General features: G+C 42.7%; 1 protein-coding gene across 3 annotated transcripts; it reads left to right on the forward strand.

The window, feature by feature from the left end:
* The first annotated feature begins 2,796 nt into the window (after positions 1-2,796).
* On the forward strand, positions 2,797-48,262 carry TOLLIP (toll interacting protein). 3 transcript variants are annotated; one of them, XM_074997837.1, is made up of 7 exons: positions 2,797-2,908; positions 19,278-19,427; positions 22,358-22,540; positions 25,439-25,591; positions 28,762-28,852; positions 30,714-30,788; positions 44,023-48,262. In XM_074997837.1, the coding sequence occupies exons 1-7, from the start codon at positions 2,876-2,878 to the stop codon at positions 44,235-44,237; spliced, it is 900 nt and encodes a 299-aa protein (XP_074853938.1). In that variant the 5' UTR covers positions 2,797-2,875; the 3' UTR covers positions 44,238-48,262. The 3 variants fall into 3 exon arrangements, with proteins under 3 accessions (XP_074853938.1, XP_074853939.1, XP_074853940.1); XM_074997838.1 differs by lacking the exon at positions 30,714-30,788 and adding an exon at positions 35,501-35,521; XM_074997839.1 differs by lacking the exon at positions 30,714-30,788.
* The last annotated feature ends 64,275 nt before the right edge of the window (positions 48,263-112,537 follow it).

Genomic DNA, 112,537 nt, shown 5'->3' on the forward strand with positions numbered 1-112,537 from the left:
TCAAACCAGTTAGTAAGCAATGGCTGACTGACTAAAAAAGGCAGGCACGGGTGATTTCACTCACATGACAATCTCCATCTTTGACTATCCTTCCATACAAAGAGAACAATAGAATTCCTTCCACAGGAGAAAGGTATAAAGAGAACCCTGGGTTTCCTTCATCTTTGTCTTCTGGCAGAGACCTTTACTGGTGGCAACTATTTAGGGTAAGAAATCACAAAAGTAGGATTAGCTATGCATTTTCTCTTTTGTTGGTGTTGGCAATTCATTTTGATCTGCCTGTTTTCTTAGAACCACTTAAATCCTACTGCTTTGCTTACTCAAACTTCTTTATTTATAATCAAATCCAATGTAAATTGTTATTCCCTGGGGAAGGCTATCACTGTGCATATCTCCCTTTCACTGATAAAGGGGGTTTACCTAATGAACCCTCCCTGCACAAATCTTTTTTCAGAGAGAGAGATGAATTTATTTGGAATTTTGATCCCCTCTGGGGGTTGATTTCCTGGGTGCTGTGCCCTAGAACTACATCCACCCAGAGGCATGGGTAAACAGTGCCTGCATTGCTCTGCTGGGAGCGGGAGGTGGTAGTAAACCCAGTTATGTGCAACCACTGTGGGGATACCAGAGGAGCTGGCTCAGCAGGACAGGGTGGTAGAGATCCCCGGAAAGCAAGAAGGTGGCATGATCAGCACACCAGGGAACATCCCGAGGTGTCTTCACTGACCACACCCCATCACAGTAATATACTATACTGTTGCACTACATCACAATGATTTTTCTGAGCAAGGTCACAGTGACATTACACTGCTATCTTGTTCCACTACCTCACAATTATATTTGATTTGAGGCAATGATGTTTATTTGCTACTTTGACATACCACTTCATAATGGTATTTTAGCAAACTGTGATGGAGATGTTTAAGTGTCAAATTGATGTGATGTTTTAATGCAGGCAGATAGTGATGATGTTTTGGTTGATGTCATCACGATGGCATAATAAAATTTTTAGTGTCTGAGGTGCCACTGGACTCCTTATCAGTGGGGTAGCTGAGTTAGTCTGTACCTTCAAAAACCAAGAAGTCCTGTGGCACCTTATAGACTAAGAGATATGACTCATGCATCTGACGAAGTGGGTCTTTGCCCACGAAAGTTTACGCTCCAAAATATCTGTTAGTCTATAAGGTGCCACAGGACTTCTTGCTACTGGACTCCTTGTTTCTGCTGCAAACCTTCTACACAATACTATTTTAGTGCAAGGTGCAGCACTAATGTTTTACCTACTCTCTGACATGCCATAGCCTAGTGAGTTTAAGCACCAGATCATTATGACATACCACAACAATGCTATCTTGGAGTGGAATGGTGCTGTTTCAGTGCAGGGGAGGTGCTTCTTAATAAGTAGTACCTTAGTGAACAACAAGAAGTCTTGTTAGTTTACTAGGTGCCACAAGACTTCTTGTTCTCAAAGCTACAGACTAACACGGCTACCTCTCTGATATAGTATCTTAGTGTGGCTCACTGGTGTTTCCAAGGGGTGTTGTGGATATGCCTATCCTGGAGCAGGGTGGAACTGTTTCAGATTGAAGCATCTTGGGGTGGAACATTGAGGAAAACCACAGAATATAATTAAATACCAGTCATACAGACTAGACTGAATAAGGTACTCAGCAAACAAATAACCTTAATTAGATAGCTGTCCACAAAAAAAAAAAAAATCATGCTAATTATACTCAATAACCATTATATTTAACAAGGCAGGAGTTAAGGCTTAATGCATTATATATAAGTGTAGGAAATTCCCCAGATATCAAAAGGGATTGCATTGTTGTGGAAAGGAGTCTAGGTAAGAAAACACTTGGTCATTTGCTTTAAAAAGTGTATTAAAATAATCAGCTGTTATCTTCGGGGGTTTACTGTTTCAGTAAATAAAGTCCGAGAAAAAGTAAGGAAGACCAAATTTACTTCAGAAAAAGACACCGCGAAAACGGCAGTGCACATACTCAAACACATGAGCGTGTTATCTCAGTACATACACCCATGTCCATGCGCCAGTGTATATACCCCGGGACCGTGCACATTACTTCCATGTCACAGCACACATGTACAACGGCTCCCGTGCCACAATCGGGATCAGCAACAGCCTTGCGCCGCATCTCCAGAGCAGCTGCTACGCGCCGCAGCAGGATCGCTTGATGAGCGGCAGGAGCCAGAAAGCCGGCTGCAGCCAGTCCCCGCGATGTAAGCCCAGCATAGGCACCGCGGGAACCTTCCTCGCGGCGCATCTCTAATGACACAGCGCCCCCTGCAGGAACAGGGTCTCCTCAGTGCCAGCGCTTTCTGCGCCAATCACCCGCCAAGGCCTGGGAGGGGCACAGCTCATTGCACATACTTGGTAGAGCCGTCTGAGAGACATTTCACATGAACTCATTGTGCCAGCCATATGGCAGGCGCTCAACACCCAGCTCTCTCTCTCTCTCTCTCCCCCTCTGCGAGTGTGTCTCAATCTCTCTCTCTCTCTCTCTCCCTCCTCCCACCCGTCTCAAAGAGGAAGGCGAGAAAAAGCACAATTGCGCACGCGTATTACCCGATGCGGAAGCAGGGACGAGGGAGCGCAGTCCTTTACCGCATGCGCAAGGCTGGAGAGCAAAGAAGGTGGGATCTGTCACAAACGGTCGGATAGCGCATGCGTGTTACTTGCTAGCGGTTTAGTTCGGAAAGCGGCCAAAGGAGGCGGGGTTTAGCGGGAAAGCCGTTGTGCCACGCATGCGCACTGCCGAGTAAGCGGGGCGAGGCTTGTGCTCAGCTGACGCCGGAGCCTTGGGGGTTGGGGTTGGTTAGCGGCGGCCTGTTCGGGCAGAAAGGGGGTCCCGCTATGGCGACCACCGTCAGCACCCAGCGGGGCCGGGTAAGTAACCGCTGACCAGGGTCATGGGGGGCAAGGTGTGTCTCCCACGTCCTGGGTCCCGGGGTCTTCTTCCAGCTCCCTGGGGCCGGGGCCTGCCCGCTTCTGGGCCCGGTCTCTATGGCCGTTAGAGCTCTCTCTCGCTACTGGGCCTTGCGCAGGGTGGCTCCTCGCCATTCGTTCCATGGTGCGCGGGGCTAACGGCGCACGCTGGCTCCCCACTGCCATCACCCTCATCCGTGTGTGTCCGTCAGTCTGCGTCCGTCCCTTCTTCCAGGCTTACAAACTGCAGGTAGGGACTCTGGCTGTCATCCTCATCCCACGTGGCACAGCGGGGAGGCGAGGCTCTTCCTCTTCCCCTAGCCTAGCCCATTAGGCGAAGGAGGCGGAAAAAAAGGACCATGAGGGAGTGCGGAGTCCGCCCTGCTCCCGAATTGAGTCACACACTGTCTGCTTCTGGGAACTAATTGAGAGGTTAGGGGGCAGCTGTCTGGCTCTACTTTTGAGTGGTGACACCTGTGGTGTATGCGTGGAGGGTTAGGTGAATCCGTAAAAGTCGTGTGATGATCCAGTTTACAACAGTGCCCACGGCTTGGAAGGAATTTGAATGAAACAGTTGTCATCTACATGTGTGCACTGGGGTGATGTTGAAATGGGCCACCACCTAGTGCTGCTAGTGGGCTCTTCAGGCTGTTGAATGTTCTGTGACACATCTGATGTAACTCCTGTCTTATGTTTGTGCTCAGTTCCCACACACTGTTAGTAAGAGAGACTCATTTTTGAAAGTTTATTTATAATTCAAGATGTTAAGTTACCTAACCAAAATATAGAGACACCAAATCATGCAATGAATTTGAGATGTTGAAAGACAAGAGTGGGTTATTTCATTGAACTGCTGTAGCTAAAGACCTATAGCTGCCTTTCTAATCTGATGGTAGTGATACTTTTTGAGCATCTCCATCGCTTTTATTTTTTTTTAATTCTCCCATTTCTGTTAGCTCTTTCTGAGGGCTTGTGTACACTGGTAAGTTACTGTGCTGTAACTTTCTCACCCAGGAGTGTGAAAAAGCACTCAAGTGCAGCAAGTTACAGTGCTACAGCATTTGGAGCTATGCCCCCATTGCTGTTAGCACCTCCCATTATGGAGATGGCTTATCTAGAATGTTGGGAGAGCTTTCCCCCAGTGCTCTTGCCATGTGCAGTACTTTAACAAGCAGGCAAAGCCAGAGTGGCCTTATACAAAACAAAACAGCAGTCATATAGCACTTTTAAAGACTAATGATGATTTATTATTCAGTGAGTGTTTTAGCAATTCTGTTTTATCATCAATGACTAAAGTATTTACTAGTAACAGAGAGAAAGCTGTGCTAGCCTACATACTATCAAAACAAAAAAGCAGTCAAATAGCACTTTAAAGACTAAGAAAACAACTTATTAGGTGAGCTTTTGTGAGACAGACCCACTTCTTCAGACCATAGCCATACCAGAACAGACTCAATATTAAGGCACAGGGAACAAAAAACAGTAACCAAAGTGGACAAATCAGAAAAAAAAATTATCAAGGTGAGCAGAGAGTAGAGGGGCAGAAGCGGGCAGGGGGAGTCAAGAATTAGATTAAGCCACGCATGCTAACGAGCCCATATAGTGACCCAGAAAATTCCAGTCTCGGTTCAAAGCACATGTTAACGTGTCAAATTTGAATATGAATGAGAGTTCAGCAGCCTCTCTTTGAAGAGTGTGGTGAAAATTCTTCTTCAGTAACACGCAATCCTAAATCGTTAACAGAATGGCCCACTCCATTAGTCAGTGGGCCATTCTGTTAATGACATTTGGTGTCTTGTGCATGATTCCACAATAAACTTGTAACATAGCTGAACAGTAGAGCACAGATGTCATAGAGTCCAGTGCTTAAACTTCTAGAACAGATATATTCTCTGTCTGAAAGCTGCATTTCTTTTTCAGACTGTTTTCAGAGACATGATGGCCTTGATCTGGATGTTGTATGACTCACTTTTCTGCTTCTAAATAGCTGAAAAGACTGATTTGTTTGACATCCTGACTACAGATATCAACTTGTTCAAATCAGTCATTTCTATATCTGTAAACAGTCGTTACAAGTGAAGATAATTTGTTGAGGCAAAAGTCAAGATGGCTTACTAATCTTCTAGAGCTCTTTGAGAGGGTCAATAAGCATGTGGACAAGGGGGATCTGAGTATAGTGTACTTAGATTTCTGGAAGGCCATTGATAAGGTTTCTTACTAAAGGCTTTTAAGTGAAATAAGTTGTGATGGGGTCAGAGGGAAGGTGAAACAAAAGGTAGGGTTAAATGGTAAGTTTTCAGAATGGGGAGTGGTAACTAGTGGTATCGTATTCAACCTATTTATGAATGATCTGGAGAAAAAGGGTAAACGGTGAGGTGGCAACATGTGCAGATGAAGCTAAATGGCTCAATACAGCTAAGAACAAAGAAGCCGAATCTACACTAGCCCCCTCCTTTCCAAAGGGGCATGGTAATGAGGAATTTTGGCAGATGTTAATGAGGCACTGCCATGAATATGCAGAGCCTCATTAGCATAATGGTGGCTGTGTGCAATTTGAACGTGCTGCTTTCGAAATACACGCCGCCTGTGTAGATGGGCCTTTCGAAAGGACACCCCCCTGGACTTTGGAAGCCCCTTCCCATTTGGCTTTGGAAAGAAGAGGCTTTCGAATTCCGAGGGTCCTTCCGAAAGGTCCTCGTCTACATGGGCAGCGTGCATTTTAAAAACAGCACTTTTGAATAGCATGTGGCTACCATTATTCTAATAAGGTGCTGCATATTCATGGCAGTGTCTTAATAGCATCTGCTGAAATGCCTCATTACCATGCCCTTTCAAAAAGGAGTGGGCTAGTGTAGATGCGGCCAGACTGTGAAGAGCTTCTAAAAGGTTTCACAGAACTTAGTGTTTGGGAAAAGAATAGCAAATGAAATTTAATACTGATAAATGTAAAGTAATGCACGCTTGGAAAAAACAATCTCAACAAAGAAATTGATGGGGACTAATTTAGCTATAACCACTCGAGATCTTGGAGTCATTTGTGGTTGGTTCTCTGAAAACATCCACTCAATGTGCAGCAGCAGTGAAAGAAGTAAACAGAATGTTAGGAATCATTGAAAAAGGGATAGTGAGTAAGCCAGAGAATATTTAATTCTGTATAAACCCATGATATGACCACATCTGGAATACTGCATACATATGTAGTCACCTCATCTCAAAAAATATATGGCATTGCAAAAGGTTCAGAAAAGGCCAACAGAAACGAAGGGTTTGGGGCAGGCACCATTTGAAGAGAGTTTAAAAAGACTGGTACTTTTTCAGATTAGAAAAGAGGAAATTAAAAGGAGGTATGATAGGTCTCTACAGTTATGACTGATGTGGAAAAAGTGAATAAGGAAATTTGTTCCCATCACATAAGTACTAGAGGTCACCAAATAAAATTGTTCGGTAGCAGGTTTAAAAAGAGCAAAAGGAAGCTTTTCATCATTCAGCACTTTAGTAGGCATGTGGAACTCCTTGCCAGAGGATCTTGTGAAGACCCAGGACTTTATCAGGGCTCAAAAGAGAGCTAGGTACATTTATGGAGGTTAGGTCCATCAATGGCTGTTAGTCAGGATAGGTGGGAATGGTGTTCCCAGCCTGTGTTTGTCAGAGGCTGGAAATGGATAACAGGAGAGGGATCACCTGATGATTACCTGTTCTCTTAACTCCCTTTGGGGCATCTGGCATTGGCCCCTGTTTGAAGACAGGATACTGGGCTAAATGGACTTCTGGTTTGACTCAGTGTGCTGTTCTTATGTTCTTAAAGAATCTAGTTGGTCTCTGCTTTAGCTGGCTATATACACTCATCCCTTGTTAAATGAGTACTTTACTAACGAGTACTCGCTTAAACAAGGGGCACATTTACTTACCTTTGCTCACTCTACAAGTGAGCTCCCCCACTAATCCCCCTGCCCTTCCTGCCACCCCAATCGACTTAACATGCCACAGCCTGCCCTGTCCCCCCTCCAGACCATACACCCAACCTTCATCAGCCTGAACACCGCCCCCCACAGACCCAGCCGGCCACCAGGCTTTAACCCTCCCTCTCACTCATGGCCCCAAACTGTTCCCCACCTTTAACCCTCTCCAACCTGCCCCCCAACCCAAGGTTCACTTACGTTTCAAAAGCAGCTCCACCTGCTGCCACTCCCTTGCCCAGCTCTAGGAACCAATCAGACACTTTTACTTATATTTTAATGGTAATTTAGTGTCCGTCTTATGAGTTTTCGCCTCAAAGTTGTGCTCATAGACCAAAGGATGAGTGTAATTAACGTGTTTAGCATAAGTACTATAAAAGCAATAACTTTTAACTAGTGCCTTTCATAGAAAGTTTTATTGAAAGCACTTCTGTCCAGTGCTTGTATATGCTGGTAGGTGCTCAACCTTTCCTGTTGACTTGGAGTTGACAAAAGCTGCATGTTCTAAGGTGCCAGAGCTCCAAAATGCTGTTTGTTTTCCACCTCATAGGAATTGTTACTGAGGTTAGTAAGTGTATATTCACTTTACCCCAATGATACAAGACACATCTAGATCATGCTTAGTTTGCCTCAGAGGCTTGTGGAGCAGGAACAGGTAGACTGGATTTTTTTTTGTGATGTGAAAAGACATTTCATAGAATACTAATAGCAAAAAACACACTAACCCAGCGACAGGACCCTACCAAATTCATGGTCCATTTTGGTCAATTTCATGGCCATAGGACTTTGAAACTAATAAATTTCATGCTTTCATCTATTTAAGCCTGAAATTTCATGGTGGCATAATTTTAGGAGTATAGAGGAGTTTGGGGGTGGTCACAGGGTTATTGTAGGGAGGGTTGTGGTACTGCTGGTGGCAGCACTGCTTATACTGCTGGGTAGCTAAAGATTGGAGGCTGCTGACCATGAGTCCAGCTTTGAAGGTAGAGCAGCTGCCAGCAGCAGAACATAGCCAGAGGTAAGGCTGACATGGTATGGTATTGCTGTGTTTACTACTTCACTGCTCCCTGCAGAACTTGGGCCTCAGTCAGCAGCTGCTGCTCTCCAGCCACCCAGCTCTGCATGCAGCAGTGTAGAAGAGAAGCTGGCATGCAATGATATTGCCACTTCTGTGTGCTGCTGCTGGTGGAACGCTGCCTTCAGAACTGGGAACCCAGCCAACAGCTGCTGCTATTCAGCACCTAGCTCTAAATAAGTAACGGAGAAAGTCGTGCTAGTCTATATACTATCAAAACAAAAAAGCAGTCAAGTAGCACTTTAAAGACTAACAAAATAATTTATTAGATGAGCTTTTGTGGGACAGACCCACTTCTTCAGACCATAGCCATACCAGAACAGACTCAATATTTAAGGCACAGAGAACCAAAAATAGTAATCAAGGTTGACACATCAGAAAAAAAATTATGAAGGTGAGCAAATCGGAGAGTAGAGGAGCAGGGGTAGGGGGGAGTCAAGAATTAGATTAAACCAAGTATGCAAAAGATCCCCTATAATGACCCAGAAAATTCATATCCTGATTCAAACCACATGTTAATGTGTCAAATATGAATATGAAAGAGAGTTCAGTGACCTCTCTTTCCAAAGTAGTGTGACAATTCCTCTTCAGTAAGACTCAAATTCTTAAGTCATTAACAGAATGGCCCACTCCATTAAAATGTCAGCTGACCAGTTTGTGGATCAGGAGTGTGTTTGTCTGTTTGTACCAATTAACTCTTTGTGTAAGAGTTTGAAGTTTATCCAATATACAAAGCACCTGGGCATTGTTGGCACATGATGGCATATATGATGTTAGTTGAGGAATGTGAGAATGTGTCTGTGATTCTGTGACTAACCTGGTTAGGTCCAGTGATGTATCCCCAGATTAGATATGTGGACACATCTGGCAGTGGCCTTTGTTGCAAGGAAAAGTCCCAGGACTGGTTTTTTCTGTGGCACAGACTGTGGCTGTTGGTGAGAATCCTCATAAGGTTGGGAGGTTGTCCGTAGGAGAGAACAGCCTGTCACCTAGGGCCTTCTGGAGTGTGGCATCCTCATTAAGGATAGGTTGCAAGTCTTTAATAAAACGTTGCAGTGGTTTGAGTTGGGAGCTGTAGGTAATGACCAGTGGTATTCTGTGCTTGGCTTTTTTGGGCCTATCTTGGAGTAGCTAGTCTCTGGGTATTCGTCTGGCCCTGTCGATTTGTTCTTTCTTTTTATTTCTCCTGGTGGTAGTTCAGGTTTATGAATATTTGATAAAGATCCTATAGTCTTTGGTCTCTGTCAGGAGGATCAGAGCAAATGCAATTGTACCTAAGGGCTTGACTGTAAATAATGGATCTAGTTATGTGTGCAGGATGGAAGCTAGAAGGGTGTAGGTAAGTCATAGCAGTCAGTGGGTTTCTGGTAGAGTATGGTAACGATCAGGCCATCCTTGATTTGTACTGTAGTGTCCAGGAAATGTGTATGTGGCGTGGAATAATTGAGGCATAAGTTGATGGTGGGGTGCAGATTGTTAATGTCTCTGTGGAATTCTTCTAGAGTCTCTATACCATGGGTCCAAATCATAAAGATGTCATCAATGTATCTTAAGTAGAGGAGGAGTAATAGGGGATGAGAGCTGAGGAATCGTTGTTCCAGGTCAGCCATAAATATATTATCATATGGTGGGGCCTTGCGGATGCCCATAGCAGTTCCACTAATCTGGAGGTATAAATTGTCTCCAAATCGGAAATAGTTGTGTGTGAGAACAAAGTTACAGAGGTCAGACACCAGATTGGCTGTGGTGACATCAGGGATGGTATTCCTGATCACTCTTAATCCTTCTTCATGTGGAATATTAGTGCACAGCGCCTCTACGTCCATGGTGGCAAGGATGGTGTTGTCAGGAACTTTCCCAATGTTTTGTAATTTCCTCAAAGTCGGTGGTATCTCGGAGATAGCTAGGAGTGGTGGTGGCATAGGGTTTGAGGAGAGAGTCCACATAACTTGATGGTCTGGTGGTAAGGGTGCCAGTACCCAAAATGATAGGTCGTTCGGGGTTCCCAGGTTTATGGATTTTTGGGAAGTAAATAGAATAATCCAGGCTGGGGCTCGGATGGTGTGTCTGAGTGAATAAGATCCGAGTAGCAGCAGGGAGTTCCTTAAGTAGTAGTTGTAATTTCTTTTGGAATTCCAAAGTGGGATCAGAGGAGAGAGATCTGTAAAATGTGTTGGAGAGTTGCCTGGCTGCCTCCTGTTCATAGTCTGACTTATTCATGATAACAGCAGCATGCCCTTTGTCAGCTGGTTTGATTATAATGTCTGGGTTATTTTTGAGTACAGTGCCATTTTACTGCTTTTTTGTTTTGATAGCTCTAAATAATAGTGCAAAACTATGGGTGGCAATACTGTGAAACCCCTTCCTCCAAAATAAACTTGCAGTTCCCTATTTGGAGTGAGTTACTGAGCTACAACTTTCTGTCTTGAGGGTGTGGGGCGGGGGGGAAACACTCCACTGAGCACGGTAAGTTGTAGTGCTGTAAAGTGCTAGGGTAAACTGGCTCCTGGCACTGTTAGCTATCCCCTTGTGGAGCTGGTTTTACGTAGAATGCTGAGAGAGCTCTTCCAGTGCTCTTGCCATGGCTACACTTCCACTTTTAAGTGTTGCTGGGGTTGCGTTTACATTTTAGAAGTGTAGACACATCCTTAAACTAAAGCTCTAAGGTGTCTACTGCTTCTTCATTAATGGCAGTGATTATCTCCATCCATCCATCCACCCACCCAAGTGCTGGACAATGTCTGATATGTCAAAGAATATCAGTTCTCTCAGCTCTTCACCCTAGTGTCAGCAATGTGTTCTTGATGTGTGCTCTGAGTATACCTGTTCTAAGCTCCCTATCAAGAAGAGCAGTGCTTCCCCCAGATCTCAATTTTCATGGGTGTTGCAGGGATAGAAGGAAAGCTCAGGCCTTTCCAGAAAGGCACGCAGCCTGGATCAGGCTCACACGGAAATGCATGGGGAAAGGATCAGACCACCTATATCAGCCGGGATCCTCCAGGTACTGACACATACACAGGGAGGGTAGCAAGGCTCAGACTCCCCAGGAAGTGGGAAACGGAGTTTCCAGAATGTGTGCATTGTGGGGAGAGGGAGCAATGCTCAGATCACCCAGATCCTGGCACATGCATGGGGGGTAGAACGTGTGACTGACAGGCATCTGACCCTATTCTCCCCAGTCCTGCTGTTAGTAACCTCAGTGTCTCTTCCCCAGCGCCCATTTCCACTTCTTCCCCCTTCCCTGGATGTAGTACCAAAGCCTTCTCTCCCACTCTGTGGTACTAAAATAACCCTCTGCTGCCAGCAAGTTTTCATGTCTTCTTTTATAATTTTAACTCTTCTCCCCACCACTTGCCCTCAGTAGACTTCAAGAATATGCCTTCCAACCTTTTGCCCAGATTTTAGCCTAGTTGGATTCTAGCTGACAGTGGCTGGATGGGTCTGGTTCAAAGGACTGTTTGTCTTTTGAATACGATAGAACTCCTCTGTAGGTGCATGCTCCAATTAGTCCAGTAGCCTAAGCCATGTGAGCCTTAGAACTGTTTGGTAGGTACTTTAACTTGAATAGCAAGCTCTTTTTTAAGTGATACTGTGTCTTGATTTCCCTTCCCTCCCTCCCCACCCCCAATGTCATGGTGAATGCCCTGAACTCCTTGGAGTAATGCTTAACTGTTTCATAACTCATATCTGGTCTCTAACCAAAACAGATCTATTGTGTTCCAGCTATAATACTCTACATTTTTCTAGCTTCTTTTTCACTTGATATTTCAAAATTCTTTGTAAATGTGACTTAAGACTTCCGGCATCCTTATTAGGAAGGTACAACAGGAAAAAGTAAAATATGTTGTTTAGAATATGAGGTATTGTACAACTTGTAAGAGAATTCAGATCTTATTCAGCCACTAGCAGTAATCATGAGACATAGTGTCTTCGGGACACTGGCTGCTTCTTCATATCAGTAGCTGCAGGTACTTGGAACTTTGTAGATTGGAATCTTTCTGTATCTTTACAAATACTTGTGGAGTAAAACATGCAAACACTTTTTTTTCCCCACAAGAGGCAAATATTTGTTAAATTTGCTACCTTTTGTAAAACAAGCAATGCTTGTGAAGAATTCAGCTGTTGATCTTATTGAGCTTCTGGGTATGCAATTATCTGTCTACACCTTCTTTCAGAAATGTATTAGTCATGCTTTTGTCTTGGGATTTTTTTCTCCTGTTACTAAAACACTTTTGATATAAATTTTGTATCCATTTCTGTACCATGGTGGGAGACCTAGTTACAAAAGTCATTGTTCTGATATAGTTAAAATGATTTAATTTTGTAGATGTAAATGTGCTACTGAATTGTGTTATGATTTTAGACAGTAAAAAACTTTGATTTTTTTTCCTTAATGGTTGGAGCAACAGTCACTTTGAATTATATTAACTGTATCACACTTCATAAAAGATGTTTTAAAAAAAATTGCCAAACATTTAACAATAAAGAGGGAAATCAGTGGGGTCTCTGAGGCCAATATATTCTGAACTCCAGTTACTAATATGTGATTCTTCCTTTTTGCTAAATTGTCTTTATACCTCAACCATATCCTTTAAAAGAAGGATCTTGCATGATGAATAAACAGTTTATTGAATTCTGAGAAATGGGTCCAAGCAGAATACTGAATGCACATTGTTTTGAGTGGATTTCTCAGGCATGATTCTTTTTTTGGTTCTGTGGCTTCTAATCCATAGCTCTTCTTTAGGTACTTGTCTCTCCTGATGTCTATAAAACCAGGTGGGAAATCCAAAAGCAACAACGTAATTTTGTGTGTGAGTGACAGAGTGATTACTTTCTAATATATGATCTGAATTCTGTCAGTGGGCAAAGGACATGTGAAGCCCTGGCACAAGATTATGTGAGTAATTAGAAGGCTCTATTTTCCAGTTGTGGCAACATGTCAAATATATGATTCTTTCCATTTATGTAGCATGAACATCAAATAAGACACTAGCAAGTATATTGCAGGTTTTAGGACCAGCTTTCAAAGTTGTGTGCCCAAATCCCCAGTTTTGGTTCAAAGAATCCATATGAGGAGTAGTTGTGTTAGTCTGTATACATACAAATGAGTCCAGTGACCCCTTAAACAGATTTATTTGGGCATAAGCTTTCATGGACAAAAAGAACACTTTGTCAGATGCATGGAGTGGAAATTAGAGGCAAGCATAAATATATTAGCACGTGAAAAGAAGGGAGTTACCATGTCAAGCGGAGGGCCAGTGCTAATGAGGCCGATTCAGTCAGGGTGAATGTCAGTTTTTGCCCACAAAGCTTACGCTCAAAGAAAATCTTAGTTTTTATGGTGCCACAGGATTGCTTGTTTTTTAAATGAATCCATAGACAGCTAAAATAAGGCCCAGATCGCTATTTAGGGTATCCAAGTTTCAGAAGTGTGCTTTCATAGTTATTTCACTTACAATTCTTTATAGCCAACTCTGAAATTGAAATGTGCCACCCATTTTTTAAGTCGAGTAGTACACCTTAATGAAGAAAATCTTATTCACTTCAAATATGAAAGTATATTTAGTTGTTAGAAATCTGTAAAGTAGATCTTAAAGTTCTAGAAAATCTGTATTAATACATGACCATTCTTTACTAATGCCGTTTTGCAGACAGTTGAGTTTACTCTACTGATCAGCTCAATTTTGAGAATAAACTGAAGTCAGTAAGAAGCATTAATTTCTGAATGAGACGGTATTCATGTAGATTTTATTTGCTCTGCATTTTTAATCTAGAAATTAAAATCATAGGTGTTTACCGATTCCTTTTCTGATTCCTTTCGACTTCTGTTACTGTTTTCTGACTAGTACTCCATACTGTGCATCCTGTTTGGGAACTGGCTTAAAAGTACAATGTGAGCAACATTCTACCTGTGTATTTTCATTGTGGGGAAACAAACACTCTCTGAAAATCTTTGTATCAAAGAGAAGCATTGTATAAATCCAAACAATTTGAGATGAATGCAGAAAATGTGCAAGTCTGTGCCAAGAGGACAACAGAGAAGATCTTGTAGTCAACAACTTGCTGGTAAAGCATGTAGTGCACTGAATGTTACCACATCTCTTAAACAGTGTAGTTCAGAAGGTGAAATGCAAACATCTTGATTTTTATAAATGGAAGAGGTAACCCTTAAAAATGGAGATTATTATGGGATCTGCTGTTTTAAGTAAATTCAAAGATGTGGATTTACAGGGAAACTTATTGTGCTTCCCCCTCTTGTGTTACAGGAGCCAGAGATGGGGGGCAGGGGAGAGCTTTCAGATTTCCCAGCCTACCCACTCATTGGGAGCAGGGGGTGTCCACTTCTGGTTGGGGCTTCCTAGCATATAACAGGGACAGCTGATCCAAGAGGACAGTGAGGGTTTCCTGTCTAGGTCAGAAGGGCAGCAGAAGCTGCAACGGTTGTTTTTTTTTTCAGGGCCTGATCTTGGTTCTGGATTTCACAAAGGAGAAGAGAAAGTGTATTTCTAGGCATTTTCAAGCCTACAAATACTACTCTTGTAAAGTGCGTGAGCAACCTTAACTGTGCCTTGTAGTGATACTGGGGGAAGCATGGAGAGGAAGGAGATGATGGAAAAAATTTGAAGCTTTTGGGAAGAAGGGTGCTTTTGAAATCAGGACACCCTTTTGAAGGAAGCCAGCTACACAGTTATTTTTATTTTGAAATCGGCACTTTTGATGGGCCGGGTGGTTGCCATTATGCAAATGAGGCGCTGAATATTCATCAGTGCCTCATTTGCATTTTCAAACAGCTGTAATTTCCGAAAGGGAGGGGTAGTGAAGCCATGGCCTTAAAGCAGTTTTTTTTTTTTATATCAGTCAAAATATTTGAAGGCTATAGGCCTTCAGTTTCTTTGGTAGCTTGCTCTAGTCGCTAAGAAGTTTTCCCCCCCCCCATTTGGTTTGATGGGCTGGAATTGAGGGCAAATATCATGTTACTCTACTCTGACATGTAGTGAAAGACTTTGAGATCGTGCCCTCTAGTGCTGATTTCTTTTTAATGGAATCTGTTAATACTAGCCCCACCTTAAAACCAAAAAGCTAGCAATATTTAAGTTTTCCTGTTGCATGGTGATGGGGAAATTTTTAGACTGTACAGCTGGGTACTTTAAAAGGTGGTGGTTTCAGATTTTAAATTGAAAGCTGAACTGAGTAGTGAGTAATGGGAATAGACTTGGATGTTTGAACGTTAAGTAAACTTGTTACCATGTCAGTCTTGATTTCTAAAATCAGGCTAATGCCGATAAAAGTAAACTTATGACAGGGTAAAGCAAATGTGTCTTAAAGTAACTAATTATATCAGCGATAGTACTCTTACTGTGACAGTACTGTTCATTTCAGGTGGAGCCATTGTTAGGAGCACAAGCTTTCATGGGCAAACACCCACTTCATGCATTTGACAAAGTGGGTCTTTGCCCACAAATCTTATGCTCCAAAATATCTGTTTAATCTATAAGGTGCCACAAGACTTCTTGTTTTTGAAGATACGACTAACTCTGCTATCTTTCCTCATGTACACTCCAGGGTCTGATGTAATTAATGGTGCTTTACAAATTTTACACCTTGTTGAAGGCTTGTAGTGCAAGAAAAATTTGGCTCTGGAGCTAGGTCGTGAACTTCCATATTGTTGTGGTAAGGGCAGATAGCAATTATGTAAATGTTTAAAATGGGTTATCTATTCTTACATTGCTAGCTAAACAAGTATTTGAAGTACACTATTCTTCATATATTTCAGGATGGATTCAGAAAAGAAGCAGCTGTCACATGTGGGCCTTAAATGATAGGAGTAAATCCTCAAACTGAGCATTTAAAACTTTTACAATACAAGAGACAGGACAATGGGACAGTTGTTTTGGTTGGCTTTGTTTTGTGTGATGCCTGAACTCAATGTTGATTGTATAAGGTTTATTAACTGAAACCAACACTGACTATAATATTCATCAATTAATGCTGGCATTTGAGGTGCCTTTACAGGAGATTTTAAATACTACATTTGTGTTCTGCAGTTCTTGACCTGTACTGGGAGCATGTGGATGGATAACCTGATAGTCATCCTAAGCCTTAGCTTTATCAATATACATTTGAGCCCTGACCTGCTGCACCATTTCTATTCACTTTGTTTTTCCATTTACTTATTGGACTAGTTACCCAAAATGGGATACTTTAACAGTTTAGTCAAGATATTTAATGTTTTCTTTGTTCTGAGTATTTATTTATAATTTTGACACAACTTTCTCTGAGTTAGGACTTGATTGAAAATGAAAATTTCCACCTCCTCCTCCTCCTCCTCCATCCCAAAATTGAAGTCAGTTCTTATGACTTCACCCACGTTGGTGGTTATTCCTATGAGTTATTTTGAAATAGTCTCTCCTCACCTCCAGGTTTATACCAGACTTCACTGTAAGCAAGGATCACATTTTAGGGTATGGATTTATATTTGTATAGAACATCGCATGATGAGGCACAACCCTGATTGGGGTATGGTAATACTGAGAGAGTTTAGTTGTTATCAGAGTTCCTGCCATGTTACTGAAATATTAGGGAATGTTTGCACATCATATAGCAGGATGAGAGCCATATTATTGACAAAAGAGGATGTAATCTTTTCCTTCTCACCTACAACTCTGGCCTGCCTCTCCCCTGTTACAGCCTTTCATAGGCTTTCCTCTTATACTCCCACGTGCTCCAAAAGCCTCATCTCATTTTCTGAACTCTTTTGAACCCATTGTTATCTCCTCCCATTATTTTTACTGCTTGTTTTCACAGAGTTATGGCAGCGCAGCTGCACCATGGTGAAGATGCTACTATGCGTTTGGAAGAGTTTCTGCCATTGTTGTAATTAGCTAACAACTGTTGGTAGATGGATTATGTTGGGGAGAGAAGCTCTCTAATTCATTCAGTGCTATCTACGTGGCAAGTGTACATTGTTTCCATTAAGCTGTTTTCTTTTTCAGCTGCTCAAGAGAAATTCAAATGCTGGCTACCTGACTAGCACAGTTCCTACCATTGTTTTGTGCACCAATAGAAACACTTTTACACATGCCTCCTCACGTAAAAATGTATTCTGCACATGGATGGAAAAGATCGGGGGGAACAGTGGGCATGGAAAGTGGATTTAGGTTGGTATATGTGTTGCTCAGAGGTGACCACCAGTATAATCTGTGATGTAGCTCTGACGTAAATCTCTTGGGGTGTATCTACACAGCAAAGCTATTTCAAAATAGCAGCAGCTATTTCAAAATGGCCGAGTGCCTACGCAGTGCAACCGCTAGGGGCTGTGTAGACATGGAATAGAGTCTATTTTGAAATAAGCCACAGTGCATCTAGTGGTTCTATTGTGTGTAGACCCTGTATTTCTAAATAGCTGTGTGCTATTTCCAATTGCATTTCATGTGTAGCTGTGCTATTTCAGAAAAAGCTATTCCAGAATACCTCTTCCAGGCTACGTCTACACTAGCCCCAAACTTCGAAATGGCCACGCAAATGGCCATTTCAAAGTTTACTAATGAAGTGCTGAAATGCATATTCAGCACTTCATTAGCATGTGGGCGGCCGCGGCACTTCGAAATTCACGCGCCTCGCTGCCGCGCGGCTCGTCCCAATGGGGCTCCTTTTCGAAAGGACCACGCCGACTTCGAAGTCCCCTTATTCCCATCTGCTCCTGGGAATAAGGGGACTTCGAAGTAGGCAGGGTCCTTTCGAAAAGGAGCCCCGTCGGGACGAGCCGCGCGGCGGCGAGGCGCGTGAATTTCGAAGTGCCGTGGCCGCCCTCATGCTAATGAAGTGCTGAATAGGCATTTCAGCGCTTCATTAGGAAACTTCGAAGTGGCCATTTCGAAGTTTGGGGCTAGTGTAGACACGGCCCCAGAGTAGCTTATTCAGGAATAACATTGCTGTGTAGACATAGGCTGGCTGTTCTCTGATTCTTTTTCGCTTACAATACAGACATGCTATAGTCTTTCATCTTAAAATTCACCCTTGACTCCACTAGTCTTTTCAACTGCTGTCCCTTCTTTTCCATCTCTGAGGTGAATGAGCATTTTGTACAACTGTAGTTCAAAATTAATCTCTTCCAAATTCATCCTAGTCCCCCTCTGATCTCCAGTGACACTTGCCCTCTTTTGGCATCTGTTTTTACTCCTACCTCTCCAATTGCTTCTTTTTTGTGTCCTGTGAAGGCTCCTCCTCATTTCCCCTTTCATCAGCTTTCTGGTCGCGGGGGGTGGGGGTCCCACAGGGCTTTGTTCTGTTCATTGCCTTCTCCTCTCTCTACATTTTATCTCGGTTGAATTTAGTTTGTGGATGAGATTACCTAATTCTCTTTATGACTATGACTATATCTTAAAACTTTTTGCATAACATCACTGCGGTTGTAGCTGTTCTTTCATCCATGCAAATAAAACTCATCCTCCCTCATCTTGGTTACTGCAGTAGTAGTTTTCTCTCAGACCTTGACAAAAGTAATCTTAAGAATACTGCCGCAGAAAACTTTCTACTCCTTTCTTTATCATTTCTCTCTTGGAATCCCTTTACAAACTACCCTTCTCTCTCACATCAAACAAGTTACCTAGCTTCACTTTTAAAGCCCTTGATGCTTTACCTATCATCCGTAATTTGCCTTTTAGCTATTCAGCCTAGCATCTGTTCAGTGCACAATGTCAGCCTCCATTGCCCACTTGTTAATTTTTCAGATAAACTCTCTGCGGCTGTTCCACATTTCTGGGAGATGCTCTTTGTAAATATCTGCAGAACTACCTCATTATCCACCTTTAAATCCCACCTCCAAAACCCTTTGCTGTTATGGCTACAAAAAACTTGGCGATGTGTAGGTTAATGGTGTCCAGTCACCGCTGCCTATCCCTCTGATCAGTATTATCTCCTTTTCTTACATTTCCCCCATTGGTTGTCTCCACTTTCATTTAGATTGTAAGCTGATTGGGGCAGCTGCTGCTTTTTGTTTGTTTTTTGTTCTGAGTTTGTGAAGTAGCTAGTATAATGGTGGCCTAGACTAGGCCTTTTAGGGGATACTATTTGTATTACCGTAGCACCTTTCCTTCGGTCTTCATTTAAAAGCAAGCTCTCTTAAAATGTTTCTCCTCAGGATAGCTCATGCAAATTTGTCACTTTGTTCATGACAACAAAATTAAATAAAACCATGACCATTTCTTTAAGTTCTCCTTTCTTTTCTTGTTACAGAACCTTTTACTAGTGGAAATGAGCTATAAATTAGCATCTGATTTCCTCCCCCCACCCCCCACAGGTGTTTATTGGTGAGCTTCCTCAGGATTTCCTTCGTATCACCCCAACACAGCAGCAGCAGCAGATCCAATTGGATGCACAGGCAGCTCAGCAGTTACAGTATGGCGGACCAATGGGTACAGTGGGCAGACTCAGCATCACTGTAGTACAGGTATGATTTTTACCCCTCTAATATATTTGTTGATCTCTTACGTCTTCCACCACTGGCCACGTGAGATCTGGTGCTTAAATTGAAGCTGTTGTTATGCTAATTTGATATGGGCAATGAGAACAATCTTGCAGCTTTATCCATGCTTTCCAGCTAGTGGATCTGCGTATTGGTGTGTCATTATGAAATAGGACCTGCACGCACAGTCCCCACTAGTGTTTACATACTAAATTTCACAATATTAACTGTTATGCATAGTACTACAGTTTTTCTATTTAAAACGTCTCGTATTAGTATTTACTATTTAGACCACCTACAGTGATTGAAAGGACATGCTTTAGTCACTGGGTTACTGAACCGTCAGGAGCAGCAGGCTCCATAATGTCTTTTACCCAAAAGCTTTTTTTCCATACTCTTTTCACTGTAACTGAAGCTTATAATATTGGTCCTACCTTAGTGCTGTTGGGGCTGAACTCTAATATCTCTTGAGATTTTTTTCCAGCCATACAAGTCTGAATCTGTGATATATATTACAATCAGTACAATACCTCTCCCATTGTATTATTTAAAATGTGTTTATATTCAAAGTGGGAAGTTTTTGGTGTTCCAGGGACATTCTGTGGATAATTACTGTATAATCTTCACCTTCTCAACTTTCCTACTAATGGAAACTTCCGTGTTCCCATCATTCAACAGCTATCTTTTTATATAGTATTGGTTAAATAAACTCTCCCCATTTAGGAGTGGGGATATTTTGGAAATATAGCCCCTGATACAAGAGAATATTTTTGCACTTAACACAGAAGGTTAGAGGGAGCAATTAAAGGAATTTCTGAAGGGTCTGTGCATTTTCTAACTCACAAGTAAGGTAAATGGTGTTTGGTACAGCCTTTTGGGCAGACTGAGGTAAGATAGGAAGGGCCTAGGAGCCCAGAGATCAGGAGGTACAATTACCAGACAACACCTTGACATTATTGGAGTCATAAAATATTTTACTGCTTCACAGAAAATAATTTCTGTACATGTTCAGTTTTGGAGTAATGTGGTATTTTTTTGCTGAACAGGTTTTTTAAGCATTTGAAAGGGTCATATTGACAGACAGCGAACAAAAGAGGAAATACTTTGAGACTAGTGCTATTAATCTGTAAGAATACTTATAAGAGCACTTCTACTCAGCCTTCATCCAGACACTAGCCATATTTTTGTGCATGAATTTGTAATATAAAAATTCCAAAAGGAAATGTTTTAACAATAAACTTTCTCATAATCTTTCAGTAACAATGACCAGTGTAAACATTGTGGTTTGGCTTCAAAGCCTGAGTGAGATCCTTTATCAGTATATAAACATTATGCTAGGCAAGTGCTCCTAATGTTTGGAAAAATATACTGGCAAAGCTGTGGTTTGTACCAGTACAGTAAAAATCACTTTCAATCTGGGATTATGCCTCTTCGTGTCCCTGACGTGCATGGGTGTGCAGAAGATGTGTGACATAGATGCAGCTGTACCAAGATGTAGGAGCCTCATATCTGATCAGCTTGTCGTAAAATCCCTTGAGAGTAGATGAGGCTCAGGCATTGCATGAGGTATGTGACAGTTTTATGTGGTGACGGGGAATTCCAGATTACCTTTTAGAGGCCAGAGGAACATAGGCTATAATCAACAGATGAAATCTGGACTCCGCTGCTGGTTTTCTCATTGTCCCTACGTGGGGAATCTATAGCCTAAATAAACACAATGTGATTCTAATACAGTGCAGAGGGTGAATTTTTATTTTTAAGCACTGAATTAATTTACAGCAGATAAAAGTGTAACAACACTTCATATGTCAGCTATTATACAAACTCTGAGATATTACTAAGATGGATTGGTTTAAATCAGTAACCTAGAGACGTTCATTTAACTTTTTTATGCTGGCTACCTTACTAGGGCCTTATAAAATAAAATAAATTCCCCCCTCCCATGCTAGAAAAACTGACCTATCTTCAGCTTCGGAGGTGCTTCCCTCCGTATTCAGAGATGTGTGATTAATATTTTGGGGAGGGGGGAACCCTAACACATTAATTTTGTTTTTGGTTACTTGCAGGTGTTAACTGAAATTGACAGCCCTTAAATAATATGAGCTAGCAACATTTATTTAAGCAGTTGCATAGCTTATTCTAGAATCATAGCCTCAGAGAAATGCAGAGGTGGATAGGACTTTGAGGACAAGTCCAGTCCCTAAATTAAGATAGGACTAAGTAAACATAGACTAGTTTTGATTGGCGTTTGTCCAGTCTGTTACTAAAAATCTCCTAGGCTGTGTCTGCACTTGCATTCCTCTTTCAAAAGAGGCATGCAAATGAGGGAAATTGAAAATGCAAATGAGGTGCAGATTTACATATGACACCTCATCTGCATATTCTTTTGAAAGAAAGGCAGTGTAGACTTGGCTCTTTTGAAAGTAAACCCCATCTTCGAAAGAACCCTTCTTTCCTTTTTCATGGGAAGAAGGGGTCTTTCGAAGATGGGGATTACTTTCAAGAGAGCCAGGTCTGTACGGCTTTTCTTTTGAAAGAATATGCAAATGAGGTGCCAGATATGTAAATCTGCACCTTATTTGCATTTTCAATTTCCCTCATTTGCATTCCTCTTTTGAAAGAAGAATGCAAGAGTAGGTGCAGCTCTAGAATGGTGATTTCACAGCCTCCTTTGGAAGGCTTATTCCAGAACTAGAAATATTTTATTTCCTATGTCTGACCTAAGTCTGCATTGCCCTACCCCTGAGGATTCCTTTTCTCCTTTGAGCCTCTGCTCACATCTTTCTTAGGTGGATCCAGTCAGTATCCTCCTATTATGACAGACATCTTCTCAACTAATACATTGTTTCACTCATGAGAAATAAGAGAAAATGGTAAACTTATTTTTCTTAATCTGCTTTTTGTTTTCTTTCCAGGCAAAACTGGCAAAGAACTACGGTATGACCCGCATGGATCCATACTGTCGGATACGGCTTGGTTATGCTGTGTATGAAACTCCAACAGCGCACAATGGAGCCAAAAACCCACGCTGGAACAAAGTTATTCAGTGTACTGTTCCACCCGGTGTGGACTCCTTCTATCTTGAGATATTTGATGAGGTTAGAACTTTTTTATTTCTAATTGGCTGCACTGAGGTTGGGATGCAATCTTACAAAGCTGGACTGAGGAAACCTAGCCTGGTGACTTATACTTGCACCTGGAGGGCCATAACAGTGTATGGAAGTTGAATAGAGGGCCATGAATGATCATAAAATTGCAGTTGGGGCTGTGGGCTCTGGTGTGGGGCCAGAAATTAGAAGTTTACTGTGGAAGGGGGATCTGAGATGGAGCAGGGAGCTTGGAGTGGAAATGGTGGTGCAGACTCTGGTGTGGAATTACAGATGAGGGGTTTAGGGTGCAGGGTGTGCTCTGGGCTGGGACTGAAGGGTTCACAGGATGGGAGGGGGATCAGAGCTGAGGCTGGGGGTTGTCTCAAAGTACAAACTCCAGGCTGTGTTTGTCTTCTCAAGTAGTTCCTGGAAGCAGCAGCATGTCCCCGCTTCTTGCCAGCTCCTATGTGGAAGCGCCGCCAGGTGGCTCTGTGTGCTTTCCTGTCATCTGCAGGCATTGCCCCTGCAGCTCTTATTGGCTTTGATTCCCAGCCAATTGGTATTGTGGTGGGGCAGCACACGGAGCCCACTAGCTACCCCTACATGTAGGAGCCAACCAGAATGCAGATATATAACTGCTTCTGGAGACTCTGAAGAGCCACAGCCATGCATGGAGCAGGGCAATCCCCAGATCCTGCTTCCCTGTGGGAGTTTGAGGGCTGGACTGAAACAATTTATGGGTGGCTGCATGTTGCCTGCAGGCCATTGCTTGTCCTCCTGTGACTTGGATTTTGTTTCTTTTTGTGTGGGTGGCTCACAGTCTTAGGCTATATCTACACTAGCCCAAAACTTCGAAATGGCCATGCAGTTAGGAATAAGGGGATTTCAAAGTTGCTGAGGTCCTTTCGAAAAGGAGCCCCATCTGGGCGAGCAGCGCGGCTGCGAGCCACATCTATTTCGAAGTGCCACGGCTGCCGGCATTCTGATGAGCCGCTGAATATGTATTTCAGCACTTCAGAGTAAACTTCGAAATGGCCATTTCGAAGTTTTGGGCTCGTGTAGACACAGCCTTACATATTTCTTTCCAACCGTTGGAGGCAGAGAGAGACTGTCTTTTTAAAAAGAGCTGAGATTCCAAAGCAATTGTATGAGTTCTGAAGGGATGACACAGAGGTTGTCAGAAGGTTAAGTTAGCTTTTAAATCTAGTTGTTTCTGAATACTCAGTTCCTCAAGTATTGTACTGTAGTTTAACATTCTTCAGTTCTGCACTTTATTGATAGTAGACATAGGTTGCTTGTTGAGATAATTGGGAGATACTGTTGCAAGACTTTTCAAATCCGATTAAAGCTTTAATCCAAAATGTAAGAATTTTGGTGACAATATATCAGTTAAATGTAGAATAATCTTTGGAGACAAATTTGAATTATTAAGAAATTATTCCATTTAAGGGTTCCTGTTACATCATTGAGCCAGAATCGCAGGTTCACATCAGACAGTCTCTGGAGCAATAGTTTTCTCCTTATTCTTGCATGTTGAATCACTCTTCCTCCCAGCTCTTCCCTTCTGCTTGTACTTATTACCCTTGGTGACTATGACTAAAATGTCCCTCTCTGCACCTGGCACATGTGCCTGTGGTATTAGAAGTCTGTCTATGATTAGAATACCAGTTTTCATTGAATAGATGCCAACATTCTCTTCTTTGAGGGGAATTGCTCACCCCCACCTAAACAATCTGACCAGCAATGAAGAAACCGTCCCCTTTACACAAGAGACCTCATACGCCGTCTTCCCTGTTTTGAACAAAGTATTAAACTAACAGTCTCTAAAACCATTTGTTCTTTGCCCTGGATTTCTCTGTCAGGGTACAAGACTTGACATGGTACTTAAATAACGTGTTGTCTTGTGGGTGATCACCTGCTCACAGATGAGGAGGTAGCTATGCTTATTTTACTGAATCTCTGGTACTAGATACTTCATCTCAAGAAGCTGCAGAGACCAACAGAAATGTGCTGAAATGGCTTAGGTCCTTCCTCCCTGGATTGAAACCAGAGGATCAATGGTGGATATTTGATCATCTCCAGGGCTTTCCATCTGGAGAATTCAGCAAGATTTAATTCTCTTCCCTGACATTTTGACATCTGTATGAAATCATTAAGAAAGCTCTGATTTACTTCAAATTTAAATAAAAAGCAGTCAAGTAGCACTTTAAAGACTAACAAAATAATTTATTAGGTAAGCTTTCATGGGACAGACCCACTTCTTCTGGTATGGCTATGGTCTGAAGAAGTGGGTCTGTCCCACGAAAGCTCACCTAATAATGTTGTTAGTCTTTAAAGTGCTACTTGACTGCTTTTTTGTTTTGATAGTATATAGACTAGCATGGCTCTGGCTCTGTTACAAATTTAACTAGGTCAGTTTCTCAATATACAAATGAAATAGGCTCACTACACAGCATCTCATATCCTCTGCTGCCCCCTTGTGGTCATTAGAGAGAAGAGCATTCCCTTTCTGTTTTATGAGAAACAGCCACATTCTAGGAACATCCCATTTTCCTGGCACATCCAAACCTATACCTTGGTTTATCTTATGATAAGAGGAAGCTGCATGGCAAATTTGGTGTTCCTTGCTCTTACTGTTTAGGAAGGATTCTTGAAACAGACAACACATGGAAGAGCTATAGTTTTTTCAGAAAGGTATTATCCTTGCTGGAATAAAATATTTGCAGGGAGTATTGGCTGAACAGTCCAGTGTCAGCTGCCAAAGTTGTATTGCAAAGGATGGCCTAAAATTGAAATAGGTAAAATGTGAGTTAAATTCAAAGAACATTAACCAGGAATCATGCTATTGAATTTTTTTTTTAAAGGCTGTGAATTTGATCACATTTTTTTTTTTCTAATTCTCTTCAGCGAGCCTTTTCAATGGATGACCGAATTGCCTGGACGCACATTACTATTCCTGAATCTTTGAAACAAGGAAAAGTGGAGGATGAGTGGTATAGCCTGAGTGGAAAGCAGGGTGATGACAAAGAAGGAATGATTAACCTGGTCATGTCCTATGCGGTAAGCCCAGCGGGTTGTTACCCTCAGGCTATGGAGGGTGGCTTTCTTGGGAACAGGAGCAGAGGTGAAATCTGACTTTTTTTTTTTTTTTTTTTTTTAAAGCTGTCCTATTATATTTTGTCATGTGGATTTTATATTGTTTAAGCCTATAGATGTAAGCAAATCTAATATTTTAATAAATGCTGTCAGCAAAACCTCCTTAGTGAGATACAGTAAACTTGCATATCCGGAATTCTATTATTCAGAACTGTCAGATAACCAGCATTTTAACCATGTCAATTTTACTTACGTTTTCCATAAGTACAGTATAGTGAAAGCAAATACAAACACATACAGCAAATACAGTAAAGTTTTTTGTGTTCAATACTACTGTTGTTAGTAAATGAAATACTCTGCGTATGTTTTTGTTCAATATCTAATCTTATTTTTCTTTAGTGTTCTGTATTGCTAGGCATACCTCTCCCTTATCCAGAATATTTGAATATCTGTCAACCTCCCAGTCCCAGGACTGCCAGATATGAAAGTTTACTGTAGCTAGATGTTAATTGCTGCCAAGCATTAATGCTAAAAGGTGGACCCTGTGATCTAAAAGAGAAAAATTGTATCCAGGTTCTTTGTGGTCCTTCATATGTTTTGGTTGCCAAAAAAAGACAAGTCCTCCATGCTGTTCCGTATGAAACTGTTGCTGCTTATTAAACAATCTAAATTTTCACCCCTACAAGCTTTTTAAGTAACTTGAAGAATGTTCCAGATTGTTTAAAGAGCTTTAACTGATCATTCTCTACTTTGATCACTATCCTGCCCTTTAGTCATTTTGTGAGCACTCATTTTCAGACTTCTAGGTTGAAAGCACAGACACCTCAAATTAACAATGAACTTTTACTTTCACGTGGAAGAGCATAGGTTTTACATTACAAGCAAAAAATTGGAAAGATGTTCCAGATTGGAGTAGTGCGCAACTGTAGATAAACGAATTTCATAACATCAAAAGTCAGAAATGGCTAAGAATAGGTTAAAATAACTACTTGTGAGGGGAGGATGCTGGGAAATCTTTGTTGGGAAAAATTAAGTGGTTTTGGCCAAGAGGGTGTTCTTCAGATGTGGGAAGTATGCCACCTGTACTTACAATGAGTGGTGGAAATGCTCTTAAATCCTAATTAGGGACTGAGTGGCAGAACTTTAACTAAGAAGCACTCTGCAAACCCTGGATCAACTTGATCCAGAATTGGACTTGCTCAAAACCTTGGAATTGAAATTACTTTTGTTGAACATGACAAAGATTCCACCGTTTTTTATGAACGATTTGGATCATATAAGGTCCCTGGCTGGTGGGCAAGGAGACCTACAGCTGGAAGCCGGCTGGGCAGCACCCAGCCAGCAGAGCCAGCCATGAGGTCTCCGGCCGGGACAGAGAGACCCCACGGCTGGGGGAGTAGCTGGGCTCTCAGCCCAGCCCCTCAGTGGCAGCCCCAGATAAGGCTGCTGTTTGGTTCCTCTCTCCCCAGACTTGTGGGGAGTGGCAGGGAGCTGGGAACCATGGGTCAGCCTTGTTTCAGTCTCCTGGCCACTTGTGGGACCCAGAAAACTGACCAGCTTATGGCTGATCAGCTTCCTGGTTCCCGCAAGGGGCGGGGAGCTGGGAACCAGGCAGCAGCTGGTCCCCTGAGCTGGTCAGTTTCCTGGATCCCGCAAGCAGCAGGGAGATTGGAACTAGGGGGCAGCCTGTCCTGCCTCTCTGGGAGCCAGGAAACTGACCAGTCCTGTTGGGCTGGTCAGTTTCCTGGGTCCTGCAAGCCCAGGGGAGCTGGCCTGGTTCCCATCTCCTCTTGATTTACATGAAAATTTGAGTTATGTGGGACTTGTAGGAATGCAACCCCTATGTAACTCAAGGGTTGACTGTATTAATGAAAGGTGAAGAGTAGGGATGGAGAACTTTTTTTGGGTCGAGGGCCACTGACCCACAGAAAATCAGTCAGGCACTACACAAAAGTAGGAAGCGCACACAGAAAACCCTCTCAATGATGTTGCCTTCCGCCCCCTCCCCCCCACTGCAGCGTCACAGGCAGGAGGGGTGGAGAAAGGAGGGCTGAGGTTCAGGGGTCTGGGTGGGAGGGAGAGTGGAGGAGAGATCTGGGTGAGAGGGAGGGGTGCATAAGTGGGCTAGAGATAGAGGAGGGGCAGGAACAGGCTGCAGGTGGGGGTCTGGGTAGAAGGGAGGGTGCAGGAGCAGGGTGGTGCCTGTGGGGGGGAGTCTGGGTGAGTGGGAGGGCACAGAAATGGGGTAGGGTTCTGGGCAGGAGCAGGCTGGGGTTGGGGGAGTCTGGGTGGGGGCACTCACTGCTGTATGTCACCTCCTGCTGCCCCCTCCTCCTCCAGCTGTGGAAATGGCGGCAGTGTGAAGAAATGCTCCCTGGAGACACTTTTCTCCCTGCTGTTGTCAGGCACCACCCTCCTGTTCCTCTGAGCTGCTGTTCCTCTCCCCCCTTGTGGGGTGGGGGCGGGTAGGAGTGGCAATGGTGCCACTGCTTTCTGCCCCGCCAGGCAGAGCCTATGAGTTGGATTCAGCTCCTGAGTCTCAGGGCTGCCCACCCACTGTGGATAGATGCTGCGGAGGAGAACCCAAAGCTTCAGGAACTGGATCCAGAGAAGCCATCATCCATCCAGGGGTTCCCCACCCTTGTTGTAGACTGCTTTAAACCAAATACTCGCGTTCTTTGGCTCCTCCTAAATAAATCCAGCTGGGCTCATTTGATTTTTGAGGAATTACATCTCCTTTAAATAGTAATGGTTTAAAATTCTTCATACAGAATTTACTATAATGTAAAAACTTTACATTTTGTGAAATGAGGCAGAGTTGATATGAACTGATATATCATAATTTTGAAAATTCACATTTTCCTCTATTTACTAAAGAACACCTAGGAATTGTTACAAAAAGCTATTTTAACTTGATGTTGCTTCCTGAATTATAGATGCATTACTCCAAATGGCAGTTCATTTTAAGCACTCATAGTTGACTTCCCGAAAAGTGATTTTCATGTTTATTGCCAACAAACTGATTGCTTTACTAATCAGTGTCACGTGACTAACAGGACTTGAAGGTTTTCTTCAAATGCGTTGTCCTTTTAGTTGTTTTGAACTGTCTTTTCTGTCATCCTCTTGGTATCAAGTCCTTACCAGCTGCCATGATGATGCAGCCACAGCCAGTGGTCCTGATGCCCACAGTATACCAGCAAGGAGTTGGATATGTACCTATAGCAGGTATGTTCTCCATACTTCCTAACCAAGTTTTTAAAAAATGTTTTGGATGTCTGAGGGAATAACTACTGAATTTCTCTTGTGATCTGTCCTAGTAGGAGGTTGGCAGTATCTGGCCCTTTTTCAGCTGTGTGATGTTAAGGAGTGGGAGGGAAGGCAAGAGAGCAACCAAGCACAAACAGGGAGTCCCTCAGCTTTTGGTTTACATGATTTATATTGTGTTAACTAAAGATATTCTTTGTAAACTGGGTTAGTTAAACCAGTGGAAAAGGCTCATCTCAGTTTAAACCAAGGGCAATCTATGTATTAATTATTTTGAAATAAGGTAGGATGTGAATTAAAGCAGGATGGCCGTTCAGAATGACTCTGTGCATAGGTAAGTTCTAAATAGATTAGGAATCTGTTTAAACTGAAATACAATTGCCTGGTATTGCATATAAACTAGTTTACTTTGTATAGACGAGGCATTCGGCTGGTGCAGTGCAAGGTCCCATCTGCACATGTCATCCTTTTAAAGCTTTCAAATTGAATTCCTTTGAAATGAATTGGGGCAGTTCACACTTATGTCTGTGCACACTAACTCAGGTAGCCTAAGCTGTAGCAAGTGCTGTGTTTACACTGTCAGAGGTAAAGAGGTGGCAGTTTCAGTGCTGCTCAGAAAGCATTGCAGGGAAATCATTGTTGTATATCCACACTGTGCTTCCTGTGATGGTGTAGCATGTCCACATTAGCAGCTCTTGCAGTGCATTATGGATCTATTGCATGGTGCAGCTGGCTGCAGGGTGCCTGGGGAAGGGTTTGTAATGCCATGTGGGGCAATCAGTGTCGAATGATGCAGGTTTCCCATGGTCATCCTACAAAATTGACTAGTGCTTTGTGGGTGGGCGGGAGGGTGGAGACAGTGTATTTTGGGAGATGTGACCATGCTGTTTTGAAGTTCAGACAGCAGCAGGGAATAGCCCCTACAGGGGCAGGGGGAGGGAAAACCCAGACACCTCAGGAACTAAAATCGGGGAGTGTGGGGTAGGTCCCCCCCCACCAAAGAACATAAGTTTCTTTTCTTTATTTAACAAATGTCTAATTTTTTTCTATTTTTTTTTTTTTTTTTTTTTTTTTTTTTAAAACTTCAGAGGTGACTTGGCATAAAAATATTATCAACAGCACTTTTATTAACTTTGGGGGAGAGGGGGTTGAGTTTCAAATGGACTTGCATTTTCTTTAGCTCATGCTACACTGCGCATTGCAAGATCTGAAGCTCTGACTGTTACTAACTCAAGGTTCTGTACTTACTACTGGCGACCTAAAACAAAAAAAGCTAGATTTATTTTTTCCAAATGATCTGGTTTTAGGATATGTATTATTTCATATATTAAGTGCCTCTTTGTATGACTTGGAGACAAATATTTCTCATTAAGAGTAAGGCAGCTGTTCTGAAGGGTAGAATTTATTGGAAGCTAGTACTTCAAGGTTGTGTTGTCACAGTAGTCTTTCGTATCTTAGGCTAAGGCTCTTGGGTTCCACCAACCAATAGTGCTTTTAGCAGTGCAAGTTATTCCCCCACCCTAGCTTTATCCAATAAAATACATTTTGTTTATCCATGAAAATATATTTGGTGTGAACTTGCCTTCAGTAGTTACACTGGACAGTTCTCAAGTCATGCTATATGTTAGCTGTCGAGAATAATTTGGTCAAATTCCCACTTTCAAGATTTGCATTTAATAATCTTTGTAATCTTGTACAAAATCTGAGTGTCAGAAGAGAAGAAGAGATACTGAATTTAAGGCAAAATTGGTAGTCCACTCGGTCACTTAATTTTTAGAGTTGACAGTAAACAATATAAAGTCTACCCTCTTCATTTTCTTAGTGGAGATAGACACAAACAGAAGAATGATCCAAGAAGGAAAACTTGAAGCACTGCCTGCACTGAATTCTCATTTAGGTGGGTTGTAAGCTTGGTTCTCGAGTATTGGTCATCTGGAGGATCTGTCATCCAGCTGCCAGCTTCTGGAATTTCTTGTGGAATGCCTGCGCACCAGGAGACAGTTCATAGTGCTGACTGTCTAATGCTATCAACTCATTCCTGACAACACACAGAATCAGGGATAAGGGGCTGGTGACAGAGGGAGTTTTTGCCGGCAGAACTGCATGTTTTCTGCTGTGAGTATGCAAATGAGCCACCATTTGCGATGTCATGAACCCTCATTTGCATTATGCTGTTGGCAGCCGCATTGAACCTAGACGCAGCCTAATAATTATAATTGCCTTTGATCAGCTTCTGTGCACTAAATGTTTGTGCTTTAATCTTGTCCTGTTTCAAACAGGATAGCTCAAAGTGAACTCTCCCTGTGGCCACATCATGAAATTATTATTTTCCCTGTTAACCTGTGAATTATGCACAGTTCACATGATCTCTTCCTCTTTACCGCTTATGGTAGAAAGCTATGAATTTTTGGATTGGTTTGTCCATTACAGCATGGCCATAGTTCTTAATTTGCTAGGACAGACAGTATTGTTGTAAAATAACCCATAGTTCCTGTAATGCCACCGTATGTTAGAGAATTACCCATAGAGAGAGACAACCCCATTTTGGGCTCATCAGGTTTTATACTCTGGCCTGCTACAATTTTAATTTTTCTTTCTTCACTCAGTTTCTCACATCTCCTGACCTGCAAGTTTTTACATCTTGATTTGAGCGCTGTTTAGTGGTTTGCTAGTTGAATAGTTTAGACTGAGTTTGAAAAGAGCAGAAAATTCTGCTTGAAAGAGGGGACGATTTCACCCAGAAATCCACATTTTGTGAAATAGATCTGGTTCTCTATCTGGGCAAGATTAAAAGATTTGAACTTTTTATTGTGTTCTTTTATTGTGAACAACTCATTTCATATCAAACAATCTAATATTTTCCCTGAGTTTGAGAGTGCACCTGGCTTACAATTTCATTGATGCAAGATTCCACTATATTCTCTAATCCTACACGATTTTGACATAGTTATGCCTATTGTTCAGGAGTTGCCTCCATCCAGGGGCTTGTGTGGTACATATAATTTGAGCAGCTCTCAGATGTTTCCTGGAACATCTGTCTTTGAAGACTTCATCCCTCGTTATGATTGTGTTGTCTTGTAGAATGAAAGCCTTTATAGTGTTCCAGAATAAGATAAAGGTATAGCTGCATTTCAAATCCTTGTTTAAGGTGGTCTTTACATTTTCTTTTTCCACTTATCAAGGGAGAGTTAGGCCTCACTATTAGGAAGCTTTTAAGTTTTTGCCTGACCAGGGCTATGCTATTTTGTAATACACTTAGATGGCTATTTTTTTATAGTGTTACCTTCATGTGCTAGGAAGCAATGAACAAATTTGCAAGTAGATCAGAATTGCTTCACAGTACATTTCAGTAGGCTTCAAATGCCTATTGAAAAGTCTCCATTGCTAAGAGATGCCAAGACCCTACCCTTAAGAGCTAACCATATGCAGTGTTACTCCAAGCATTTGGCCCATTGATCAGATATGCAACTGCAAACAGCCTTTCAGTTGATAGTTAAATCATTCATCTCTTTTGAGTCGAGGGGATTATTGTCAATTGCCTGTGGCTGGGAAGAGAGGTCTGTGTAGAACCTGTTTTTGAGGCAGGTGTAGTTGCTGCTATTTCACTCCAAGATTGTCAGCATGGATCTTTGCTACTAACCTTCCGTCTTTATTATTTGAGTCTGACAACATATTAGTAGAGTGAAACAAAATCATTTGGGATTGCAGCCTCTGTATGAGTATGATTAGAAGGACATCAGTAGGAATTTCCCACCTTGCACTTGTTTCTAGAAGTTCCTTTGCCTGTGTAGTGAATCCATGCCATCAGTCATCTAAGAGCCATGGTTCTTACGAAAAGTAATTTTTGTTTTAATACACTCTATTCCACATCTGATTAGCCACAGGAATGATAAAGAGAAAAATTTTACAATTCATAAGCCCCACTGCGTGTGACTACGCTGCAGTTAGAAACCTGTGCCTGGCCTGTGCCAGCTGATTTAGGCTAAAGGTGGGGGTTTGAGCTGCAGCCTGAGTTCTGGGACTTCTCCACCTCTCAGGTTTTGAGAGCCTCAGTGCCAGCTTGTGCTTGTGCATCTACATTGCAATTCAGCAGCCCTGCAGCTTGAGCTGGGTGAGCCAGACATAGCCTTAATTTCTCTGAGCTACATCTGCAGTTAAGTAAATAGCCACCAGGTGTCATTCTGTTCCAGCGATGATCTTTCAGATTCTGAAGCGAAAGTTATAATGACGAGGCTTTTTTGTGACCTGAAATGTAGCAATAAACGCTTCCTTATGACTGGGTTGAAATGCCTATTCAGAAAGGTTAAACTGCTATTTAAAAGAGAACCTCTAAAACTGTCTGATTCCATAACTTAATTTCAAGAACTTTTTTTTTTATTTTTAAACTGACTCAGCCTGCTCTCTGACAGTCAAGCTATGATTTGGTTTATTAATCAGCGAAACTGCATTTGGAACTTAAAGCATGCAAGACTGTCAGTCATAATGTGCAAGGCAGGATCCTACTTTTCCTCAGTCTTTGAAGTACCAACTGGAGTAAAAAGTAGGCACAAACTGGTTTGTCACTACAGTAAACAAACGAGACTCAATATTCAGAGCAAAGGGTCATTTTTATATTGTGAATGGGAAATATGCAGTAGAGCTCTACAACAGAAACAATAGAATATTTCTGCATGATATTATACTTCACTTACAAACATTGTTTTTGTTAATAAGAAAAGTATTTTTATGTCATTCAGTGACTAGCATTCTCGTTTTTGCAGACTGGGGCTATGGTAGAGGTCAGACTAATGTTTTGCTCAGACATCTAGCTTCCAAAGTGCCATGATTTAAAAAAAAAAAAAAAAAAAAAAATCCCTCCCGCAGCTCTGTCCTGCACGGTATTTTAGGCCACTGATCAGAGTGCTTATATACCAGGGTCAGCAAGTTTTCCGAGGTGAAATGCCAAATTTGATATTTTTACCGCAATGACTTTGATTTCTGTCTGCCTTATACTAACAGCCATTAAAAAACGGTGAAAGACTAGAAAACCTCGACAAACACCACATAGTTTGCTCTTTCAGCTTTCCCTAGAGCAGGGGTCAGCAACCTTTCCAAGGCAGAGTTCCGAAATCTGACCTTTTGACCTCCCATGGCCAGTCCAGTGCTAGTGATACATCTGAAGTCACTAATAGTTATACTTACAACAGCTTCATTAATAAATAAACGGTGAAGCTCTGCATCTTTAGGTGGTGGTTGGCTGCATTAGCTAGTCTTTTGCTAATCTATGGGCGGCATGGCTTTGAGCAAGCTCACGGCTACATGGGGAAGATGGGGCTGAGCTGAACTCCCACCTTGCATACTGATGCAGATCAGCTTGTGGGGCCGCTCTTGGCATGTTTGCCGGGGGTTTTTGACTCCTGCAGTAGACTAAGCAACAGGAGCTTGCTTCATTGAACATAACCTCTACAGCCAGCTAAGGCATAGTATTAATGGATTCTGAAGGAAGTTCACTTCTGATTAAATCAGAAAAACAAGATATTAAAAGTGGATCGTTAGGGCTCCATCAGGGCATGAAGTTTCTCTTTTCAAGGAGACTAATCTATTCTTACTGTGGTTCATCTTATGTATCTTAACAAGACATAACTTAATTTATGCAGATTCATTCTTCTGAAATTGTAAAGTGATTGCAGTGGCCATTTGAATGGAAAGGTCTGGTATTAAATCGAAGTAGTGTAGTATGAAAGTTGAGGGTTAGTGTAGTTGTGTGTGCATTTTTAAGATCTGCTAATCACCTTGCTTTCTTAACTTAGTCCACATCCTTATTAAATGTATGAATGCAGTGCTTTACAGTGTTCCTGCATCCGTGTGTGAAATAAATTTTATATATGCATTCAAGCATGTGCAGTTATGCTCCACCAGTAGAAATATATGTAGCTGAGGGTGCTCAGCTGATCAGCTGGATGTTTATTTGAATCTCTGCTGAGTGGCCACACAAGCACACGGCTTATAGGGAACACTGGTGCGATAAGAATATTTCTCCTTTCATGGAGAACAGAAACTCAGTGCCACAAGGAAATTGCAGTCTAGGCAGAAAGCCGCCTTTCTGTTCACCACTTCTGCAAACCACCCCAGGACGGGTACTCTTACCCAGGGATAATGTCTGCAGTTATTGATTTCCCCACCCCCCAGGGTCTATTTAACAGGTCTAGTGAAAGCCTGCTAACTCAACTGCTGATTGCTCTCATCTATTCTGCTACTTTTCTGGAATGAGGGGCATAAGGGAAGTCCATTGACTGGCTTCAGTGGAAATTCCCACACAGCTTAAGGTACATTGACTCCGGCTACAGTATTCACTTAGCTTGTGGTGCGTTTATTAGGTTGAAAGTGCCCTATAGCCAAATGCCTGTCCTCGTATCTTCAGGGAATCTCATCTGACTATTGCAATGAGTTACATCTAATTAAAAGATGCTGTGAAATACGAACACTGGTATCCATGATCTAATTGCTTTGTATCTGAAGTTGCCGGACTCTGATCCTTGGAGGGTAAACTATTCATTTCCTGGTTAAAATGTAGATTAATATTTCTTTTTCATTTCTTATTCTTTTTCTCCATTTTCCACCTAACATAAGGGCTCGAATACTTTGCTCTGGGTAAGTCTTCTGAGCTCTTATCTCACCCTACCATATTGGATCAAGAATCTTTGCATGAGCTCATTGATGAAAATGCTTTTTGTTTGTACACAGCATATTGTATGACTGGGCGTTGTACTTGGATGTCACAATACAACAGTTTTAGTACAACTGTTTTTTGAGATATAAAAGCATTTTTGCCCTTTTGCAGGTGCTAATGGTCTTTAGAGACGCTTAATGGTCTTTCCAGACACTTCAGAAATAAACAGGATTAGTTACAGTAATATCTACAAGTGAAAAATTACAATTTTTAGGGATTTTATACTAAGACAGCATGAAAGTAGTAATGTTTTCCTATATGCTCACAGCATCTTTAAAGTCATCAATACATAAAGGGAAGCTGTGCTGGAAAGATATACAGTATACCCCTAAGTCATGCAAGGATTGTGCTCCTGCACACCTTTGCATAGCTCTTTTTTTTTTTTTTTTTTGCACAAGGTTGGGGGGGGGGGGTCGAGTTATGAACCAGGCTTGTGGGAACTGGGGGGAAGCCAGGGAGAATCCACATCTGAGCAGCTGTCTGCTCACCCATCTACCCCAGCTAGGGAAGCTGCAGGCTGGAGTGGGGAGCTGTCCTCCTTTTGATTTGCACTTGACTTGCGTAAACACAGGTTAAGCGCAAATTGATATCATGCTTGTTGGGGTTTATTGTAGAACTAATTTCAACATGAACACCATCTAGTTCAGGTAGCAAGCTTTCAGGTAGCAACCATTCTTAACCTTACTGAGCGCTAACTTTTGAACTTCTAGCTTTTGTAGAGGAAAAGAGAACTAGCCCAACCTCTGACACAATAGGGTTTTCTGTTTTTGTTTGTATTTTTGTTTTTTACTGAGTGGAAGGGACTTAAAAACTTCTTAGGTCACATACCAACCAGTTCTCTAATGATATGTTGACAAAGCTTCCTACCCTTTCTTTGCTTTCCCCACCCCTGTACCTTTGTAGGCTGAAGCCTTACACCTTGCATTTTCATGGGGTAAATTTTTTCACCACCATGTATGTGCCTTTTAGAAGCAATATTAATTTTGATTATTGGTCTCAGCCAGTCTTCTGCCTACTTTTGTTTGAGCATACTCTATGGCAGGTGGGCCTGGATTCATAAACGAATTTCAGCATTGTGATGCTATGTGGTGCAGCAAAAGCCAGGATATGAGGGAGAGAGCTATCCAAAGTAGCTAATGGGAGATGCCAGTAAGAGGGGTATATGCTAAGTCCCTCCCCTCTCATTGAGAGAGAGAGAGGCCTCAGTATAAGTACCTCTTGTGGTCCAGTCTCTAACAGTTTTCGTCTGTGAACCCTCTGAAGTTAGGCACTTGAGGTGTTTTTGGAAGAAGGTAGCCAGTGGAGGAGAACCTCTATCTTGACTTTTAGCTCAGTGGTCAAGATACTCAATATGACAAATCCACATCTGTTGAAAATGGATTGACCAGGTATCTGCCACCTCTCAGATCAGTGCTATAATCCGTTAGCTATGGCATATTGTAATATGAGGCTGCCTCTGTTTCTTCTCTTGAAGCAGTTCTGCTGTAGATGAATAATTAGTTATTACAGCCAAGGGATTGTATGTTGGATCTCCCACATCCTGGGTAATCCCTTAACCACCAAGCTATAGAATCATCTTCATGCATATGCATGTGTATACATTCTCGTGCTCTTTCTTCCCTCTTGCTTTCCTACTCCCAGTGACTAATTTATCCACAGTGGAACCAATTACTGGGCTACAACTTAAGGGAGAGCCTTTCCCAGCTGAGGTGCGCAATCCATTGGGTTGTCTCTGAGATGCTGAGTAGGCCCCTGCATGAGTTACCTGATTGAACATCCTTCTTCCTGATTTGTGAATCATTCTATTGCTTGGTGGTAGGTAGGCAGCCAGGCCCTTAGGCGATGTCTAGGCTCGCCCAGAAGATCCATCTGCTCAGGGTCAATCTTCTGGGGTTCGATTTTGCACGACTAGTGAGGACATGCAAAATCGACCTCTCAGGATTGGTAATCAACCTCCTTACTCCTTGTGAGACCCGAAGAGTAAGAGAGGTCGACAGGAGAATCTCTCCCATCGACCTTGTCCAGTAAGGATGAGGAAGTAAGCCGAGCACAGATACGTCAATCTAGCTATGCAATTGCCGTAGCTAGAATTGCGTATCCGCAGTCAACTTACTTCTCCTAGTGTAGACGTAGCCTTAGAGAAAGGCAGTGATGTTCGTGACCAGAGGCAAAAACATAGGCATCCAGGGACTTTTTTGCTGCAAAAATTTAAATTCCAAGTTAGTTTAGGAGCCTACAGGATTCAGCAGGAATTCTGTGAATCTCACTGAAGCCGAAGACTGGGACTTTTGTATTTCGGCACTTCAGTCAGTTTAAGTCTGGGGATTAGGTGCTGAGGTAGCTTTCTGATGCTAGGCCTCAATCAGTAGTTTAAAAGACTACTCCCTTCCTCTTGAATAGTTTCTCAGTGATGAACACTGACAAACCCTTAATTTTGAACTCTCAAATAGATGTTGTGACATCTTCAATTTAAATTGAGTATAAAAAGTCCATTCAAGTGCCTTCGGGAAGTGCTGGATTTCTTAAATAAAGCAAATGTCATTAATGGGGCATCCTGAATTCCAGAAAAAATGGTGTAAATGAAATATAAAACAACTTGGTTAGCTTGATTTGTGCCAGAATTATTGTGAGATTGGCGAATGTTCATGGTTTTCCATAGATGTCCATTAATTTTGCATTTAATGCTGTAACTTGGTCTGAGACAATTTCCTGTTCTAAAAATCAAATGATGAACTTCCTTCCACCCCCATGCTATTTCCACAGAACTATTAAAATGGTGTTGCCTGTAATGAACTAATGTATCTTGAGTGTTATGTTTCATTATGTTAAATAACATTTTGAAGGGAAAAATGAATAAGGCACTTGACTGAACTAGAAACTAAGAAGCAAAATATTTGTGTAATGCATTGTATGCAATTCGGATATTTTTTCCCCTGGCTGCTTCCACTGCTCTTCATAAATGGCAACAATATCCTAACAATTGAATTGCTATTTTACATATTCATTTTATATTATTGACATGCCATTGCTTATGCCAGCATGTTTCCCACTGCAGTTACACTGGTGCTTTAGAGAACTGACGTTCCACTCTTTATATATATAAAATTTTCTGTGTTTATACTGGAATCAAGAGCATAATGACTGTGTACAATTTCAGCTCCACTGAAAGTTTTTAGTGCTGGGTATTGTCTATAGTTGCAATTGAAAAATGAGCTTTTATTATGCAATATATGTTAAATTAAGTGGCATTTTACTGAGTCTTCATTTTATAAAATTGAAGCTAATATGTTACAGTTTCTTAGTTAAAATAACAAACCCTTAATTTTAAAATTGTAATTCTTTTACAGGAAAATTGTCATTTAATTTGGGAGTGATATTTAAGTAAATTTTGGAAAAAAAAAAAAAGATACATAGTAAATGGGACAAAAGAAACATTCTCCTGGTATTAAAATATCACTATTACTTATTTTCATGGTGCTCAGTGGAATTATGCTTGAACTACTTTTATGTGCCAAATTTAAAGTGATATAAAGCTTTCAAAAATCACTTGTCTGCAATTTGTGCAATAATGAGGGTGAAGATGGGATGTGAGGTAGATATGTTTAACAATAACTTAATCTAAATGTAAATGTGAGGCTGTTTGTTAAAGTAAAGCAATGTAGTGGAAGAGAAATGTGCATGTACTGTTAACGTGCAGTTGATGGAAATACATCATATCATTAAATTGCTTTTACTTTCAGTTGTTGTTTATTTGTTTTTCCATTCTTCCTGTCCCATACAGGTTGAACCTCTCTCATCTGGCACCCTCAGGCCCTGACGGGTGCCAGACGATATTTTCTAGAACAGTTACCAAGACTTTTACTGCTTATTGAGCTCTTGGAAGACATTTAGGGGTAAACTACAGCTAAATAACAGCACAGAACACGGAGAGCCAGGACTGGTGGATGTAAACAAACTTAATGGGACCACTGGAAACTTGACCATGTCCATGATAAGTGGTCATCCGGCTAACTAAAATTATGTCAGATTGTGGAGTTTGCTGGATGAGTGTTCCGGATGAGAGGGGTTCAGCCTGTATTAACCTACTATTGACTGTCATTGCACATTCATCAGATGTTTTCAGAGAACTACCCATGATAACTCCTAGATCTTTCTTGAGTGTCAACAGTTGAATTTAAACCTCATCATTTGTATGTTTAGTTAGAACCAGTGTTTCCTCTAAATTTTTCTGTCCATATGTGGAATTAATTTTATTTTGTACACCAATATGGAGGTGAGCAATGTGTAGGGCTGTGTGGGGCTCAGAGCTGGGGCAGAGTGTTAGTTTGTGTGGGGGAGGTGAGGACTCTGGAATGGGGCTAAGAATAAGGAGTTTGGGGTATAGATTAGTGCTCTGGGACTGTGACTACAAGAAAGAACCCCACCCTCCCCTCTTACTGCAGCAGTTTGGGTGAGGCAGGGGTGCCTCTTCATAACCACAGCAGAACTGGTGTGGGCTAGGCTGGGGAGTGAGGGATGCCTCTCCAAGGCAGACAGGCATGCCTGTCCCCTGGCTGCAGTATGTTTGGGCGGGGGAAAGGGTGCAATGGCTTGTCCAGGGCTTGAGGAGAGGAATGGCTTTTCATAGGCAGCTGCTTGGCCGCACAGCGTAGAGAGGTTCTTAAGTTAGGACTATCTTTCTCCAAGCTGCATTACTTTGAACTTCATGTTGATAATAGCAATCTGCCATTTTCTTGCCCCATCGCCCAGGATTGTGAAATCCCTTTATAAATCTTCATACTGCTTTGAACTTAAGTATCTAGAGTAGTTTATCATCTGTAAACTTTGCTACCTCATTATTTGTCCCTCTTTTCAGGTATATGAGTACGTTGAACAGCAGTGTCCCAGGACAGATCCCTGGGAGGGACCATTATTTACCTCTCTCTCATCTGAAAACAGATGATTATTTCTATCCTTTGTTTCCTGTCTTTGGATCAGTTTCTGATCCATGAGAGGACCATCCCTTTTATCCCATGACTGTTTACTTTGTTGAAGAGCCTTTAGTGAAGAACTTTGTCAAAGACTTTCTGGAAGTTGAAGTGCACTGTATCCACTGCATCACCCTTTCCCACTTGTTTGACCTTCTAAAAAATAATAAATTATCTATTTTTGATACCACTTTTGAAAAGCTGCGTTGACTCTTCCCAAAAACTCTCTTCTATATTCATCTGATAAGTCTTTATTGTATTTTCAGCTGATACTCTTGTTAATGAAGTTAGGATTACTTTGGCCGAGAATCCAAGTTTGTTATACCTATAATACCAATATTGTTTAGTACCAGGTACTCAAATTTTTGGAATCATAGAAAACTAGAACTGCAAGAGACATCTAGAGGTCATGAAGTCCAGTAGCCTGTACTCATGACAGCAGCAAGCACCATCTAGATAATCCCTGACAGATATTTGTCTTATCTACCCTTAAATATCTCTAATGATGGAGATTCGACATCCACCCTAGGCAGTTTATTCCAGTGCTTAACCACCCTGACAGGTAGGAAGTTTTTCCTAATGTCCAATCTAAATATCCCTTGCTGCAAAGTAAGCCCATTCCTTCTTTTCCTACCCCCAGAGGTTAAGGAGAGTAGTTTTTCTCCCTGGATATATCTACACTAGAAGGTATTGTCGGTGGGGAAATCTCAACAGAATCTCTGTCAACAGATGGTATCGACACACAACTTGCTCTGGCAACAGAGAATTGCCAGACTGCACTGCCCTCTGATGCCAGAAAGCAGGATGGCAGCTCTACAAAGAGGGCTGCTTGGCAACTGGAAGTAACAGAGTAACAGAGCGGGAGCCGTGCTAGTCTATATACTATCAAAACAAAAAAGCAGTCAAGTAACACTTTAAAGACTAACAAAATTAGTCAGCAAAATCATGGGCACATTCCTCAACTAACATCATATATGCCATCATGTGCCAACAATGCTTTGTATATTGGACAGACTTCAAACTCTCTCAGACAAAGAGTTAATGGGCACAAAACATACATCAAAACATTCCTGATCCACAAACTAATTAGTCTACATTTTAATGGAGTGGGCCATTCTGTTAACGACTTAAGAGTTTGCCTCTTATTGAAGAAGAATTTTCAGTCTGCTTTGGAAAGAGAAGCTGCTGAACTCTTTCATATTCAAATTCGACACATTAACACGCGGTTTGAACCGGGATGCAAATTTTTTGGGACATTATAAGGGCTCTTTTGCATACTTGGCTTAATCTAATTCTTGACTCCCTTCTCTTCCCCCACCCCTGCACCCCTCTGCTCTCTGATTTGCTCACTTTGATAATTTTTTTCTGATTTGTCAACCTTGATTACTGTTTTTTGGTTCTCTGTGCCTTAAATATTGAGTCTATTCTGGTATGGCTGTGGTCTGAAGAGGTGGGTCTGTCCCACGTAAGCTCACCTAATAAATTATTTTTTTTTAGTGTTTAAAGTGCTACTTGACTGCTTTTTTGTTCTGTTGACAGAAGCGTCTATGCTGCACATACTATCAACACTACTCTGAGAGATTGTTATGCCTCAATTTTTGAGGGATAATACTGTCTAGGCAAATGCAGAGTTCTGTTAAGACTGTCAGCAGAGTGCTTTCAGAGTGAAGACGCTCCCTGAGTTATGTTGACCGAAGGCCCCTTCTGTTGACAAAACTCTAGCGTAGACCCAACCTGTTTTTTGTTAACACCCTTCCTTCTCTTTCCCAAATTAAAGAAACCTAATATTTTGTCTTTCCTCATAGGTCATGTTTTCTAGATCTTTAATGTTGGGTTTTTTTTCCTCCTATTTCTTCATATCTTTCCTGACTGACGCAATACACCAGCTCAAGCCTAATCAGGAGAAAGTAGACCACCAGAAATGATTTCTCATGCCTAGTTTCTAACGCTGCTGATAATGCATCCCGGAATGATGTTTGCTTTATTTGCAAAGGTGTTGCACTAACTCATATTTATTTCACTTGTGGTCCACTACAAACCCTAGATTCCTTTCTGCCATACTCTTTTTTTCCAGACAGTCACTTCCAGTTTTGTATATTTGAAACTGATTGTTCTTTCTGAACAGCAGTACTTCATATTTATGCTTACTGAATTTCATCCTACTTACCTGAGACCATTCTCCAGTTTGTCCATATAATTTTGAATTTATGCTGTCCTCAAAGCATTTGCAATCTCTCCCAGCTTGGTATCATCCACAAACTTTACAAACGTACTCTGTATGCCATTATCTAAATCATTGCTGAAGATACTGAACAGATCCAGTCCCTAAACTGATCACTGTGGAACCGTACTTGTTATGACCCTCTAGCATGTCTGTGAAACATTGCTAAATACTCTCTGAGAACAGTTGCCCAACATGTTATGCACCCACATTATTGCAGCCCCATCTATGTTGTATTACCCTTATTGATAAGATGTCATGTGAGATTGTATCAAATGCTTTACTAAAATCTAGTTATACCACATCTACTGTTCGGGTGATAATCTGTTCAGGTGTCCGCCTTTATAATTGAATGGGACTAACCCACTGATGTCTGATGAAGTGGGTCTTTTGTCCACAAAAGCTTATGCTCCAAGAAATCTGTTAGCCTCTAAGGTGCCCCAGGATGACTTGTTTTTGCAGATATAGATTAACACAGCTACCCCTGTGATACTTGTTACAAATACAGTTATTTATTTTCAGTAAATGAATCCTCCTTACTATTACTTGCCTTCCTAATAACTAGGATTCCCTCCTATGGAGAAGAAGCTCAGTGTAAGAGGATAAACCAGTTACATGGGAATTACATTATAAGAGCACTCTCACTAACATGTCTGATAGTAAGAAAAGTTGCTATCTTGTGTGTGCTGGCTCTTTTTGATAAGTCTTGTTCAGCCGCTCAAAATTTCTGGATTTGACCATGCAATGGTAAATATATCTACAGCTTGACATTTTAGATCATGGAGGGACATTTTAAATAAGAAAAAAATCACCCATGAAATACCATTTTAAAATAAATTATGGTCAGAAGGACAAGTTAACGTCTTGAACTTTAAAATCAAATGTGATATTAAAAAGGTTCCCCCCCCCACCTGTATAGAGCCTGCCTATATTTTTCTGTCCAGGTCTTTGGGCTAAGGTCATCGCTACATTCCCTTAGTGCTTCTGGAACATTGCAAATTGTGCAGAGGGTAATAGTGTGGTTAGTAACAATGTAATTATAGGAAAAGTCCTGTTTACAATAGTCAGATTGGTCAAATCTCACAATGTTTTCGAGCCTATAAATAAAGGCAACACTTTTCTATGAATTAGGTAGTGTAACTGGCCTTTTGTGTGTTTCATTTGATCAAGAGTAAACATTTTATTGTTCACGTAGGAGAAACCTTTAATTTTCTCTGTATATTTGTGTTTTTAGGAATGCCTGCAGTCTGTAACCCAGGCATGGTACCAGTGGCAGTGCCACCTCCTGCAGTCAACCCTCAGTACCTGTGTAACGAAGAGGATCTGAAAGCAATCCAAGACATGTTTCCCAATATGGACAGAGAAGTAATTCGTTCTGTGCTAGAAGCCCAGAGGGGGAACAAGGATGCAGCTATCAACTCGTTACTTCAGATTGCAGAAGAGTTATAGATACCAACCTCTGCATTGTCTCTGTTCTTGATGCCACCCTTATTTTGACTTGCCAAGCCAGGGATTTAGCTAGAGGAAGAATTTCCTAACGGATTCCTGTGAGCATTCTGTCTAAAAGAGATTGTACCCCTTTTTCTTGTTGGATAGTTGCACACTTTTCACTTTTTCATTTACATTCTTTTACTTATGTTCTGCAGCTGCATGAGGCTTTTTTTGTTAATACCAGACTTATCATATGTGGCTATATCTTTGTCCAGAGGTGGTGGTGGTGCTGCTGCTTTTTTCTTCTCTCTGTTTGAAAACAAGAGCATGTTTATATGATCTCTAAACAGTACAGGTTTTACTGCTCTGTTAGATTGGAAGAGTGATATTTTTCTGGGAGTTGGGATTTTTTGTTACTGCTTTTAATAAAATATTTTTCAGTAAGTCACCTGTTTCTGCTAGACATAAAATGATTACACCGTGCCCTTTGGTTTGTCCTTTGATGTTCAATTATTGCTGCAAATAGTACAACTATCCCTAATGTAGCTTTAAATTGACTAACAAACTGGCTTTTTTGTAGTGTTTTCTATTTCGGTAATCCCACCCACCTATCCTTGTAATTAGACACCAAAGCAATATATATGTTTTGAGCATTTTGGGGCTAAATCCTACTATGTGATGTTGCTGAACTAGTGAAATCTGGAGGTGGTGATTTTCTAGATGCATAGTACGTATTGCTGAGGACAGGATTGGGCCCTAATGTGTTCCTGCAGTTACTTGCACTCTTCTTGCTTCTACATTCCTGTGATTATTCCAAAGGATGAATGCAGAAGGAAAGATTTTATACCTTGAAAACTATGTATAGAATAAGAATTTAATTATTTACGGAGCTGTCTTGTAATAAGAGATCATGGTGTGTGTGTGGTTTGGTTTTTTTTAAGTATAGCATTTGTGTTTTAAGAAACATGTTACAATCCTGTTTTTCAGCAGAAGTATCTTTTTGCATGGACAAAAATAGTTCTTACTGAAGAAAGGGTTTTTTGGTAGTCTAGAATGAGGACTATCAAAGATATCTATAGAATTCTTCAATAAGTATAAAGTATTTAAAGAACTATTTTAATGATTCATTGCGTTACATGTTATGCATACAAACATAAAAAAATCTTTTGAGTGACATAATGGAAAATCTGACATATCCTAAATTGGCCGAGCCCCTTAAAAGGGGAAGGAGATAACACGTGTTAATGTGTGCAACACTATAGAATAGAACTGCAGAGGCTTTGGAAAGAGAAAAAATTACACTTGTGATAAAATTTCTGCAGTTTCTTAATTTTTTTTTAAACTGCAAAAAATGCACTTTAAGTAGTATACATAAATTTGTAATGTGCAATGTCACTGTTCTGTCTTTTGGTGTTTTTAAAACTGTTTTCAATACTTTCTAAAATAGCCATAACTCGTATTTTTTTTCATATTTGAATATACACTTGAAATACAGGATCTCAAAAGTGGTTCATGAGAACTTTAGTAAGCCAGGTTTGGCATAAGTAGAGTTCTTATTCTCTCTTCCCCTTTTTTTTTTTTTTTTTTTCCCCCCTCTTCCCAAACACAATATTCTTTTATTCAGAAATAAAATGTTTTCCCCAATACATTCTTGAAGCCCCCTGCCAGAGCCAGTGGTGTCTCATGAATATTTTTTGTTAGCTTTTTAAATACAGTACTAAAATTACCCTGTTTTTCTTTCATTGGCTGCTTTTTTAACAAACTTTTCATGATATATCAGACACTCACTTTGTATTTTATGAAAATATTCCTCATTGTGAGTTGGCAAACTTACATCTTGTAAAAGTTTAGTTCTGTCTTTACGTTCGAGTGGTTTTACATTTCCTTGGGAATTTAAGACTACAGTCTCTTTCTCTCTGCATTTTACCTGTACAAGCCCATTACTGCTTTACCTTTTCCCTTCTCTAAATACAGCTTTTGATCATAATTAGCTAGCCTTGCTCCTCTTACTTGTAGTGTCATCATATGTTAATCACAAAATTCAACACTAGGTTGAGCATCTGGTTTTTATCTTCATAGCACAGTGACTTCTTTTGACATTGCCAGTCTACACTTTTGAGTAAAATATCACCACTCAGCTTCTTTGTAAATATTTTTAAGGATGAGTCCCTTGCTATAACACTCATACAAATGTCATGAATTGCTAGGGGAGAACAATTCAGGGAAAATGTACATAGTAAAGATTTCTGTATAATTACTTGGAGTCTACAGTAGCAGATTTTTCTAAAGCAAGTGATCTGTTTAATCTGAGGCTGGGGATAGTAGTTTTGCTGTCACCAGAGATATAAACGTAGAACCACTAACAATTAGGAGAAAGAAGTAAGAGTGAATTTCTGGGGAGCCTTAGGTTTTTGCATGGGATCTCTAGATCAAGTCTGAAGTCCTTTTTTGTATGATACATTTGTTAGCTGAAGAACAGCAAAAAGAAGCCACAGAGATTGAAGGTGATTAGTTTAGGGACAGTGTGGCCGAAGTTGTTTTCATATTAAGAAATATTGACCTGGGAATTTTAATTCAAAGGCACTTGAGCATTATGAATGTGAAAAGAAGCCTCCAAGAATGCACTACTGTATTTTTTGTGATTAAAGGTAAGACAACAAAAATTGTAAGACTACTCCGTTTTCCTTAATATACGTATCCCCCACAATATTTCTGCTGTTTCTTGTCAGTTCCAGGTCTGAGGGATTTTGAATTGGCAAGGAATAACTAAAGCTAGCAGTTGAGGGTCCACAAATGGAGAACTGAAAGACAATACTTTGCTGGGTTTTGTTCCTAATTAAAACCATCTCACATTCTGCAGCCAGTGACATATATGTATGCTTTATTTAATAGAACAATGTGTCTTGATCGTATTTGTCACACTGTGCAGCTTGCAACAATCTGGAGCCAAAGCCAGCTGTATAACACTGGTATTTACTAAAAGTTAGTGCTGTTTGCACTAGCTTCAGCCCTGCCAAGAGCCTGCACTGACTAAAGATAGGAATATGTTTGTCTAGCTAGATCCTTGTTGTTTTCCTCTTCAATTGCTGTTCTTGTGTGCTGAAGGTACTGAATGTGTTCCCTTTGCAAATATTACTGCTTGTATTGGTTGCCATGTAACTCTGTACAGAGGATGTTTTTGCTGTAATAATTCTGGAGGCATTGTTTCTCACTGTAATGAGGTCCAGTGTCCACATGGTTTTTCTTTTCTTGTCAAATAGATTTTTACTTTTTTGTTCTATCTAATTTAATAAATGTATCATGTATACCAGAAAAGAAGAATCAGTCCTTTGAGAGAAGCTGTACCTCGTAACTTGTATATATTGAGACTAAATAATCCAGGTTTCAATTTCTGATATCAGCTATCAAAATAAAAATGACAAACCTAGGGTGGTGTGAGAGAATCTTCACTTATGACGTATATAAAATCTTTGACCACGATGCTGTTTTATACACAACACTCTTACCCTTGATAAGTCATTTTATATTCTAATTACTACAGTTACTTTATTGCAGATTGCATTTGAATTCTTAGATGCAGTTCGGCCACTGCATTAGTACAGTAAGGCTATGTCTACACAAGCATTCCTCTTTAGAAAGAGGCATGCATATGAAAAAATGCAAATGAGGTATATTTACATATTTGGCACCTCATTTGCGTGCTTGTTTGAAAGCTTCTTTTGCAAGAAGAAAAACAGTGTAGACACGATTCTTTTTCTAAAGTAATCCTAAAAACAATAGGAAGATGGGTTCTTTCAAAAATGGTGATTATTTTAGAAAGAGCCATTTCTATACTTCTTTCCAAAGAAGTGCTAGTGTAAACATAGTCAAGTGTTTAAAAATGTCTTAAGGTGGCTGCATGCACCATTCATAAACAAAAGTGCGTAATCTAGAAATGAAGAACTTTAGACAGACTTACAGGATGGAACGCTCTTATCATAGGCAACAAATATTCTGAAAAGGGTTTGAGAGTCACAATGGAAAATGAGCTCCCAGTGAAATGCTGTGACCAAAAGAATTAAATGCAAATCTATTAATAGGTGTGGTTTTCTTCTTATTTCTATTCTAAATGCTATCCTATTCCAATAAAATCTTCACTGTTCTCTTCTAGTATTGTAATAACAGCAAAGGAAATTTTGCTCAGAATGAAGTGTCTGCATAATTCATTTTCCACACATCTTTCAACTATTTTTGTATATGAGTGACACAGGTAGGGAGAGGAATAGGCTCTGTAATCTCAATGGACTTAAATCTAGTTAGAGAACAGTTGACTCCTGCTAATGAGTAAGTGGACGAAAGGATGCTATCTTACTTCTAGCTGTAAATAAGAATTAGTTCTCAAACAGAGCTGACAATTTTCAGTCAATAAAATAGGTGATTATCCTTAAAGGTACTGTGAGCTAGTAACCACTTAGGGTGAGTTTAGGGGGAGGCGGGGTGTAGGCGAGAGAGTCTTCAGTAAAAAATGCAGTTGTTTCAACTTAAAATATTTTGAGTCCTGGTCCCTCTTTATTCCAATATATGGGAACGTATGTCATCCCTGCATCTGACACCACAGATTTGCAGCAAGTAGTGCTCAGTGGTCTGCACATGCACAACTGCTCTTGTCCTCTGAATCGAGCACTCCAGTTACTCATGGTCTGTCTTGGAACTCTGTGTCCATTATAATCTTCCTGTTTGAAAGGTTGAAAAAACTGTTTAATTTCAACTCAAAAAATACGTCTACACTTGTCCCATACTTCAAAGGGGGCATGGCTGATGGGAGATTACTAATGAAGTGCTTCAATGAATATGCAGTACTTCATTAGGCTAGTCCTCCCCTGTGGCGAATTCAAAGTGTCATACTTCTAAGGGCTGGCATGCCACGTAGCCATGGGTGCTTCAAAATACCCGTGCTAGTTCGAAATGCCGGTGCTACTTTAAGTGCCTTTACTCCCCAAGGCATATCAAAGTGCCCCTGGCTACACGGTATGCTGACACTTCAAAGTTGCTGCTGGGGAGCATTAGCCTAATGAAGTGCTGCATATTCACTGCAGCACTTCATTAGTAATCTTCCATCAGCCTGATTACCATCCCCTCTTCAAAATATGGAGTAAGCGTAGACATAGCTAAAATGTTTGGTTTAGACTTCGGATACTTAACAAAAGCAAAGGATTATATTAGCAAAACTATGGGAGTATTGCCAGTGTTTAGGGCTCTCAGGTGGGTAAACCAGGTTCACTTACACAGCTGCCTGACATGGAAAAGGGATTTTAGTTTTTCCTCCACATTGGAGAGTGTTCCACCCAGGTGTGTGCAAAGTGTGGGGTGGGTCTCCTTGGGGTTTGAGAAATTTGGTAATGGGGTCATGGCATGATTGGCTTCTTGGCGTCAGACTCATTCATCTAATTAAAAATGTTGCAATGAAGAAGCAGGTCTTTGCCCATGGAAGCTTATGGTCCAAAATATCTGTTAGTCTATAAGGTGCCCCAAGCCTTCTCGTTCTCAAAGCTACAGACTAACATGGCTACCTGTCTGATACTGTTTTTATGTATGTGTATTCATTTATATACTGATGGTAGAAGGCAAAAACTTTATTATGCTTATTTTCTTACACATGCTGAAAGCTTTTTTTTTTCCTCACATGAATGTAATCAAAGTTTCCATCAGTTTGAAATACATTAGACAGTTTGGGAGAGCCCTGCTAATTGCAGGGATGAAAAGTTGGACCCGACATAAGTTTGCTTACCCCTGTTCTAACCAATGGTCATGTGATAGTCTTATGTAGGGCTTTCTCAGTTTTTTCCAGTTAAAGCTCTTCCACTTTTTACAAGTGAATAGTTATTATTGTAGGGACTTGAATGTGGGCCTCTCACATACTAGGTAAGTCCTGCAATATCATCCATGCCAACTTATGTGAGTGACCTAGCCCCAAGGCATAAGACTGTCATGTTTTTATTGGCCAAATGATGGTTCACTGACATGAGTTACATGGGGTGGGCTCACCTAGAATGTAAGATGCCTAATTTAAAGTGCCTGCTGCACTAGCTATTTATAAAAAGTAGGACAGCTTTAGCAGGAGAATGTGAGCCTCATAGGCCTGTAAGACACCCCCGTCTAAATCCCTTCTCTAAATTGGGGGTGGGTGGAATCAATCACCAGTGAGTGCTATAAACACTGTGCTTAAACTATATGTAGAGCAGCAGCAGCAACATCAATATCACCAGCTCCTCTCTGTCCTTCAGTATGTGAATCTAGTGCAGGGGTTAGGAACCTTTCCAAGGAGGCATGCCAAAGTTTGACCTTTTGACCCCTGCACCTTTTGAGTGCCAGTGTTATTTTTTAAAGTCAACAGTAGTACTACTTACAACAGCTTCAGTAATGATGCAGAGCTTTACTGTTAAGGTGGTGGCTGGTAGCATGAGCTGGTCTTTTGTTAAATCACAGGCAGCATAGCTTGAGCAAGCTCCCAGTTGGATGGGGGAAGAGGGGCAGGGCTGAGCTCCCACCTCACATGCCGATGAAAATTGGCTTGTGTGCCATTCTTGGACCGTGCTCTAGTCCTTAAATTGTCTTTTTAAGTGCCCAAAATCAAAATGTGATGTTTGATCCAACACCAGAAAATAGAACTGTTTTGATTTGGCAAATTTAATTTTTGGTTTGACCCAAAACAAAGAAAAAAATTGCTTGGATCAGCCAGAAAACTGAAAAATCCATTATTCATCCAGTTTTATTCATGAGAACCTTTTTAATAATTATTAATTAAATTTTTTTGGCTGGGAAACAAAGTCCTTAAAATCAACAAATTCATGTACCCACCAGCCATTCTTTATTTTAGAGTTATTTTTTTATGTTAGAATAGTAGCAATGTTTCTGGATTAAATTAGGTGTCTATTTTACAATGTTTCTAGTTTTCATTCTGAGCTAAATCAGGTCTATGGCTGAAGGAAGTTGCATTGGTGGGGAGTGTAGTGAATCTTTTGACGCTTCCCCCCTCACCCCCATATCATATTTCTTTACCTTAGAACTTACTGCTGACACAATTTCACATCGTATTGTGAGTTCTAACTGCACTCTGTTAAGCTGTTGACTTCCACTTTCCATCCCGCTTAAAGTTCCAAATCTTTTCATTGTGGCTCTTGCATTTTTTCAATGCACTGCAGTAGATAAGAGGAAAATATGAAGATGAATTTACATAGGGAACTGATAGCATTGCCAAAACACCTATTTAGATCATGGGTGTCCAACCTTTTGGCTTGCTGGGCCGCCTTGAGTGAAGAAGAATTGTCTTGGGCCGCATATAAAATATATAATATAGTTAATGTATATAAATCACATAATAATGTTAAAAGTTTACGATCTTGTGGGGCCGCATTACTAGCTGTCCAGGGCCGCGGGTTGGACATGCCTGATTTAGATTGTAATTTTAGGACTTTTTAGCATTTTCATTTCAATAGTAATAAAGCGAGAGAGGAATGGGGGTGTGAGGAAGTCTTTTAGGCTGTTTCTACACAGGCCACTTCCTTCAGAAGTGGCATGCTAATACAGGGAGTGAAAGATGCTAATGAGGTGTGGATGAAAATTCCCCGCACCTCATTAGCATAACGTCATGTGATTTGGAGTCCGGAAGACCATTCTTCTGGACTCCAAAACGCCATGTAGAAGAGTGGTCCGGGGGGGGCTTCCAGAAGGAAGTCCTCCTTCCGGAGGCCCCTTCTTCCCAAAAATTTCAGGAAGAAGGGGCCTCTGGCAGAAGCATGTCCTTCCAGAAGCCAGCCAGCCCCCGCCCCACCCGGGGGCCACACTTCTACATGGCGTTTTGGAGTCCAGAAGAACGGTCTTCTGGACTCCAAATCATGTGATGATGTGCTACTGAGGCGCAGGGAATTTTATCCCCACCTCATTAGCGTCTTTTACTCCCTGTGTTAGCCTGCCACTTCCAAAGGAAGTGGCCTGTGTAGAAACAGCCTTGTTGTTTAAGTATTAAAACATTCAAATGTACTAATGAAAATACCTTTGAGAAGAATAATGAAAATACACTATACATTTCGTTTCTTATGTGATAAGGGAAAATTTTAGTGAGAAATTTTTTATGGTGGAAGGTTAAAGCAGTAGCTTAATGAAGATTGTTTAATTCAGACATGTCCAATACAAATTAAAGGATCCTCACATTGCCTCCTCTTCCCCCCACCCCTCCCCCCCAAAAAAAATACTGCCAGCAACTCACCAGAGCCAACGCTCCTTGAGGTGCGCCAGGCCCTGTGCTGGGCCAGGCTCCAGTGCTGGAGTTGAGCCGTGCCCTAGGGCTGGAACTGAGCTGGGCTCCAGGCCAAAGCTGCCACACACTTGCCCCCCCCAAGTGGTGGGGCTCATGTGAGGAGTGGGGTGGAGGGCACTCCGTGTGTGTGGCTCTAAGGAGCTGCATTTGCCACACCACTGTGTCCAATTCACCATGTTGTGAACAACAAGCGTATTGGATACTGTAGGTTTAAGTTTTCTTTCCTTGGTCTTCAGTCAAGTTGCTCAAAATCCAAGTTATACCTATGTTCACAGTGCAACTGGAATAACCTGAATTAATTACAAGCAGTCCCATACCAATTTAAAAACTAACAAATTTATAAGGTAATGGGCTTTCATGGGTAAGACCCACTTCAGGTTATTGGAGTACCTGAATTAATGTTTTCTTTGCTGAGGTTGTCAAAAAATACATAATTTATAATAGTGTCATCAGGCTAAAATTAGTCCACATGTATTAAATTTGAGTAATTTAAAAACTGAAAATATTTTTAATATAAAATGGGAAAGCTATTTCCATTTGCCCAGTTTCTGTATTTCCAAGTCAGACATTAATGGCCTATGTATATTGGTGATGAAGCAGATGGAGAGGAAGCACGAAAACCATCTCAGTGTATAGCCTTGTTGTGGAATGTATGTTTGGAAATGAATGTGTTTTAAACAGCTGAAATACAAATCAGACAAAATATAAAATGTGTAAAACAAGATTTACAGTACTACTAATTTCTTATTTAGTTACTGGGAGTGCATGTTGGATTAATCAGTTACTAGAAATAGTCTTATTTTGTGGGAGAATGAGCCACTGTAGTCTTCTAGGTTGGTACTGATACAGCTCTATGGTCTGGGAGTCAGGAGCAATATTTACACGGCAGAGCTGAAGCACATTACCTCTTTAGAATATACACACATTCTTACAACCAAGGACTTTTAATGCCGAATATTGGTTTTAATACTGTTTTACAGTGGAACTGCAGATAGAAAAAACAGACCAGTGGTACACTGATGGCCGGTGCTAAAGAGTTGCTGTGTGGAACTTCTAAGTATCTTGATAAGATGGAATTCATGCTGTCCTCAGAGGAAATACAGTTATTGTGATATGAATTCAACAGGCTTTTGATTCTTCAGATTTGTTTTGTTTTTATTGTTGCATAGTTTGCTTTCTTAGACTTCATTGTTTACTGCTGGCTTTTAATAAGCACCCCATACTAATGCTTTACAGAAAAAACTAAAAACTTCAATATCCTGACTCAGTGGGTCAAAGGCAAAGAAGCCAGCATTAGGATGAAACAGAGAAATAGGGCAGACTCATCCCAAACTAGTGGTGAGTAACTGTATGATTAGTTATACTAAGCCAGACGCAAAATTAAACTTCTGTCTCACCACACTGGTTAACAGGAAATCCAAACTACAGTTTCCATAGGCATTCCAGCTCTTGTTTCACCACTCAGCATTCCACTTCACAATCAGTGGTTATTTAAATCCAATTTCATCAAAGGGAGCTTCCCACTGTAAGAAATGAATGTCTAAAGGAGCCTACACAGATTGGTGTGTGAGGTAAGCATTTTATTTGCTTTCTGTAACGCTTGCAGGCAACCTTGGTGTCAAAACCAAACACCAGAAACTGAGCCAGACGTTTGAATGTTGGTGTACCATTAGGCCAGACCTGCAAAATTCTTGTAAAAATATAGTAGTTTGACTGCATCCCATAGCCCAAAGGAAGGACTTCTTGCAATTCATGAGTCAGGGTTAGTCACAAAGGAATTTAGGTGCCTAACTACTTAAAATTTAGATCCTTAATACCCCTGCTCAGCTGCCACCTAACCCTGGAGGGACTAATATTTCATGGCTGGGAGTCACAGAAGGAGATAGGCACGTCTGTCTAGAATTCAGTAACTAGTGTCACTAAAGCATAACTTGCTTTGGGTACAGAAGATCTTTCAGAAAGTCATCCAGTCTTGATTTAAAGATGTAAAGAGAGTATCCACCAATTGCTTTGTTAGTTTGAGAGAGATTAACTATTGTAACACCATTTAAAAATAGAATTATGCTAAATTTATCATTTGAATTTATCTGGCTTAAATATTATGTTTTTTCTCTGCCTAATTAAAAATATGTTTAGTACTGACATTTTCCCTTATGAAGTTACATATGTAATATAACAGTCACTTCTGAACCTTTTTCAGGTGAAGTAAACAGACTGAATTCTTAATATTATGGGAACTCTGTCCCTGGAACCAGCAGGAATGTGTATTAAGTATTCCAAACAGGCTTGGTTTAATTTATTGCCTTGTTTATGGAGACCTTTGACACTTCAATTGCCAAATAGCTTATCTAATCATCAGCCACTTCATCAGTGAAGAAACCCTGTCATAGATATACTCAGTGGAAGTGCATTTGTGTGTACGTGTAGCTTAGAAATTTTAATAAACTTTTGTCATTTCACTCTTGTTCTTTCCCATCATGCACAAGCATTAATGTGGAATTACCTTTATTCCAAAGAACAAACTCGTTTTTGGAAGTCAGATACGTTATAAGCTGAATTAAAGCATGCTTCAGCTTGCTCCAATGTACTACCGTCCCCTTTTATGCACATGACCTAAGTGCAGCTTAAGGCATTGCCACTTTTTCCAAAGTGGGGAAACCTTGGAAATTGCTGGGTCACTATGAAGGGCTGATGTGGTCTATCATTGAACAGCATGAGGTTCAAACTTGGTAAGTCCTCTCTAACACATAGGAGCAGCACTCCAGCTGCATATTCAGCTGCTCATCAAATATTGACACTATCTCCTGTGGCTGGAACACACTCAGCAAAATGTGATGCAAAGAGATGCTTAAGGACACTTCAAAGTCTCATGGAAGCAAATGCAGCTGCATCTCTGATCCAAGCCCTTATTTAGGGGATATTGCCTATATCTCACTTCATGTGCACCTGTGTGTACCCACCTCCTGTCTGGTCCACTGTAAAACATTATTTCATAGGGGAAGCACAAGTAGTTTGAGAGTAGTGCTGTCTGCAGTTTACTCTGAGGCTATGCCTGCACTAGAAGCATCTGTTGACAGATTGCGCCTATACACAATTTGCTCTGTCGACAGAGAACTGCCAGACTGCACTGCCCCCGGTGCCCGAAAGCAGAATGTCAGCTCTGCAAAGAGGGCTGTCAGGCAACCAGAAGCCCCTCTCTGTTGACAGAGGTGCATTTTTTGTCGACAGTACTTTGTCCAGAGATTGTTATGCCTCAAATTTTTGAGGGATAATATCATCAGGCAAAATGCAAAGTTCTGTTGAGACTTTGTCTACAGAGTGCTTTGTGTGTGGATGCTTCCTGAGTTATGTCAACATGACATGCCAATATTGGACTTTCTCATTATATGTTCATCAGTGATTTAGATATGGCATAAAGAGTGCACTTATCAAGTTTGCAGATGACATCAAGCTGGGAGGGGTTGCAAGTGCTTTGGAGGATAGTGTCAGAATTTAAAATGATCTGGACAAACTGGGGAAATGGCCGGAGGAAAATAGGATGAAGTTCAATAAGGATAAATGCAGAGTACTTCGCTGAGACAGGAACATTCATTTTCATACATACAAAATGGGAGGGGACTCCCTAGGATGGAGTACTGCAGAAAGAAACCTAGGGGTCATAGTGGACTACAGACTGATTATGAATGGACAGTGTGACATTGTTGCAAAAAAACAAAGATGACTCTGGGATGCATTAACAAGAGCATTGTGAGCAAGACCCAAGAAGTAATTCTTCTCTCCTACTCTGTGCTGATTAGTCCTCTCTTAGAGTGCTGTGTCCAATTCTGGGCATCACGTTTTTGGAAAGGTGGAGAAATTGGAGGAGGGGTCCAGAGAAGAGCAATTAAAATGTTAAAAGGTCTAGAAAACATGACCTATGAGAAACATTTAAAAGAATTGGGTTTGTTTAGTTTGGAAAAGAGAAGGCTGAAGGGGAATATGGTTGTAGCTTTCAAGTACGCAAAAGGGTATCACAAGAAGGAGGGAGAAAAAATATCATCCTTAGCCTCTAACAACAGGACAAGAAGCAATGGGCTTAAATTGAAGGAGGTGGGATTTAGGTTGGACAATTTCCTAACTGTCAAGCTGGTTAAGTACTGGAATAAATTGTCTTGGGTGTTATTAAATTTTCCATTATTGGAGATATTTAAGAACAGGATAGATAAATCTCTAACAGGGATGATATAGGGGGAGGTTGGCCCTACTATGGGGGCAGGGGACTGGACTTAATGACCTCTTGAGGTCCCTTCCAGTTTTAGTATTTTATGATTCGATATGTTATAATTTCACATAGGTGATTCATATGAAGAGTTTAATGTAAATTGGTACATCTTTTAAATTCTACATGGCCGACTGGATGTTAGTAGCCTGAAGAAAAATACCCCTTGTATTTTTACTTACAAATGCAGGTTGTGTGGCTTAAGAGCACGAGATGGCAATACTATATCTAAGAACAATCTCACTGTGTTGTTTCGATGATAAACAGGTCAGGAGAGAGATGCAGAGCACTTCACTTTTGCTGAATAATTCTTTGCAAAAGGATGCAAATTCTTCCCTCCTCCACTCTAAGCCACTGATCAGATCAGGTTTTTATAAGCAAGCCTGAAGGTAGAGGTCTGCATGTTGTTTTCAAAATTTGATTAATGGTAACAAATGACAGAAACTGCTTTGTTTCCTTCTCTTTTAGACAGAAACATTTACATCTCTGCTGTTCAGTATCATGTTAACACAGTTCGGTAACAAAACAAGAAAAGACCCTAAAAAAGAACACTGCAAGTACAAGTGTAAAAATTCTTTTTATAAGAAGCTGGAATTTTTTCTATACATCTAAGCCAATGTTTTCATAGAAGGATGTTCAAATTAATGCTCTTGAATCCATGTGTAAAGGACATAACCCCATTCTCTGGGTGTCCTTAAACCTCTGACTGCCAGAAGCAGGGTAATAGTGGATGGATCACTACATTGCTCTGTTTTGTTCATTTCTGCTGAAGTATCTTGTATGAGCCACTGTTGGAATATAGGATAATGGACCAGAGGGACCATTGGTCTGACACCGTTTGGCCGTTTTATATTCTTAAGTTAAAAGTGGCCTTGCTTTTCAAAAGTACTGATCACCCACAAATGCCAGTGAAGTCAGTGGACAGGTGCTCAGCACAGCTAAGAATTTAGATACCATTTTTAGGTTCCAAAGTATGGCTTTAAATGCCAGTTTCTCAAATTTCAAATTCAGAAATGTTCATTTGAAGTTTTATGGTAACAGTATCTATGTACAGCATATTAAAACTAACCCTTCTTTTTTGAGGCATGTCCCTGTGGGTACTCCAATTTACATAAATCTGCGTCCCTGTGCCTGCAAAAAAATCTTAAAAAACCTCAATTACTGCACAGGGTAAGTAAACTTTTCATTCTGCATTCTGAGGCTGAAGAGATTTCTCAACAATTGCTAATTAGAATGAGGGGTTGTACTTATGTTCTTCACAATTGATATCCAGGACCCACTGCCCATGTGCTTTTTAGTGGCTCAACATCAAACTTTTAAACAAAAATTATTTTTAAAAACCCTTTCTAAAATTACAAATATAGTAATGTTAAAAGCAAAAGAAATGACTTAAAAATTTACATTTCACCCTTTGATCTCTTTAATGTCATACAACAGCACAATGTTGAAATGTTTGGGATGCAAATATTACAAAACACTTAATTTTCATTTTAAAAATCCTTTTGCTGGAGTTTTAAAAACTACAGGGGCATTATATTTGATATTTTTGAAGGATTATTTTTATAAATTCTAAATATGAACCCTACATGGACCTGATGGTGGGCCTATCATTGACTGAGAAGATAGGGCAGGGCCACTACAGAAGTTACCATTTTAGGGTTTTGTCCCTGTTCTAGTACACTTTTGTTTTAGGTCACAGAGTTATCATGTTGGTTATGGAGGTGATTTCTCCCTTCTTCTCACTGTCCCCTGCACTTATTGTAACTATTCCACCACAAGCACTAGCGTAGATATAGTTATATGGGCAAACAAGTTCTTTTGCTGGTATAGCTTATTGTGAGCAGGGAACCTAGAATAAGATATATGACCAACAATACCACTTTAATTATATAAACCACCAGGACAGCTGGACTTTCAAATCCTTTCTATAGACAAAGCCTTAGAATTCCCTCTATTTTTCCCCTTTTCTGTAATATTTGCATGACTTGATGTATTAGTGTCAGCACTGCTGTAACAATTGTGATTAAGTCTGTAAAACAGTGAGATCTCTCAGGACGTTCCCCACTCCTATAAATAAATCTGTAAGCATATGTGCAATAACATCAAGATTATATGTCAACACTAGGAAATCCTCGGTTTGCACTATGCATCCAAAAACCTTTTATAACATACAGTAGCTGGAACTGCATGAGTGAGCTAGTTAATGTGAAAGAAATTGTTCAAAATGTATATAATTGTTGGACTCGTTCTCATTCTTCATGCTGTTGTTGCACATTAGTTGGAAACAAAGGCAAAGGAAATTGCTCCTCTGAAATATTCTGGTTGTTGGTTAAAAACCTCTGAATTTTCAGACTCTGTGGCTCTATATGACTAACATACTCTTGCAGGGATATCAGAAAGAGCTTGACAAAACCTGAAGCTACTCTATGCAGTACTCTTGACCTTGCAGTGGCATAGCTGTACTGGTTGAGCAGTGCCTCTGTAAGATCTCTTGTGTGAACCGCTCAATGACACTGGAAGATAGTTCTCCCATTGACATTATTCAAACTACCCTCAGAGAGCTTCTCCAACCAACATAGTGCTATGTATACTGTCTCTTGTGCTGGTTAAACCTTTGTCACTTGGGCTACATCTACACTAGCCCCAAACTTCGAAATGGCCATTCAAATGGCCATTTTGAAGTTTACTAATGAAGCGCTGAAATGTGTATTCAGCACTTCATTAGCATGCCAGCAGCCGCGGCTCTTCGAAATTGACGCAGCTCGCCACCGCGCGGCTCGTCCCGATGGGGCTTCTTTTCGAAAGGACCCCGCCTACTTCGAAGTCCCCTTATACCCATGAGCAGATTTCGAAGTTTACTAATGAAGCACTGAAATGCATATTCAGCGCTTCATTAGCATACGGGCAGCCATGGCGATTCGAAATTGATGCGGCTCGCCACCGCGTGGCTCGCCGCAACGGGGCTCCTTTTCGAAAGGACCCTGCCTACTTCGAAGTCCCCTTATTCCCATGAGCAGATGGGAATAAGGGGAATTCGAAGTAGGCGGAGTCCTTTCGAAAAGGAGCCCCGTCGGGATGACCCGCACGGCGGCGAGCCGCGTCAATTTTGAAGCGCTGCGGCCGCTCGCATGCTAATGAAGCGCTGAATATGCATTTCAGCGCTTCATTAGTAAACTTCGAAATGGCCATTTGCATGGCCATTTCGAAGTTTGGGGCTAGTGTAGACACGCCCTTGGTGTGTTTTTTCATACCCGTGAGCAACATAAGTTTTGCTATTGTAAGTGGTGTTGTAGACATGACCTCCCAAACCATAATCATGACTTTTGCTGCTAGAAGACTTTAATATCATGTCTACACTACCACTGCAGGGGATCAGGTGACTGGAAATAAATAATAAAGCACTGATATTTCCACTTTTCTGCTGCAGCTGCCATAGGAAATTTACATTTTGCTTCAATTGGACTGCAAATCCCCAAGTGACATAGGTAGTATCTACTTTTCTAGTTAGAAAACAACTGAGGTTAGTAATACTCATTTTTCATTCATAAAGTGCTTTACATAAAAGGTATTCTGTTAATATATTGTACACTTAAATTGGTGTCATCTTAACACATTAGGTGATTCAATAATGGAATCTTTAAATCCAGGGTACTTGTCACTTCTTATGATCATTCCTTAGTTTTTGCTGTATTTTTAGTTTGGACAATTAAAAATCAACAAAAACAACTTGACTATTGTATAGTATCTGTTTGGCTTCCAGATCCTTAGGTATGTAATATGATATTGCAGGTCAAGTGGTGGGAACAGTAAAGTATATGAATTAGTGGATATCATTTAAAATTGTTAGGGCTCTTACCATTTATCTTCTTGAAGCTGCAACTTTTGGTTGTTAGATGGGTCAAGTTGCCTGGATGCATACAGGTACTGGATCTAATTAGATATTTTAACATCTGTTTTGAATTGTATTAACAGAACGAAAATAATTCCCTTACAGGGAAAGCTCTGTCTTGTCTGTTATCTGCCTCTGACAGTGGTCTATAGCTGATGACTTTGACATGGGTGAAAAAAATCCATAATGCATCTGTGATTTTTTCCCCATGCTGATGGAGGATGTTTTGCCAGCTGAATTAAGGAAACCAGCTAATGCCCTGAAGCAAGAGGATTGAGAGCCTTTGTAATTTTTATACTTGTTGCTGAAGCTAAGAAGCTATTTTTATTAATCCTAACCAGTGCATTTCCAAATGATAAAATCATGGATGCATATCTCCGAAACACTCCCCACGCTGGTGCCAAAATAACAGTGATAAATCTTCTTTATGACAATGAAAACCTGTGGGGTAACTTTAAATTTAGTTTTAAATACTTGTCATTTTTAATCCTTGGTTTGAAACAGCTCATAATATAGAAAGTCAGTTAAACATATCTCCTGCTAGCTTCTCTGTGTGGCGTATTTTACTTTAGGGAAAACGGAAGGATGATTTATGTTACTTTTCAAGGCTTTGACATGGTTGCACAGCATGGAAGCGAAAAAGCAAAGTATCTCCTGGTAGATCATTGGGCTTACCCATGTGATATAGGCCCTGTAAGGTCAGGAGAGAACCTTGTTGCTGATGTATATGGTCCTGCAGAAATTAAAACAGAAAATGCATTGTCTCGCCATCATGCCTCTGTTATATTCAGTGCACATCAGAAACAATTCAGCTCAGCCTGAGCACCAGTGACCTGTATTGAAACTGAGGATGAAATTCAATCACCTTGTTTCAGCAGCAAAATAGCCACAGCAGTTGGGAAAATGAAGGGTGCTTAATTAATTTAGTGTAGCAACAGAGAGGGTTATCTGCAAAGAGCATGACTATAAGGTTACATTGTGACTGTATCTGCATAAAGATAGCCACTGGCTTGCTCAAATACCAGTCATCAGATCACAACAGAGAGCTATGTTGATGAGGCTTTCCGGGACATAGTAGGGCTGTCCCACCTCCAGTCTGACAGCCCTGATGCTGGTAAGGAGGATGAAAAGCTCGGGGAAGGAGAGCAGTCAATGGGAGCAGAGGGAAACCATCCCATAGTTGGGACCCTCCTTCCAGAGGGTGCTATGTTATCCTCTCGCACCAAGGATACCTCTCCGGGGGAGGAAACACTAATTGTTAGGAAGAGGCAGGTGTTAGTAGTGGGGGATTCAATCATTAGAAGTATAGATAGTTCGGTTTGTGATGACCGGGAGAACCATATGGTGACTTGCCTGCCTGGTGCTAAGGTTGCGGATCTTTCGAGGCATCTAGATAGACTTATATGCAGTGCTGGGGAGGAGCCGGTGGTCGTGGTACATGTAGGTACCAATGACATAGGGAAGGGTAGGAGAGATGTCCTGGAAGCCAAATTTAGGTTGCTAGGAAGGAGGCTGAAATCCAGGACCTCTATGGTGGCATTCTCAGAAATGCTTCCAGTTCCACGCGCAGGGCCAGGTAGACAGGCAGAGTTTCAGAGTTTCAATGCGTGGATGAGATGATGGTGTAGGGAGGAAGGGTTTAGATTTATTAGGAACTGGGGATACTTTTGAGGTAGGGGGAGCCTATACAGGAACCATGGGCTCCACCTAAAACAAGGTGGATCCAGACTGCTGGCATTAAACATTAAAAAGGTCATAGAGCAGTTTTTAAACTAAGAGATGGGGGAAAGCCAATTGGTGCAGGGGAGCACGTGGATCGGACGGAGACTTCTCTTACACAAGACTCCATCGATAGAGATTCCCTAGAACTCAGTCAGAAAGAGAAGATGGGAGGTGGTAAAGTATGGGCCAGATCAGATGAGAAACAGTCACATATAAAAAAAAATCCAACGCATCAGTGAAGGGCAGACATATAGATAGTGGTATTTTTTTAAAGTGCTTTTACACAAATGCTAGAATTCTGTCTAATAAGATAGGTGAACTGGAGTACCTCATATCAAAGGAGGAGATTGACATAATAGGCATCACAGACAATCAGTAGGACACAATCATCCCAGGATATCAAATATATCGGAAAGACAGAAACAGTTGTGCGGGTGGTGGAGTAGTACTATATGTGAAAGATAATATAGCCTCAAATGAAGTAAAAATCCTAAATGAATCAAATTGTTCTATAGAATCATTATGGATAGCAGCTCCTTCCTCTAATAGGATTATGGCACTAGGAATATATTATCGACCACCTAACCAGGACAGTGATAGTGATGCTGAGATGTTAAGGGAGATTAGAGAGGCTATCAAAATAAAAAATTCAATAATAATAGGGGATTTCAATTATCCCCATATTGACTGGGTACATGTCACCTCAGGACGGGATTCAGAGATAAAATTTCTCAATGCCTTAAATGACTGCTTCTTGGAGCAGCTGGTACGGGAACCCACAAGGGGAGAGTCAATTCTCGATCTAGTACTGACTGGAACGCAGGATCTGGTCCAAGAAGTAACTATCACAGGACTGCTTGGAAATAGTGACCATAATATAATAACGTTTAATATTCCTGTGTTGGGAAGAACACCACAGCCATCCAACACTCTGGCATTTAATTTCAAAAAGGGGAATTATACAAAAATGAGGAGGTTAGTTAAATAGATATTAAAAGGTAGAGTAATTAAAGTAAAATCCCTGCAGCCTGCATGGAAACTTTTCAAGGACACCATATTAGAGGCCCAACTTAAATGTATACCCCAAATTAAAAAACACAGTAAGAGACCTAAAAAAGAGCCACCGTGGCTTAACAACCATGTAAAAGAGGCAGAGAGAGATAAAAAGGCATCCTTTAAAAAGTGGAAGTCAAATCCTAGTGAGGAAAATAGAAAGGAACATAAACACTGCCAAATTAAGTGTAAAAATGTAGTAAGAAAAGCCAAAAAAGATTTTGAGGAACAGTTAGCCATAAATTCAAAAAACAATAGTAAAATGTTTTTTAAGTACATTAGAAGCAGGAGGCCCGCTAAAAAAGCAGTGGGACCCCTGGACGATAGAGATATAAAAGGAGCAATCAAGGAAGACAATGCCATTGCAGAGAAACTAAATGATTTCTTTGCTTCAGTCTTCACGGCTGAGGATATTACAGAGGTTCCCAAATCTGAGCCGTCCTTTGTAGGTGACAAATCTGAGGAACTGTCCCAGATTGAAGTGTCAGTAGAAGAGGTTTTGGGACTGATTGATAAGCTAAACAGTAACAAGTCTCCAGGACCAGATGGCATTCACCCAAAGGTTCTGAAAGAACTCAAATGTGAAATTGCAGAGCTATTAATGGTGGTTTGTAACCTATCCTTTAAATCAGCTTTGGTACCCAATGACTGGAAGACAGCTAATATAACACCAACGTTTAAAAAGGGCTCTAGAGGAGACCCTGGCAATTACAGACAGGTAAGTCTAATGTCAGTACCGGGAAAATTAGTAGAAACAATGTAAAGAATAAAATTGTCAGACACGTAGAAGAACATGATTTGTTGGGCAAAAGTCAACATGGTTTCTGTAGAGGGAAGTCGTGTCTTACTAATCTATTAGAGTTCTTTGAAGGGGTTAACAAACGTGCAGACGGGGGATCCAGTGAACATAATATACTTAGATTTTGGGGTGAGTGAGTGTGCTTAACTGTTTGAATCTGTTTGAATTTGAACTGCCATTTTGATTTCAGGTGGGTCAGTTTCAGTTTCTGTGGCAGCTGGGACTGCCTGACTGACCTTTGTTCCCCTGATTGGCCTTCCCCTGTGTGACTCACAGGGGGGAGGATCTGACCCAGGCCAGGAGGCTTTAAAAGCCAGAGGCAAGGGTGACCAGGGGAGCGAAGCGGTCAGGGAGCTGCAGACAGGGGAGTTTGACAGAGGGAGGCCTACGATGGTTAGGAAGACCCGCAACACCTGTGCCAGCACTACTGCTGTCTCCTCCACCTGTGCCTGTAGCCAGACAGACTGCCTGACCATGGATGCCTCTACCCAGATCCTGGTGTGGCTTTGCAGGGACTGTAGCTTGCAATTCCCACTCACTGATATCCAGGCTGGGGGGATCATCCAGTGTGAAAGGTGCCTGCTGGTGGAATCTCTCAGGCGACAGGTGGAGGAGCTACAGGAGGAGGTGGCCAGGTTGAGGAGTATCTGACTCCATGAGTAGTTCTTGGATAGTATTCCTGTGGAGACATCTGAGGTAACTGTCCCAGTACACAGGACAGCTAATAAACCACTGGTGGAGGAGGAGATAGATCAGGGTGGATGCTGGCAGCTTGTTACTTCTGGCAGCAGGCAAAGTTCCACCCCTGCTCAGAACCCTCCCACTGTGCTACTGGGAAACCGTTATGCTGTACTTGATACAGGAGACAAAGAATCACCCCGTACAGCAGAGGAGAAGCCTCATACCCTCAGGGCTGGGAAGTCTGCTGCCACCACTGCGAGGAGGAACCGTAGAGTAGTGGTGGTCGGGGACTCTCTTCTGAGGGGGACGGAGGCGCCCATCTGTCACCCTGACATTTCATCTTGGGAGGTATGCTGCCTGCCTGGAGCCCATATCCGAGACATTATGGAGGCGTTGTTGAGGATCATCAGGCCCTCTGACTACTATCCCATGCTTCTCATCCATGTGGGCACTAATGATACTGTGAGGTATGATGCTGAGCAGGTCAAGAGTGACTTCAGGGCTCTGGGGGCACGGGTGAAAGAATTTGGGGCGCAGGTGGTATTCTCTTCAATCCTGCCTGTCAGTGGTAGGGGCCCAGGCAGAGACAGGTGCATCCTAGAGGTGAATGCCTGGCTTCAAATATGGTGTCGCCAGGAAGGCTTTGGCTTCCTTGACCATGGGATTTTGTTCCAGGAAGGACTGATGGGCAGGGATGGTGTTCACCTTTTGAGGAGGGGAAAGACCATATTTGGACACAGACTGGCTAACCTAGTGAGGAGGGCTTTAAAGTAGGTTCAACGGGGGCAGGGCGGCCAAGCCCACAGGTAAGTGGAGAACATGGAAACCTGGGTGATGGGTCAGAAATGGGAGGCAGCATGGGCAACAATGTCAGAGTAAAAAGAGGGTCAGGGCAAAGCAGGGAGGCAAGACCAAATCAATATCTTAGATGCCTGTATACAAATGCAAGAAGTAGGGGTAATAAGCAGGAAGAACTGGAAGTGCTAGTAAATAAATATAACTATGACATCGTTGGCATCACAGAAACTGGGTGAGATAATACACATGATTGGAATGTTGGTATTGAAGGGTACAGCCTGCTTAGGAAGAATAGACAGGGAAGAAAGGGGGGAGGTGTTGCCTTATATATTAAAAATGTATACACTTGGACTGAGGTGGAGATGGACGTAGGAGATGGACATGTTGAGAGTCTCTGAGTTAGACTAAGAGGAGTGAAAAACAAGGGTGATGTCCTGATAGGCATCTACTACAGGCCCCCTAGCCAGGTGGAAGAGGTAGATGAGACTTTTTTCAAACAACTAACAAAGTCAAGCAGGGCCCCAGATTTGGTGGTGATGGGGGACTTCAACTATCCAGATATATGTTGGGGAACTAATACAGCGGGGCACAGACTATCCAGTCAGTTCTTGGATTGTATTGGAGACAATTTTTTATTCCAAAAGGTTGAAAAAGCTAGCGGGGGGAAGCTGTTTTAGATTTGATTTTAACAAATAGGGAGGAATTGGTAGAGAACTTGAAGGTGGAAGGCAGCTTGGGTGAAACTGATCATGAAATCATAAAGTTCACAATTATAAGGAAGGGTAGAACAGAAAACAGCAAAATAGAGAGAGTGGATTTCAGGAGGGCAGATTTTGGTAAACTCAGAGAGCTGGTAGGTAAGGTCCCATGGGAAGCAAAGCTGAGGGGAAAAACAGCTGAGGAGAGTTGGCAGTTTTTCAAAGGGACATTATTAAGGGCCCAAAAGCAAGCTATCCTGCTGTGTAGGAAAGATAGAAAATATGGAAAAAGACTGCCTTGGCTTAACCAGGAGATCTTGCATGATCTCAAAATAAAAAAGGAATTGTATAAAAAATGGAAACAAGGAAAAATTACAAAGGATGAATATAGGCAAACAACACAACAATGCAGGAGAAAGATTAGAAAGGCTAAGGCACAAAATGAGCTCAAACTAGCTACAGGCATACAGGGAAACAAGAAGGCTTTTTATAAATATATTAGAAACAGGAGGAAGACCAGGGACAGAGTAGGGCCATTGCTCAGTGAGGAGGGAGAAACAGTAACAGGGAACTTGGAAATGGCACAGATGCTCAATGACTTCTTTGTTTCGGTCTTCACTGAGAAGTCTGATGAAAGAATGCCCAACACAGTGAATGCTAGTGGGAAAGGGGTAGGGTTAGAAGTTGAAATAAAAAAAGAACAAGTTAAAAATCACTTAGGAAAAGTAGATGTCAGCAAGTCACCAGGGCCTGATGAAATGCACCCTAGAATACTCAAGAAGCTGATAGAGGAGGTATCTGAGCCTTTAGCTATCATCTTTGGAAAATCATGGGAGACAGGAGAGATTCCAGAAGACTGGAAAAGGGCAAATATAGTGCCCATCTATAAAAAGGGAAATAAGAATAACCCAGGAAAGTACAGGCCAGTCAGCTTAACTTCAGTGCCAGGAAAGATAATGGAGCAGGTAATTAAAGAAATCATCTGCAAGCACTTGGAAGGAATAGGAATAATATAATGTAATAGGAAATAGCCAGCATGGATTTGTAAAGAATAAATCTTGTCAAACTAATCTGATAGCTTTCTTTGATAGGATAACGAGCCTTGTGGATAGGGGAGAAGTGGTAGATGTGGTCTACCTAGACTTTAGTAAAGCATTTGATACGGTCTCTCATGATATTCTTATCAAAAAAACTAGGCAAATACAATTTAGATGAGGCTACTATAAGGTGGGTGCATAACTGGCTGGATAACCGTACCCAGAGAGTAGTTCTTAATGGTTCTAAATCCTGCTGGAAAAGTATAAAAAGCAGGGTTCCGCAGGGGTCTGTGTTAGGACTGGTTCTGTTCAATGTCTTCATCAATGATTTAGATATTGGCATAGAAAGTACGCTTATTAAGTTTGCAGATGACACCAAGTTGGGAGAGGTTGCGACTACTTTGGAGGATAGGGTCATAATTCAAAATGATCTGGATAAATTGGAGAAATGGTCTGAGGTAAACAGGATGAAGTTTAATAAGGACAAATGCAAAGTGCTCCACTTAGGAAGGAGCAATCAGTTTCACACATACAGAATGGGGACAGACTGTCTAGGAATGACTACAGCAGAAAGAGATCTAGGGATTATAGTGGACCACAAGCTAAATATGAGTCAAAAGTGTGATGCTGTTGCAAAAAAAGCAAACATGATTCTGGGATGCCTTAACAGGTGTGTTGTGAACAAGACACGAGAAGTCATTCTTCTGCTCTACTCTGCGCTGGTTAGGCCTCATCTGGAGTATTGTGTCTAGTTCTGGGCACCTCAGTTCAAAAAAAGATGTGGAGAAACTAGAGAGGGTCCAGAGAAGAGCGACAAGAATGATTAAAGGTCTAGAGAATGTGACCTATGAGAAAAGGTTGAAAGAATTGGGCTTGTTTAGTTTGGAAAAGAGAAGATTGAGGGGAGACATGATAGTAGTCTTCAGGTATCTAAAAGGGAGTCATAAGGAGGAAGGAGAAAACTTGTTCTTCTTGGCCTCTGAGGATAGAACAAGAGGCAACCGGCTTAAACTGCAGCAAGGGAGGTTTAGGTTGGACATTAGGAAAAAGTTCCTAACTGTCAGGGCGGTCAAACAGTGGAATAAATTGCCAAGGGAGGTTGTGGAATCTCCATCGCTGGAGATATTTAAGAACAGGTTAGATAGATGTCTGTCAGGGGTGGTTTAGATAGTACTTGGTCCTGCCATTGGGGCAGGGGGCTGGACTCGATGGCCTCTCAAGGTCCCTTCCAGTCCTAGTGTTCTATGATTCTATGATTTCCAGAAAGCCTTTGACAAGGTCCCTCACCAAAGGCTCTTATGTAAATTTGGTGGTCATGGGATAGGAGGAAAGATCCTTTCATGGATTGGAAACTGGTTAAAAGACAGGAAACAAAGGGTTGGAATAAATGGTAAATTTTCACAATGGAGGAGGGTAACTAGTGGTGTTCCCCAAGGGTCAGTCCTGGGACCAATCCTGTTCAACTTGTTCATCAATGATCTAGAGAAAGGGGTAAGCAGTGAGGTGGCAAAGTTTGCAGATGATACCAAGCTGTTCAGGATAGTCAAAACCAAAGTAGATTGTGAAGAACTTCAAAAAGATCTCAGCAAACTGAGTGATTGGGCAGCAAAATGGTAAATGAAATTTAATGTGGGTAAGTGTAAAGTAATGCAGATTGGGAAAAATAACCCCAATTATACATACAATGTGATGGGGGCAAATTTAGATACAACAGATCAGGAAAGGGATCTTGGAATTATAGTGGATAGTTCTCTGAAAACATCCACGCAGTGTGCAGCGGCGGTCAGTAAAGCAAATAGGATGTTAGGAATTATTAAAAAAGGGATAGAAAATAAGACAAATAATATCATACTTCCCCTATATAAAACTATGGTACGCCCACATCTTGAGTACTGCATGCAGATGTGGTCTCCTCACCTCAAAAAAGATATACTGGCATTAGAAAAAGTTCAGAAAAGGGCGACTAAAATGATTAAGGGTTTGGAAAGGATCCCGTATGATGAGAGGCTAGAGAGACTGGGACTTTTCAGTCTAGAAAAGAGGAGATTGAGGGGCGATATGATAGAGGTATATAAAATCATGAATGGTGTGGAGAAAGTGAATATTGAAAAGTTATTTACTTGTTCCCATAATATAAGAACTAGAGGACACCAAATGAAATTAATGGGTAGTAGGTTCAAAACTAATAAAAGAAATTTTTTTCTTCACACAGCGCACAGTCAACCTGTGGAACTCCTTGCTGGAGAAGGCTGCGAAGGCCAGCACTCTAACAGAGTTTAAAATGGAGCTTGATAAATTTTTGGAGGTTAGGTCCATAAATGGCTATTAGCCAAGGGTAAAGTATGGTGCCCCTAGCCTTTAGTCAAAGGCTGGATACAGATGGCAGGAGACAAATTGCTTGATCATTGTCTTCGGTTCACCTCCTCTGGGGCCCCTGGCACTGGCCACTGTTGGCAGACAGGATACTGGGCTGGATGGACCTTTGGTCTGACCCAGTATGGCCGTTCTTATGTTCTTATATTTTAAATGAAAATGGCTCATTTGTGCAATGAAGAGGGAGGGAGAGAGAAAAATGAAGCTTACATTGGGGTGAACCCTGAATCCTTGCCTGTTGGACATGACATAAAATGCCGTTTGGTCTTTTTCCTTTACCTGATTTAGGAGAAAGTGTTCTCTAGATATAGGCTAACCTGGAGGTAGATTTTATCTTAAATTTTCTAGGATATTGGATTTGAGGGGTCCTGTGTGATATTGGCCCTGTGAGCTGTTGACAGTGTGGGAATCTGGGGCATAGAAAGCGTGAATCATCTAGTATGAATGATCTAGAGAAGTGGTTATTCCCCTCTGTTCGGCACTGGTGAGGCCACATCTTGAATATTGTGTCCAGTTTTGGGCTCCCCAGTATAAAAAGGATGTGGATTTGCTGGAGCAGGTTCAGCAGAGGGCAACCAAAATGATTAAGGGGCTGGAGCACAAGGCCTATGAGGACAGGCTGAGGGATTTGGGCTTGTTTAGTTTACAGAAGAGAAGACTTAGGGGTGATTTAATAGCAGCCTTCAACTTCCTGAAGGGGAGCTCTAAAGAGGAGGGTGAGAACTGTTCTCAGTGGTGTCAGATGGCAGAACAAGGAGTAATGGTGTGAAGTTGAAGAGGGAGAGGTGTAGGTTAGATAGTAGGAAAAACTACTTCACCAGGAGGGTGGTGAAGCATTGGAATGCCTTGCTTAGAGCGGTGGTGGATTCTCCATCCCTAGAGGTTTTTAAGTCCTGGCTTGACAAGGTCCTGGCTGGGATGACTTAGTGGGGGTTGATCTTGCTTGAAGCAGGGGGCTGGACTAGATGACCTCCTGAGGTCCCTTCCAGCCCTATGATTCTGTGATTCTGTGACTGTGGGAACACTGAATTCTGCAGCTGGACCCAGGAAGGAGGACTTGGTAGGTGGCCATGACTCCTTACTGCTGTGAGGGTTGGATTCTGGCTCTTACAGCCATTCGTGCTGGAGAATGCTAACAGCTTGTTGTAAGTAAGAAACTATATTTAGGTAAAGGTGTTTCTAGAATGAAATTTTAGAGGGTGGGAAGAATGCTTATTTTGTTTGTAACCTTTTCATACCTCTTTCAGTGTTGCTTGAAATCATATTCATCTCTATTTTGCCTTAATAAACTTACTCGTGTTTCTTGTAATAGCAACTTAGCTCTGTGTTATTATACTGCAGGGTGAAGTTTTCAGCTACAGTAACAGGCTGGTGTATTTTCTTACTTTGGAGGCAGTCAATTTCAGTGTGAATACCCAGCAAGGGGGACTAGACATTGGAGGGGAGATGTGTAAGAGGAGATAAAGGACAGGAAAGGCTGTTGGTGTCAGTCTAAAAGGAATAACCAGGCTGAGGCCATTGTGTTGTGATGTCGATGATATCAGGGCTCTGTGCCAAAGGTTCAAAGCACAGAAGCAGACACAATTACAAGGCAAGCGGTAACAGAGCTGGCCTAGGTGAGCTCCTATAGCTTCCTAAATTAACATGACCTTCAGTATCCATATAACTGTCTCAGCAGATTGAAATCCCACCATGGAAATTACTTGTATGTTGGTAAAACTAACCATGTAAAAATCCCACACATCTTTGCAGAGGGAGAGAGGGGAGATTAGAGGAGGTGAACAAATGCATCTAAGTAGAATTCTTAACGATTGATGGTATTCCATTCTAAGATCTAGACAAAAAATCCCCTTGCCAGTGGAAACAACCACCATACCCTAGTGGAGAAAGTAGTGCTGAGAGTTTCTGATTAATTCCCAAAGGAAGGAACTGTCTCAGGTAGAATCAATTCAGTATCCCAAAGGGGCAGAAGAGCAAAACCCTCAATTTATTGATGGGCAAATTGAGAATAAAAATAAGAATGATAAAGCAAAAGAGAGAAAAGGACGACTAAGAGTAGGAGAGAAAAGACAGTATATATCTCTTGGCATCCATGTGCATTGAATTTTGCCTGATATTTTTTAAAGGCAGTGGAGTGAAGAAGAAGGAAAAATAGAGAATGAGTCCAATCTGCAAAATGCAGACCCATATTTCTCTAGTGTCTAGGGGGGATTGGTTCTATCTTCTCTTCCAACTAAAACTAGTTTGGTAAGTCTATGACAATTGTTCCCAAACTTTTCACTAGTGCAGATCCCCAATATCCCCCTGACACCATTCATGGACCCACCTCAAGGCCAATTCTATATTCTATGATCCTTTTTATTTCTCATTTTTTCATGGACCCCCTGCAATATCCTCATGGACCTCACATTGGGAACCAGTGACTTCCCAAACCACCAGAATTTTGAGTGTGATGGTAGCTGCTCTGCAGAGACACTGGAGCAGGCACAATAAGGCATGCATCACACCAGGACTGCAATAAGCAGTGGGGAAAACACTGCAAACATCTCCCCAGTGCTTGCCCTTGTTCAATAGTAGCCACTTCTCTCACATTCATGAGCACTAAAATTCATCAAGTAAACACAGAAGTATACAAAAGAGACAAAATCACCCTTGACACTTCCAATAAATTGTTTGAATAAGGAACTCTCAACACCTGTACAATATTAGCTAGAAGGCAGCTGGTTTTGGACAAATGCTTTAGAGCATGTTAAGAAAGAACATACAGATTTGTTTATGTAAAGGAATAGTCAAAACTAACCTTGTGCAGAGAGACCAATTAACTTGTACCCAACTGGGTAATACAAGCACATATGTGCATAGTTTACTACACGACCATTCCTAATAGCAGTACCCAAAGCACCTTAATTTAGCCGTTGGATTGGATAAACATCCTACCAGCCCATTTTCTGTTTTAGATAAGTACCTCTCATTGACAGTTCTTCTTCGAGTGTCCCCGTGGGTGCTCCACAATAGGTGTCGGGCTCACCCGGTGCCGCAGATCGGATCTTCCAAGCAGTTTCTGCCAGACCGCGCATGCGCCGGCGCGCGCCGCTCCCTTGCGCGCTCCTGGCCACGTGCGCGATCCGGTCCCCGCCAGTTCCTCTTAACTGCCGTCGGCTGCAGACGGAATCCGAACTAGGCTAAGGCCAAGTTAGCGTATTCAACGGTTTTAACTGTTTTTTCTTTAAAGTTTTGAAGTTCTTAGGCTACTGCAAGTTAGCCAGTTGTTATTTTTCAAAAAAAAAAACAAAAAAAAAACAACAAGCAGGACGGCATTCAGTCCAGTCCCAGTAACAAGCGGAACACCGGAGGCCAGGAGCCTAGGGCCATTAGCCCTCCTGCCGCGGCAGGCTATCGGAGAAGGGGAAAAACAGCACAGAGAAGGTGCTAAGTACCCATTAACAACTGAAAGACTCACCAACAATGTCCTCTTCAGGATTTAAGAAATGTGAGTCCTGCCGAGAGGCAATGCCAGCATCTGATGGGCACAGTCTCTGCATAAGGTGCCTTGGGGAGTCCCATGTCACGCAGAAATGCTCCTTCAAACTAACAGCCAGAGCAAGGAAGGACAGGGAGATGCGGCTTAAAATGCTGCTCTTCGACAAGGCCCTCCAGCCAGACGTGCCGGAGCGGCCGCAGAAGGAGGGACCCTCCGGGGCCCATAAAAGGAAAGCCGCCTCCCTCACCCCATCAGCACAAAAACGGAGGAAAGCCTCCCCAGCCCGATCCCTGCCGGCAGCAACAGCGAGCGGGACGGGAGGAGCGCGCAGCCCCCAGCCGCAGCAACAGCTGATCGGCAGCGGCACAGAGAGCCACGTGGAGGCGGCTCAGCCTCCGATAATCAAACAGCCGCCCCGCACCGCAGGCAGGGCGGCGGCTAAACAAGCGCCAGTACCAGCGGCACCACAAGCAGCGGCACCGACCCCCGGGGAACCGGCGGTGCAGAGCGCGCAGGCACGCAGCCTGCAGGCACCGGAGGACACCGCCCGTGCGGCACCGCCCATGAGCGTGCTGAGCACGGCGCGGACGGGGCCGAGATCCCCTACACGTCAGGGGGCGGAGTTACCTCCCCAAGGGAGGGGGAAGGCTGCACACAAAACGAGGCACCGCAGCCCCTCTCCAGACAGGGCTGCGGAGTTGCTTTCTTTCAGCCCTCCGCTTATGCTGCAGACTCCAACCAGAAGGCAGGGGTCCCCCCTAGCCTACCTGGAGCCCCCGTCTCCATTTTTACAACCAGCCTTGCCCTGGCTGGGACCACCTTCACCCTTCCTGGGGTTTGAGCCGCTGGAATACTATCCAAAATTGCTCTCTCCAGTGTCCCAGATCTCTCGACGATCTCGCTCCCCCAGACGCAGAGGGTATGCACCAAGGGAGTGGTCTAGGTCACCTTCCCAAGAACAGTGCCTATACTGCCATGGTCGCCCCTATCACGCGGGGCATAGACACCACCGGCAATCTACCAGGGAAAGATCCCCACAGACGATCTCGTATCCCCGAGGGCAATCGCGAACGGGGACAGAGACTCAAATATCTCAGGGGGGACTGGTTATGGAACCCCAAGATTTTCCCTCGCAAGCCTCTAGCGAGAGGGTGTACCATCACCAACAGGAACCGGAAGGGTCCAGAGAGGCGTACCCCAGTGGTTCCTTGCTCTCCTCCCCGGACGAGGCTACGGCCCCGGGGGACGTCCATCCTCTGGACGATCTCAAACAGTTTCAAGAGCTGTTTAAGAGGGTGGCCTTCACGCAAGGCATCCAGACAGCTGAGGTGCAAGAGAAACACCATAAGCTCCTCAAAAATCTGAGACCTCCGGCCTCCTCCAAAATAGCAATACCGCTTGATGAAGCAATCTTGGAGTCCGCCACTACGATATGGCAGACCCCTGCGACTATTCCGCCTGTCCACAAGAGAGCGGATAAGAAATACTTCGTGACGGCGAAGGGCATGGAGTTCCTGTTCAGCCACCCACAACCAAATTCCTTGGTGGTGGAGTCGTCGCAACAAAGATCAAAGACATCTCAATTTAAGACAGGGGGAGCAGACAAAGATGCCAAGAAGCTAGAGCTGTTCGGCAGAAAGGTCTACTCCTCCTCCACTCTACTGTTGCGAATGGCAAATTACGCAGTGCATTTAGCGAACCATAATTTCGACAACTACACTAGGTTAACCTCCCTCATGGACTCGCTTCCAGAGGACAAGAAACCGGTGCTCAAGGCCATCGTGCAAGAAGGCTACGCGGCCTCGAGGACGGGAGTTCAGATCGCCCTGGATGTTGCGGACACAGCAGCACGTTCCACAGCTACGGCAGTGGTGATGCGAAGGGAGTCCTGGCTCCAGACTTCGGGTATACCGAGGGATCTGCAGGCAAAGATAGTCGATCTTCCCTTCGACTCGCAGAAGCTGTTTGCTGAATCAACTGACTCGGTCCTTCATTCCAGTAAAGATTCAAGAGCCACACTTAGGACCCTGGGGATTTACACCCCTCCATACAGAAAGAAAAAGTACTACCCTCAGCAGGGACGGTACCAGTACCAGCAACAGCGTCCCCAGTACCACAGGGGTTACGAGCAAGGGCGACATCAACAGCACCAGCAGTACAGAACTCCCAGGCGATGTTCACAACAGAGCCACGCGTCCTCGGGGCAGGGCCAAAGGCCACAAGTTTGACACACAGATCCAGGGCTGCGCCATCACTACCATCTCACAAGGTCATCCGAAACGGCTATTCCACCATCGCCTCCGACCATTCTACGACCAGTGGCAAAGGATCACCACAGACAAATGGGTGTTGGAGATCATAGCCACGGGGTATGCCATTCCCCTTCCAGTCGCTCCCACTGCCACGACCTCCACCCAGGCCCCACCTCCAGGAGGCCTCCCACGTAGCGAGGCTCAAGCAGGAGGTAGACCATCTCATGCTCATAGGGGCAGTGGAAAGAGTGCCAGAGCAACTGCAAGGAAAAGGGTTCTACTCGAGGTACTTCCTCACGGAGAAAAAGACAGGAGGCTGGAGGCCCATCTTAGATCTTCGAGGTCTCAACCGGTACCTGCGCAAGCAACGTTTTCGGATGATCACAATCGCCTCCATCCTTACGGCACTGGACGATGGAGATTGGTTTGCAGCCCTCGATTTGCAAGACGCGTATTTTCACATAACTATCCATCCGGCTCACCGGCGATTCCTCCGGTTCATGGTAGGCAAAGAACATTTTCAATACAAGGTCCTACTGTTTGGCCTCTCCTTGGCCCCCAGAGTCTTCACCAAGACCTTGGCAGTGGTGTCAGCCTACCTTCACAGACAGGGAGTATTTATATTCCCGTATCTGGACGACTGCCTACTCAAAGGGGCCTAGAAGGAGGAGGTACTACGCATGATACGCGTCACAGCAGGCACGTTCTCTTCGCTCGGCCTGGTTATCAATCTGGCAAAATCAAAGATAGACCCCACACAGGACATAGAGTTCATAGGGGCACGCATAAATTCTATTACAGCGAGAGTATATCTACCAGAGACTTGCTTCCGGGCCATCGGCTCCCTCGTGCAGGTCATCACCTTCAGCCCTACGGTGCCGGTCCTGACGTGCTTACAGCTGCTGGGCCACATGGCAGCGGCGACGTTCGTAGTACAGAACGCCAGGTTACACATGCGCAGCATGCAGCACTGGCTGGCGAGCGTATAGAAACCGGCAGCACACACCGTTCACAGGGTGGTGTCGCCCACAGCAGAGGTGCGCAAATCCCTGCAATGGTGGGTAAACCCCAAGAACTTGCTAACAGGGGTACCCTTCCACCAACCACAAATATTGGTTTTTGTTACTACAGATGCCTCCCTCATCGGGTGGGGAGCACACATGGGCGAAGAGGTGACTCAAGGGCTGTGGTCCTCCACGGAGCAGTCACTGCACATAAATATATTGGAGCTCAGAGCAGTGTTCAACGCCTGCAGACACTTTCGAGACCATATACAAGGCAAAGTTGTCAGGATCAGTACAGGCAATACCTCCACCATGTTTTATATAAACCGGCAAGGAGGGGCTCGGTCTCACGCCTTATGTGCGGAAGCAGTCCGGTTATGGAACTGGTGCATCGCCAACAATACAATCTTGAAAGCCTCGTACTTACCAGGCGCTCACAATGTGAAGGCAGACCAGCTGAGCAGGCGTTTTGCACTCACGCACGAGTGGCAGATCCGTCCCGATCTGCTACGACCGATTTTCCACGCATGGGGTTTTCCCCAGATAGACCTGTTTGCCACTCAGCACAACAAGAAGTGCCCACGATTCTGCTCCAGGGCAGGACTGGGACGGGGGTCCCTGGGGGACGCATTCGCGATCTCGTGGAGGGGCCCCTTGCTTTACGCTTTTCGTCCCACAGTGCTAATCCACAAAGTCTTGCAGAAAGCCAGGAGGGAAGGAGCCCGAATGATCCTGATAGTCCCAACGTGGGATCGACAGCAATGGTTCCCCCTATTCCTGTGCATGTCGGACCGTCCACCGATGCCCCTTCCGGTGGCGCCGGATCTGCTCATGCAAGCCCCGGGGTCCATAGTGCATCCGCACCCCCAAGGCCTGCGACTACAAGCGTGGTTAATCCATGGCTCAGCTCCTTAGAGAGCACATGCACGGAGGAAGTGCAGCAAGTCCTAAAAAGTAGCAGGAGGACTTCCACCAGGAAGGCCTACAAGCAGAAATGGACTCGCTTCATGGCATGGTGTTCTACCAAACAGCTGGCCCCCCTTTCGGTGCCTATACCTGTAATATTAGAGTATTTACTGGACCTCAAGAGAGGAGGACTCTCACTATCCTCGTTATAGGTCCACCTTGCCGCCATTTCGGCGTTCAGATACGAGGAGGAAGGGCACACGGTGTTCGCCCATCCCATGGTTACCAGGTTCCTCAAAGGGTTGGTAAACCTATACCCCCCTCGGAAACCACTTCCACCTTCGTGGAACTTGGACCTGGTGCTTAATGTGCTAACGGGACCACCGTTCGAGCCCTTGGCCACGGTTTCCCTCCGCCTCCTTACGATAAAGACGACCTTTCTTCTCGCAATCACGTCAGCTCGCAGGGTGAGCGAGCTTGCGGCAGTTATGGCAACGCCACCCTGCACTGTTTTTTCCAAGGAGGCGGTAACCATACGGCTGCATCCAGCCTTTGTTCCCAAGGTTTCTTCTGAGTTTCACATTAACGAACCTATTGTTTTACCCTCGTTTTATCCAAAGCCTCATAACTCTAACAAAGAGGCGCGCCTACACCTCCTGGACGTGAGGAGGGCGCTAGCCTTCTATATAGACAGGACCAAGTCCTTCTGGAAAACGGATAGACTCCTAGTCTCTCTCGCTCCCAAATCGAAAGGAGAAGGTCTTTCTTCGCAGAGAATCTCGAAGCACATAGTATCCTGCATAAAAATGTGCTACGAACTCAAAAAGACTCCTTTACTGGCCACACCCAGGGCTCATTCCACTAGGGCGGTGGCAGCATCAACAGCCTTTTTCAAGGGCGTTGTGCTAAAAGACATTTGCAGAGTGGCGACCTGGTCATCCTATGACACCTTCGCCAAACATTACGCCCTTCATAGGGTATTCCAAGAGGATACCCGTCTCTCGACAGCGGTCCTCTCGGGGACAAGCTGCACATAATCCGATTACCCACCTCCTATCTTGGGTTACTGCTGGGTAGTCACCTATTGTGGAGCACCCATGGGGACACTCAAAGAAGAAAGAAAGGTTACTCACCGTAGTAACGGTGGTTCTTCGAGATATGTCCCCATGGGTGCTCCACCACCCGCCCATCCTCCCCGCTTCGGATCTCTGTTTAGTGTTTTGCAGGAGTATCCGAGGCGGTTGGTCAAGGAACTGGCGGGGACCGGATCGCGCACGTGGCCAGGAGCGCGCAAGGGAGTGGCGTGCACCGGCGCATGCGCGGTCCGGCAGAAACTGCTTGGAAGATCCGATCTGTGGCACCGGGCGAGCCCGACACCTATTGTGGAGCACCCACGGGGACACATCTCGAAGAACCACTGTTACTACGGTGAGTAACCTATCTTTCTTAATGAAACATAAGGACATCCACTCATCTTTATAAAAGGTCAAAGTGCACATTTTCTAAATAAACCTGGTGCAGTGTAATAATTGTTAGCAAAGCTGTGCAGTGTTGATTTTACTTGATCTACCCCTGTGGATATTTCTCAAACATTAGCTTCACTAATGTGTAACTATATTGATTTGCAGGATGAAACAATAAACATTTTCAATAATTTTGTTACAAGACTGAGGAAATACATAGGTATAGTTAAACAAATATTCCAAGATTTAGGTTTCTTATTCTGATTAGCTAGCTTAAAAGAAAATTTGGTATCTAAATATATATTTTTTTTTGCAAAAAAGAGTGACTGCTTTGTCCATCAGAAGTTTATATCTTCATGTTACGATTATACAGTTATCGATACATCTGTGTCTCAGTCTGACTGTCTCAGAGATTCCTAGTTACTGATCTTTTGGAGTCATCATTCTGTAATTCTTGTTTCTAAGAAATCTGAGTTTCTAGAACTTGTCTAATCTCAGATATTCCAGTTTGTGGGAAATTTTGAGCAATGGCAGGAGGCATTTTGCCATCACAGGTGGGAGAATGTCAGCCTTCAGCTCTAAGGAGTGGAATGCAAGGTTGCTCTTGATTTCCTGAACTCCCCTCCCTCCAGTTCTGGGGTGCTGATCAGGGGAAGGTACAGAACATGGTAAGGAGGACGTGTGGTTCATCATGGTCTGCAACAGGTCTCAGTGCTCCCATACCAGGAACCCCAGAAGCTCTGTTTTGCTGTCTCATAGGCTGCAACATCTCCTCCTGGGTCTGGACTTTATGCTCTCTGAGTGCTGTCCTGTCCTCCTGATCTGCTCTCCTTTCCTCCAGCATGGTTCTCCTCCATGCATTTAACTGTGCTGCATCTGGCTATGGCCACACTTGGCCAAAACTACGAGATGGCCATGCTAATGGCCAAATCAAAGAATACTAATGAGGTGTTGAACTGAATATTCAGATTGACACCCCATGCGTCCATTTTTCTACCATGCCTTGTGAGATCTTGGCATAGATGTCTGCATTTCTTTTGCTGCTTCATAGTTCTTCCAGCACAGCTTCATCCCTCACTCCTCCCTATAGACAAATAAGGTCCTGGATTTCCTGTATGCTACATGCTGGAGCTCATATGCAATCCTGGGAATTTGTGTCCAGATGTGCTGCTGTGGTGTGCTGCCTGCTCAGCTGGCCAAAGAGGAAATGAAATTCAAACTTTCTCAGGCTATTTCATGCACACCTGGACAGCAGCAGAGCTGAAAGTGATGGTGAGTGTTCACATTGGAGCACTGTGGGATCCTCCAGGAGGCCAAAAACATCAAATTTCGCATTGTTCTATCTGCACTACCCTAAAGTCAATTTGCCACTACTACATGTGAAAAGCAAGAGAACAAAAGTTGACTTTGGAAGCCCTTGAAGTTGGCAGAATGGACCCTGTAGTGTGGACTGATTGCTTTCAAAATCCACCTAAGTCAGCTATATTTGACTTAACCTCTTGCTGTAGACCAGACTGTAGAGGCTATGAGAGTCAGGCAGCCTAGGGAGGCAGCTGGCCTGAAAGTCTGGAAGCCATAGGGAGCTCCCTGGCCATAGGGCAATCAGGATAGTAGGGCTACCCAGGAACTGCAGAGCCTTGAATCCCTAGAGTCCTAGCAGCCAATTAAGTAGCTTCTCAATGGAGACCTGTGATACAAGGGGTCTCAGGGGAGACAACTGAGGTCACTCAATTAGGGTGCACTGCAAGAAATGGGAGAGCCAATCCCCAAAGCTGATCGCTACTCAATAATTTTATATTCACCAAACCAACACAAACAGCTTCTATATTACCTTATTGTTCATTCAGAAGTTGAAAACACACTGTGGTAGCCAGCAAATTGGTAGGAGTTCATGCTGTATGGGAGAGTGGGTTCTAAGTCATCATAGGTTCTTTGGTCAGAAGGGACCATTGTAATTATGATGTCCAACCTCACCTATAGCTCAGACTGTAGAGCTTCCCCAAAATAATTCCTAGAGCACATCTTTAGAAAAAGAATCCAATTCAAATTTAAAAAGTGCCAGTGGCGGAGAATGCACTACTGCTCACAGGAAAGGGTTCCAATGGTTAATTACTCTCATGGTTAAAATTTTACGCCTTCCGTACATTCTGAGTTTGTCTACCTTTAGCTGCCAGCCACTGGATCTTGTCACACCTACTTGTGCTCAACTGAATGGTCTGTAACCTGCTCTACCAAACTAAAGAGAGAGACACTCAGGGGTATTCAATCACAGCAAGGTATGTTTTCTATCCTTTAGTCATTCTTTTGGCTGTTCTCTGAGCCATCTCCAATTTATCAACGTCCTTCATGAATTGTGGGTACGAGAACTGAAGACAGTGTTCCAGGAGCCTCCACTCAAGAATCAAATACAGAGGTAAAATAACCCCTCTGCTCCTGTTCAAGAGTCCCCTGTTTACGGACAGGGTATTATATTAGCCCCCTCAGCCAGAGCATTACATTCACCATGAACCCCAAATCTTTTTCAGTCACTGCTTTTCACTAATATATGGAGATACACATCTCAATGAGCTGGAAGGGACCTCAGGAGGTCATCAAGTCCTCTTCCCTCCCCCTTGGCAAGGCCAAGCACTATCCCTTTTATTTTTAACTCTTCTATATGTCCCAGATCCCTAAATGGCCCCTCAAGGATAGAGCTCACAACACCAGGTTTAGCAGGTCAGTGCTCAAACCAATGAGCTATGCTTCCAGTCCCACATCTTGTAAGGGTGGCCAGTGTGCTTTGTTCCAAGATATGCCCACTTACGTTTAGCCATGTTAAAATGCATATTGTTTGCTTGGACCAAGAATTCCAGATTGCTCTGTTCAATGACCTGTCCTCTTCATTTTTACCACTGCTTCAGTTGTGTCATCTCCAAGCTCTGTCAGAGAAGAGTTTGTTTTCATTCAGGTTTTAAATGCTAAATACCATAAGACCAAGACATCATTCTCTCTTAAGAGAGGAGATATAGAACTGGAGCACAAGTGCTGTTCCAGGTTATACTGCAGCCATACATTTAGGAATTTAAACTTCTTTAATGACAACTTTGAGGGACTTTCTCTCCCTATGTATTGACAGTTTTTCAGCTAAGTAATCTTGATTTATCTCAAGAAACTGTCACTAAAGTTTTGTGGCAGTAAACTGAAGAGATTATGCCACCCCTGCCCCCAAGAAAAAAATACTACACGAGATGCCATGTTGTTACTACAAGTTGGATCTCCCTAGTCTGGTACCATTGGGAACTGCCTGGTCCCAACTGAGAGGATTTACCATACCAGGGGAGGTCCCTTCCCACTGCCACCCGCTACTGGACAGCCCTTACCACCATTCTGGCTCCCCTACCACTGGCTGTGGCCCACCTACTGCTAGCTGTGGACTCACTGCTGCTGCCAGCCCCAGCTCTGCTATGGCTGGCTGCACACTCGGCCCCACTGCCAAATGCCGGCTCCTCTGCTGCAGGCTCTGGTCTTAGTCCCAGCCACACTGCCACTGGCCCTGCTCATGCCAGCTCTGGCCCCTGGCCCAAAGCAGGCTGCCAGATGCCAGCCCCTCCGCTGCTGGCTCTGGCCCCAGGTTCTCTGGTCCAGGAACATCTGCAGTTCAGAGGGATATATATGGGCCAAAGGGTATAATGTTCATACCGATGATACATAATGATGATACTGAGAGTCTGAATTTGCCCCTCTGTTTATGTGTGTTTAGAATTTGAAACTGAATACCATTATTTCAAAAGTTAATTATTCCTTTAATTCCTGCAAAATCTTCAGTTCAGGCTTCTGTGTGAAACTGTAACAGCTGCTGGTATATTAGACAGCCAGAACAGTGCAGGCAAATATTAAGATGTCTTGAGCGGAAATGCAGCCTCATTCTTCCTTGAGTCCTTGTAGGGCAGGATTTGGCATATAAGTGAAGGATGAAAATCAGTTGCAAATGCTCTGTTTAGTTGTAAACTAGGGAGCTGTCTGTGCATTTTAAGTTACCAATATGCAACAATGCATTCTTCACCATTCAGAAACCCTTTGTTAGCAAAGAAAAAGGTATTTAAAGATCCTTCATAGATGTAAAGAAGTCTAAATGTGTTCATTATTGTATCAATGATATGGAACAGCAGTTAATTCCCAGGCACTCTTCCTTGGTCTAATGTAGAGGTAGCTGTGTTAGTCTGTATTCTAACAAAACAAAAAAGCAGAAATGTAGAATACAAACTAACATGGTTTCCCCTCTGTTACTATTCAACATGCAAGGCACTATATTTAGCCGTTTGGAATAGAGATCCATCAACCATATGAAAAAAAAATCATTTTGTTAGTCTTGAAGTGCTGGCCTAACATGATAATGGAGGAAAGCAGCAGGGAGTCAGGGTTTCCCAGTCCTGCAGGGCTACAGTAGCACATTCTAGATCCCAGCTCCCCAGGTACATGCAAAGCAGGGGTAAAGGCTCTCTCTCCATCTCAGGAGCTGGTGGATTGCTTGTGAAAAAAAACTATAGCTATGCCCATTCTCTATGCCAATCAACAGAGCTGGCCAAGGAGTTTGCTGCCCTTATAAAGGGTTTTCACCAAGGCTTTACCTCCTTGCCTCAGTGTAACTAGGGTGTGGATTTGAAGTTATCTGAGGGATGAACCCTCCTGAGTTGCAGCTGAAGTGATCAGATGCATGCTCAGTCTAGGTTTCAGTAAATGAAAACAGCAGAGTCAGCAAAGTTGAAAAATGCTGCAAGTTTTATTAATCATATAAGAACAAAATGAACAGGAAAAGATAGTCATTATCAGATACTGGTTAACATCATATAAAACTTAAATCCATAGTCAGTGACTTCCCACCTCCAATAAAATTAGTTCTCTATGCACAAATAAATAGCAAAGGACAATGCAATGTAACTACAAAATTAAGTTTTCTACATAAAATAGAGTATTATCACCATTTTTAACCACAATAATCAAAAGAAAAAAAAAAGCCTAATTCCTCTTGCCAAAACATGAATGCTGCAAATGATTGACTGGAATAATTGCAAATTGGCAAGCTGTAAACAATGGATATTTTTCAGCTGTCTTGGGTTGTTTTTATACATGTACACACATATACCTATAATGATTGACTCATTGAAACAATGAGAAGACTAGAAAAAAAATACAGCTAGGTTGAAAACAAGAGAGGACTAAATGGTCTGCAAACTTTAGAAGGGAAATGGTAAAAGAAAAGTTTTTTTGGGCTTAAATTAAGACTCTAGCAATGCAAGTTACAATTTTGTTCATCCTTTGCTCTCAAAAGCTGTGGTGTTTGGAAATAAAAATGCACATAAAGCCATAATTATTTGGCTCTGGAATATTCTCACATTTAACAAGTGAAAAATGGTGATAGCAGAAGTTGAAATAAGTAAGAAACAGTTTTAAGCTTGTTCACAGGTTGTTTTATATTTGTGGCATATGATTTTAACTGCTTAAGACCTCTTGGGATCCTTTTCCTTAAGGTCATATTGTTATTTTGTGCTCTTCTTCCAACTGCACAGTTATGGAGTTTCAGAAATGCACGCAGTCATGCATTGGCACTGTTCCACATAGTCATAGTCATAATTCTCTTTTCTTCCATCGGGGCATGTCAGGGTCACAGTTCTCTTGTGGCTCCTGAGTTCCTGGCAGCAGGTACATGTGTGTTGCATCTGATCAGTTGCAAAGGAATACCTACCCAGCCAGGTAAAGAAAAGAAGTTATAATCTTCTGTAAAAGTCTTCAAATAGCACACAATCCCTGCTAAATATTGCATCCTTCAAAAATTGTGTTTGATAGAGGGCCTGATCCTCTTTTCACTGAGCTTTGTGGCAAAGCTGCTTTCATTTTAGTGGGTGCAGGATCAGGCCCATTGTTTCCAGCTTTCAAGCGCATGTATGTAGGAAAAAATTAAAGAGCAAATTTTGTGGTACTAGTCTGAGTGTTCTAGTATTTTGTTGTTATTTAATGGCTGTTAGTGTGTATGAGACAAAGAGAAATCAAAGTCGTTGAAAGGACAACTGGGAGGAAGGGTGGACAAATTTATGTGTGATGGAGTTTATTTGACAAATAGTAGTGAAAGCTTGTTTCTGAATACAGGATCTGATTCTTTTTAGGCACTCTAATATAGTGATCTGAGTCAACAGGGAAGTTCTGTCAATTTTACAGTTGTGTAAGTCAGAGGAGAATCTGACCCACAATGTGCCTATTCCTCACTATTGTACTTTGGTTCCTCAGTGCTTTGTGACTTGAACAGGGTTTTAAACATTGAGAACTTCATGTTATATTGCGTGTTAGGCAAAGCGATGGAGGGTAATTGCTGGGGTATAGTGTAAGCACACTCCTGCTTCCCCTAATTTCAAAACAATGTTCAGCTTCATAAGTCTACACGCTCAGTAGAACCACTTGCTTTTCAAATGCATATTAAATTAATTCAAAGGGGACTGAGAATTCCATGCTCAACAAAACTTGAGAAGTGGGATGAAAATGGTGACAAAGACAAACAGATACAAGGAGGGGTTATAATGAAGTCACTGTTACTCACGTTGAGGAGCTGGCACAAACACCTTTGCAGTATGTCAGTTCAACAGGTTCAGAAGATTCACATGTATTGTAGCGGATCATGGTGGAGTTTTTGTAAACTTTGCAGCTTGCTGCTCAAGAAAGTTAAAAATAAATAGAAATGCTTCACGTCTCTTCGTAGTCACAGATAAGCTTAATGTTGTGAGAGGAAGAGGTCTGATTCTGCATATCATGCTATAGTTAGAAAATATGTGTAATTTAGCTGGGGATTTGAGTTCACCCCAGTCTTAATCTTTCAACCTTAGGTCATTGGTAGCAAAAAGCACTGCTGAGGCAGTATAAACAGATCTTGGATGGGATGGGGAGTACTTTGATGCTGGCAAGCAATCATGTTTGCTTTTTGGAAGGAATAGTCAGTGAAGTGTGTGACCTTTGACAATGGAAACTAAAGAAAACCTCTGTGGGGATCCTGGAGATAACTTCCACCTCCCCATCCCATGCAAAAATAGTTAGGCATTATAATCATACACAGTTTTTGAAAGCAGACCATCAGAAAATAGCTTCACTTACATTTAGGGGTACAAGTTTTACAGCAGCCCTCAGCAGTAAGTTTTATTTCATCCTTCAGTGCAGGAACAAAGAGACAGTATTTGGAATTAGTGTATGGATGAGAACTCAAGAGCTTTCTAGTCCTAGCTAGCATTTTTACCCTTAACAGGAGGTGGGCTGTGCAGTGGATAAAGAGAGAAACCACAGTTGGTGGATCCTGAAGGCTATCTTGCCCACTTGCTTACATATAGTTCTTGACTCCATGTATCCAAAAATATGAGGCAGCAGCCTGATAAATGGCTGTTTACACAGTGGGAGCTGTGAAATGTTGAATAAAGTCTCCACTCCGTCCAGGATAATGCAAATATAAGTTTTGTAACTTTGTCATTGCTAGTTTTAAGTTCTGTAACTTTCTTTAAGCTTTGTAGCAGTTATTATTTGTATAACCTTTGTGCTTTGTAACGTCCCATCATGACAAGATAATGTGTATGTAGAAAAACTTCAAGGCTGTAGACTCAGAGCCAGGATCCAGATGATGTCTAATATAATCTGCCCCGGGCAAGATCAAAAAAAAAATCATGGCGGCACTGCTGCTGTAAGCATAATTAAACCACTCAGCTTCATATACATGGGAAGGACAAGGTCTGGGCATGCCTTGGAGGGACCTGGAAGAAGGACTGTGCATGTGACAGGAGCTGCTCAGTTGCAATAAAAAGAAGAGTGCACACAGACAACAGGTGGTATGGTCAGCTCGCTGGCCTGGATTTATGACTGTAGGCAGATGCACTGGACCCACTATGTTTTGACTTCTTTTACTGTCTCTGTGCAACTCTTTGCTTGCATGAGTGTAAGAGTGTAAGGGTGAGAGGAAAGTTTGATTTCTTTTCTGTTTAATTCAATAGTGGGATTTAATAAATCAGTATAAGTGTAACCCTGGGTTGGTCATCAGTGGAAACAGGGTAAAATGAATAACTAGAGATACTGGTTCTATGTTGTCTTGTCTTGTATCCTTTACCCCTTGTTCTGGGTAGCAGCTCTGACAACTAGCAAGCAATAAAGGACTGATTACAACTTACAGGCTCGCAGTCTTGTGGGTCAAAGGCAGGACATGCTATTTTAACAAGGACTGAATCAATCTGATCTCCAAATTTTTGACATTCGTAATAGCTGCACAGATTATCCTCAGGCTTCCAGATATCACCTGGCTGACATTAGAGATAAAGCCAATTTAGCATTATTTCTTTTGATATGATCAATGATATAATTACAGTAAGTGCAATACGATTACTCTGACAAAGCCTGGTGCTGGATCTGCATCCCCTGAACTTCCTCTGAAATACATAACATGGGAAGCCAGTTTTTCAAATTTCATGGCCCAGGTGGGGAGACTGCGGCCTAAATGCTAGACCTTGTCTGTAGTTAGGTGCCTCAGAGGGATATTTCACCCCCTCCATTGTCCATTTCAGCACCAAAATGTGGGATTTAATTATCCAAACACATCCAGCTAAAACAAATGTAGAAAATACCCTGCTCTAGCTCAGAATGGACATAAGTTAATAGGAAGCAGGCTTTTGCTTTTGTCAATACTCATCCCCTGTCATGAGCTAAAACAAAGTGTAATGAAAATCAAAGGAAATAATTACCTTGAGCAACTGGACGGTGTTGTTGTTCAGCTTGATTGTGCAAGCCACCTGGACACACTCTCCGCAGCACTGTCCATCTTTCATCATATATTCATAGCCCTATTCAAGAAGTGGGAGAGAAAATAGGTCGATAAGGGAAACATCCATATTTGCTGGTTGAGAAAATAACAGGGAAGTGAAATAATAAATGGTGCTCACCATCGGGCAAGTGGTATTACAGGGAACTGGCTGACATTGCAGAAGGTTTCTCTTGGAGATTGGATCAACTTCAGAACTGCAGTTATACATCTTACAAGAGTCCATTGGACCAGACATTCCAAGCTAGGACAAGCCAAAAACAGAACATTCAGTCCGAGCAAAGCTCATTATTTTGGGAAAATCTACTGTACAGTATTTCACAATGCATGGAGATAATTTTAAGCAATTCTGTGACATAAAAGATGCCAAAAAACAGATGAAATTGTGTTACTCTGGTGGTGGTGTAAAGCAATTGTGCTACATGCAATGTATGAAAATGTGGGGCCAGTGAAGAAAGCATGTATAGGAACAAGCTAACTGAAATAATGCAAAATCCTTAGGCTAGTAAAGAGATGGCAAGCATGTATCAAGAATATCAGAAGAACATGCTGAGTTTGGATACCAGGTAAGACTGATTTGAGCTACCTCAGGCTATGTCTACACTGGAAGCATCTGTCAACAGGGAAATCTCGACAGAACCTCTGTCAATAGATTGCATCTACACACAACTTGCTCTGTCAACAGAGAACTGCCAGACTTCACTGCCCTCTGGTGCCAGAAAGCAGGATGGCAGCTCTGGAAAGAGGGCTGCCTGGCAACCGGAAGTCATCTCTGTTGACAGAAGCGTCCACACTGCACTTTTATTGACAGTACTCAGTCCAGAGATTATTATGCCTCAGATTTTGAGGAATAATACTGTCGAGGCAAATGCAGAGTTCTGCTGAGACTTTGTCAACCAAATGCTTTAAGTGTGTAGACGCTCCTTGAGTTATGTCGACAGAAGGCCCCTTCTGTCAACAAAACTCTCTAGTGTAGACCCAACCGATATGATTCTGTGTCTCAAAGGGGTGTAACATGCAGCCAAGAAGGGGAACATTGTTCAGTGTTTTGTTATTATCATAGTTATCCTTGAAGAAGATGAAGAAAAACTAGCGAGAACAGTGCGGGTGCTAAATGAGGAAGGGAAGCGGTACAGACTGATTATGAACATTGATAAATTAAAAAAAAGTGGTATTTGGAGATAAGGATATAGGAAGGCAATCTGTGTAGATGGGACTGAACTAGAGAATGTAGAGAAGTTCAAGTATCTGGGGAGCAACATAACGTATGATCTAGACTTTAAGAAGGAAATAGCAATTGGAATAGTGAAAGCGGGAGCAAGTTTGAAGGCTAAGAATAAGAGCTGGAAAAGCAAAGCAATTAGTTTAGAAATGAGGTTGTGTCTTAAAAATGTGTGTATTCAGCAGCATGTTATACAGATGTGTGACATGGATGATAATGAAAGATTCAAAGAGAAGGAGATTGGCATTCAAGAGGAGTTGTTATACAAAGATCCTGAGAATAGGATGGATGCAGAAGGTCACCAACAAGGAATTATATAGGAAGATACAGCTGAAAGAGAACCTACTGCCAAAGGTTATACAACAGAAGTTACAGCTATTCAGGCACATCTGCAGAATCAATGACAAATGAAAAACTAAGACCATGGTATTCTGCATAATGTGTGGTATTAATAGACGTGCCAGACCCTACAGAGAATGGGCAGATGATATAGTAGATTAGTGCTGAGCTAGTCTACAGAAACTAAGCCACTCTGCATTGTACAGGGAAGGATGGAAGGAAATAGTGAGGAAGACATCGGACACCAATGCTGAGCCCGTAATTGCTGCTGTTGCTGCTGAGTGCTTTGCACAGTTGTTGTAAAAGAAGCTTTCCATTATGAAATGTTTTCAGAGATGGTGAAGCATTCATCATTTGCAATTGGATATGAAAACATCTGTCCATTGATGTATCCAACTGCATAACCATACATACGTACAGGTTCTTTACAAATGCACTTCAGGCCTCTATTGAAAATTTGACCCAACGTTACATTCCATGATGGTTGCTGTGATTGTGAGGAGAAATATTGACTGAGAACTTAAGGTCTGAATTTGGATGTCTAGGCCAAATTTCTAGATTTATTTTCAAGAGGCTTCAGTTCTTTTGTCGTTTCACATTCTCCCCCCGCAGCCTGCTCCGCCTGCGCCAAAGGTATGGGAGGGGAACTCCCAACGTTCTGCTCCATCAGGAAATTATATTATCTCACATCTGGAATGGACAAAAAACTTACTGGGAGGGGTGATTTGGAAAGTTTTTTAGTTTTGCTTCCTGTTAAAGGGGAGCTCCTCCAAAGCATGTTTATTTTGGCACTTGAAAAAACAATTTACTTCAGATCTGGCTTGGTGACCAAGGAGCAAACATAGTACAAAATTCTTTAATATGCAGAATATAAAGAACGCTCTCCCAGGAACGCCTAATGAGATCTTCATAGCTGGGTTTTAGACAGATACTGAAATACCAGTGTACGTATGTTTGGTGTAATCCTATTGTTCCTACCATGTGAATAGTTCCATTAAGCACACAGACATCTGGTATTGGTTCTGAAAAAAAGAAATTAAAGAAATGAAATTGAATTCATTAAAGAATTGATTAAAGAAATAAAATGAAAATAAAAAATCTTGAAAATTTTGAGCGTGAACATATGCTAAACTCGCTAAACACACTAAACTGTTTTTTCCAGTAAGGGTAAGTGATTTTGTAAAATTGTTATTTAATGTACACTGAACTTACTTTTTTCATTCATCAAACATTTTTAACTCCTTATCCCCTTTGAAATTGAAATTAAAGCCTTTTGTAACCGAGAGGTGAGAAGCAGCCCAGTAACTTACCACATGTATAATTGACACAGCAGTCTCCTTCTGAAAAGTTTGGGGCTAGCTGATACCCTGGCTCACAAGTTGTCTTGGCCTGGGAACAGGTGCTTGTATTACATACTGTGGAAAAATACAGAAGACAGACTGTGTAATGGAGTAAAGCTAGCAATATGAGTCTGTCTTCCTCCTTCAAAGTAATTGGTGCTTAGGCTCTGTGGGCATGTGTTGACCCAACACGAAGGACACAGACAGACAATGTATCACTTCTTTTAAAACCTTGATGTTCATAAAACTTGAGAAAGCAGAGGGACAGATCCCTGAAGGGAGAGAGAAGACTTAAGAGGATCAATGACATTAAACTAGAATGGAAGCCTGAGTAAGCCCTCTCTTTCCCTATTGCTTTCAAGCTCCTCTTCAAGTTAAAGTAATTAATCTCTTATTCTAAAACCACAGCAGCGTGATAAATTCAAAAGACATCTTTGTTCCACGGTTGAGTCCTTGGCAATCTGCATGTGGGTAAGATGGAAGAATAATTCTCATAGGAAATAAATATTCCACACCATCATAATGTAATAATTTGGTGGCATCTCACATCCCACTCATGTTTTTCACAGGAACACTTCAAGATTAGCCCTCCATTGGTCATTTGTTTAGACTCAGTTCCAAGCTAAGAGACTGTGGCTACAGTCTCCCTTATCATATATAGCTACTGACTTGTACTTTAATGTTTGATCATCTGTTTAGCTCTGCTTATGTAAATCTTGCCATTCTGAAACATAAAATCTGTGTGTGAAGAAACACCGCATAACTCAAAAATATGGAGCTAATTTATCAGCTGCTCTAAGACTCGGAAAAACTTTGCCTCTATTCTCCCCCATCTTTTGCAACATAAACTTATCAAAAAGATTTTTACCAACTAAAATGGACATCTAACTGTAGCACAGAAAGCAACTTCTGATGTCTAGGTAGTTATGGATCAATCAAGTAATAATACTTAATTTTCAGAGGTCTTAGCACATTGACAGTTATGTGAAAACTGTATGGCCGGGTCTACACTAACAAGTTCCTCTGGAAAAGCAGGCCCTTTTCTGAAAGAACATGTGGAGCATCCACACACAAAATTTGCTCTTTTGATCTGAAGTCAGAAGAATACAGCACGTTTTCTTATGGTCCTCTTTCTTAGTTGAGGAGCAGCACCTTTTATTGAAACAGCAGTCCTCATAGCACCGGATTCTTCGATACCTGGCCAATTCTTTCAAAAGAACAGGGGCTGCAATCTATTGATCTGTAGATTGATCTTTCAGAAGAACTTATTTTAAAAGATCATTGTAGCATAGATACGGCTGTCATATAACAAGCCTGCAGGCCTCAGAGAGCAAGAGTGGGAACTTCCATTCCTGTAATACAAGCCAGTTCCATTCCCTGTTACAGCCTTGAACCCTGCAAACATAAGCATGTGCTAGCCATAACAACTTTCAAGACCTGCCTTTAGATGAGGGAACCTGAAGAGAACCAGTAACCAGGGCAATCTTGGCTTCAGCCCTGTGGGAATGCTAAAAGTGGCATTGAGCCAATATGTGCGCACCCAGTAAAAAGCTAAGGGGTAAAACCACTGTAAAGTTTCATCCCTAGCTGAATTTCACAGGGGTATTTCCTCCTCAGGAGTGCCTCAGACTTCCGCCCAGCTGGAGCAGAGTCCGCCGCAGCCCTGATGTGAGGTGCTTCGGGACTGGAACTCCCGCATGACAGACTGGGACGTAAGCATGCCAAATAGCGCCTTGTCCAGACCTATACATCCTGCTGTACTTTGCTTATTAATTTGTACCTTGTGAGTAATTTGCAGTAACTTGGAGTAGATAAGCTTAATAAAGTACTATTATGCCAATTGGCTCTGTGTTGAATCCCATAAATTCTGTCTGGCCTTGGCCCTGTGAGTTGACAGCAGCCTACTAGATTAGATAATGCGAGATGTGCAGCTGTGAGAGAAGACAATATTTGACTCACTATATTTTTATGAGCTGGCTGTTAATGATAGTAGCTGGTACTCACTGCATTCAATTTCAGGACAGCACGGGTCTTCTGATGTCAACACTGGGACATGTACGAACCCTTCTTTCTCACATGTGCGTGTCTCATGTGTCTGACATGCAAGTGGCGTACAATGAACAGTAACATAGAATGGGTCACAGATGCATTCCTGGCAATTACTCTTCCATTTGTCTCCAGGCTGTAAAAATATCAAAAATATTTTATCCTAACTATTCCCTGATGTTCATGACCATAGGTATTTTTTTCAGGGCCAACTTGGATGAAAGTCTCAAAAAAGTCTATCAAAGTAAGATAGCCAGCTGCTGGGACCTGATCCCAAGCCTAATGATTGCAGTGGGGTTTGAATATTGTCCTACAGGCAGGCTAAAATGCTTCATACAGGCTGCTTTCAATTTGCCAAATAGGAGACCCATATTTCCAATACTTGGCAGTGTTGAGATAAGATAACACTAAAATGGGAGTATAAGCATTTTATCTGAACGAATATAAACACACCGTTGTGCAATTCAAAAGTGTTAGACGCAATTCATATTAGTTCTTTCAGGGATATTAAAATGTGATTAACCTCCTACCCCGATCCCGAGTGCAGTTGACTACAGAATGTAAGCCCTTACCATCATCTCCTTCCCATTTTATTTCTGCTGAGAATTTAATCTGCCACAGCCTATCACAGCCTATATTTCATGACTAAAAGAGAACTAAGAAGTTGGAAAGTGCAATGATATACTGAAACCCTGCACCTATAGCTAAGAGATGTTTCTGAGAAAGACGCCTTGAAGAAAGTGCTGATTGAACTACTCACTGGTTTAGGCATTCCGTCTGGTCCCACACAAGCTGCAGGGAATGAAAGGATAAAGAGTTACAATGATGCCATTCTGATGACCCATGTGATGTACAAATGAATCTCACATACCCTTTAAATGACGGGTTCATAAAGACACTTTTCAGATATTATTATTGCCATGCATTTTACCATCTAAGATTTACTTTTAAAACTTCAGCTTGTCCCATGACACAGATGCAAATGCCAATTACCAGTCACATTCTAAAAACACTTAAGTGGGAAAAACTGGCCAGTCTCAAGGTGAAGTCAGTTTTGGCACTCAGCATTCACATGTTCAGTGCTGGTGTATTTATTGAAATGATGGTGCAACATTAAAATCCGTTATTAAGCTGAGCCTGAAAAAAGAGTATGAGGCATTTCGCTGTCAGTATGAATATTATGCAGGTTCACTGCATTCTAGGAATGTAATATAAAATGGGGAGGAGGATAAAGTAATGAGTTTATTATCATAATCTTAAACTATTGGGGATCAGGCTTCAAATATAATATAAGTGAAACATGGTTGGCAGTTAAAGTCCACAGAAGTGTTGTAATGTATAATAAATGCCAAGGTAGAAAAATCTATAATTTAACAGTATACAATTACAATTCAGATATTTTAGCCTGTTCCTATATTCTGAGAAAAATAGAGTGACAGTTATGCTATATGGTTCCAGTGATCAGACATACAGTTTGAATATCAAACATGCAAGGGAACACTTTGCAAATGTTTTTCTAGGCTGAAATTTATTTTTGTAAAATATGAAGACGAAATTCTGAATATTGAACAAATTTGTAAAATAGAACATTGATTCATCATCATCAATATAAATTTGAACATAATAAGCTGGTGAGTGAAGTCTGTTATAAGTAAAACACTAAATTAATGTAGAAAAACCTCTCTTTCTGCAAAATTAAAGCATATTATACGTCATTTGTGCTTTGCTTGTTTCTTGATTGCCTTACATTCACACTCATAGTGGTAGTTGCAGCCGTCCCCATCATAGACTTTTATTGGTTGGAGTCCTCCTGCACAAGTAATCTTCTCTACAACTGGAGGATATTCCAGAACAATTCTGTTGTCTCCCTCACATGTTGCCTTGCTACAATTGCTTAACATCCAGGATTCATTCATCTAGAAGAAAAAAGGAAATTCCTGCACAGATGGCTTCTAAGTTGAGGGAGAATTTAGATGTTTATCTTATAATAATATAATGATCTTTGGGATTCAGGTTTTTTTCAACTAAGATTGTCTGTGAGTGACTTGTAGAAATGCAATACAAAGAAAGTTGGTCAAATATCTGAAGAGGCAGCTAACTACAAGTGATTGCCTTTTCGTGTTAGGTGTTAAAGCAGAATGAATACTTTAGAAAAATATAGTTGTGGACATTTTGTTGACTTTCATAATGAAATGCTTCACCCACAAAGCGAACATGCTTTGGGTGACAAAGGTAGCAGTTTATAAAAATTATACCATTCAGTTAGGGAAGGACATTTATCAGACACAACTATCAAATATTCATGGGAACATGTACAAGGAAACAGGCAGATAACTCTTCCATAAACTGACCAAGACTCCCAGCTGCCACTACTACAGAGCTGCTTGTGGGGGACAGTATGCTCTGTGCACACCGTGGGCTCGCTGTCCCAGCCCTGTCTATTCCACCCAAGGCACTGACCCTTCCAGGGGCATGAAGCTGTCCCCACCCCCAACCTTACCACAAGCTCAGTAAGTCTGTCTCCTTCCTTCCCCCTTCAAGGAATACTTTGCATATATTATTTAGGCTGAAACTTATTTGCATAAAACATTGAGAAATTTTAAATATTGAACATATTTGTATAAATTTGAAGTCATCAATCTGAAGAAAATTTGCAAACAGAAAAAGTTAATAGCACAAGTTCACAAAAATTACATTGTACCCTGTTATTGCTTTAAAAAAAAAGCCATATTCTGCCTGGATATGTACATGAGCAATTTCCAGTCAGAATTAAGGAGAGTTATGTGAGTCATTGGATGGCAGAACTTCAGTCAGTTTTGGGAAAAGTGGTGATGTTGTAAAAGAAAATAGATAATGGGAGTACCTTTCTTGGAGGGTCAGCATCAGGACAACCTGATACTGGAATAGGTGTAGATATTTCGGGGGTTGCTGGCACTGAAGAAGATATAGCTGTTTGAGATGATAAGCCTGGTGTTATAGATGATGGGACTAGTGAAACGGGAGTTGTTGTAGGACACGGCCCTTGGAATCGTTCAATTTTACAGCTTTCATTACAAAGTGCATAAAAACTACAACCAGCGCTATCTGTTTTGTTGTATATAACTTCCCCTATGGAAAAAAAAGTCATTAGTAGAAATTAAACAAAATATCTGAGGAAAATGGTCAGCAAAATAATCAAACTACTAAAATGTTTCAACATATGTAAATTCATCATGTCTTAAAATAAATAAAAAGTTCTCATTCTCAAGTTATAGTGTCCATTACAATTTACAGAAAACCCTTGCCATTCCCACTGAATATTTTCCTGACACCACTGCAAATCGTGAAATCTCTGGATACTGGGGGCAGGGGGAAGAGGAGTGTGTGCTCTGATTCTCTGCATTCCCAGCTGCCACGGTGTTCCCCATGGCTCCTGGCTGATGCAATGAGTGTGGGAGTGAGGGTGAGTAGGGAGAGTTTCCTGCAGCTTGTGGCTGCCACCTTACAACAGGTCCCTCTGGTAATACTTGAGGCTCCATGTACCTCGCCACCACCTCTATTCTGGAGACTGAGGGATGGGGTACAATAGTGATGGGGAGGGGTGCAACGGGGGAAAGGCAAGGTGGTGGCGGGAATGGGCAGAGATTCAGGATGGAAGAGATCCATGAATACGTTAAATCATGAATAGCTGTTCTGCAAATGGTGAAGGTCTCCTAGAACAGTATCTATCGTATTTAAAAGTATAAAATGATCAACTCACCAGGAGAAAACAAATCAGGGGAAATATAGCAAAGACATGCAGTTACATTCCTTGAAGTGACGGGTGTAATTTTTTCCCTTGTTGTGTAGAGTGTACTAGGCCATTCAGCTGTTGCAGTTACTGAAGAAGTAAGACTGGAAATAACAGATGTACCAGATGTTCTCATGTTCAAAGTTGACATTACAATGGTAGTGGAACTTGGAGATAAAAGTGTGGGGGTACTTCCCTGTGATGTTTCCGCTCCTGGACGTGGAGAAGCAAGGGTAGTTCTTCCAGTGTGGGTAGAAGCCCTATGAAGAGTGGGAAAACCTGTTGTCATTTGTGGGGATGTACCTCTTTGTGGTGCTGGTGTACCAGAGAAGCCTGTTGCTATCATTGTTACCACAATTGGACGAGAAACTCTGGAAGTGACTGATACTGTAGTGGCAAGTGGAGTTTCAATTGTGGTTCCTTGTGGAGTTGGGTATCCTGTTCTTGTGGAAAGCAATGTAGTTCTTTCAGTGGTGGGTGAAGTAATAGGAGAAAATCCTGAACCTGTTGTTATTTCTGGAGGTGTACCACTTGGTGGTGAAGTTGTACCGGACGAGTGAGTCACGGTTTCTTCCTCAGTAGTTCTTCGAGAAGCAGTGGTGCTTCCTGTTCCTGAAGTGAGGATGGGGTTTTCATTTGTGGTTCTTTGTGCTGTTGGATGACCTGGTTTTGTGGAAAGGAGCATATTTCTTTCAGTGGTGGTCAGGGGAATACGAGTGGCTTCTGAACCTGTTGTCATTTCTGGAGGTGTAGCACTTGGTGCTGATGTTGTACCCGATGAGCGTGTCACGATTTCTTTCTCTGGAGTTGTTGGAGGACCAGTGGAGGTTACTGATATTGTAGTAAGGATGGGGGTTTCAATTGTGGTTCCTTGTGCCGTTGTCTGACCTCGTCTTGTGGAAAGCAGTGTGGTTTTTTCAGTATTGCTCTGAGGAATACGAGTAAAGGCTGAACGTGTTGTCATTTCTGGAGGTGTACCAATTGGTGGTGATGATGTTCCAGAAGACCGTGTCAGAGTTCCTGCCTCTGGAGTTGTTGGAAAAGCAGTGGAGGTTACTGACGATGTAGTGAGGATGGGGGTTTCAATTGTGGTTCCTTTTACCGTTGGCTGACCTGGTCTTGTGGAAGGCAGTGTAGTTTTTACAGTGTTGCTCTGAGAAGTACGAGTAAAGGCTGAACGTGTTGTCATTTCTGGAGGTGTACCACTTGGTGGTGATGTTGTTCCAGAAGAGCGTGTCACAGTTCCTGCCTCTGGAGCTGTAGGAGAAGCAATGGAGGTGACTGATGCTGTAGTGAAGATGGGAGATTCATGTGTGGTTTCTTGTGCTCTTGTTTGACCTGGTCTTGTGGAAAGCAGCGTAGTTGTTTCAGTGGTGCTCGGGATAATACGAGTAAATCCTGAACCTGTTGTCCTTTTTGGTGGTGTACCGTTTGGTGGTAATGTTGTACCAGAAGAGTGTGTCAAAGTTCCTGCTTCTGGAAGTGTAGGAGAAACAGTGGAGGTTACTGATACTGTATTGAGGATGGGGGTTTCAACTGTGGTTCCTTGTGCCGTTGTCTGACCTGGTGTTGTGGAAAGCAGCGTAGTTTTTTCAGTGTTTCTCTGAGAAATACGAGTAAAGGCTGAACGTGTTGTCATTTCTGCAGGTGTACCAATTGGTGGCGATGATGTTCCAGAAGACCGTGTCAGAGTTCCTGCCTCTGGAGTTGTTGGAAAAGCATTGGAGGTTACTGATGCTGTAGTGAGGATTGGGGTTTCAAGTGTCGTCCCTTGTGCTGTTGTCTGACCTGGTGTTGTGGAAAGCAGCGTAGTTTTTTCAGTGCTGCTCTGAGAAATACGAGTAAAGGCTGAACGTGTTGTCATTTCTGGAGGTGTACCAATTGGTGGTGATGATGTTCCAGAAGACCGTGTCACAGTTCCTGCCTCTGGAGTTGTTGGAAAAGCAGTGGAGGTTACTGATGCTGTAGTGAGGATGGGGGTTTCAATTGTGGTTCCTTGTACCGTTGGCTGAACTGGTCTTGTGGAAAGCAGTGTAGTTGTTTCAGTGGTGGTTGAGGTAATACGAGTAAATCCAGAACCTGTTGTCATTTCTGCAGGTGTAGTACTTGGTGCTGATGTTGTACCCAATGAGCGTGTCACGATTTCTTTCTCTGGAGTTGTTGGAGAAACATTGGAGGTTACTGATGCTGTAGTATGGATGGGGGTTTCAATTGTGGTTCCTTGTGCCGTTGTCTGACCTGGTGTTGTGGAAAGCGGTGTAGTTTTTTCAGTGTTGCTCTGAGAAATACGAGTAAAGGCTGAACGTGTTGTCATTTCTGGAGGTGTACCAATTGGTGGTGATGATGTTCCAGAAGACCGTGTCACAGTTCCTGCCTCTGGAGTTGTTGGAAAAGCAGTGGAGGTTACTGATGCTGTAGTGAGGATGGGGGTTTGAAGTGTGGTTCCTTGTGCTCTTGTTTGACCTGGTCTTGAGGAAAGCAGCGTAGTTGTTTCAGTGGTGGTCGGGGTAATACGAGTAAATCCTGAACCTGTTGTCCTTTTTGGCGGTGTACCATTTGGTGGTGATGTTGTACCAGAAGAGCGTGTAACACTTCCTGCCTCTGGAGCTGTAGGAGAGGCAGTGGAGGTTACGGACACTGTAGTGAGGATTGGGGTTTGAATTGTGGTTCCTTTTACCGTTGGCTGACCTGGTCTTGTGGAAGGCAGTGTAGTTTTTACAGTGTTGCTCTGAGAAGTACGAGTAAAGGCTGAACGTGTTGTCATTTCTGGAGGTGTACCACTTGGTGGTGATGTTGTTCCAGAAGAGCGTGTCACAGTTCCTGCCTCTGGAGCTGTAGGAGAAGCAATGGAGGTTACTGATGCTGTAGTGAAGATGGGAGATTCATGTGTGGTTTCTTGTGCTCTTGTTTGACCTGGTCTTGTGGAAAGCAGCATAGTTGTTTCAGTGGTGGTTGGGGTAATACGAGTAAATCCTGAACCTGTTGTCCTTTTTGGTGGTGTACCGTTTGGTGGTAATGTTGTACCAGAAGAGTGTGTCAAAGTTCCTGCTTCTGGAAGTGTAGGAGAAACAGTGGAGGTTACTGATACTGTATTGAGGATGGGGGTTTCAATTGTGGTTCCTTGTGCCGTTGTCTGACCTGGTGTTGTGGAAAGCAGCGTAGTTTTTTCAGTGTTTCTCTGAGAAATACGAGTAAAGGCTGAACGTGTTGTCATTTCTGCAGGTGTACCAATTGGTGGCGATGATGTTCCAGAAGACCGTGTCAGAGTTCCTGCCTCTGGAGTTGTTGGAAAAGCATTGGAGGTTACTGATGCTGTAGTGAGGATTGGGGTTTCAAGTGTCGTCCCTTGTGCTGTTGTCTGACCTGGTGTTGTGGAAAGCAGCGTAGTTTTTTCAGTGCTGCTCTGAGAAATACGAGTAAAGGCTGAACGTGTTGTCATTTCTGGAGGTGTACCAATTGGTGGTGATGATGTTCCAGAAGACCGTGTCACAGTTCCTGCCTCTGGAGTTGTTGGAAAAGCAGTGGAGGTTACTGATGCTGTAGTGAGGATGGGGGTTTCAATTGTGGTTCCTTGTACCGTTGGCTGAACTGGTCTTGTGGAAAGCAGTGTAGTTGTTTCAGTGGTGGTTGAGGTAATACGAGTAAATCCAGAACCTGTTGTCATTTCTGCAGGTGTAGTACTTGGTGCTGATGTTGTACCCAATGAGCGTGTCACGATTTCTTTCTCTGGAGTTGTTGGAGAAACATTGGAGGTTACTGATGCTGTAGTATGGATGGGGGTTTCAATTGTGGTTCCTTGTGCCGTTGTCTGACCTGGTGTTGTGGAAAGCGGTGTAGTTTTTTCAGTGTTGCTCTGAGAAATACGAGTAAAGGCTGAACGTGTTGTCATTTCTGCAGGTGTACCAATTGGTTGTGATGATGTTCCAGAAGACCGTGTCAGAGTTCCTGCCTCTGGAGTTGTTGGAAAAGCATTGGAGGTTACTGATGCTGTAGTGAGGATGGGGGTTTCAAGTGTGGTTCCTTGTGCTCTTGTTTGACCTGGTCTTGTGGAAAGCAGCATAGTGGTTTCAGTGTAGGTCGGGGTAATACGAGTAAATCCTGAACCTGTTGTCCTTTTTGGCGGTGTACCATTTGGTGATGATGTTGTACCAGAAGAGCGTGTCAAAGTTCCTGCCTCTGGAAGTGTAGGAGAAGCAGTGGAGGTTACTGATACTGTAGTGAGGATGGGGATTTCAATTGTGGTTCCTTGTGCTGTTGGCTGACCTGTTCTTGTGGAAAGCAGTGTAGTTCTTTCAGTGGTGGGTGAAGTAATAGGAGAAAATCCTGAACCTGTTGTTATTTCTGGAGGTGTACCACTTGGTGGTGAAGTTGTACCGGACGAGTGAGTCACGGTTTCTTCCTCAGTAGTTCTTCGAGAAGCAGTGGTGCTTCCTGTTCCTGAAGTGAGGATGGGGGTTTCATTTGTGGTTCTTTGTGCTGTTGGATGACCTGGTTTTGTGGAAAGGAGCATATTTCTTTCAGTGGTGGTCAGGGGAATACGAGTGGCTTCTGAACCTGTTGTCATTTCTGGAGGTGTAGCACTTGGTGCTGATGTTGTACCCGATGAGCGTGTCACGATTTCTTTCTCTGGAGTTGTTGGAGGACCAGTGGAGGTTACTGATATTGTAGTAAGGATGGGGGTTTCAATTGTGGTTCCTTGTGCCGTTGTCTGACCTCGTCTTGTGGAAAGCAGTGTGGTTTTTTCAGTATTGCTCTGAGGAATACGAGTAAAGGCTGAACGTGTTGTCATTTCTGGAGGTGTACCAATTGGTGGTGATGATGTTCCAGAAGACCGTGTCAGAGTTCCTGCCTCTGGAGTTGTTGGAAAAGCAGTGGAGGTTACTGACGATGTAGTGAGGATGGGGGTTTCAATTGTGGTTCCTTTTACCGTTGGCTGACCTGGTCTTGTGGAAGGCAGTGTAGTTTTTACAGTGTTGCTCTGAGAAGTACGAGTAAAGGCTGAACGTGTTGTCATTTCTGGAGGTGTACCACTTGGTGGTGATGTTGTTCCAGAAGAGCGTGTCACAGTTCCTGCCTCTGGAGCTGTAGGAGAAGCAATGGAGGTGACTGATGCTGTAGTGAAGATGGGAGATTCATGTGTGGTTTCTTGTGCTCTTGTTTGACCTGGTCTTGTGGAAAGCAGCGTAGTTGTTTCAGTGGTGCTCGGGATAATACGAGTAAATCCTGAACCTGTTGTCCTTTTTGGTGGTGTACCGTTTGGTGGTAATGTTGTACCAGAAGAGTGTGTCAAAGTTCCTGCTTCTGGAAGTGTAGGAGAAACAGTGGAGGTTACTGATACTGTATTGAGGATGGGGGTTTCAACTGTGGTTCCTTGTGCCGTTGTCTGACCTGGTGTTGTGGAAAGCAGCGTAGTTTTTTCAGTGTTTCTCTGAGAAATACGAGTAAAGGCTGAACGTGTTGTCATTTCTGCAGGTGTACCAATTGGTGGCGATGATGTTCCAGAAGACCGTGTCAGAGTTCCTGCCTCTGGAGTTGTTGGAAAAGCATTGGAGGTTACTGATGCTGTAGTGAGGATTGGGGTTTCAAGTGTCGTCCCTTGTGCTGTTGTCTGACCTGGTGTTGTGGAAAGCAGCGTAGTTTTTTCAGTGCTGCTCTGAGAAATACGAGTAAAGGCTGAACGTGTTGTCATTTCTGGAGGTGTACCAATTGGTGGTGATGATGTTCCAGAAGACCGTGTCACAGTTCCTGCCTCTGGAGTTGTTGGAAAAGCAGTGGAGGTTACTGATGCTGTAGTGAGGATGGGGGTTTCAATTGTGGTTCCTTGTACCGTTGGCTGAACTGGTCTTGTGGAAAGCAGTGTAGTTGTTTCAGTGGTGGTTGAGGTAATACGAGTAAATCCAGAACCTGTTGTCATTTCTGCAGGTGTAGTACTTGGTGCTGATGTTGTACCCAATGAGCGTGTCACGATTTCTTTCTCTGGAGTTGTTGGAGAAACATTGGAGGTTACTGATGCTGTAGTATGGATGGGGGTTTCAATTGTGGTTCCTTGTGCCGTTGTCTGACCTGGTGTTGTGGAAAGCGGTGTAGTTTTTTCAGTGTTGCTCTGAGAAATACGAGTAAAGGCTGAACGTGTTGTCATTTCTGGAGGTGTACCAATTGGTGGTGATGATGTTCCAGAAGACCGTGTCACAGTTCCTGCCTCTGGAGTTGTTGGAAAAGCAGTGGAGGTTACTGATGCTGTAGTGAGGATGGGGGTTTGAAGTGTGGTTCCTTGTGCTCTTGTTTGACCTGGTCTTGAGGAAAGCAGCGTAGTTGTTTCAGTGGTGGTCGGGGTAATACGAGTAAATCCTGAACCTGTTGTCCTTTTTGGCGGTGTACCATTTGGTGGTGATGTTGTACCAGAAGAGCGTGTAACACTTCCTGCCTCTGGAGCTGTAGGAGAGGCAGTGGAGGTTACGGACACTGTAGTGAGGATTGGGGTTTGAATTGTGGTTCCTTTTACCGTTGGCTGACCTGGTCTTGTGGAAGGCAGTGTAGTTTTTACAGTGTTGCTCTGAGAAGTACGAGTAAAGGCTGAACGTGTTGTCATTTCTGGAGGTGTACCACTTGGTGGTGATGTTGTTCCAGAAGAGCGTGTCACAGTTCCTGCCTCTGGAGCTGTAGGAGAAGCAATGGAGGTTACTGATGCTGTAGTGAAGATGGGAGATTCATGTGTGGTTTCTTGTGCTCTTGTTTGACCTGGTCTTGTGGAAAGCAGCATAGTTGTTTCAGTGGTGGTTGGGGTAATACGAGTAAATCCTGAACCTGTTGTCCTTTTTGGTGGTGTACCGTTTGGTGGTAATGTTGTACCAGAAGAGTGTGTCAAAGTTCCTGCTTCTGGAAGTGTAGGAGAAACAGTGGAGGTTACTGATACTGTATTGAGGATGGGGGTTTCAATTGTGGTTCCTTGTGCCGTTGTCTGACCTGGTGTTGTGGAAAGCAGCGTAGTTTTTTCAGTGTTTCTCTGAGAAATACGAGTAAAGGCTGAACGTGTTGTCATTTCTGCAGGTGTACCAATTGGTGGCGATGATGTTCCAGAAGACCGTGTCAGAGTTCCTGCCTCTGGAGTTGTTGGAAAAGCATTGGAGGTTACTGATGCTGTAGTGAGGATTGGGGTTTCAAGTGTCGTCCCTTGTGCTGTTGTCTGACCTGGTGTTGTGGAAAGCAGCGTAGTTTTTTCAGTGCTGCTCTGAGAAATACGAGTAAAGGCTGAACGTGTTGTCATTTCTGGAGGTGTACCAATTGGTGGTGATGATGTTCCAGAAGACCGTGTCACAGTTCCTGCCTCTGGAGTTGTTGGAAAAGCAGTGGAGGTTACTGATGCTGTAGTGAGGATGGGGGTTTCAATTGTGGTTCCTTGTACCGTTGGCTGAACTGGTCTTGTGGAAAGCAGTGTAGTTGTTTCAGTGGTGGTTGAGGTAATACGAGTAAATCCAGAACCTGTTGTCATTTCTGCAGGTGTAGTACTTGGTGCTGATGTTGTACCCAATGAGCGTGTCACGATTTCTTTCTCTGGAGTTGTTGGAGAAACATTGGAGGTTACTGATGCTGTAGTATGGATGGGGGTTTCAATTGTGGTTCCTTGTGCCGTTGTCTGACCTGGTGTTGTGGAAAGCGGTGTAGTTTTTTCAGTGTTGCTCTGAGAAATACGAGTAAAGGCTGAACGTGTTGTCATTTCTGCAGGTGTACCAATTGGTTGTGATGATGTTCCAGAAGACCGTGTCAGAGTTCCTGCCTCTGGAGTTGTTGGAAAAGCATTGGAGGTTACTGATGCTGTAGTGAGGATGGGGGTTTCAAGTGTGGTTCCTTGTGCTCTTGTTTGACCTGGTCTTGTGGAAAGCAGCATAGTGGTTTCAGTGTAGGTCGGGGTAATACGAGTAAATCCTGAACCTGTTGTCCTTTTTGGCGGTGTACCATTTGGTGATGATGTTGTACCAGAAGAGCGTGTCAAAGTTCCTGCCTCTGGAAGTGTAGGAGAAGCAGTGGAGGTTACTGATACTGTAGTGAGGATGGGGATTTCAATTGTGGTTCCTTGTGCTGTTGGCTGACCTGTTCTTGTGGAAAGCAGTGTAGTTCTTTCAGTGGTGGGTGAAGTAATAGGAGAAAATCCTGAACCTGTTGTTATTTCTGGAGGTGTACCACTTGGTGGTGAAGTTGTACCGGACGAGTGAGTCACGGTTTCTTCCTCAGTAGTTCTTCGAGAAGCAGTGGTGCTTCCTGTTCCTGAAGTGAGGATGGGGGTTTCATTTGTGGTTCTTTGTGCTGTTGGATGACCTGGTTTTGTGGAAAGGAGCATATTTCTTTCAGTGGTGGTCAGGGGAATACGAGTGGCTTCTGAACCTGTTGTCATTTCTGGAGGTGTAGCACTTGGTGCTGATGTTGTACCCGATGAGCGTGTCACGATTTCTTTCTCTGGAGTTGTTGGAGGACCAGTGGAGGTTACTGATATTGTAGTAAGGATGGGGGTTTCAATTGTGGTTCCTTGTGCCGTTGTCTGACCTCGTCTTGTGGAAAGCAGTGTGGTTTTTTCAGTATTGCTCTGAGGAATACGAGTAAAGGCTGAACGTGTTGTCATTTCTGGAGGTGTACCAATTGGTGGTGATGATGTTCCAGAAGACCGTGTCAGAGTTCCTGCCTCTGGAGTTGTTGGAAAAGCAGTGGAGGTTACTGACGATGTAGTGAGGATGGGGGTTTCAATTGTGGTTCCTTTTACCGTTGGCTGACCTGGTCTTGTGGAAGGCAGTGTAGTTTTTACAGTGTTGCTCTGAGAAGTACGAGTAAAGGCTGAACGTGTTGTCATTTCTGGAGGTGTACCACTTGGTGGTGATGTTGTTCCAGAAGAGCGTGTCACAGTTCCTGCCTCTGGAGCTGTAGGAGAAGCAATGGAGGTGACTGATGCTGTAGTGAAGATGGGAGATTCATGTGTGGTTTCTTGTGCTCTTGTTTGACCTGGTCTTGTGGAAAGCAGCGTAGTTGTTTCAGTGGTGCTCGGGATAATACGAGTAAATCCTGAACCTGTTGTCCTTTTTGGTGGTGTACCGTTTGGTGGTAATGTTGTACCAGAAGAGTGTGTCAAAGTTCCTGCTTCTGGAAGTGTAGGAGAAACAGTGGAGGTTACTGATACTGTATTGAGGATGGGGGTTTCAACTGTGGTTCCTTGTGCCGTTGTCTGACCTGGTGTTGTGGAAAGCAGCGTAGTTTTTTCAGTGTTTCTCTGAGAAATACGAGTAAAGGCTGAACGTGTTGTCATTTCTGCAGGTGTACCAATTGGTGGCGATGATGTTCCAGAAGACCGTGTCAGAGTTCCTGCCTCTGGAGTTGTTGGAAAAGCATTGGAGGTTACTGATGCTGTAGTGAGGATTGGGGTTTCAAGTGTCGTCCCTTGTGCTGTTGTCTGACCTGGTGTTGTGGAAAGCAGCGTAGTTTTTTCAGTGCTGCTCTGAGAAATACGAGTAAAGGCTGAACGTGTTGTCATTTCTGGAGGTGTACCAATTGGTGGTGATGATGTTCCAGAAGACCGTGTCACAGTTCCTGCCTCTGGAGTTGTTGGAAAAGCAGTGGAGGTTACTGATGCTGTAGTGAGGATGGGGGTTTCAATTGTGGTTCCTTGTACCGTTGGCTGAACTGGTCTTGTGGAAAGCAGTGTAGTTGTTTCAGTGGTGGTTGAGGTAATACGAGTAAATCCAGAACCTGTTGTCATTTCTGCAGGTGTAGTACTTGGTGCTGATGTTGTACCCAATGAGCGTGTCACGATTTCTTTCTCTGGAGTTGTTGGAGAAACATTGGAGGTTACTGATGCTGTAGTATGGATGGGGGTTTCAATTGTGGTTCCTTGTGCCGTTGTCTGACCTGGTGTTGTGGAAAGCGGTGTAGTTTTTTCAGTGTTGCTCTGAGAAATACGAGTAAAGGCTGAACGTGTTGTCATTTCTGGAGGTGTACCAATTGGTGGTGATGATGTTCCAGAAGACCGTGTCACAGTTCCTGCCTCTGGAGTTGTTGGAAAAGCAGTGGAGGTTACTGATGCTGTAGTGAGGATGGGGGTTTGAAGTGTGGTTCCTTGTGCTCTTGTTTGACCTGGTCTTGAGGAAAGCAGCGTAGTTGTTTCAGTGGTGGTCGGGGTAATACGAGTAAATCCTGAACCTGTTGTCCTTTTTGGCGGTGTACCATTTGGTGGTAATGTTGTACCAGAAGAGCGTGTAACACTTCCTGCCTCTGGAGCTGTAGGAGAGGCAGTGGAGGTTACGGACACTGTAGTGAGGATGGGGGTTTGAATTGTGGTTCCTTTTACCGTTGGCTGACCTGGTCTTGTGGAAGGCAGTGTAGTTTTTACAGTGTTGCTCTGAGAAGTACGAGTAAAGGCTGAACGTGTTGTCATTTCTGGAAGTGTACCACTTGGTGGTGATGTTGTTCCAGAAGAGCGTGTCACAGTTCCTGCCTCTGGAGCTGTAGGAGAAGCAATGGAGGTTACTGATGCTGTAGTGAAGATGGGAGATTCATGTGTGGTTTCTTGTGCTCTTGTTTGACCTGGTCTTGTGGAAAGCAGCATAGTTGTTTCAGTGGTGGTTGGGGTAATACGAGTAAATCCTGAACCTGTTGTCCTTTTTGGTGGTGTACCGTTTGGTGGTAATGTTGTACCAGAAGAGTGTGTCAAAGTTCCTGCTTCTGGAAGTGTAGGAGAAACAGTGGAGGTTACTGATACTGTATTGAGGATGGGGGTTTCAATTGTGGTTCCTTGTGCCGTTGTCTGACCTGGTGTTGTGGAAAGCAGCGTAGTTTTTTCAGTGTTTCTCTGAGAAATACGAGTAAAGGCTGAACGTGTTGTCATTTCTGCAGGTGTACCAATTGGTGGCGATGATGTTCCAGAAGACCGTGTCAGAGTTCCTGCCTCTGGAGTTGTTGGAAAAGCATTGGAGGTTACTGATGCTGTAGTGAGGATTGGGGTTTCAAGTGTCGTCCCTTGTGCTGTTGTCTGACCTGGTGTTGTGGAAAGCAGCGTAGTTTTTTCAGTGCTGCTCTGAGAAATACGAGTAAAGGCTGAACGTGTTGTCATTTCTGGAGGTGTACCAATTGGTGGTGATGATGTTCCAGAAGACCGTGTCACAGTTCCTGCCTCTGGAGTTGTTGGAAAAGCAGTGGAGGTTACTGATGCTGTAGTGAGGATGGGGGTTTCAATTGTGGTTCCTTGTACCGTTGGCTGAACTGGTCTTGTGGAAAGCAGTGTAGTTGTTTCAGTGGTGGTTGAGGTAATACGAGTAAATCCAGAACCTGTTGTCATTTCTGCAGGTGTAGTACTTGGTGCTGATGTTGTACCCAATGAGCGTGTCACGATTTCTTTCTCTGGAGTTGTTGGAGAAACATTGGAGGTTACTGATGCTGTAGTATGGATGGGGGTTTCAATTGTGGTTCCTTGTGCCGTTGTCTGACCTGGTGTTGTGGAAAGCGGTGTAGTTTTTTCAGTGTTGCTCTGAGAAATACGAGTAAAGGCTGAACGTGTTGTCATTTCTGCAGGTGTACCAATTGGTTGTGATGATGTTCCAGAAGACCGTGTCAGAGTTCCTGCCTCTGGAGTTGTTGGAAAAGCATTGGAGGTTACTGATGCTGTAGTGAGGATGGGGGTTTCAAGTGTGGTTCCTTGTGCTCTTGTTTGACCTGGTCTTGTGGAAAGCAGCATAGTGGTTTCAGTGTAGGTCGGGGTAATACGAGTAAATCCTGAACCTGTTGTCCTTTTTGGCGGTGTACCATTTGGTGATGATGTTGTACCAGAAGAGCGTGTCAAAGTTCCTGCCTCTGGAAGTGTAGGAGAAGCAGTGGAGGTTACTGATACTGTAGTGAGGATGGGGATTTCAATTGTGGTTCCTTGTGCTGTTGGCTGACCTGTTCTTGTGGAAAGCAGTGTAGTTCTTTCAGTGGTGGGTGAAGTAATAGGAGAAAATCCTGAACCTGTTGTTATTTCTGGAGGTGTACCACTTGGTGGTGAAGTTGTACCGGACGAGTGAGTCACGGTTTCTTCCTCAGTAGTTCTTCGAGAAGCAGTGGTGCTTCCTGTTCCTGAAGTGAGGATGGGGGTTTCATTTGTGGTTCTTTGTGCTGTTGGATGACCTGGTTTTGTGGAAAGGAGCATATTTCTTTCAGTGGTGGTCAGGGGAATACGAGTGGCTTCTGAACCTGTTGTCATTTCTGGAGGTGTAGCACTTGGTGCTGATGTTGTACCCGATGAGCGTGTCACGATTTCTTTCTCTGGAGTTGTTGGAGGACCAGTGGAGGTTACTGATATTGTAGTAAGGATGGGGGTTTCAATTGTGGTTCCTTGTGCCGTTGTCTGACCTCGTCTTGTGGAAAGCAGTGTAGTTTTTTCAGTATTGCTCTGAGGAATACGAGTAAAGGCTGAACGTGTTGTCATTTCTGGAGGTGTACCAATTGGTGGTGATGATGTTCCAGAAGACCGTGTCAGAGTTCCTGCCTCTGGAGTTGTTGGAAAAGCAGTGGAGGTTACTGACGATGTAGTGAGGATGGGGGTTTCAATTGTGGTTCCTTTTACCGTTGGCTGACCTGGTCTTGTGGAAGGCAGTGTAGTTTTTACAGTGTTGCTCTGAGAAGTACGAGTAAAGGCTGAACGTGTTGTCATTTCTGGAGGTGTACCACTTGGTGGTGATGTTGTTCCAGAAGAGCGTGTCACAATTCCTGCCTCTGGAGCTGTAGGAGAAGCAATGGAGGTGACTGATGCTGTAGTGAAGATGGGAGATTCATGTGTGGTTTCTTGTGCTCTTGTTTGACCTGGTCTTGTGGAAAGCAGCGTAGTGGTTTCAGTGGTGGTCGGGGTAATACGAGTAAATCCTGAACCTGTTGTCCTTTTTGGCGGTGTACCATTTGGTGGTGATGTTGTACCAGAAGAGCGTGTCAAAGTTCCTGCCTCTGGAAGTGTAGGAGAAGCAGTGGAGGTTACTGATACTGTAGTGAGGATGGGGATTTCAATTGTGGTTCCTTGTGCTGTTGGCTGACCTGTTCTTGTGGAAAGCAGTGTAATTCTTTCAGTGGTGGGTGAAGTAATAGGAGAAAATCCTGAACCTGTTGTTATTTCTGGAGGTGTACCACTTGGTGGTGAAGTTGTACCAGACGAGTGAGTCACGGTTTCTTCCTCAGTAGTTCTTCGAGAAGCAGTGGTGCTTCCTGTTCCTGAAGTGAGGATGGGGTTTTCATTTGTGGTTCTTTGTGCTGTTGGATGACCTGGTTTTGTGGAAAGGAGCATATTTCTTTCAGTGGTGGTCAGGGGAATACGAGTGGCTTCTGAACCTGTTGTCATTTCTGGAGGTGTAGCACTTGGTGCTGATGTTGTACCCGATGAGCGTGTCACGATTTCTTTCTCTGGAGTTGTTGGAGGACCAGTGGAGGTTACTGATATTGTAGTAAGGATGGGGGTTTCAATTGTGGTTCCTTGTGCCGTTGTCTGACCTCGTCTTGTGGAAAGCAGTGTGGTTTTTTCAGTATTGCTCTGAGGAATACGAGTAAAGGCTGAACGTGTTGTCATTTCTGGAGGTGTACCAATTGGTGGTGATGATGTTCCAGAAGACCGTGTCAGAGTTCCTGCCTCTGGAGTTGTTGGAAAAGCAGTGGAGATTACTGACGATGTAGTGAGGATGGGGGTTTCAATTGTGGTTCCTTTTACCGTTGGCTGACCTGGTCTTGTGGAAGGCAGTGTAGTTTTTACAGTGTTGCTCTGAGAAGTACGAGTAAAGGCTGAACGTGTTGTCATTTCTGGAGGTGTACCACTTGGTGGTGATGTTGTTCCAGAAGAGCGTGTCACAGTTCCTGCCTCTGGAGCTGTAGGAGAAGCAATGGAGGTGACTGATGCTGTAGTGAAGATGGGAGATTCATGTGTGGTTTCTTGTGCTCTTGTTTGACCTGGTCTTGTGGAAAGCAGCGTAGTTGTTTCAGTGGTGGTCGGGGTAATACGAGTAAATCCTGAACCTGATGTCATTTCTGCAGGTGTAGCACTTGGTGCTGATGTTGTACCCAATGAGCGTGTCACGATTTCTTTCTCTGGAGTTGTTGTAGAAACAGTGGAGGTTACTGATGCTGTAGTAAGGATGGGGGTTTCAATTGTGGTTTCTTGTGCCGTTGTCTGACCTGGTGTTGTGGAAAGCAGCGTAGTTTTTTCAGTGTTTCTCTGAGAAATACGAGTAAAGGCTGAACGTGTTGTCATTTCTGGAGGTGTACCAATTGGTGGTGATGATGTTCCAGAAGACCGTGTCAGAGTTCCTGCCTCTGGAGTTGTTGGAAAAGCACTGGAGGTTACTGATGCTGTAGTGAGGATGGGGGTTTGAAGTGTGGTTCCTTGTGCTCTTGTTTGACCTGGTCTTGTGGAAAGCAGCGTAGTGGTTTCAGTGATGGTCGGGGTAATACGAGTAAATCCTGAACCTGTTGTCCTTTTTGGCGGTGTACCATTTGGTGGTGATGTTGTACCAGAAGAGCGTGTCAAAGTTCCTGCCTCTGGAAGTGTAGGAGAAGCAGTGGAGGTTACTGATACTGTAGTGAGGATGGGGATTTCAATTGTGGTTCCTTGTGCTGTTGGCTGACCTGTTCTTGTGGAAAGCAGTGTAGTTCTTTCAGTGGTGGGTGAAGTAATAGGAGAAAATCCTGAACCTGTTGTTATTTCTGGAGGTGTACCACTTGGTGGTGAAGTTGTACCGGATGAGTGAGTCACGGTTTCTTCCTCAGTAGTTCTTCGAGAAGCAGTGGTGCTTCCTGTTCCTGAAGTGAGGATGAGGGTTTCATTTGTGGTCCTTTGTGCTGTTGGATGACCTGGTTTTGTGGAAAGGAGCATATTTCTTTCAGTGGTGGTCAGGGGAATACGAGTGGCTTCTGAACCTGTTGTCATTTCTGGAGGTGTAGCACTTGGTGCTGATGTTGTACCCGATGAGCGTGTCACGATTTCTTTCTCTGGAGTTGTTGGAGGACCAGTGGAGGTTACTGATATTGTAGTAAGGATGGGGGTTTCAATTGTGGTTCCTTGTGCCGTTGTCTGACCTCGTCTTGTGGAAAGCAGTGTAGTTTTTTCTGTATTGCTCTGAGGAATACGAGTAAAGGCTGAACGTGTTGTCATTTCTGGAGGTGTACCAATTGGTGGTGATGATGTTCCAGAAGACCGTGTCAGAGTTCCTGCCTCTGGAGTTGTTGGAAAAGCAGTGGAGGTTACTGACGATGTAGTGAGGATGGGGGTTTCAATTGTGGTTCCTTTTACCGTTGGCTGACCTGGTCTTGTGGAAGGCAGTGTAGTTTTTACAGTGTTGCTCTGAGAAGTACGAGTAAAGGCTGAACGTGTTGTCATTTCTGGAGGTGTACCACTTGGTGGTGATGTTGTTCCAGAAGAGCGTGTCACAGTTCCTGCCTCTGGAGCTGTAGGAGAAGCAATGGAGGTGACTGATGCTGTAGTGAAGATGGGAGATTCATGTGTGGTTTTTTGTGCTCTTGTTTGACCTGGTCTTGTGGAAAGCAGCGTAGTTGTTTCAGTGGTGGTCGGGGTAATACGAGTAAATCCTGAACCTGATGTCATTTCTGCAGGTGTAGCACTTGGTGCTGATGTTGTACCCAATGAGCGTGTCACGATTTCTTTCTCTGGAGTTGTTGTAGAAACAGTGGAGGTTACTGATGCTGTAGTAAGGATGGGGGTTTCAATTGTGGTTTCTTGTGCCGTTGTCTGACCTGGTGTTGTGGAAAGCAGCGTAGTTTTTTCAGTGTTTCTCTGAGAAATACGAGTAAAGGCTGAACGTGTTGTCAGTTCTGGAGGTGTACCAATTGGTGGTGATGATGTTCCAGAAGACCGTGTCAGAGTTCCTGCCTCTGGAGTTGTTGGAAAAGCATTGGAGGTTACTGATGCTGTAGTGAGGATGGGGGTTTGAAGTGTGGTTCCTTGTGCTCTTGTTTGACCTGGTCTTGTGGAAAGCAGCGTAGTGGTTTCAGTGTTGGTCGGGGTAATACGAGTAAATCCTGAACCTGTTGTCCTTTTTGGCGGTGTACCATTTGGTGGTGATGTTGTACCAG

Source organism: Carettochelys insculpta, chromosome 6 (assembly GCF_033958435.1).
Source record: "Carettochelys insculpta isolate YL-2023 chromosome 6, ASM3395843v1, whole genome shotgun sequence".
NCBI classification, from domain to species: Eukaryota; Metazoa; Chordata; order Testudines; family Carettochelyidae; genus Carettochelys; species Carettochelys insculpta.

Bases quoted from the DNA above. Each gene is read 5' to 3' on its own strand.
- TOLLIP (XM_074997837.1), top strand. From the start codon at position 2,876: ATGGCGACCACCGTCAGCACCCAGCGGGGCCGG. The intron at 19,428-22,357 runs GTATGATTTTTA...TTTTCTTTCCAG, and splicing joins TCAGCATCACTGTAGTACAG to GCAAAACTGGCAAAGAACTA. The intron at 28,853-30,713 runs GTATGTTCTCCA...TCATTTTCTTAG, and splicing joins TGGATATGTACCTATAGCAG to TGGAGATAGACACAAACAGA.